Source organism: Xenopus laevis, chromosome 9_10L, assembly GCF_017654675.1.
Source record: "Xenopus laevis strain J_2021 chromosome 9_10L, Xenopus_laevis_v10.1, whole genome shotgun sequence".
Taxonomy (NCBI): Eukaryota; Metazoa; Chordata; class Amphibia; order Anura; family Pipidae; genus Xenopus; species Xenopus laevis.
In genome coordinates, this window is record NC_054387.1 from 51,686,270 (window position 1) to 51,830,448 (window position 144,179).

The window sequence follows — 144,179 nt, forward strand, 5'->3', positions numbered from 1 at the left end:
TTCCCATAGGCCAGCAATTAAATCTAGAAGACTCCCCTGTGTTCCTTTCTTCTTGATCGTGCCCTGGTCCCATTCAGTTCTCCCCAATGCTGACAAGTAAATCAAGAAGACTTGTGCAAGCTACAAGTAAATTTTCAGTTCTGTCATTGTTAGGGTAGAACTACACGAACATTTTCGGTGTGATCCGACGTGCTGCCACAAAATACCGGCGTCAAATCGGATGCGACGGAAATAAGGTAAGCGATAGAAATGTCGAATGAAGTTGCAGCATTGATCAGACGCGACACAACTGTCGGATGCAGACACTGCACGCTGCGTCTGCATCCGACAATCGTGACGCTTCGGATCAACGTTGCGACACCATCCGACAATGCATTCACTTACCTTATTTTCACCGCATGCGATTTGACGCATGCGTTTATGCACAGCGCGTCGGATCGCACAGAAAATGCTCGTGTAGTTCTAACTAAGGTGTAAGATCTTATTTTGTGGGAAGCGGAAGACTTGGCTGGTAATACGAGTGATCTGGGGATTGGGAGCCAAACCAGGAGACTCACAACATACCTGCTGCCAGTTGCCAGCCAATTGTCATGAGAGCCCTTCATAAACAGAGAATATTCACTAGAATAATTCCCTTTCCTGCTGGTCCATAGGGCATTATGCATCAATGTCTGCTTGACCAGTCTGTAGGGGCATTAGATAATAGAAATTAAATACACCTCCCTACCCTCAGGACCACCATCAGAAATCATGGGATGATTCTTGATGACCAGTGAAGGGCAAATTTGTCCCGCTTCACCACGAAACGGGTGAAAAATTTGCGAAACCTCGATTTTGACGCCATCGACAATTCAACTTCTCTGTTTATTAAAGTAAATGGGCGTCCGTTAATCGTCGCTGGTGCTTAAATTGTCACTGGCGTCGATTCTGTCGTTGGTGTCAAAAAAACTTTGACACAGGCGAATTTTCGCATAAAGTTTGCAAATTTATTCGCCAGTGATGAAACGTGGAAATTCGCTGCAAATTCGTGGCTGGCGAATAAATTCGCCCATCACTATTGTTGCCGCATGGAAATAGAAACCCACCTGTTATGGATCCAAATCTGTAAGCCACACCTCCTTCGTGGCCATCAAATCACACTTTTGTATCTATTGACCCCCCTCTGCCAAAGGCCCCCTGACTGGAGTACCCCCTTTACCATTCTGATGGTGGCCCTGACTATATTTACTTTATGCATGCCATTTTTATTTAAGCCTTTTCTCTAATCCTTTATTTAATTATCTCTTTTTATATGGCTACTATTTAAAGGGGTTTTTCACTTTGAGTTAACTTTTAGTATGATGTAGAGAGTGATATTCTGATTCAAATTATAATTTGTGTTTTTTTGAGTTATTTAGCTTTTTATTCAGCAGCTCTCCAGTTTTCTATTTCAGCAATCCGGTTGCTAGGGTCCAAATTACCTTAGCAGCCATGCACTGATTTGAATAAAAGACTTTAAATTAGAGAGAGGCCTGAATAGAAAGATGAGTTGTAAAAATTAGCAATAACAATATATTTGTAGCCTTACAGAGCATTTGTTTTTTAGATGGGGTCAGTGACCCCCATTAACAGATAGAAAGAATCACTATTAAAAAGAAAAATTTTTTAAAAAGAAAAAATAAAGACCAATTGAAAAGTTGCTTTGAATTGGTTGTTCTATAACATACTAAAAGTTAGCATGAATAATAATAATTATAATAACTGAGAATTTATCTACCAAGCATTTAGATGATTCTGGATACCTGGCTGAAAGCTCAAATCTGATGTGTTGCTAGGGGTTACTAGAATTTGAGCACATATTGGAGGTTGGGGGTCACAGTTAGGCAAAGAACACTGTAAGGAGAGGGGAGACAGCTTCCTGCTCTGGGCTCTGCATGTACAGCAATTATATCTGCTTTACAGTGTCGGGAATTCATTCTCACTCCTTGGCCAGCAGAATTTCAGCCATAAAAATTCAAGTTTCTCTTTTATTCCTCCAGGAAAAAGCATTATGGGGCCCCAAACTCTTTCAGTTTTATGTGTTAACATTGGACACGGCCAAGCTGCCCAGTAATATTTTATTGGTCAGTTGGCCTAAACTGGATGACGATTGGCTGGCAAGGAGCCCAGTGGTCATAATGCAGCTGTAGATCCCAGGAACGTGTCTATACACACTGCCTCACAGTCTGGCACTTTCCATTCCAAATGCTGTATAAATGGGCCACACTAATCACTCAGTTAATGTCACTATTGCCAGATGTACAGTACAATAAGTTTATATATATAATGTTTCATTGGTCACTAAAATCTGGTTCTGTGTAGGAGTTTGGCACTGGAACCATAATGCGGACCTATTACACTGATTGAACTTTATTTGTTCATCTTGAGAAATTACCTGTCCACCCTCCCCTGAGTAAGAAACTTACACCATTGCCTTGTATTCCTACTACTCATTTAACATATCCTAATAATACATATACCTGTTGTTATTATACCCTCACTTGGTAGGTAATACCATAAGGGCCCTTACTCATGGGCTTTTGAAGCTGCGCTCCCCTGCGTTCCGGTTTTATGCGTTCAGCCGCAGGGGATCGCAGGAGTAGAGGAGTTGAATTCTTTTCAATGTGACTGTACTCACACAGACGCATGTTGGGATGCAGCATGTTGCATTTTTCCTGCATTCGGCGCTTACATGCATCTGTGTGAGTCCAGCCGCATTGAAAATAATTCAGCTCGTCTAATCCTACGTTCCCATGAGGCTGAAGGCAGGGGAGCGCAGCTTCAAAACACCCGTGAGTAAGGGCCCTAATCATTACAGTAACCCTTTCTATGCTGATGGCGCAATCTCCTTTCCTCACCACCAATGAATCACTCATTCCTCTTTTCTTGGTAGATATCCCATAACCTGACTGCCCTTACAGTACAGATGCTGTTGGTGACTTTCCTCATATATGTATTTGCTTTGAATTTTGTTTGCTATGCCTCAGCTAACTTTATTTTGTCATAGATAAATCTGTCAGAGGTCTCTCCAGGCAGCAGCACTGGAGACTATAAGTGAGGGGTGCCCAAAAGGTAGATTGGGATCTACCAGTAGACCTTTAGCTGGTGATCAGTAGATCTCAAGACACTGTCAACAAACAGCTTGTCTAAATCACCCTCCTGTTTCATTCTTTTCATTGAGATATTTATTACAGTTTATTTATTAAAGTTACATAATAAATAGTTGTTAGTTAAACATAGCAATATACATTTGCTCATAAATCAATATAATAGTGTAAGTAATGTTTTCAATGGAACAGAATAATAACAATGTTTTTATGGATGTAGATCATTATGGGGCAAAATCACTAAAAGTAGACCTCCCATTAGTAAAGTATGGGCACTCCTGCTAAGGGTGTAGTGTTTTTTTTTTAGTTCTGTCAAAGTATAAAGACAGCAAATAAGCTTAGTCAGGCATTATCACTGGACTGAAGGCATGAGCGTGGGAAGGAGGAGTGAAAGAGTCGAACTAGAATTACGGATAAGAGTCAAATTGAGTGATCAGCAGAATAACCACCTTCTATTGATCTCATGTAAAGAAATATCTCTATTAAAGCTTCCAGTACGTTTAATTGCTTTTGAGAAAAAAAAGGAAACGGAAATTACCCATTTTAAAGAAAATAGTAAAACAGGGGGCTGAAATGCATCCGCCAACGAAACACAGGCTATGAGGCATCACGTAACAGCTAATTATCCCTTAATTACTACACCTGTGCTCTAAAGTCCCCCCCCCCATAAATTATACCTTCATTGTGTTTGTGTCTGACTCAGGGCACGCACCTGTCATTACACAAACATAAATCATTCATAGACTTAATGCTACACGGGCTTGCTTGCTAAGCATCCCATAAGCTGGTTAGGCACCTGCTAATCACTAAGTAGCTTAGTCTGCTCTGGGCATCAATGGGCAACTTGCAGAACAGTAGCCACAAGCTGGCAAGCAGGTTAGAATTGTATTGCAATGTCCCCCCACGTGCAGAAAATGAATAGCACTAACATCAGACATTGGTTCTGTATCCCAGTTAACCTGTGCATGCAGATATATTGCATCAGACAGAGGGGTTTATTAATAATGACTGTACCGTGGAAACATTAGTTCTGCATGCTAGTTGGTAACAGTGTCAGTGGGGTAAGATAAGTTGCCTTGGTAATATGTAGTTTAAATGTGCACAACTGTACTTATTTAAACAGTGCCGGGTCAAAGGGTTGAGCCTGGGAGCAGGTTCCATAAGGTTCCTAGGAGGTTCTTCTCTGCAATTTGGCGAGCCCCATAGAAAATCACAGGGCATGCTTATAGGAGCAGGTACATTACAATTTATCAGCAATTATTGTATTTAGGAACATAAAAGAAGAGGAGCTTCTTATTAATCTATTATTAGATATTTGGCTGGAAAAGTAAGGGTTTGTCTTAAGCAGAAATTACCCCAACTAACCTTCAAGCTTTTTCATTCTATTTCTATGCACTCTTGGGCCAGTGGTTCTCATGTTTTTTTCCCTCAGAGACCCAAATGATATTACAGAATCAAATTCATTACCCAAAAATTGGAATCACATATTCCCCTTGTATTAATCACTATGCAAATTTGCATTATTTAGGAGGATCATGGGAACTCAACCAGACAGAATTGGGACCCATAGGATCAAAATCCCTGCTCTTGGACACTGTGACAGGTTCTGTTTCACCCTAGATGGATAAGTCAGGCCAGGTAGCAGAAGATTATTTTAGGGTACCTACTCCAACACAAATGTGTGTGTACCACTGGGATGAGCTGGGTCCTATTTTTCCTGTTCTTTCACATGGCAGTGGGCACTCAATGGGTTAATCCCCCCTGCCACGTGGTTGGACAGGAATTCCTCTATAAAAAGGTACTTCGCCCCTGGCTGCCATCTTTTCTTCCTCCTGTCGCTCCCCCTGATGTCCAGCAGACTGCCTCTGCTGAAGTTCTGGAGCTGATGCTTGAGTCCTTGTTTGAGCTCCTGGAGAAGCCGACAGGCTTGTGGCCAAAGTGTGCCTCCGGTGCAGTCAGTCGGGATACCAGGTACTTGGCACGTGTGCAATAAGATACCGATGTATCCCACTTCCAAGATGGTGCTAGCACACGCAGAGACGCAGGCGCGCATCAAGGCAGACACCAGGCGGAAATGACGCAGAGCAGTGCGACAAAGTGGGTTTTGGTGCCAAAATTTAAATGCAGTGCCTATTTATCCCCCTAGAAGCTGCCAGACTAGTAAGACAAAACTGATTGCCTGGAGTGTGTGCCTTTGTGCATTTCAGAGGGTACAGCTCCGCTGGTAACGTTTAGCCCTCATAACTGAGTGAATGCCTGGTTAGCTGTTCATATTACTCTCTTCCAGGACCTTGGAAAACAAGTCAACCTGACAACTAGCATGAGTTCCAGGCGCTCTCACTGTCAGGGGGCCTAGCGGCTCCCAGCGGGAGAATTCCGGACCAAGGAGGAAGCTTTTGGGGTCAAAGTCTAAATACACAGTACAGGCAAGGTTAAAGAATAAAGTGTAATCCAAAGTCCAGGCAGATATCAAAAGGCAGGCAGCATACACAACAGGGTCAAAGTTCAGGCAAGGTCAAGTTCAAGGAATCAGGAAACATATAACACCCAGGTACTCACAGCAAATGGAACCTATAATTGGGCAGGGTTTCAGCATCCTGGGCGCTCTTTCATTATGAATCATTGGCGCCAATAGTAACATCATCACGCCGGCGTCCGTGCTGCAGCACCCACGTGTGCTGTATGGGCGCCGCCATCTTGCCTTCGTCGCCGTACATTTGGGCCTACTAAAATTCCAAAACATAGTTCAGGGGAACAAAATTTTTTGGGGCCACTGGGCTCCGCCCACCCAGACCCAAAGCCCCACCCAGATCCCGCCCACTCTACATCACAGACCACACAGACATCAGTGCTTAAAAAGGTAATCCCCCCCACACACAAATTATAAAAAGCTTTTAGTGACCAGGGCCCCCATATAAGTTAAAAAAAACATTGGCACCAGGGCCCCCCTTACAAGTTAAAAAAAATTGGGGCCCCAAAGAATATTTTTAAAAAAAACATTGGCGCCAGGGCCCCCTTACAAGTTAAAAAAAAATTGGGGCCTTTTGGATATTAATGGGTTTGGAGAACTATAACTCAGACATTAAGGGGCATATTTATCAAGGGTCGAATTTCGAATTTGAAAAGCTTCGAAATTCAATTGAAAAAGACTAACCGAAATTAAGTCGAAGGTTTTTTTTGTCCGAATAGGTCCATATTCAGCACAGAAGCCTCTCTGCCCAGTTTGAGTCACCAGAGCAGCGTTGCGCAGCATGTGCCGGGACTATTCTCCTTGTCATCCTCAGAGCGGTATGCCTGGGCTTTCCATTGCGTCCCTTGTCTTGTGGCAAAGGATGCTGGGGCTGCTACAGCTGTACAATTCGGTGCTGTCAAGATGGGCCCGGCTCTTTCAAAAGTTCAGCACTGCCGTGCCCCCTTTCAGGCCCGGGCCCGGTACACTTGTACCCCCTGTCCCCCACTGATGACGGCCCTGGAAAGCTGTACAGATCTAGTCTGACAACATGACAACGGTAATGTACAAACCAGGTGGAACAAGATCCAAAGAATTATTGGACTTGACCATTCTTATGTACTCCTCGGCAGAGTGTCATCTGTTAGATCTGAAGGCGGTGCATGTTCCGGGAATTCTCAACTCACTGTCAGACAAACTGAGTCGCTCCAGCATAGTGCCGGGAACTACACCAGAAAGCGTTCCGTCGGATCCAAGAGAGATGGGGTCCATTCTCCCTAGACCTGATGGCCTTGAGCAAGAACAAGAAACTAATAACTTTTGTGTCCTGGGGATCATTAGGCGGGGGTGCAATGAGGGTGTGACCACAAAAAACATATAGTCAAATACAAGATTCCTCTGCACTCAACCCATTATCAATATATTTAAGACAGAGACATTTTGTGCATACTGCTACTGAAAAATGCCTTACCCTTTAAACAAAACAGGGATTGTTTGTCCATATATTGCAATATATTTAAGCTGGCCAACTACGTCAAAGTCACCCCCGCCTAATGATTTTAAAAACTAGTGGTGAGCACAACTTTCCCCTGTTTGTTATAGTTCTACAGGAGCAGTGACCAGCTCCATGTTGTAGCTCCCTCCCCCTCCAACTATAGTCAGGTGATCCCACTGGTGTCTAATAAAAGGGCAGCCAAGTTTGGGAGTTTTACTTTGAAAGCAGCAAGTAAGTTGCAGGTAAAAAGTATTCGTCCCTTTTATAAAATGTATAATTAAACCATAGAATTCTTAATGAATCAGATGAAAATTGAGCATAGGACTGGCCAGATATGGGATGACTTTGACGTAGTTGGCCAGCTTAAATATATTGCAATATATGGACAAACAATCCCTGTGTTGTTTAAAGGGTAAGGCATTTTTTAGTAGCAGTATGCACAAAATGTCGCTGTCTTAAATATATTGATAATGGGTTGAGTGCAGAGGAATCTTGTATTTGTCTATACTCTCTAATTTTCACTCATTACAGGAGATCATACTGCCCTCCTTCCTCCAAGACCCTACGTCCGATCAGCAAGTAAGACTACACACTCTAGATGTAAAGAGATGCCTGTCCATTTACTTTGATAGAATAAAGTCCATCAGAAAGTCAGACTCCCTCTTGGTGATCCCTTCACGAAACAGAGCCTTCAAAGTCTACCATTACCAACTGGATAAAGCAGTGCATACAGTTAGCTTAAGAGGTCCAGTCTAAGTCAGTACCCTCCAAGGTAAAAGCACACTCCACCAGGGCATTGGCAGCGTCCTGGACATTCCAGTCGAGGGCTTCTGCAGAAGACATCTGCAAGACGGCCGTTTGGTCCTTCACACATTTGTGAAGCATTACAAGATTGATGTTTTCATAAAAAAGTGTTTGGCTTTTGGCTCAGGTGTTCTGCAGTCTGCCGTACTTAGTAATTTCCCTCCCTGCACTTTGTGTCAAGCTTTTGTATGTCCCATTGAGTGCCCACTGCCATGTGGAAGGAACAGTTAACAAGAAAATCAATTCATACTTACCGAGATTTTCTTTTCCTGAATTGGAACATGGCAGTGGGCACAGCTCCCCGCCCTGTTTTGGGGGAGACTCCAGTAGGTCAAAGATGGCAGCCAGGGGCGGAAGTATATTTTTTATAGAGGAATTCCTGTCCAACCATGTGGCCGGGGGGATTAACCCATTGAGTGTCCACTGCCATGTTCCAGTCCAGGAAAATAAAATCTCGTTAAGTATGAATTGATTTTCTTGTTTCTTTATTACAACCGCCTCTATGGAATACAATAGGCCTTCAGAGAGAGAAGTGGAAGCATGAGAGGCCTCACACTTCTGCTTAGTGGTGTAGCATGGCTGGAGATCATATTAAACTTACAATATTTAACACACAGTTACTTTAGGTGATTTATTGGAGCGTGTGTACCTGTGCACCATGCACTAGACTCACCTGGAACCTCGTGTAATCAGTCTGCAACATTCATAAAATGCCCTAGAGAATTTGCACAAGTTGCATTCAAAACCATATTTTCAGAAGAAGAAGAAACAAATGGGAGGGCTGCAGGGAATCACCCAGATGCCACCCACGGAGCAGACATGTCACCCTTTGACACAGCCGAGTTCAGTCTCGCTCTCATTGCACATGTCTCTCTAATGGAATCACTAATGAGAATCCTCCCCTTGTCCAAATACCTCGGGAAACCGCTGGAAAGTGCTGGTCATTTATTTGGGAGCAGACTTGGAAGCCATTCAGAATCCCACAGAAATAGGAGTTTTTAATTAATCGGAGCACATCTGGTTCTGGCTGGCTCACTTTGCTTTGGAAAAACTCCTGCTCTAATATAAATATGTGATAATGATTTGCTGGGGAGCTCTGATTAACTCCGCACTCACCAGGAGGCTTTTGAGGTGGTTGGGGTTGTTATTCTTCTTATTATCCTTCATTTATATAGTGCAACGGTGATTTACAGAGATTTTACATAATTCTGTGCACCATTAAAGCTAATAATCTATGGTTACTGTGATAACTGCATGCATGTTTTTGGGGTGTGGAGGGAACCCCACGGACTCAGAGTAAACCTAAACAAGAACAGGGGAGAAAATATAAGTGGTACTTAATGAAGACCTCAGATAGAAGGACAAGAGCATCTAGCATGTAGGTGTAATTCAGCTCAACACAGAGCTGACAAACGAAGGTTGGCGGCAGCTCCATCTGCAGCAATTCATCTACCATGGAAGGCAGGGTGCAAAGTGCAAAAGCATAGCAGATTGCACCAGTTTTATTGCACTTTGCACCCTGACTTTCATGTCATAAATGACCCCTATAAACTCTTTAGAGGTAACACCATGGCTGGAATTTAACCTGGGTTCCATGTGCCACAAGTCTACCCTTATATCTTCATATTAATTGCTTGGTTTGTATGAATAGCTTAGTAATTAAATTAATATCAAATATTATTTCATTGTCATAGAACATTTGAAAGGAATGTGGTTGTTGTTCATATGAGCCTACACATTTGCAGGAATAAGCCTGGTGGGGCTGCCATATGGCTTACTGCAAAATATCTTGGTTTAATTGCAAATCTTGGGCTGACACAAAAGGTGCGGCTTTGCTGAGTGGCTGAGTGCAGGTAGGTAATATAAGGCCTCCATTATACAGTCTTAACATGTGCAAGTTAACAGGCCCCATGCCAGGGCCCAGAAACAAACAGTCTTGTATGGAGCCATTTTTACTGCCATGCTTCGGAATAAAAACCAGTCACATTCTTCTATTTGTTGTATTACGTTGGACTTGTGACTCATGGGGAATGGGCCAGCGCCAGTGTATAGAAACCAATAAAAGTGCTCAATCCTGTTGCAGCCAACATAAACCCATAAAATCCAACCCCCTCGACTTTCCCCTAAACAAGTGACACCCAAGCAAACTCCGGGCTGTGTCCCCATCTCACAGCTCATGCTGCTGAAAGAATCAGACTATTATACTGGGGGGGTGCCCTAAACCTCCCGATAAATGGGACTGTATCAAGTGGAATTCACAGGCTAATTCACCAATCCATAAAAGCTTTATTTATTTTTCCATCGGGCAGAAGCAATTACGAGTCTCCTTGGAATGTGGCATGTGTGTTTGGGGAAGTTATCCATGGTTAAGAGAGAGGGAACGATCAGTGTCACTGCAATAAATTTGTTGGTAACTGCCCCCCCTATGAATCAATCCTTTTGCAATGAGAACTTACAATCTAAGTTTAAAGTAGGACACAATACTAATAAGCACTGAAAATATGTTGGCAGTCTTAAGGCTCAATCACATGTGCCACAGAAAGGGACGTTAAAGTACTGTATGCTTAGACTCCAAGCTTTGGGCTTGTTACATTGCAAAGGGAGAGCTTTGGTTATTTTGCGCTTGAGTGTAGAGATGTCGCGAACTGTTCGCCGGCGAACTTGTTCGCGCGAACATCGGGTGTTCGCGCTCGCCGGAAGTTCGCGAACGTCGCGCGACGTTCGCCATTTTGGGTTCGCCATTGTTGGCGCTTTTTTTTGCCCTCTCACCCCAGACCAGCAGGTACATGGCAGCCAATCAGGAAGCTCTCCCCTGGACCACTCCCCTTCCCTATAAAAACCGAAGCCCTGCAGCGTTTTTTCACTCTGCCTGTGTGTGCTGAAGAGATAGTGTAGGGAGAGAGCTGCTGCCTGTTAGTGATTTCAGGGACAGTTGAAAGTTTGCTGGCTAGTAATCGTTTTGATACTGCTCTGTTATTGGAGGGACAGAAGTCTGCAGGGGTTTGAGGGACATTTAAGCTTAGGTAGCTTTGCTGGCTAGTAATCTACCTTCTACTGCAGTGCTCTGTATGTAGCTGCAGTGGGCAGCTGTCCTGCTTCTGATCTCATCTGCTGACTGCTGCAATAACAGTAGTCCTTGTAAGGACTGCTTTTATTTATTTTTTTGTTGTTTTACTACTACTACTACTACTACTATAAGAGCCCAGTGCTATTAGTCTAGCAGTGTTGGGGAGTGGGACTGGTGTGCTAATCTGCTGCTCCTAGTAGTTCAGCAGCACCAACTTTAATTTTTTTTTTTTAATATTCATTTTTTTTTATTTTACTTTTTTTATTTTACTACCGCTGTAGTAGTGTATAAGTTGACCTTTTAGGCATTATTTGCCCTGTAGGCATTTTTTGCCCAGTGTGTTATTCAACCAACTGCCATCTAGCTGTGTGACCTTGTTCACATTCTGTCTAAATATCCATAATATTACCGTCTCCAGAAAAAACACCGGAGTGACTTTTTTCAAGCAGCCATAATATATTTTACGTAATCCGTATCCATCGCTGTAGTAGTGTATAAGTTGACCTTTTAGGCATTATTTGCCCTGTAGGCATTTTTTGCCCAGTTTTTTTGGCCGCAGCCACTGAAGCACAGAGGCCAGAAAAAATATGCCATATAAATGCTGAAAATAGTCATTTTTTGCCATACGTTGACTCAACGTATATGGCAAAAAATTACTATTTTCAGCATTTATATGGCATATTTTTTCTGGCAACTGTGCTTCAGTGGCTGCGACCAAAAAAACTGGGCAAACAATGCCTACAAGGTCAACGTATGGCAAAAAATGACTATTTTCAGCATTTATATGGCATATTTTTTCTGGCAACTGTGCTTCAGTGGCTGCGTCCAAAAAAACTGGGCAAACAATGCCTACAAGGTCAACGTATGGCAGTTGTTTAAAGAGAACAGTAGATTACTAGCCAGCAAAGCTACCTAAGCTAAAATGTCCCTCAAATCCCTGCAGACTTCTGTCCCTCCAATACAGAGCAGTATCAAGCAGATTACTAGCCAGCAAGCTTACTATCATCTGTCCCTGAAATCACTAACAGCTCTCCCCCTACACTATCTCTTCCAAGCACACACAGGCAGATTTTTCAGATACATTTTTGCCCTTGATCCCCCTCTGGCATGCCACTGTCCAGGTCGTTGCACCCTTTAAACAACTTTAAAATCATTTTTCTGGCCAGAAATGTCTTTTCTAGATGTTAAAGTTCGCCTTCCCATTGAAGTCTATGGGGTTCGCGAACCGTTCGCGAACCGCTCGCATTTTTGCGCAAGTTCGCGAATATGTTCGCGAACTTTTTTTCCGACGTTCGCTACATCCCTACTTGAGTGTTTTATTAGAAAGCGAAGCTCTTAAATGGCTTTAAAAATGACTGTACATTACGGAGAAACTGCCCTCTCCTACTCACTGACTGTTCCACTGTTTATTTAGCAACATTCTTGTGATTAAGATTTACTTGCGCACGTACAGTGTGCCAAATGCAATTTTGGAAGCATGTTTTTTACCCATAATGCAACATTTCCCCAATAATTCTAGCATAAGTGCCGTGCATGGGTCAGAATGAACGCAACTGCGGTGGGGGGTAAAAGCAAACTGGAGGCAACTTTCATTTCCGCCACTCTGTGTTAACGTTAGTGCATGATTCTTTTGGCACAAGTAAACCCGATGTGGGGACCCTGAAATTACCACCATGTTTAGGGTGGTAGTAGCTCCAGGGTTCCATAGTGTCCATAGGCGCTCTTCCATATGATTCATCATATCAACACAACGGTTCCTACCCAAATCACAAAAATGTATGGTGTGTAATGGGGTACAATGCAAGTTTATACCAGCCCAATCTCGGCTTTAATTCCTTCCATCTGCAAATCAGTGACATTGTGACATCGGCCCTTTTATGTCTGAAACAGGCAGCTTTGTTTGCTTTAACTATTCACGTTAGGAGTGGGTCTCACTCTCCTGCGAATAAGGCCTCCCTTGTCTCGGCTCCTGTGATGTCATCTAAATACATTTATAGCCACAAGCCCTGCCGTATTGTGAGGGCAATTATTCAGTATTATTGGAGCCCATTACACGATGCTAATTTTCAGTAGAGCAACAGAGCGCACATTTCCTTTTAACCTTTTTTTAATATATATTTTTGCAGCAGGGGATGCTCAGCGGGACTGAGCCACAGCACATAATGTTGTTTGTTCAACCCCACTGCTGAATTTGGCTTGGCCTGGCGGGCAGGGCTAATAATAATCCAAGCCAAGGCTGGGAAGGGAGAACAAGGCAAGGGAAGTGGTGTCATTGGCTTTACAAATATATAGGAAACCACAGATCTTCAGGTAACACAGCCACAATTTATTGCATAGTTCTGTGTACTCATTGGTAAAGTAACATGCTCCTTGTGTATTTAACTGTCTGCATAATGTACTTAAAGGTTAATATTGGCATCTAGTGTATTAGGAGATGGAGATAATCCAAAAACTAATAAGAATCTTGTAGACTAGAGTCAATTTGAGTTATGTCAGGAGGAGGCCATGTGGTGTTATAGATTATAGGTTAGGAGAAGGTGCATAGGTGTAAAATAATTTAGGGAGGCTATGCCTTCCCAACAATATACTAATTGCTATATATCGGTATGTATAATACTATTGCCTTCTATTGGTAATTACCCCAAACGAAAATCTCATCATCTGCACCTGGAAGGAGGATTTCTGAGATAATGTTTTCTTTGTTTTCAGTCTTTGAGTTAAAGACTCCCGAACACTATCTGTGCAAGATGTCATTCCAAATTCTACTCTAGCCAACTGCACCCGTCTTCTGTTAGATGCCTGCAAACAGTTTTTGTCCCACCCATTGCTTCAGTTGAGCTGGCCATACGCGTAAAGATCTATTTGTTTGGCAAGTTCGCAATCCAACAGGAAAATCCAGCCTTAGTGTTCTAGTCTCTCCCACCATCTAAATTACGGAAGCACAGTCCCTCTCCTAACAATCATCCATGAGTATCTAGCCCCACCCACAGTCATAGACTCCTTGTCCTGCCCCCGTAAGCTGCCATCAGAATGTTTTAGTCCAGCCTTCTCCTTGAGCCTGTGACTTTCTTGAATCTGTTCTACAATAACAAATCCAGAACAGCACCCAAGTCAATCACTAGCTAGGAGTAGAATTGCAGTAGTAAGATAAGTGTACCACTCTACAGATCTGGGTGCACTTCTCCTTTCTCAGATTTATTTTTGAACCAAACTGTAAAACTGGGAATTGGAATAAAATGTAAGTTTATTTTTCATAAGTAGGTGCAAGGTATATGGGACTGATATTGTTTTCTTCACGTTTAATTGCTGCTCTATAAATACCTGCCAAGTGTGTCATTAATTGAAAGTTTCTTAATACGTGTATTTATATCTGAAAGGGATCCATATGGTGTTGATATGTAAATGTAATTTCAATCTTTTCCTTATTAAAAAAATGTCTAGACTGCCTGCTAAGTGCTGTAACATATGCTGGTTTCTCCCCAAAATTGGTTACAGGCACTTCTCTTATGAACAGTAATTATAGGAGCTGATACTCTCCCAGCAGGCCTGTTTCACCAGCATAGTACAACACGCTGGGGAGAGACCATCTGAACAATACAGGGCTAATTTACAAAACAAATGCCAAAAAGCAAGACTCTCTGCAATTTTTTACCCATAAGGCAACATTCTTTCCCAGAGAAATTTCTTGGGGTCGAGGCCAGGATGTAGCAACATTGATGTGGGTTTGCCAGGTCACCCAGCATCAGTAAAGCTAAATGAATGCCCCTTCTGCAGGACTATCTCCATCTTGTTCTACTGTCTTAATCTTGCCCTACTGTTTCCATCTTGCCCCACTGTCTTAATCTTGTCCTACTGTTTAGTCATGTCCTACTGTCTCCATCTTGTCCCATTGTCTTCATATTTTTGTATTGTCTCATCTTCTCTTAATGGCTTAATCTTGCCTTTCAGTTGCAATATTAATCTACTGGTTTGGTTTTTTTTCTATTTCGTCATCTGGTCCTACTCTCTCATTCTTGTCCTACTGTCACCATCTTGTACTAGTCTCCCCATCTTGCCATACTGTTTCCATCTTGCTCTACTTGTCTACATATTGTATTATCATACCCATTAACCTGCTATCCCCTTGTCCTGCTGTTGCCATGCTGTTGTATTGTCATCGTCATGCCTACCAGTCACCATATTGCCATAAAGTCTCCATCTTGCCCTGTAATAACCTGGATCCAGTTAAAGGGACATTTATGGTAAGGACATGTGGCATGTTTCTTATAATGTTACCTTGTTAGTTTCCAGCTCACTTGATGGCTTACATTAAATCTTGATTGGGGATTAGCTCAGTATTGGCACACTATTAAACTCTACATATAAAAATAGTTCTTAGTTGCCTCAGGGTTACCACAGTCCTTGGCAATGACAAAGATCATCAATTTAGTTTTATTGCTGGATTTTGGATTCCTGATTCCATGTAAGTGAATGATATAAAGGAGAAGGCATACTGCTTGCAGGTTTATGCACAGAGAAATCTGGCAAAAACTTCTTTTTTTTAATGATGCTGCTGCCAAAACACACAGGGCATATTGGCAGTGTAAAACACATACAATGGAATGATTAGTATTAATTTGCTTGATCCATGTATAATCCGTGGCTTTGGGATAGCAGGTATATTAGGGAAAGATGATGCCTATAGTAGCAGTGGGGAATAATAATCTCTGGGAATGAACTGTTGCTATGGGAATAGCAGGTATAGTAGGGAGAGATGCTGCCTATAGTTGCAGCAAGAATAATAGTCTCTGTGAAGGGACTGTGGGATAGCAGGTATAGTAGGGAAAGATGGTGCCTATAGTAGCAGTGGGATCATCGACTCTAGGAAGGGACTGTGGCTGTGGGATAGCAGGTATAGTAGGGAAAGTTGGTGTCTATAGAAGCAGTGAGGATAATAGTCTCTGGTGAAGGGGCTGTGACTGTGGGATAGCAGTTATAGTAGAGACAGATGGTGCCTATAGTAGCAGTGGGGATAATAGTTTCTGGAAAGGGACTGTGGCTGTGGGATAGCAGGTATAGTAGGGACAGATGAGAAGAGATTGTTGCTGGTAGTAGCCTACTATTCTTAATGTAGCAAAAACATGAGTTATATCTGCAGATGAGTTACTGATCTGTATATTAGGACTTTGTTCTTAATTCAGCAACAGGACACAATGTAGGGAGCTCTATGCGTGATACTTAGATCCCTGTTAGGAAGTGATCAGTCATTGTCCCTTAAAATTCTCTTAATAGAGATCATTCCATGGAGACTCAAAGCACAGAGCAAAGACCATATGCTTTGAAAATGTTGTTAAAATTGATGAAATATATACTGCACGAAAAAAAGAATAATAAATGATGGTGGTTGAGGAGTCACTGGATGAGGACCTAATGTTATTTAGCAAACGAAGCAAGAGGAATGAGAAGGTGAGAGGCCTAGAATTTCCATAATAGAATTACACCATGGTCAGTTCCCATTGGGGCCCTCTGGCTCTGTGGAAGCCCAGGTTAAAGCTTTTGTGTAGAGAATTAATCTTCAGTCCATTACTCCTTTATGAATGGGTAGTACTTGACACTCTCAAATTGATGAAGCAGCTGTTTTCCCCTTTATCTTGTTTTCTCTTATATAATTCCTTCTTGTTTCTTATTAAATTTAGCGTTTACCCTGGCCTCAAGTTTTTTTTTTTTACTAGTATTACATGCTAAGTGTGTTCCTATGTTTGGGACATACTTTATTGTATGTTTATTAGGAATGATACATTAATTGTTAGGAATCGCCAACCTAATGTTTTTAAAATGGCCTCTCACTGGATAATTTTCGCACAGCCTCTTGGTCAGATTTTGTATATTTTTAACACAAACGTGGAAGGCTAGATGACATTCATCTGGCCTGGGAGTCAGTGGGGCAATACATTAGGTCAGTTTGAGAGTGTACCCCATTCTGTAATGGGTTGGTGAAGAGCCCATGTAAATGTTGAGTCAGGATAGTTTTCTCTCTTGTTTAAGTAATTGTTAGTAATTATTCTGTTTCTTTGTGTGAGACAAAGGAACCATCTGTATTTATCTTGGGAAAGGAAGGTTCAGTTGAAGAACAACAACAACCTAATTGCTGCTTTGTTACTGTGATTTATTATGCAGCATTGCATATGCAGAGGTACAGTTTGTGATACAGCTGAAACAGTTTGAGGTACAGTTGTAATGGTTTGGGATACAGTTGGAACAGTTTGATGTACAGTTTTATAAGCTGAGGTATAGTTCTAACAGTTTTTGATACAGCTGAAACAGTATGAGGTACAGTTGTAACAAGCTGAGGTACATTTGAACCAGTTTGAGATACTGTTGGAACAGTTTGAAATACAGTTGGAACAGTCTGAAGTACAGTTGTATAGATTTGAGTTACAGCTGGAAAAGTTAGAGGTACAGTTGGAACAGTCTGTGATTCAGATGGAACAGTTTGAGGTACAGTTGAACCAGTTTGAGATACAGTTGTAATTGTTTGGGATACAGTTGGAACAGTTTGATGTACAGTTGTATAAGCTGAGGTATGGTTCTAACAGTTTGTGATACAGCTGAAACAGTTTGAGGTACAGTTGTAACAAGCCGAGGTACAGTTGAAACAGTTTAAGCTACAGTTGTAATTGTTTGGGATACAGTTGGAACAGTTTGATGTACAGTTTTATAAGCTGAGGTATAGTTCTAACAGTTTGTGATACAGCTGAAACAGTATGGGGTACAGTTGTAACAAGCTGAGGTACAGTTGAAACAGTTTGAGATACAGTTGGAACAGTTTGAAATACAGTTGGAACAGTCTGAGGTACAGTTGTGTAGATTTGAGTTACAGCTGGAAAAGTTAGAGGTACAGTTGAAGCAGTTTGAGATACAGTTGTAATTGTTTGGGATACAGTTGGAACAGTTTGAGGTGCAGTTTTAACAAGATGAGGCACAGTTGTAACAATTTGAGTTACAGTTGGAAAAGTTTGAGATAGAGCTGTAACAGTCTGAGATTCAGTTGGAACAGTTTGAGGTACAGTTGTAAAAGATGAGGTACAGTGGGAATAGTTTAAGGAACATTTGGAACTGTATGAATGTTTGAGATACAGTTAGAACCAGTGACAGAACTACTATACAGCAGGTCTCATTTATGGTAGTCCCCTCCCTAGCCCCTTCTGGTGAGGGAAGGAGGGATGGGCGCACAATGAGGCTCCCCTTTTGGTGAAGGGGCCCAGCCCCTTCTAGATACCAATTTGGCTGGATGTGTGTGAGATACAATTTAAACAGTTTGGCATAAATTTAATAAAGTCATTAAAATGGGGGAATGAAAATATGCTCAGGCGAGTCCTTCCAAAAATGATTTTTTACTTCGATTAGTTGGACAATGTACCTATTTTTATCCAGGTTTAAAAACACATCCTGAATTAGTGGTCTTCCCACCATTCTGCAGCCACATGTTGGGTTATGAGGATCATTTGTCCCCAATGCAGATTCAGTTGCCTCCCAACCCAAGAACAGAGGGCACAGCCAATTATGTTATGAGAGTTATTATTGGATGAAGTGCATTGTTTCATAGAAGTTTTTGGATGAGGTTACTTCTTCATGGCTGCTTTCACTTACCGGTATATGGATGAACACAAATATGCAGATACATATGGCTCCTGCATAGAATAACCTCTGAGAAAATAATGTGACCTTAACCTCTGGTTGTATTTTAATAATAGGTTATATTTTAATTTAAGAAACCTAGTGAGCCCTAGTAATGATATGAAGTCAGCACAGTGATACATGGCCCACCTGAAGGTTCCTCCTTATGTAGAAAATGTCAGCAGTGATTTGTGGGCAGTTAATGGGCTGAGATGGTTTCATTTGGGGGCTCAACATCTTATTTTTAACCAGCTGAGATAGTCCCTGTCTTCATTTATATGACTGATCCTAGCTCTGCTGAGAATGTGAGCACAGTCTGAAGTCTGAATGTTAATGTAATTAAACCCAGGCCGTTATGCGCCGGTGCTTGTGCTGCACACGGAGCACATTACCAGGCGGTATAATTCCCACATTAGAGCACATTATAGGGCAGTGGAACACTTGAATTCAAATCAGAGGGTTTGTAATATTCCAGCCAGTCTGGGTATTGACAAGAGAATCGCTCACTTTGTCTCTACATTGATTAGAAGTAAATCTCTCCTGCATCCTGCAGCAGCCCAGCCATTTGTCATCGAACCCTCGGCAGCAGGGAAAGTTGTGTGTGTGAAGAATCGGACTGTGAATAGGGCCAGTCAGAGGTTCATACGGCTTTCTTACACTGTATAGGAAGTTGCAGCTCAACAATATCTCAGAATTTCCATTACTGCTACAGATGTTCACTTGACTATAGTGTGTATAGTAAGACAAGATGTTCAGCTTAGGACAGTGGAAAACGGCCATAGAATCTGCAAGCAGGACATGCCTGTGAGTCACATTACCCCAATTCCTGAGGCACAAGCCGGCACTCTGAGTTAATTTAAGGACAGAAGGGCCCCTGTCAGTCCTCTGATTGCTGCTGAGGATGGAGAGGAGCCAACTTACAGCTGGGGCACTGCACGGCACCGCTTGAGATAATCAATAGCCATCATTCATCCTCATTTAGTGTGAGCAATGATCTAGTGGTCAGTGCAGGAGGGGCCCCTTGGAACCCAAGGAGCCTAATAAGGAACATGACAGATTCTTTAACACGCCAGTTTTCTCCTGATGACCCTCTTCCAGGCTTGTGATCCAATAGGTCTTGGCGCACCTACAGGAGCCCCATGGGCAACCGGCAGGGGTGCAGGAAGCAGATGTTCACAGAGCCAATGGCTTCATCCAAATCACACAGTGTTTGATTCCTGGCTCAACTTCTTCAGGCTCTAACTATAGATTATGTACTCTCTGGGGCAGGGACCAGGAAACAAAACCGCTGCACTATATGTTAACAATTAGCAGTACTATGTATAATAATAAAACAGGTGATGTATGGAGTTCTGCCCTCTATGGAGAGTGCAATTTATGGTCTTGTTACCCCAAATTGCTTCGTGCCACACCCATTCGACTTCTAGACCACACCCTCTCTGGCTTCTTGTTATGGCACTGTAACCTAATTATTTTAAATATTGGAAAGTAGAGATGGAGCTGCATACAGATGCCTCCCATTCTATAATAGATTGTAAGCCCTTTGGGTATAAACACTCTGTCTGATCATTTCCCGACCATGTTCCTGTCTCCTCTCTCTCTCTGTCTCTGCTTGTGGCGCTGTAGCAATATAATTATGCAATACAATTAGGCACATCTTTGGGTTAGTATATATTAAATATATTTATCATCTGACTGTGAGACATGCTGCACCTCATACCTTGCCCGGGGCAGGAGTGACTGCACACTGTGCTCTTTATATGCACTGTCAAAAAATCACACCCCCATCCCTCTTCTTTTCTCACCTGCTCCCCCCCACCACCCTTCCTCGTTGATTGATGTGTTGATATTCCAGCCACTCGCTGTGCTCAGGATATGTGTGTGTACGTGAACATCTTGATCTTCTGCTCCCCAAAAGGCACCAGTGTTCAGGGTGCAGAAAATCCATGCACCCCAGGGACCAATTAAGCAAGACTTGGGTGGGATCCAGGCCCTTGACAGATTTCTCGACCCATCCCTGAATCATCAGATTTACACTGTTTCCTTAATTGGTTCTTCTGCCAACACAGGCGGCATGGGCCAAAGAGACATGACGAGACCCCCCTCAATCTGCTTCTCATCTCAGATCTAATCAGAGCATCAAAAAGGGGAATTTATATTTAATCACCTATAAAGGGCCCACATCTTCCCCAGCGCTGTACAGTAGATGGGTGTCTGCATCAAATGAAGCCTATGCCTCTTCTGCCTACCCATAATTTCGGCCCTCTCATATAGAACCCAGTTGGCTGCAAAATTTCTCATTGGAGTCACAGAATCAGCACCCAATATCTCACAGATTGATCCCTTCCTTGTTGCTTCATGATCAGATCATTTCATTTTTATTGTCTGTTTTAATAAGTTGCACAAACCAAACCACTGAAATCTACTGCTAGGCACATACAGTAACTACAGTGGGATTGTATGGAACATCATCATCTGTGCAATCTCTGACAGATTCCTGTGTCTGAAGGTGGATTGAATCCCCCCCCCCTCCACTGGGATCTGGAAATTAAGTCAACGGCGTTTATGAATTTTGGCCAATTAAGGTTCGTCCTTTGTTTTGGGCTCACAAAAAAGGTCACTAATTTCCAAGGCAGATGTGCCCCCCGATCTCAAGAGGAATGGGCTCCTTGTAAAGAAAATAATATGATACGTGAGTTATTCCGTATTACACTGACCTTGTATTGTCTGTGAATCTGAACCTCTGTCGCCTGTCAGATGTAATAGCCTACTACAGAGTGGGGACATGTTATTGGCTCCGGCAGGGGGGCTGTGCCAACCTCTCTTCTTTTACCAAACACTGCCTTCTATACGGCCAGTAATATAAAACTGCATCCTGAATCTTCATTTGAATATATGTACAGAGAGATCCCATAAAACTATACCAGCTTTATACTAAGCCCAATTAAACAGGAACAGCTAAATTTGCTCATTGTCTGTACACAGAGATACCATAGCATATGTATTCCTCTGTACTAAGCACAATTCAGCAGGAACAGCCCCCTAAGTTTGCTCATAATACCATAAAACAGATCATGTAAAAAAAATCAGGGACCGTTCCAGCTGGAAGAGCTGCATTGATTACATTAATTTAAGTGCATTCATAGTGAGATTGGGCCCCAGGTCCCTGGATAGCACACACAGTGAGTCACAAATGAGTCATGATTGGGAGAAATTCCTCGATTTACACTAATCCCTACAAGGGAGTGTGACAGAACAGCCTCACTAATAGCAAATGAGTTAATTACAGAAGTAGCAATTCCCATGCAGTGTGATGTATCAGGTGCAGCGCTGGCACAGATACTCATTGTATCATGAATGAGATTCATTTGAGCCACCAGGATACAGAGGAGTGTGAACATTTGGGTTATTGCCTGTTTTAGTGGGAAATTCATGAAGTCACGTTGTATCATATTGCAATTTGTCATGGGTTTTCCTAACGTTCCAGACTTTCAGTTAGGGAATGTTGGGTATATGGCACTGGGTATAAGTGCTATTAAACCAGCAGTACTGGGGGCACAGTTGGCTGCATGTTGGGTATTTGGCACTGAATTTATGGCTGTATTTGTGCAAATAAACTGGAGGTACTGGGGGCACAGTTGGCTGCATGTTGGGCATTTGGCACTCAATTTACGGCTGTATCTGTGCTGTTAAACCAGAGGTACTGGGGGCACATTTGGCTACATGTTGGATATTTGGCACTCAATTTAAGCTGGCCATAGAGGCAGGGGCGATCCTGGCCCCTCCGCTGCCTGAGGCAGCAGCAGTTGCTGCTGCCCCCCCTCCCCCGGAAATTCGCTCTTAAAGTACCAGGAGCAGCATTTTTGCTGCCCCTGGTACCTAGTTGGGCGCTGCCGCCTGAGGCGACAGCCTCAACTCGCCTCATTGGCGAAGCGCCCCTGCATAGAGGCAAAGATCCGAAAGTACAAATTATCGTATGATCGGACTTTCTCATCTCCCGACCTGCCACTAACCATTCCGATCAAATAAAGTACAAAAGAACTGCTCTTGCCCTGACAGCAATCGTACGATAGTTATGTCCGACAAAAGCTGGTGACAGTCTCCCTCTGAAAATCGTACGATCAGCAATACATGCAGAGATATTATCGGCAGCCAACAGAAATCTTTTAACCTGTCCAATCGACCAAACGACCGATCTCCGCCGGACGAAAAATGTCGGGACTCTACACACACGGTCTGAAAATCATACGAATCCTCGATTCGTACGATCAGATCTTTGCGTCTATGGCCAGCTTTATGGCTGTATCTGTGCATTAAAACCAGTGGTACTGGGGGCACAGTTGGCTGCATGTTGGGCATTTGGCACTGAATTTATGGCTGTATCTGTGCTGGTAAACGAGTGGTACTGCAGGCAACATAAGCTGCGTGTTGGGTATTTGGGACTAAATTCATGGCCGTATCTGTGCTGTTAAACCAGTAGTACTGGGGTAGGGTTGCAACCTTTTCTGGAAAAAAAATACCAGCCTTCCTATATATTTATCTTTTTTCCCTATTAATAACATTGGGCTCAAGCATAATTTTTACCAGCCAGGCCTGTAAAATACCGGCCAAGTGGCAAGCCTATACTAGGGTCACAGAGGATACATTTGTACCAGACCTGGGCCTAAAGGGGGCCCACCTTGACATCGCCGAACTGCTGAAGACCCAAAGATCTGAAGCCGCAAAGGAACTGAAGCCACAAAAACACTTAAGTCCTTAAGCCGCAAAGCCGTGTTTTTATTTTGTATTTTATTACACCCCCAGACCACCAATGTATTATTTTAATACTACATAGGCCCCTGGCCATCGATGTTTTTTTTATATATTCTATGTTTCCTCTGACCACCAATGTTTCTTTTTAACTTGTATGGTAGGACCATGGCCACAAATGTTTTTTTTAAAACTTTTAAGGGGGGCCCTGGTGCCAATGTTTTTTTTAATTTCTAATTTCTAGGGGCTGCACTGGCCACCAATGATATTTTTTTTTTAATTGTAGGGGGCCCTGGCACCAATGGTTTTTTTAATTTATAGGGGGGCCTGACCACCAATGTTTTTTTTTTAAACTTTTATGTGGGACCCTGGCTGATTTTTTTTTAACATTTAATGGTGTGGTCTTTTAACTGTGGTGTGGGCTGGGCGGGATCTGGGGTGGGGCTTGGGGGCTGATCTGAGCGGGGACCAGAGGGCCCTGAAAATTTTTTACGGGGCCCATTGATTTCTTATGGTGGCCCTGGCGACATCCCAAAGACCAGAGGAATATGGGAAAGTGAGGAAGCATTGGTGATGCACCAGGGAGTGTAACGGTGGCATAGTGTGTATAGTAATGTTGTATCAGGGGTTGGGACTGTATATGTGTATAATAAGACAAAATGCCATCAGTTATTCTTTATGCCATGGGAGTCAAACCCAAATGTTCCAGATGTTAGTAAACTACAACTCCCAGCATGCTTATTTGTTTGTGACCAGCCTGATAAGTTCTAAGGCAGCTGTAGCCATACCTGACAGTGCACATATAATATCCCCCTGCAGTTCATTCTTTACACACCCTGTCGAAGCTCAGCAGCAGCTGCAGAACCTCTTGGGACACAGAGATGTCAGTCACAATGCATTGCTGACAGCTCCATTTGACAAAGAGTTTCTGCAGCGACCGAAGAATCCACATTCCACAAGTCACTTCCAATTTTCCCCCTGTGCTGGGACACGAGGCAGCTATAGCCGTGTTTATTCCTATGCATCGGAGAAGGAAAACATCTCGTCTTGATTAGAAAGATTCGCCAGATCGTTAGCTAACGAGACCTTGAAATGCGAAGTATTTTATAAAGCTGACCCCCTTGCCTTCATCCCACCATCTCCCATTAGGATTACAGTGTATCCTTTGCACACAATGATTAATGCCAGTACCCTAATTAATCCACTGTGACAGATTAGCAGAGAGGCGCGGGGGTCTCCCCTTCCCACAGCGAGACTTTCTCCATAGGACAGGTGGTGAAAAGGGACAAAAAAAATTCAATTTGCTTCTCATTTGCATACATATGACAACCATCTGGGCTAATGGCTTCCTCCAATGTCTTTATTCTGACTCTTCCTGTGCAGCATCTGTACTAGATAGCAATTAGGCCCTGAAATTGGGCAGCACATGTAAATATTTGTGCTGGGGAAAGTATGTCAGAACACTGGGTTCTTTGTAGGTTCTGCACGGATTTTCACACAAAAGGACCTCAATGTTTTAATTCCTTTCATGGCACCTCTGAGGCTTCCCGGCAACTTTAAGCAACATTGGCACAATGTCATTAATTACTGCCAACCTGAGGGTGCCGGTGTTTGCTAAGGATCTAACCAGAAGATCTCGCCGGCTCTGTTTCCTCGCAGAAGCAATCTGTCAAGCGGCGGTCTGATGAGAGGCACTGTATATGGCAGCCCCATACAGTGCCTCTCGTGTTGCAGGGTATGTGCCATGAGCTGAGGATTAATTGCATTTGTATCTGCCTAAAAACAATGCATGCAATTCACTTGCATAGTGCATGGTACCCTTGGGTCTGTCTGCTTTCTTCCAGTCTCTTATCTCTAAACCCAAAGACCTTATTTTTCTTTGGTCAGATGATCTTTTATACATGCACATTAAGTACTGTCACTAGTAGTGATGGGCGAATGTGGCCCGTTTCGCTTCGCTGAAAAATTCATGAAACTACGGAAAAATTCAATGGGCGTCAATATAATAATGGCGTGCAGCAATTTTCACACAAGCGACATTTTTATACGCGCAACTCTTATGTCCAAATGCATTACAAGTCAATGGGCGTCCGAATAATTTGGACACGCAACAATTTGACGTGCTACAATTTTGAATTTTCCATGGCAAGTCTTTGTCACAGTTTGGGGAAGACATTCACGGGCAGCGAAAAGGGGAAATTCACTGCGAATCCATGTCTGGCAAATAAATGCGCCCATCACTAGTCACTAGCATCACAGCAAAACATAAACACTATATAGAACAATACAAGTATCCAGTATCTAAAATACCCTGTCCTCAGTTGGAATAGTTGGCATACTGCTGAGTTCCAAACTGCAACAGTAGTGATCAGAGGCAAACAAATCTGACATTATGATATGCAATGCCAAGTGTCAGCTAGAATGGTGTAAAGGGCACCACCATTGAACTCTGGAGCAGTGAAAAGGTGTCCTCTGAATGGCATCTCATCATGTGGCAGTCTGATGGAAAAGAGATACTTGGAGAACACTACCTGCTTGAATGCATATTCCCATGTTGCCGTTTGGTGGAGGTGAAATAATGATCTAGGACTGATTCCATGGTTTGGGCTTTGGTTCCATTGAAAGCATTAAGGCTGCAGGGTAAAATACATTATTACTTTGTGGAACAGTCCTTTCCTGATTCAAGACAATAAACCCCATGCACAACGCCAGGTCTATACAGAATGAGTTTGCTGAGAGGGGACAGAGTCTGACTTCAACCCAACTGAACCCCTGTAGATAAAATTGCAATCTGACTGTGAACCAGGCCTAATGCCCAACATCAGTGCTCAACCTCACTAATGCTCTTATAGCTGAATGAGAGTGACTCCCAGCAACAAAGTTCTAGAATCTAGTGGGAACCTTCCCATAAAAGCAGAGACTGTTATAGCGGACTGTTACAGCAGCAAAGGGAGGGGCAACTTCATATGAATCCCCTTGGTTTGGGAATGAGATGTTAGATAGGCAGGTCTCCTTATAGTGTTTCTTCTATATCAGAGATGGCCACCATGCAGCCCTACAAATTAACTGGTCCCCTTGAAACAAAAATATGCTCTTAGTGACAGTACTGAGTTTGTAATTTCTTCTTGGAACAGCCAAGAAAGATCTGGCAGATGGGATGTACTAAATTCAATTACTGTTCTGGCTCCATGGTAAGAAGAAGAGGTGCTAGAACACAGTAGGAATAATGTGGGCCAAGGTCTGGAAGGAAGTACAGAGACTGGAGCTTAGTAGAAATAGAAGTTCAGGAGATTGCTTGGAAGAATATAGAATATAAGAATATTAAAGAGCAACTCGATGGTCCATGAAGCGGGATTTGTGTGATGCAGGCCGATCACTAGCATGTACAAGGTTAACCCCCTATGATAACCCTATTTCCATATCATTTAAAAATACAATTTTCCTATTAATCACAGTGTTGATTTGAATAGGTTGCCCGACCCTGTGTGTTGCAGAGCGCAATCCTTTAGATCCACTGTAATGCCCCATCAATCATTCATCTTACTCCCCCTGTCCGTGGCAGGCTCCTCGGCTCAGAGTGCATTGTGTCGGGACCCTTTTTGATAAATGAGGCCCTGCCTTGGAGGTGTAGCACATTGCTAACAGTGAAATCTCATTATTTCCACCATTAATTCAGCTCAAATGAATGTAGAACCTAGATTGCTTAGAGTTCCAAGTAGACTTTTGGGAACAATGGAATTTGAACAGTGGAAAGAGACAAATGCAGTTAATGCAGGTATGTCGTTTTTGGGAAATTCAGGGCCTGTATTAGGCAGCCAACGATTGATAATAGTAATACCTTTTCCAAATGAAGAGACAACAATACCCTGGATAAGCAGGTATGATCCTGTGTTTTATTCACAGCAGGATTTTCCATGAAACGTCCAAATCAGAGAGCTAACCCCCAACCCTTACCTGTATGGGTACATGTAATGACTCATTATTTCTAGCACCCTCGCTGGCCTTTCAGCCTTAGTGAACACAGCCCCTGTTATTCTCGAAATCTGCTTTATTGCATGGAGCAGGACTGTCCAACTTCTGTGGTACCAAGGGCCAAAATTTTTCTGCCCTACATGGTGGAGGGCCAATAATGGAAGCCAGTGTTAACCACTCCCTGTTTTAATCCACGTCCACTTTGAGCCACACCTTTGTTACCACAACTTTTAAGAACATATCCTGGTTGCAGCACATCAAAAACGAAATGGTTGGTGCTCACTGCAGGGATATCACTCATATGTGAAAAATGTAAGTCATACTATAACATACCCTTAAATCCATATGCCTCCTCCTTCTCCTCTGTGGATAAGACAGCACCCACCCCACAACATGATTAAACACCTTAGGGGCCCCTAACATCAATTTCCAAATGCTAATAAAACCCCCAGAACAAACCCAACCAGGCTCCCACAAGATTACAAGTTGTCTAATTCTGGGCAGTGTCATTCTGTGGCCACTAAAGCAAATAAAGTTCTGTCTTGCATAAAAATGGCATTAACTCAAGGGATGAAAACACAATTATGCCTCTTTATATGTCCCTGGTGAGGTCTCATCTGGAGCATGCAGTGCAGTTTTGGACTCCAGTCCTTAAGGGTAAGGTCACACCTGGAGATTTGGGGAGATTTACTTGCCCAGCAACTAATCACCTCTTCTTTGGGGCGACTAATCTCCCTGAGCGGCTTCCCCCTGTCTTCCACCTGCTAGAACGAGAGATCGCCGGCACAATGCACTGAGGAGCCTGCCATGGTCGGACGACTTCGGAAAACGAAGCGCTGCGAGTGCCATTCCGCAGGCACGTAAGATGCATAAACTATAAATACTATTTACAATTATGATTCGTTCTGCCACTTTCTCTAAAAAATTTTCCCTGATGAAGACTTTATTTTTTTTGGCATAGGGCTTTTATTATGTAATTATTTAATCAAGATTTTTTTATTGTTTAGTCAATGACAGTTGTGCAGCTCATGTTAACTCTCAGGCACATTAGGATTTATGTGTGTGTGTGAAAGTTTCAGTGTGTTTTTGCAAGTAATGCTATGCTTACTAATTTAAATCAGGTCCTTAATGCTGCTCTCCAGTTTACCAAGCAATTCTCTGAGTGCCAAGAGAACATGGTAGGAATGAACAGGGGCTATTATAATAAGGAAAGCAACAATGAGCTCTCAGCATCTGTCCTTAATGGCCCAGCTTGTGGCTTGCCAGTCCTGCCCTCTAGCAACTCTTGTGAGGTCTCCAGATGATGGAGGTGCTCTCGTTGTACACCAGAACTCATCTAATTCTTTCTCTGGCACCACAAACCACATTGGAGGGACTCTCTCCTTATATAGACACTGATATTTATTCCCCAAAATATCCCTTTCTGCAGCTGCTCGGCCCGTCTGGGATCACATAGGAACGGGACATGTTTGTTGGAAGAGAATTGTTTATATTCTGTCGCTTCCTCCAAATTGTTTATAGGCCAAAGGGAACGTTGTATGATTAGGTGCAGCTTGTGGTCTTGGGTAGAAGATAGTAATGAAGAAGTATTAAAAAGAAGTATTGCAATGTTGGTTTATGGCACTTAATGGATTTCCAAGGATACCTAGGGGAGATATTCAGCATGGGGCAGCGAGGGAGGAAGGAGTCCTTACATCTAAAGTTTTTGTCAGGATATATTTCTTCCAACATTAGTTTATTTGTCTTATTGGGTTAGATTTACCAGCATATGGATGTGTCACAGTCACCGCCAACACTAATGCAGCACAAATTGCCTTCACATTCAGCACATTAATTTCTACTGTAGAAAACAAACGGCATCTGCTGCCTTTCTAGTTCCACTTTGTCATGGAAATTTCTCATAAATTGTAGTCCTCTTATCCCTTAAAATAGACAATTGGACTGTGTGTATATTATTTGGGAGTCTCTAGGTCAGTGGTGGTCTAACCTTTTCAGCTCAAACATCCCTGTGGAGTTCAAACTTTGATTGGGGTCCCAGTTACCAGTAACCACAAGGTTACAGATGAAAAATTGGGGTAACAGTCACTCTGATGTAGTTTCAGGGGTACCAAGCCACAAATAAGCACTCACCCCAAATCTCATCCTAATTGGCCTTCAGGCTGGGCCCCCTTAACTCATAACAATGTTACAGGTATATAAATGCACTGGGCAAAAGTCACCCCTCTATATTCTAGGGGTATCCAGGCTTAGCTGTATATGTATACATGAGTATATATGACATATATGATCGGTTACAGAACTGTGCTGTTCATCATGGCTCTATCATGGCATTTCGCCTATTTTCTTATTTTATCGCAGGCATTTTGCTCTCAGGACAGAAAGGGCAGGTCAGAAAAAAGGGAAAGCTTTCCAGACAGGGTTGGATTATGGGTGGGTTTGAGTATAAAGAGGAGTGATGTTGGTAGATACAGTGTTACAGTGTGTCAGACAGAATTGAAGATCTACTTTGAAAGTTAAATAATAAAATTATATATATAAGAGTGAACAAGCAGATTGTTGCTGGTTACTATGATCTATTTACCTAGAAACCAGGCAGCAAGTTAAATGACAGGTTCCAGAGGAAAGTACTGAAACACAAAAGCCATTGATTATTGAGATAGCTAATTTTAAAGTAAGTACACCTGCCCTACACTGTGATATCAATGGTTATGGTATCAAAATGTTTAAGATACTATCTTAAGCACCCACATTTTTTTATTTGTCCCCTTTACAATAGGATACAACCCACCACCTATATAGCCTAGTGCTTTACTCTATTTGGAATAAATGATATTATATCTGAATTGTTGCTATGGTGCAGTGACAATGAAAGATTATGTTGCCGGGGGACAATCACGCTCACATCTCCATTCTGATGACACAGCATTACCCATTAGATGTAATAACTGCGCTGTCTGACCAGATTGGCTTTCTCCTGCTGTGAGCACACAACATCCTCCTCATCTTCCTCCTCATTTATTTGTCGTTGTAGGATAAATGTAAAAACCATCTTAAAAGGGATAACTGTCTTTCCATAATTTGGATCATCATAACTCTACTATCTACTAAAAAAGATTTAAATAGTAATAAACCTACTAGAAGTGTTTTGCCTCCAATAAGGATTCATTATATCTTAGTTGGGAGCAAGTACAAGATACTGTTTTGTTGGGAATTATTTTTAAAAATTAGAATTATTTGCTTAAATGGAGTCTATGGAAGGTGGCCTTCCCATAATTCAGAGCTTTCTAGACAAGGTTTTCCAGATAATAGATCATAGTTTGCAGACTAATTAGACAAATAGCCATTTCCCAGAGTTACAGGATTGGACTGGGCCAGTGGGACAGGTAAAAAACCTGGTGGGCCCTGCCAACCCAAACTTTATCCATTCCTGTAAGTATGTCGCTCCCCCACTACCTTCCCACCCCTGATCATTGAAATCTAGGTTCACACATGGGAAAGGGGTCTAGCAGGGGAACAGGGGCGTAACTACAGTGGAAGCAGATGCTGCAGCTGCAGGGGGCCCAGGAAGTATAGGGGGCCCAATGAGGCCCTAATTAATGAATAATTCTAATATATATTGGTAAAACAGCACAACCTCCTTTTGGGAGCCCTAGATTATTTTGCTGTGGGGCCCAGCACCAACTAGTTACGCTACTGCGGGGGAGGGTGAGAGAGATCGGGCATAGGGGGCCGTGTGGAGGCCCCTGGGCAGTAGCCTCAGTGGGCCTCGGATCCCTAATCTGACACAGTTGGTGCAGGTTTGCTCCAGTTGTACAGAAAAGAGGAAATGTTGCAAGTAGTGCAATACCCACAGCTATAAAGTCAATGCCATAGCCAATCAGATTGATTTGGGCCTGTGTGTCTGACTGCAGAGATTGGCAATATTTTATAGAAGTAACAATTTATGCAAGTTTGTCTTCTCTCTGCAGATCATTTAGTATAATTCACTGGGACTGTCCTTCATTTCCACGGCAAAAAAGCCTAAAGCATCTTTTTGCTCCATTTATGTAACAGACCTCATTGCCCCTAATAAAATGTCCCATATTTTTATCATATTAGGGGGGAGTTGGTGAGAGGCATAGCAGCCATGGCCATGCAGCAGAGGTTACTTTCCCTTTAAAAGGGAACAGCTGGCGAGGTGAGGGCTGCTGACGCACCATATGCTAAGCAAATTTCCATCAGCAAGATTGCTCTCTAAGGACGATAATGCTTGTAGGACAAATGATGATAGCGAGCTAAAAGTCTAATTATTCATTATGGAAACTTTAGATGGCTCTCTGGCTGGTGCTAAAACTGTAGACTTGCAGCCTCCTGCAACCGGGGCCCCGCGTCACCTCGGCTCTGGAATAAACGCTTTCGCCAGAGAGGAGGCAGTGCGCCCATAAATCCGTGTTGCAATGGGAAATATCTGTCATGGAGACACTAGAGTTTCTATTCAATCAATGAACTCAGGGCAAATAAATGCAGGCATTAACCTTCACCCAAAAATAACTTTTTTATACTTAATATGGGCACCACAGCTACCAACAAAAAAGTGGCCATAGTCAGACATAATCTTTCCCTGGTTTATGGTTCATCCCTGATCATTGACCTGCTTAAAAATGTGGCCTTCCCTAAACAAGCTCCTGATGAAGCAGTAGCTTCTCTTCCCTGTTAATGTGAATCCTCCCCAGATTCCTCCTGCCTCCATTGATCTTCTTCTGCCTAAAAAAATGGGAAAAGTAAATAATTTACATTATGACTAATATAGGGGATGGCGTTAAGATTAGGGCTCAATTTACAACGTGTTAATTTATGTATTTTGTCCTTGTGAAGCATTCCTCCGGGTTCATTTTAGCCAGCTGGACTGTGTTGGAAGTCTCTGCACAATACACAATTTATAGAAGGAGAAGCTTTGAGGTTGTGACAGTAACTACTGAAGAAGGTATGAAATAACACTGGGCACTTCTGTGCTTGAATTCTTAGGCCCATAGAGTGATATTAGCATTCTCCAACAGCCATCATTGTATCCATATAACTTGCTAGGATGGTGCCCAACTGAAAGGGGTTGTTAACCTTTGAGCTAACTTTAGTATGATGTAGAGAGTGATATTCTGAGACATTTTGGAATTGGTTTTCATTTTTTATTATTTGTGGTTGAGTTATTTCGATTTTTATTCAACGGGTCTTCAGTTTGCAAGTTCAGCAATCTAGTTGCTGTGGTTGAAATTACCCTAGCAACCATGCATTGATTTGAATAAGAGACTGGAATATGAATAGGAGAGGCAACAGCAATACATTTGTAGACTACTGAGCATTTGATTTTTAGATGGGGTCAGTGACCTCCATTTGAAAGCTGGAAAGAGTCAGAAGAAGAAGGCAAATAATTGAAAAAAAACTATAAAAAAAATAAATAATGAAGACCAACTGAAAAGTTGCGTAGAACTGGTCATTCTATAACATACTAATAGTTAATTCAAAATAGAACTAAATCCTCCCCCCCCCCAAGAGAGAGTCCCCATCTAATCACCCCTATTGGCCCCCCTCCCCACTTCCTCTACTTAAAAAAATGTTGCAGAAAGCCGCACAGACCTCTCAATGCAGAGTTGCGAGTGGCTCCTTCTGACTGGCTTCAACTGTGCACGTATCCAAGTTACCCCTGATCTCTGCTGCACTATTCTGCATGGAGAGGACTGTGCGACTTTTTGCAATACTTTTTTTAAATAGTGGGCTATGCTGGGAGAAAGCGTGGAGAGGGGCCAATGAGGGCTAGTAGATGGGGAATCTGTTTAGGAAGGGGGTTTAGTTCTCCTTTAAAGGTGAACCACCCTTTAAACCTGAATCTATCAACCTTATCTGTCTTATTTAGTGGTTTAACCTGGCCAATATGGGCTTTGCTGGATCCAGTTATTTATATAAAAGTAGCTGTTGATTGGTGCAGGGAGTTTGGTTGCTGGAATTGGTGCTGGGAGGCTGAAGATTGAGCAACAGCTGTATAAAGTGTTACTCTCATCATCTTGCCCTACTATCTCCATTTTGTCCTACTTTCTGTCAATCTTGCCCTGTTTTGTTCCTACTGTCCTTCTGTCTCCATCTTGTTCTAATGTCTCATCTTGTCCCACTGTTTTAATCATGTCCTATAGCCATAATCTTGCCGTACTGTGTTTATCTTGCTCTGCTGTCTTCATCTTGCCGTACTATCTCCATTTTGACCTCATGTCACCATCTTTCTCTACTGTTATCATTTAGACCTTTTGTCTCCAACTTGCCCTGCTGTCTCCATCTTGGATACTGATATAAAAAAAGAGGGGCATAGAATACCGCTATGGAATACACCAGGTAGAAAAGGTGGTGCAGACACACCAGCCCTGGACCCTCAGCTCAGGGAGAACTTAACCAACAGTAAGTAATCATGGGACATCTAAGCACCCAAGGATTCCACAAGGGCAACAAAGATCAAAGTAAAAAAAAAAAGTGGCAACTGGAGAGTTGAACTTTTAAATGTAATTTTCACAAAATACTTTTTTTTTTACTATGATCTTTGCAGCCCTTGTGGAATCCTTGGGTTGCTAGATGACCCCTGATTTCTTATTGTTTCCATCTTGTTTCCATCTTGGATGCTATCACTATGTTGCCCTATTGTCTTGATCTTACCCTGCCTGCCACTATCCTGACTACTGTCTCTATCTTGCCCTACTGGGTTCATCTTCTCCTGCAGTTTCTATCATGTTCCACTGTCTCTATCTCACCCTACTGTCTACATCTCGCACTATTGTTTCTATTTTGCCCTGTCGTTGCCATCTTGTCCTGCCACGCTGTCACCATCTTGCTCTGCTACACCTTCTTCTACAGTTTTTGCATATTAAAACCCCCTTTTCTGCTGAAAATGTTGAAGTGGGATATTAAGTATTAGGTCTGAGCTCCTGGAAATACATCAATCAAGAGTTTATAAGTAGTGGGTGGCACAAATCTTGACTCCCCAGAAGCTACACACAGTTTCCCTGACTGTTAAGTGAGCAGTATTTATATGTGGCTACCCCATCCATCTCCCCAAGGTTAATGGCATCTCTGTTGAGTGTGCGATGGCTAAATGACGTGTTACATTAATAAAGTGCTCAGGAGAAGTGAGACATCTGTTTGTATCTTTCAAACACATATGGTTGCTCTCTCCGTTCCCCTCTCACAAACCAATGATTCATTACTTTTATGTTTATGTGTGCAGGAGGCAAAGCAAAGGTTGGGTAATTATTATTGTTAGCCTCGGTTAAGGTGCCATTGTAAAAGTCAAGGCGCTCTGGGTTGTTTCAGGCAGGCTCTGTTGTTATATATAAGTTTCAGAAGTGCCTTTAATAGAAACAGTTGGGAATATTTGCAAATAATCTCTAGAGACACTTTGCCATGTAAAAGAGGTCATTAGGCAATGGGAACACCATATTTAATAAGACAGATGGGCATGGTTATCACAATTGTATGTTGTTGTGTATTGTGTGTATAGATTATAGGGCAAGTGCAGATTCTGGGGCATTCATTATGTAATTAAATCATTTCTCAACTGTCTCAATCTTGCCATACAGTCTCCATCTTGTCCTACTGTCCCCATCTTGTCCTACTGATACTATCTTGCTCTACTGGCTCCAAATTGCCCTACTGTCTACATCTTGTCCAACTGTCTTCATCTTACCCTACAGTCACAATCTTGCTCAACTGTCGCCACCTTACCCTCCTACCTCTATCTTGCCCTACTGTCTCCTTCTTGCTCTACTGTCTCCATCTTGTCCTACTGTTTCCATCTTGCCCTCCTGTCTCCATCTTGTTCTACTATTGCCATCTTGTCCTACTGTCTCTATCTTGCTCTGTTATCACCATCTTCTCCTGCTATCTCTCCATTAAGTTCAGTCTAATTCAATATCCCCTACTTTACTACAACGGCTGCCAAACTATGTTAGGGGTTGGATTTAAAGAAGAGAGACCCCCATCATAACAGGTTAAAATAACATAAATCACAGATGTCCAACCTGCACAGATCCCTTCCACAAATTAGATCTCTAAAGAGTATAAAGAGTGTGTTAACACCAATAAATCTAAAAACAATCCAAACTGACGTATTCACCTCTCTTGTAGGAGAACAGAATGCATTTCCTATTTATGATATACATCAGGAGCACTTGTGTGTTTCATTTGTCCCTCATGATTTCATTTTTCACCCATAAACTCAATGAACCCCAATTCTTGACCCCTTAAGACAATAAGCTTATAGGAAGGATAGGAGTATGGAATAAAAAAGCAGCAAGTAACTATTTACTGCATCTACTCTGACAATTACATTTGATAGTTTTTATATCCTTAAAACTATATTATTAGTATTATCATTTATGTTACATTGTTAAGATATCCATCGGCACCAATATAACGTTTTTTAGTTTTTTTTTTTACTCGCTGGGGAGACTTTTCACATCTATTTATCTTTCCTCTCGGCATCCAGAGCACTTTGTCTCCATCCAGATGTAAACTAATTTTTCTTTTTGCTTAATAACTAAGATGATTGATTTAATTCCCTGGACCTACGGTTGTATGACAATAAATACTCATAACCTTTCCTTTTCTCATTTGCTATAAAACCTCATAATCCATGTCATTCACTTGTTACACAAGAGGAAAAAAAAATGTACATCAATTGGAAGTTTATTCCTGGCATCTACTACTAAAATCTTTGCGCACAAATATAGAGCATTATTGTTTATCCTACTGTCTCCATCTTGTCCTACTGTCTCCATATTTCCATACCGTCTCAGTTTTTTCTACTGTCACCATCTTGTCCTACTATCTTAATCTTGCCCTACTGTCTTAATCTTGTTTTACAATCTCTATCTTGCCCTACTTTCTTAATCTTGCTCTTCTGTCCATTGTGTCCTACTGTCTCTGTCTTGTCCTATAGTCTTAATCTGTGTTATAATTTGTATTGTCTCCATCTTCTCCTAATGTCTTAATCTTGCCCTACTGTCTCAATATTTCACTACTGTCTTCATCTTGTTCTGGTGTTTTAATCTTTTCCTAAAGTCTCCATCTTGTCCTACTGTCTTCATCTTGCCCTACTGTCATAATCTTGTTTTACAGTCTCTATCTTGCCCTACTGACTTAATCTTGCGTATAACCCGTGAGGGTAAATGTGAGTGCAACATTTTTAACTGATTTTAACTAGATTTTAATAAAAACGTTATTACTCTATTAATCGGTTCTATTCTTGGTCTGGAACCTGGAAGGAGCGGCGACTCTGGAGGAGGAACCAGAAAGGGCTTCTCTCTACATGCATAATACCACAGCAGTGGTTTGTAAGTAGGCAATCTGCACAGAAGGTGGAGGCGCTTTATTCCTGGAATACACCTTGTTTTATAGGAAAGACACCTTCTCTATCCACATTTATTTTTAACCTATTCTTCCATCAATAGTTACCCGAAGGAAAGGGGGAACACACCTATCAATAATTTAATATATACACGGGGTGACATCCCTTTTTATGAACATATTACGCTATGCTTGTTTTTAATTTCTGTTGCCACAGGCGCTGATCTCTTCTTATATACATCCCTCTGCGAATATATATATGCTTGATTTGTCTTCATCTTGCCCTACTGTTTCAGTCTTGCCCTACTATCTTCATCTTGTCATAATGTCTCAGTCTTGTCCTACTGTCTTAATCTTGCCCTACTGTCATAATCTTGTTTTACAGTCTCTATCTTGCCCTACTGTCTTAATCTTGCTATTCTGTCCATTGTGTCCTACTGTCTCTGTTTTGTGCTATTGTCTTAATCTGTTTTATAATTTGTATTGTCTCCATCTTCTCCTAATGTCTTAATCTTGCCCTACTGTCTCAATATTTCACTACTGTCTTCATTTTGTTCTGGTGTTTTAATCTTTTCCTAAAGTCTCCATCTTGTCCTACTATCTCCATCTTGTCCTACTGTCTCCATCTTACCATACTGTCTCAGTCTTGTCCTACTGTCTTAATCTTGCCCTACTGTCTCCATCTCTTTCTACTGTCTCAATCAGGTTCTACTGTCTCTATATTTTTGTATTATCTCCATCTTCTCCTATGCCTTAATCTTGCCCTACTGTTTCCATCTTGTCCTGCTTTCTGTATAAACAAGTTAAAAACAAAAGTTAGTAATGGAGTAAAGGTGAATGGATGAAGCAGAAGAAGAGTAAGTAAATAGAAGGGTGTGTGTTTCCCTTTCCCACCCCTAATTTGCATATGCAAATTAGGATTTGGTTCGGTATTCGGCCGAATCTTTCGTGAATCCAAAATAGTGGAATCGGTGCATCCCTAATAAATAGAAGTAATCTGTAGAGTCGGCACATGTTCCACCACCCTCTGAAAGTTCAGTGTAGTACATGATTCTGGGATTAATTCAGGAAGGATCATCACAATCTTAAAACAACAATTCCATAAACTAATCAAATGCTAAGCATTTCCACTTGGCACATTATCAGGTCAGACTCTCGGTGCCAGATGAAAATCACAGGCTTATATACAAATAACTATAATGTATCAATTCTCTCAATGCAGATGGATCTTTCCTTTCATCTATACCAGGGGCAGTTAATGGAAACTGCTGCAAAAGATTTGTAAATGGATCACAACATGATTGTTACACATATAACTGATAAACTGTTGTACAACTTTAGTATGACTCCCTGCTAAGTCTTCATTATTTATATAAAAAAATGATGCTTATTGTATTAAGTATTAGAAGCCTTCTTGGACTTCTACTACACCTGCAAAGGTGTTGTTCCAATTTGAATCACATGATTCTTGCAGTGTTGTGCCTTTATATGGTCACAGAACCCCTCAGTGACTTCTAATATCATTATAATTTACAGTAGGGGGTACATTATCCCTTATAATACATGAGTGATACTCAGAGTTCCCTGTATAACTCAGCCTGCAGCCTTGTGTCTTTATATGGTCACACAACCCCTCAGTGACTTCTAATATCCTTATATTTAACATTTGGAGGTATATTATCCCTTATAATATATAAGTGATCATTAATACATAGTTCCCTATGTAGTGGAATTATATTTTAAGCAAATATCTTGCACTGTAGGCAATAGAACCTACCCCAATGCGCACACTCAATATAGCAGTAATGCTACAGGAAGCTTTTTAAAATCATGACAATGTTTCTGGAAATCTATGGAAGTATTATTGTATAGCTACAACACTATTTCAGATGATGCAGCATACATTCTATAACCAGCCAGAGAATGACATTGTAAGAAATGGCAGGTTATATATTTGCATGTGTATAGTCTAAATGTAGGTGTACTTTCACATTGTGCAGTGATTGATCCATTTGTTGAAATGCATAAAACAATATGCAAGAAATTAAGGGTTAACTCCCAACTCACCCAGAGGAATAGTGGAAGTCATGGTTGGTGTTTGGTTTAACACAGCCTGTTACTTGCACCTGCCGAGGGCCGAATGCTGGAATATGCTGTACTAATAAACAAACTCCTGATAGGAAACTTGTTCCAGTTGGTTCTGTTACACTGATACTGTAAGTGATCAGGGTAATGGGGCCCGGAGAGCCCCTATCTGGAAACTTAAGAAAACAAAAGGGATGAAGTTTGGTTTAATCTAAACCTGTTATTTTCCCCATTGACTTAAACTCACATGGAAGTGCATTCCGTCCCATAATACATTTAGGGGTAATATTTCCATGTTACACAATGTATTTTAAATAATAACGGGATTGATTTCCCTGATAAGTGGCCCATGACATTATGACTGTGTTTCTAGACAATTATGTCATCAAGGAGATGGAATGAACTGAGCTTGATCCTTCTCTTGGAAGTTTCTGTTGCTATTTGCACCAGTAGAACGTGACCTGACAGCCCCTTTAAAGGTGACATAAACGCTGTAATCATAAAGCCACTGGCCTATCTATTTGATGAGCAGACTGAGAAGAACTGAAGAAAGGGCCCTAATACTGCCACACAGTTTGCCATGTGGTATTTTTATAGCAATTTCTCCACCAACTTTATGCACCACAATGCAAATGTATCTTGTGGTATATAGATCTGTTCTTAATCCTGGGAATGAATCAGTGGCTTTTTCCATTTTGAAAGTGACAAACCACAAGTTTGGCCAAAACGTGTATTTGTGCAACCATAAAAGTGCCAGCCCAAGTCTCTGGTTTGCAGTGCCCACTATGAGAGAAGAGAGTACTAGCCCAACAGGCACAGTGCTGTCTAAGCACATTTACATTTACAACAGGAACCTGTAATTTATACAATTAAAAAAAATAATGGCTCACCCTTAGGTCTGCCCACAATGTTTGATTTGTCAGCAAATAGTGCTGAAGAAGCAGCTGGGATCCCATTCCAACAATAATACTCTGTCAGAGATAATCATTGAGCTGCTGGTGTAGATTAGCAGCTGGGGGCACCTGTGCCGTATGGGGCATTCAGGGATTTTTTGCAACAAGGCAGTAATGTCTTCTTAAAAGGACACACCTGTAAAACGGAAAATTGTTTTCAAACGATAGGACCCCCCCCCCAAACAATCTCCGATGACAAAAATACAAAATAAAAAAATAAATCATAAATTGTTTGTATTGGTGGTTCCTGAAAAAATCTGAATTATATTAGGAAAAGGAATACTCTTTAAAAAAAAAAAGAAAAGACCCTTCTACTTGCCCCCTCCCTGATTGTGAAAGGTGAGATTTGGGTGGTAGGTTGTGATTTCTATGGTTTGGTTTAGATCTGGATGGTTTGGGTAGCTTGGTTCAGATCTCGATGGTTTGGGGAACTTGTTTACAAACGAAGATTAGCTATATATAGTTTGGTTAAGATTGGGATGGTTTTAAGAACATGAGATCTGAATGGTTTTGGGAACATGAGATCTTGATGGTGTGGATGAGTTGTTTACAAATTAAAATTAGATCTCTATGGTTTGGTTCAGATCTTGATGGCTTTGGTTTGCATCAGGATGGTTTGGAGAAACAGGAGAGCAATATGGTTTGGGAACCTGTTTATAAATGAAGATGGTTTGGTTCAGGTGTGGATGGTACAGGGAACATGTGAACTAGATGGTGTGGGTTACTTGTTTATAAATGAAGACAAGATCTCTATGGTTTGGTTCAGATCAGGATAGTTTAGGGAATTTGTTTGGTTGAGAGCTGGATGGTTTGGGGAACATGGGAGATAGATGGTTGGGTAACTTGTTTACGAATGAAGATGAGATATGAATAGTTTGGTTCAGATCTGGATGGTTTGGGGAACATGAGAGCTAGATGGTTTGGAGAAATTCTTTGGTTTGGTTTAGGTCTGGATGGTTTGGTGAAGTTGCTTACAGATATAGCCACATATCTATGGTTTGGGGTACCTGAGAAATGAATGATCTGGGGATCTATGAATTTAGTACAGACCCACAAAGACAAGGGGAAAAAACCTTCTTTGGATGAGAAACACTCAAGTATTGGAAGCTCTGAAGGCATGAAGGGAACATTTGCAAATGTGTGTTCCCCTTGAGGTTTGAAAATCAAGTTTACGGATGATAGAGAAATGTTCCCTGTGCATAAGGAAGAGACTTGTGAAACTTGGAAATCATTCATGCACATGAAGAGGAGAGCATGAAAGTTCAGACCCTTGCTGCATACCTGGCTGAAAGACCTGCGTGTTCCAGAAAGCTCCATACCATTAATAAAAAGGCCAATGTGGTTTGTGGAGACCCTTTTTGCATAAACTAACATCTCCATGAGGCTAAAGAGACTCTAAAGGGATTACCTGTTTTCGCAAGTGACCCTAAAATACTGCAATGTTTTGAATACCTGTAGAAAATACTTATGTGCTTTGTGAAGTCCTGGATACTGGAACAAGAGCCCTGTGTGGTTTTTAAAGGCATGTATTTATGAATAAGAGACCTGTGTGGTTTGGAATCCTGGCTGGGTTGGCCAGCTCCTAGCCACTTTATACATAGCTCAGATAATTATTATGCGATCCCCACTTAAAATAAACAAGACTTACAGGAGGCACAAATTGCTGGCTCTATGGCGATATTATCAGCTGTTGACCTAACGCCCGTTGTGTTAAAAATAACATGGATTAGTGACAACGAGGGACTAAGATTTCCATAAATAAACTTTTGGGTCTGTTAATAATTTGAGTGGTGGGGGGAAGGTCACGGCCTGCGCTGCACCAGATAATTCTCTCCTTCCATTTAAGCTCTGACCTAGTCTCCATTTTCAGGATCATTGGGTTCTCCTTGGGCAGGTTAGAAATCATTTTTTGCCTGGGGATACTGAGCTTCCCAAAACCAGCTCTCTGTGCTGGGGAGCAGATGACATTCAGACTGGTCAATGTGCTAGCAATTCATGTTCAGTAATCATTTCCGTCTGCTCCTGTGCTTCAGGAAATTGTCCTTAAACAAAACAGAGGTGGAAATAATGGCAGATTATTGTCCATTCCAGCCTCGCAATCTGTGCCACAGGTCTTTTCCTCTCAATTGCTGTGGATAAAAAGAGGGCTTTCATGGGAACATGTTTATCTTCTTGGATTTACATTTGCCTTGGTGAGGGGATGAGTTTACACATTTCAGGTAATGTCTGCTTCACCCTCAGCCTGAAACATTAGGTTGCCCTCATGGCAAAGCTTCTCCAAAGTCGCTATGCTGACATGCCCATTGGCTTGAAAGGATCTTGAGACCTCCAAAAATGCTTTGGGGAGGTAATGCTTTAAAATAACATGAAAAACATTGACAAAGAACAAAAGCTATAGATAAAAGTGGTAGCCCAGGAAGGGACAGTATTTATCGGTGTACTGGTATGTTTTGGGAGGAGGAAGGGTGGGGAGGCCTCTCTAGGGCTACTACCTGTTATCTATGCTTCTTTTCTCCTTTAAATTATCCAATGCAGCAAAAATCAAGGTACGGGTATGGGATCCATAATCCAGAAACCCGTTATCCAGAAAGATCCGAATTACAGGAAGGCCATTTCCCATAGACTCCTTTTTATCCAAATAATCCAAAAATGATTTCCTTTTTCTCTGTAATAATAAAACAGAACAGTTTACTTGAACCAAACGAAGATATAATTAATCTTTATAGGAAGCCTGTTGGGTTTATTTAATGTTTGCATGATTTTGTATCAGACTTAAGGTATGAAGATCCAAATTACAGAAAGATCTGTTAAATGGAAAACCCCAGGTCCTGAGCATTCTGGATAATAGGTCCCATACAGGTACTGCCTTTGTTGTATGAGTATGTCCATACTGATTGGACCAAGGTTGTATAGTCTTTTTTTTTTGTAATTTTTTTTTCCATATAGGAACCCTAGGGTAGCCCCCTGAAAGTTAACATCCTAGGCATGGGTCTAGGTCATGGCTTGGACTGATATTGTATATACAAATGGACTGCCACAGCTGCTTACAGGAGAACTAAAGCCAAACAACTATTTGAGTAGAAATGCTTGGATATTGTCAGGCCATCTTTTGCGTGTCAGTGGCACTGCATATGCTCAGTGAGCTCTGGGCTGCTGTTGAAGCTTTGGAATCATCAAAAACCATCAAGCAGAAATTGGGGTTCATCAGTCATTGAAGTTGATGCTACAGGGCTGATTATTAGCCAATTCTGATGCAGAACGTACAGATTTCTGAGCTGCCATGAAATGTAAATCTAAATTATTTACTAAATCAGCCTTGTATTGTTAATGTTATATTGTGAGTGTGTCCCAATGCTCAGGTAAGTGACAGCAGCCCAGAGTAAGGTCTGTAAATCAGAATAGGTGATGGGGAGTAAATGGGGGCATCTTCAGGGCCACAGATCTTCCAGCCTTGGACTGACACAGAACGCTAAAGCATAATGTGCAGTATTTCTGGCCTTATTATTTGTTAGGCTTTAGTTCTCCTTTAATTTGTACAAAGGCGCTGGAGGCAGTGCAGAATACACACCAACAATAATAATATTCCGTGTGAGTGTGCCGCGCCAGTAAATGGAAGGATGTCTGTGCTGCACGTGACCCTTGGAAGGGTGTGTAATTAGAGGGATCAGCTGATTACTGGTATCTGAAACAACAAAAAATGTGAAAATTGGGCCCTTTAATTTTCAAAAATTGTAAAAACAAGAAAAACAAGAAAAGTGATGAAGGAGGACCTAAATGCCTTGTTTGTTTGCACGGGGACATTCATACCTACGGTCTGGCAGACGATGCCCGTAGCCTCTACAGAAAGATAGCAACAATGCCAGCATAGGTATTCCCCTGTACTAAGAACAATTCAGCAGGAACAGCCCCACAATTCTGCAGTCAGATTTATTACACTAATTGCTACCAACAGAGGGACAGAAAGGGACAAGGTCTGTATGTGAGAGGGTTCAAAGTATCACAGACTGGGCAAAAGACCTCTCCTAGGCTGTTCAACAAAAATATGTCTGGTTCTGGGACTCATTACAGCCTACATCCCCTATAATTAGAAGACAGGTCATCTTTAATATCATGCCAGAGGGATAGAACAGCTCACCCTGCATAGAACCTGTTTGAAGTCAGGCACGGCAGAAAAATGTGGTTCATGAGGCTGCGGTCATTATTACCCTAAATGCCTAATTTGGCCATTTCAAATAGATCCGGCCGTTACTCATAACCTGCAGAATCAGTGGCTGTCTGGCCTGAGATGGGCCGTTTATTTTCATGCTGACTGATTTATTGCATGGTCTTTAAAAATGCTTTGCAGCCTGCTTACTCTGGCGGCCGGCCATAAGCAGGCAGTGCAGAGGTCTTGGCCTGATGAAATAACAGTGATCTTAGATTTGGTTTGGTATGCCCATAATTCATAATGTTTGAATTTGAAAAATATTGATTCCTGTACAAAATGAGTTGAACAAATCAAAAGAAGAAAATACATTTGATGGGCTTGGGTGACAGGGGAGCCTGCTTCCTCTATAGCTGTAGAGTTATATTAACCCCCTGGTGGTGCAGTGGAGTGGTCTGGGATAGGGCCCTCCAAAGAGGGGGCCCGGCGCGTAGTTACCTGCTTTAAGAGCCAAACTATTACTGCAATGTGAACTCCATTTGCAAGAGGGATAGGTAAAGGGGTAGTTCATCTTAGAATTAAAAGACAAGTAAAGGTTAAGCTAATAGAGGGGAATATGTTTACACCCCACCTCCCCCCCCCAAGTGAGTTGTAAAACTGTAGCCTGCGTCATTGCACATTTTCCACAGTGGCCCATGAAGCTTCCAATTACCGATGTATTCCCTCGGCAGGTGCATGTGCATTATAATGTATTTGCTTTTACTACATTGTGCATGTGCTGCCCAGTTGGGTGCATGGGATACATGGGTAATTAACATAGCAGCAAAGTGCAATTTAAAAAAGTTACCTTGGATTTTTATGGTAGCTGTGCTGCACCAGCACAACCTGCAAATCCACTGATTTGACTCACTGTGGGGGCAGGTATGGACTGGGAATCAAAATAGGCCCTGGCATTTCAAATACACACAGGCCCAAACAGCCCCCCACCAGCCCAATAATTTGTGACTGTCTATAGCATCTTACAGCAGCCCGTCTGGCATTTGCCAGAACCCACAGATTGCTGCTGAGGGGCAAGTCAGTTTTCCCTATTTTCTACAGCAAGGGGGTTATTTACTATAATCCAAATGTATCTAATATTTAAAAAACACAACCAAACTTCCATGCCTGATTTTAGCTTATTTATTAATAAAAAAATGTATTTATTAATAAAAAAAAACTGGAAAGACTCAATAATAGTGATGGGCGAATTTATTCGGCAGGCATGGATTTGCGCGCAAAAAATTATTGCGTATAAAAATTGTTGCACGTCGAAATTATTCAGACGCCCATTGACTTTAATGCATTTGGACACAATAAAAATTGTCGCTCGTGTAAAAATTGTCACGCATCAAAATAATTTTGACGCCCATTGACTTCAGTGGGCTTGGCAAAAAAACTAGACAGTTTCACCCATCACTACTCAATAAAATCGAGCATTAACCTGAATCACTGTCATTTTTCAGGGCTTTTTCCAGAATAGCTCAAATTTTTCAAGTTTTTGGCCGAAACCCTGAATAAGTTGGATTTTTCAGGCTAAACCCAGCATAGACCATGAAAACTTGATAGCAAAACCAAAAAAAGGGACGGCACTCTGGTAAAAAAGCAGGTTTATTGCAGTGTCCTGCAAATATGGTATGCCTTACGCGTTTACACCAATTCCCTTAATCATAGGCTGTTGCCGAAAAGCGTAAGGCTTCCATAGCTGCAAGACACTGCAATAAACCTCCTTTTTTTCAGAGTGCCGTCCCTTTTTTGGTTTTGGCTATATTGTGGCAGTGGGGACGCTGCGGACAGAGCACCTGGTATGGAACATGAGAGCAGCTCTATGGGAGTGTGAGCTTGGAGTGGTCACCCTTGGTCGGTTAATAAAAACTTGATAGGTGCCTCTCCCATTGACTTATACAGGACCTCAACAAGTTTGAGATGGTGGATTTTCGTTTTCTGTTTTTTTGCAGCACTGTGGTATTATATATCTTGAACCTCTAAAAATTTGAGTTTTCTAGTGAAAAAAAAACGCATTTTTCGAGATTTTAACATTCGGATTTTAATAAATAACCTCCGAAATATCTCCCAAGGTAAAAAACTGGATCAATTACCTTTCATATGCATATTTCATTTCCCTTAACAGCACTGCTGTCTGGTGAAGTCTGTGATTACAAGATAAGAAGGCTCGGCTGAGGAAGAACAAACAAAACCACTAAACCTTAAATACATTTAAACAAAGGACACGTTACCCTTTAATGTGACAGAGAGATATGGGGGCAGTGTTAGAGCGTGTGTAACAACTTACATGAGCTTATATAAAAGGGTAATTAGGTGATGAGTGCATCCTTCAACCTTTCTCATATTTGAAATACCGCAGCAGCCAAATTCTTATCATTCAGTGACTAGTACAGACTTCATGAATCTGGTTATTCCAAAATTCTAGAGGAAGAGCCTCCATGGGCCAGATTCCCAGCAAGTTCTCCCAGTGTAAGGACTATCCGGCCGTCAGCATCTCAAGGCAAATATAAATGGATCGTCTTGAATTTTCCTCATTTTCTAAACTTGCCTCTCAGGGCAAATCGGGGTCAGGCGCAGCAGCTAAAAGTAATTAGGGAACAAATTGGCTGGTGTAGCCTATGCCTAAGCACTTTAAAGGGTTACTTAAACCTGCCTGGATGTTTTTATTTCATATAAGTATTTGATGTGGGACAGTTTGACATAATGGTGCAAAGTCAGATTTTCCCTTCTCCTCTGAAGATCTGCAGCTGCAAGACGATCAAATTAAACTGAGAAAAGAAACTAGGAAGTATCTTAATTATCCTTTTGTTCTTTTGCCCCAGGTTAAGATTTGCCTTGCTGTTATTCTGCTCGATATCTTTTAAATTGTCCAATGAACTGATATTGCCTTGGATTGTGCCCAAATTGCTCCTGAGCTCCTTCCAAGTACTTATGCTCTAAAGTTCCAATCCTGGCAACATGAAGAATGCAAATGAGCATAGCTACTCTCTGTTCTTCAGAGTAGTGGCCAATACACGGGCAGATTCAAGCTGCCGATATCGGTACTTTGGCCACCTTTCTATTGTTCTGATTTCCACTCTTCAATTCCTTATCTGCACCATGCACTGGTCAACATGGTGGCCCCCCATATCCCCTGAATCTACCACTATCTACAATATTTGGAAGTTGGTATTGTCAAGCCACTATACACATACTAGTAACTGCATGTAAGGATTTGGTAATTATAGTTTGGTAGTGATTTTACAAGGCTAGGACTGGCATTAGGGTGTCCCATGTTCAATCCTTTAGGGCAGGAGGACTGCAAGACTTTGACACTGCTGGCTGCGTAGGATTCTTAGTTCTTCGGGAAAATGGAAATGTTTAGGGTCCCTTTAATATTGCAGCTGTAAGTTGAACCTCGTGGAGTACCAGCATGGTATCATTTTAGCTATGTCTAATGCAGTTACTGGCATGAAAGTCTACTTGTGTTCCACCCAACAGTCAATATTAAATACACCCATTGCATCAGGTTCAGCATGTGGCCAATGCCCCTCTAAGCTGGTTAGCACACATCTTACCTACACCTTATTGAATATGTAGAATCCAGATGACTGAGACATAAAATTAATTTCTGGCCAGAACATAGTAATTGTCAATGTTTCATCTTAATTCTGTAATGAGGAACAGAGAACAAATGGCAGAATCTCTTGTTTAGATCCAGACTGATTTCAACATTCTGTACCATCAACCTGCCTGACAGAAACCTTAAAAGTGACAACATTCCCTTAATTCAGCTTTATGTCAAGGTTAGTTAAGGTCAGCAGGCACCAACTCAGCCAAACATTGTGCTGAGAACCCAAATCTCTTTCCTAGGGAAGGCCATGTTCTACTCTCCATGCAGATTACAAAACCAACAAATTTTTTTTAGTGGATTGTAAATCTCCCTTTTAATGGTGTTTCTGCCACATTCCAATAAACATGCCCAGTTACAACAGCTCTTTACAGCTCAAGGAATGTGGAACCTTTTCCAAAATATTTACTCAAGAGCCAATTTTTAGTGGTGATCAATGATCTGGTTTGGGCCATCTGTCTATGGCTAATGGAAGATGTTCCTCTTAACTCTGTCAGAGCTATTTAGTGCTGGATTGGAAACACCTGGCCTATGGAGCTGTAGCTGCCACAATAGAGCCTTCCTTGTATCCGCCTAGGGGCTGTAAAAATGCTCCATTTCAGAACTGGTTAAAATGTCATACTGAAGGCAAAAGCTCCAGTACAAATTGTGGGCATTGGCTACTGCGGTGGGGATAAATAATGTATAGATTTACAAAGCTGGCAGACTACGGTATAGAGAATGATCCTCGAGTCCTAGTGGAACTGGATTTAACAGAAGTTTGTGGTCTCAGCAGTTGGATAACCTAACTTTATAGGACTAACAGCTATAACTAAATACATATTTTCTGACACTGGTCAGTGCAAGCTGTGGTCATGGAGGCCAAGTTGGACCCTACTGCCTTTCTTGGCTCTGTCAATCAAGTTTGCTATCTGCCTTGTAAAGCTTCATATGCAATGCTTTTGATTGGCCACTCGTTGCTGGTGTAGAAACCAGTAAGCCCCAGTGTCTAATCACAGACCATCAAGAAAAAAGAGTGGCAAATCAGAATGATTCTTCCCTTGAGAACAAGAAGGCAGGAGAGAAGACAAAGGAGTCAGTCTTAACTGGGCTAGAGAAAGAGGGCAGTTTGTGGCCACCTAGAAGGGGCTTCCTACACTTTCTGGACCCTGAACTGTGAGTAGTTCTTCTCTTGGTATGGGATTGAGCAGATAGGACCAGGATAAATGCTCCGTAAAGACAAAAGGGCCTCACATGAAGCTGTGACCAAAACTAAGAGACTGTTATAGAGAAACTGACTCAATGTTTAGGCAAAGCTTCCCTAATTCACATTGAGCTGAGTGTGTTTATGAGGAAACGTATCATTAAATGCCGGCCTAGCATAGCTCACATTCAGGAACAATTTACTTTTTTTCTTAAATATATTTAGCAAGAATAACAATAAAAACAGCTGAATGGAAGGGGGTAACTATACCTAACATCAATAAATACACTGAGTTACTCTGTAGAGCTCTCCCCTCACAAGTCTCAGTACAGATATCACCAGCAACAAAGGCTGGATCATTTAATGAAGTCTGAGTTTGTTTTAAATAATCATGAATATTTATTTATAGAGCTTAATTGGTACAACAAAGAGGCTTAAATAGGCCAGAGGCTCTGTAGGTGTAATGGCAGTTCAATCACACTGTTATTGTGAGACTGATGGTTTCCTTCTGTGTCATGAGAAGTGGGTTTACACTAAGGTGTCCCCTGAATCTTCAACCAGATTTGGTTCTGTGGAACTAAGGAACTGCTCATAGCTTGTAACCCCTTTTATGGAATGTTCAGTATTCAGCCAAATAAAAAAAAACAGATTTGCATCTCTAAAAAATAGGGGAGGACAAAAGTTAAAGGGATACTGTCGTGGAAAACATATTATTTTCAAAATGCATCATTTAATAGTGCTGCTCCAGCAGAATTTTGCACTGAAATCCATTTCTCAAAAGAGCAAACTCTTTTTATATTTAATTTTGAAATCTGAGATGGGGCTAGACATTTTGTCAGTTTCCCAGCTGCCCCCAGTCATGTGACTTGTGCTCTGATAAACTTTAGTCACTCTTTACTGCTGTACTGCAAGTTGGAGTGATATCATCCCCTCCCTTTCTCCCCCCAGCAGCCTAACAAAAGAACAATGGGAAGGTAATCAGATAGCAGCTCCCTAACACAAGATAACAGCTCCCCGGTAGATCTAAAAACAACACTTAATAGTAAAATCCAAATCTCACTGAGACTGATTCAGTTACATTGCGTAGGAGAAATAACAGCCTGCCAGAAAGTAGTTCCATCCTAAAGTGCAGGCACAAGTCACATGACAGCTGGGAATCTGACAATATGTCCAGCCCCATGTTAGATTTCAAAATTCAATATAAACAAATATGTTTGCTCTTTTGAGGATTGGATTTCAGTGCAGAAGTCTGCTGGAGTAGCACTATTAACTGATGTGTTTTGAAAAAAACATGTTTCCCATGACAGTATCCCTTTAAGAGAAGATGCATAGGAAAATGAGGAGAGATAGAACAGAGCGTAAAGGAAGAAAATGGAAAAAGGGTGGGTAAGTAGAATGGGAGTGGGAGTAGAATGGGAGTGGAAGAAGGTAAATAGGACAGAATAGAAATATAGAAGTTGAGAAACACAGAAATGAATAAAGTGGATAAGAAGGGAAACATGGGAATAAATAGGAGGAGAAGAAGAGATGTGGGGGAGATTAATAAAGGTATGGAATAAGGGAAAGTGGAGAAGGAGAACCCAAAGTCGGTGAGTGAGAAGAACAGAGCAGAAGGATGAGTGGAAGAGGCAACCAAGGTTGGTAAGAAATTAAGAGATGGGTATACAAAAGGGGTAGAAGAAGTTGAAAGGTAGAAGGTGAGACACACAGATGTGGGTGGACGGTAAAAGTACTGGACAAGAAGGGAAACATGGGAATACATAGGGGAGAAGAAAAGAAGTGGAGGCAATGCATAGGGGAGTCAAGAAGAAGATATAGCGTGGAAGAAGAAAACTGAGAAGGATCAGAAAGGAGTGTGAGAAGAACAAAAACAGAGAAGGATGAATGGAAAAGCAACTGAGAAGCTTGGGGGAGCATTGAGAAAATCTTGAATCTTCACTTTAGACATTGATCTCATATTTTTGGCACAAACTCTAACATGAGAATCTTCATGAAGGTGTCTCTCTCGGAATTTTGCAGCCAAAGGACTTTGCCAATCGGCACCCACTGCAGCTCGCTTATTATTCTGAGAAGATCCTGCCAATTAATTATAGGAAACACTTTGTAATGATATTGCTAATGCCTGGGTGATGAGATTGTTCCTTTAATGAGCTTCCCTTGTTGTCTCAGACACATTAGCTTCAAGTATCAGGACAATTCTGCTTCTTATCTGAAAGTGAAAGCCGGCCCTCCTCTCAATTAGTATGTGACAGGAGAACTTGCTAACGACCTGACAATATTCCCCTAAGTGGCTGAGAAGGAATACAAATGAGTTTAAGTTGGGTCCAGCTATGCAGCTAACTTTGCTAACTTTTTCCCCTCTCAGGGAGTAAAATGAACTAATTAAATTTCCTTTAATAAAGGATCTTCATGGAACTCCCGTGTTTGCTGACTGTCACCAGTTGATGATTTAGCATTAATCATCTCCCATATAGGTAGGAATTCTGGGTAATGTCTTACCGGACCCCATAATTACACAGCATATATATCTTTGCATACAGCTAACGATTATGGGTAATATGCTAACTAACTCCATAATTACACAGCATACAAAATGTCCTTAACATCTAGGATTTCTGCATAATATAATACTGGGCATCCATTGCAACATCAACTTATTTAGCAACAAACAAACAAATTCTGATTTGCTCTTTAACACTGGGACAAACTCACCCCCACACATAATCGTGTTCAATTGGCAGCTACCTCATCACAACATAGCATGGAAGGCAGCAGAACCCCACCAAGCCCACTGTACCCCGGGCCCCTGCAGTCGCCTAATCTACTTCCTCTGTGGTTATGCCACTGCACTTGATACCCATGCTACATTGTGACTAGTAGGAAGCTGCCAATTCATCATGTGTTCCCTGGAGATTAGGACCAGGGACTTTGGCATCAGGGTCAGAACTAGGAGTCGGCACTTCGCCCAGCTATGGGGCATGAAATGCGTTAGCATTGTACACCCTCCACTGTCATCCTTCCTATGTGTGAATAAAGCCGAATCTTGATGTTAATTGTGCCGGATTCCTGGTATTCTTGATCTGCACCTTGGTAGCGGTCTGTGGCTTTGATGTAGTAGCCGGCGAGGAGTGACCGGCATATCGCGAGAGCAGCGATCGAGCAGGACGGCACATTGGTCTGGGTGAGCTCCGCCATTAACGCTTCGTGAGTAGAGCTTTAGAAAAGGAAACATGCCTAGGGTGCAATGGTGGTGGGGGGCCAAACCTCATCTGCCTGCATACCTCAAGTTCCATCCCTTCTGTAACTGGGGCATCAGCTAAAATTTTCGTGGCTTGCTAGCGATTGGGGGAGAGAAACGAGAGATAGTCCTGTCTTGGGTGCAATAAACTTCTCATCTGGCATTGCTTGGCGTGTCCCTTGTCAGTGAATCATTCCTACAAAACTCTGACTTTTATACAGTGTCTGAATGATGAAATGATTGGATGCTGTGCCACAACTGCTAAATCCACATCCCCGGCATGGCCCTTTATGGTTTATTAAAACCCCATTGCATGCCTTAATGCAAAGCAATGCAGCCCCAGCAGATGTGTCCCATCATTAATTCCGCCCGCAACATGTTGGAAGCCCAGGCTTGCCATATTAATGCTTTGTTTGTCTTTCAGCACAGATGGATATTTTTATGAGCTTTCTTTAGCGTGACCTACCCCCCAGCAGGTCAGTCCAGGGGCAGCTGCCTCAGCGCTGACAAGATCTTTTCCTCTGGCATGTAATAACCACTATAATATCATTATTCTTGTAGCACCCTGACAATGATTATTTTCTAGGCTCAGTAAATCCTAGCACGTCACAACTTCAATTCTCATTATTGGTACTGCAGCTGTGGAGTTGGCTTGGGTTCCACTGCACATGCCTGAATATGGGAATTAGCCATATATTTTATAGGAAAGATGGATATGAGTCTGACGGAATGTTGCCCCTAAAATTCAGTAGGGGCAATGGACATAATGCTGATTTCACATATGTGCAGCAGTGCAGTAACTCATTGCACCTTATCAGCTCTTTGCTCCTAACACATTTATCAGCTCTTTGCTTTCATTTTCTAATATGCAGCAGCCTGATGAAAAATAACTGCTTACTGGTCTTTATGGGTAACTTCACTAATGCAGTTCAGCAGCTATGTTAGTAAATAAGCCCCACTGTTGCTATGTAGCCCAACTGGTGCTTCTATAGGACTTATTCTGACTTTGAATGCAGGCGAAGTGCAATTTCAGAAGCAATTCACCATGTTTTTTACACGCACTTCCAGCATAATTGTTATTGAGGGATTGGAGGAGTTGTATCTGATACAATTGCACTAAAAATTGTCAGGACGGTATTATTTCTGGAGCTTGGCATTAAAATGACATTGCATGTTATTCTTTATTATTCCATTTTATTTCACTTTGCAACTTGACCCAGTGTTGATAAATGAGGCTTCTGGTGTTTTGCTGAACTGTCACTACAAGTGCTTCTCCGCTGGGTACAGAGCCTCACTAAAGATAACTCCTTAGATTCACCTTTTCATGGATCTTTAATTTCTCATTTTACTTGGCATTTGTTCACTTTTATATGTTTTAGGAATACAGGCCTGAATATTTTAGCTAATGAACAAAGTGGGTGCTGATGTTATGTTTTTTTCATTAAAGGGGAACTCCACCAAAAACCATCTTTTTGCCTAATAAATGATTATAAGCAACTTCCCAATATCAATTCATTCCTCCGTGTTTGCGTACACCTTTCTGTTCTCTGGTTCTGACTATTCAAACAATGTAGCAGAAGTATGTTCCTTTATATTGATTTTTCCCAAAAGCTAAACCTGAGTTAATTGTAAGCACATAAGTAATAATAAAGGGCAATAAACCCAAGTATAGTAGCACTGGTATTTGTTGGCATTCTATTGTGTAGTGTTTCCCCAACTACTTTGGTTTGTTTGATGTACAAGCGGCTGGAGAGTAAATGTTGGTCATACAGGGAGTCGCTTCATCCGCCGCTGAACACTATTTACCTTTATCGCATACAGAGGGCACAGTGTTGGGAACCCAATGCCAGATTCAGATTGCTTGCCCATGAAATCATCTCATTGACCTTTACTGTTAAGTCACTTTTTTTTGGGTAGATGGAGCCCTCTCCTGTTGTGTAAGGGGGGCTGTGCAAGGACTGCAAGGGTAACATGGAGAGTTGGAATGTGCCCTTTAGATTAAGTTACTCTGATCATTGGCCAGTGTGCCTTTCCATGCAGCCCACCCAATTTGTGAATGAGCCCAAATCAGATAATGATCAGAAACAAGAACCTATATGTGTGCAATGAAGTCTTGTTAGATACACTGCAGTACTCAGTAAGCAATAAAATGTCAGAGGTTATTAAAGTGGAACTGTCACCCAGACATAAAAAGCTGTATAATAAAAGTCCTTTTCAAATTAAACATGAAATCCATATTCTTTTTTTTTATTAAAGCATTCATAGCTGTTGTAAGCTCATTTAAAAATCTCAGCTGTCAATCAAATATTGCCTGCCCCTCCTCTATGCCTTAGGCATAGAGGCAGGGCAAGCAATTACTTCCCCTTTCCATTCAGCACTTGCTAGATGTCACTACTCTCCCGACATTCCCCCAGTTCTCTTAAACATTTAATTGTGTAGCCAGTACATGGGGATGGACATCAGGTCCCCCATTCTGGTGCACAAACAAGACTCTGAGATGATGCAAGGCGTGTCCACAAAATGGCTCCTGCCTGCTTGCTATAATTATGAGTTCCCAGACTGATGGAAACAAGTTTCAAATAATTTTTACAGTGTAATTAAAGTTCATTTTGCTTGACTAACATGATGAAATAGGATTTGGAATACTTTTTTGGGGTGACGGGTCCCCTTTAAAACCGTAATACTGTCACCACTTACAAATGTGCCTCTGCCAACCTAGACTGAACCAGCCAAATGCCCCTATAACTACCATAAAATATGTAGGCCCTTCTTTCTGTTATTATACATTCATCTGGTGCCACCGCCCTGTACAGAGGTTTCATTGGTCCCTACACCAGCAGAGCTTACAATCTTGCCTACTGGTTCATATACATAAAAAGTAGTTGCAAAACACAGATGATATGCTACATGTTCGACCCACGGCCCTTTTAGAGGTTCAACATGGTACAGTCGGTAAAATTATGTTTCCATGTAGTAGAATGCATAAAAAATTCCATTGAGTGAGAATGCATGAGTAAAAGTCCATTTAAGAACCTGCAATCAGTAGCTTCATCGTTTCAGACGTCAGTAACAGCCAGGCAGATTCTGCTTGCAATGGAAATTACATGTACAAATATGACCACTGAAAATGATTTACTAATGTATGACGGAACTTTGCACTGGAATTCATTATGTAGAAAACAGTTATTGGGTGGAGTTCCCCTTTAATTAGCTTTGGTTTGTAGCTGGGCTAGGTAGAGTGTGTGCTCATGAGCTGGTTAAGGTCAGGGAAAAGATCAGGACGTAATTAAACAGATTAAGACAGTAAAATCTCCCTATAACCTCCATCAGATGATTCATAGCGGCGGATTATGCAGGTGCTGGTTTTAGCAAGTCGGAACACACAGGGAAATGTCAGAACAATTTTGTGAGGGGCCACTAATCACATAGCCATTAGCCTGAGGGAAATGTTATAGCACCGGCAGCCCAATCTCAATTCACAAAGGATAACTGCTTTAATAAGGAGGCCCTGACTTTTAAAGGTCAGCAGCAGCCCTGGCCAATACAAGGTCTGAGACAGAGCGACACGCTATCTCTCCCTGATAATATTATCCCCGCCAGCTAAATGATAGCACCCACCTGCTGCTCTGCACCCTGTGATTGCAAATCCCTAAATAAGGTCAGTGCGAAAAGTGCTAAACGTAACCCTTTGTGACACTGGCCAGAGGCTTTGCATTTGTGCCTGAATACAATGGGTTATGTAGAAAAGGCACACAAACACTATCTGAAATGGCAGAAATAAATCTAAATGTACTTTTTTTACACATACATAGCTGAATCCACAGATTTAAAAGAAACCATTTTCGAACTCACCTTAGACTCATAGGGATATATTTATCAAAGAGTGAAGTTAGGGATCCCCACAGTCCACTAGTCTGAAATTCCGCAACTCTTTTCTATGGGATTTTTAAAAGAGCATTTATCAATGGGTGAAAGTGAAAGTTCACCCTTTGATAAATATGCCGGTATATCTGGCCCCTCTCCTCACCACCTCACCTTAGAAGCTTTAATCTCTTCTCTTCTTTCCTAACCAACCTTAGGCTCATAGTGTCATGCAACCCCTTCCTCAAATTGCGCCTTAATGAGGTTATGGATTATAGGACATGAAATCCCTCTGCTTTCTGGTGCATTGAATTTCTGGGAAGCTGTGGTACTTCAAGTCATCACTTCACTGTAAAACAAGATGAGAGGGGGTCCATGTCACTGTGAGTATAACGGATAAATATATTCTGTATCATTTTCGGATAATGTTTACAGTGGCGTAAATAGATATTACTAGGCCCCACAGCAAATTAATTTTAGGGCCTCCAACATATCCAGAGGTTGTCCTTTTTTACCAATATATGTTGAAATTGCTCATTAATTAGGGCCTCATGCGACCCCTATACCTCCTGGGCTCACCTGCAGCCGCAGGGTCTGCTTCCTCTGTAGTTACGCCCCTGAAGGTTTATGCACCTTGCCTATATGACCCAACTATGAGAAGGGTGGTATAGTTTCCCTTACTACCATTGGACTTCGAAGATGATGGGGTTTTGTGCTTTAAATGGAACATGCAGTGTAAGAATCAGATATAGTTTAGTATTCAGTGAAATCTTTGGGTGGGTTTTGGGGAAGATTCTACATTTCTGGACTCCTAAACCAGCACTAAAAACATCTCAAAATCCAACAGAAATATGTAATCTAAATTTATGTTATACATTGAAAGAAATAACCACTTGATGTGGAAAAAAATGTAATTTAAACGTTGTATCCCACGACATATCTCCTGATGTAAGAAGCAGCCCCTTTAATGAGGCATAACGTGTCATCTATCGCTCTAATGGGATGCGCCAGCTTTGTACATTTTCCCCTAAATTACAATTTGCATTAGAGAGATTAACGAGTGAGCTACACTAAACAGTCGCCCATTTGGAAATCCGAGGGATTTCTCTTCTTCCCTTCCTGCGCCTCTTAGATGTTGGCTGGCAAGAGATGAAGCATTTTTGGGAAACAGTGCCCCCAAATTACAATGTAAAAATGAATTAATAAGCTTTAATTAAGTTTAATTGCTACTTTGAGATTATGTTGTTGAGCAGAAGATGCTCCTAGCCGGGGGCCCACAGGCACACAGCACCCACTTCCTTCTGCCTCTTATTATACTGTCAAACACGTTTTTTTTTTTTTACAAAGCAGCACAAAGCCACTTGTGATGGAAAAATATTTTTATTTGGGGGGAAGAGCAGTTTTACATGTAGATCATACCAATGAAAAAATCCAGTTTGAAATACGAATCCCTAGCTCCCTATTCCAACGGCTCAGAAACTACAAGTTGTAAAGAATCTCAGTTATAAACGGTTAAATAGGACAAAGAACATTAAGAAAGGCAAGATGCAGAGAATGGCAACTAAGTTAATAAAGGGATTGAAGGATTTTAGTTATGAAGACAGATTGGCTAAGCTGGGGTTGTTTACACTGGAGAAGGGGGATATGATCACAAGATAAAATGGGACCAGATAGCAAACTCTCATTTTCTCTATTTACTAATAGCACCATAGAGATGGCACAAAAGTGTTTCTGGGGATGAGACCAAAGGGACTTTGGGAGAAAGAACAATGACTTTTGCAATTCTTTGCCCAAAGTGCTGCATTGGATTGGTATGTATACAAGGATTGGTCCTTGTATACTTTGCCCTGAACATAAGGTGCATGATTAATAAATGGCACTGATCCACACACAAGTGAGGAATCATAGTGAGTAAAATGTATACTCCGTCTCCTTAGGAATGGAAACAGGGGGAAAGCAAATCCTCCTCGGCCATGTTTATCACTGTATCTGTGAGGTGGGTACCAGTCTGTGTGTATATCAGTGTAAGTGTACCACTGTATCTGTGAGGTGGGTACCAGTCTATGTGTATATCAGTGTAAGTGTACCACTGTATCTGTGATGTGGGTACCAGTCTGTGTGTATATCAGTGTAAGTGTACCACTGTATCTGTGAGGTGGGTACCAGTCTATGTGTATATCAGTGTGAATGTACCACTGTATTTGTGTGGGTGTACCAGTGAGTGTGAGTTTCTGCACCTGCGTGGAGCACATCTTTCAATATCCTTGCCAGCATGAGTGTTCCAAGTGTCTTTATCATTGTTCTAGCGAGTGTGTCGGTGTGAGTCTAGGAGTGAGTGAGAGCTGGTACTAGTGAATGGGTGAGTGAGTAGCAGTGTTGGAGAGCACTATACAAATGAGAGGGTGGGCACCAGTCGGTGGGTATGGATATCATGACTGAAAGTGATGCCAGTGAATGAATGTCAGTAGCAGACAGTAAGAACAGGAATATGTTTATACCAATGCTAGTGTATGAGTACAAGTGAGGATCAATGACTCAGAGGCAGTGCCATTGTGTAACAGTGGGTACCTGTCACTGGAAAAAGGCTAGTGAGTGGGAGAGGAAACTAGTGTGTGAAAGTGTGTACCATTGGGAGAGGAAAATAGTGAGTGAGTGGGTACCAGTGAGTGGGAGAAAAGTCAGTGTGAGTGGGTACCAGTGAGTGGGAGAAAAATATAGTATGAGTGGGTACCAGTGAGTGTGAGTGGGTACCAGTGAGTGGGAGAAGAATATAGTGTGAGTGGGTACCAGTGAGTGTGAGTGGGTACCAGTGAGTGGGAGAAAAGTTAGTGTGAGTGGGTACCAGTGAGTGGGAGAAGAATATAGTGTGAGTGGGTACCAGTGAGTGGGAGAAGAATATAGTGTGAGTGGGTACCAGTGAGTGTGAGTGGGTACCAGTGAGTGGGAGAAGAATATAGTGTGTGGGTGCCAGTGAGTGTGAGTGGGTACCAGTGAGTGTGAGTGGGTACCAGTGAGTGGGAGAAGAATATAGTGTGAGTGGGTGCCAGTGAGTGGGTACCAGTGAGTGGGAGAAGAATATAGCGTGAGTGGGTGCCAGTGAGTGTGAGTGGGTACCAGTGAGTGGGAGAAGAATATAGTGTGAGTGGGTGCCAGTGAGTGTGAGTGGGTACCAGTGAGTGGGAGAAGAATATAGTGTGTGGGTGCCAGTGAGTGTGAGTGGGTACCAGTGAGTGTGAGTGGGTACCAGTGAGTGGGAGAAGAATATAGTGTGAGTGGGTGCCAGTGAGTGGGTACCAGTGAGTGGGAGAAGAATATAGCGTGAGTGGGTGCCAGTGAGTGTGAGTGGGTACCAGTGAGTGGGAGAAGAATATAGTGTGAGTGGGTGCCAGTGAGTGGGAGAAGAAAATAGTCAATGTTAGTGGGTACCAGTGAGTGGGAGAAGGTACCAGGAGGGTTGTCTCTAGCCTGGTGTTTATGTGGCCCAGACAATGCGATACTTGATGATGCCAATTGGGTATGAGGAAATACATATCACAGTTACAAAAGGAGCACCGTGTATGTGTGTAGGGGGGTGATGGCGGTGCCAGTAGCACGTGTGTGTGAGGGGTACCAGTGAGTAGTTACTGTGGGAAATACACACAGCAGGTTGGCACTGACAGAGTTGGGCGGAGCAAGCAAGCAATACAACATACAGAGATGACGAGATACGTCCACAGCGAAAACGACCTGCAGTAACCTCAAACCGGCCCGGAAACGCGTCGTCGGAAGTGGCATTTGACACCGAAATCAAGATGGCGGCGCGCATGTATTAAAGAGGACAGAGCGGGCACAGGATGAGAGGTATGGTGATTAGGGACAGAGGGTGCAAAGCGTACAAAGCGTGGGGTAGATCCCGCTGATTGAAGAGCTGTATTTATTTATTTATTTAAGCCCGCAGTTCTGGCCAGCAGTCCTTAGTGTTGGAGGCTAGAAGAAGTCACAATGTATTCATGCTGGCTATCCTGCTGTCACTTAGTGCCTGGCTGGCACCGCTGCTGTGCTCTGTCCCTCTATATACCTTCCTGCTGCACTGTCCCTCTATATACCTTCCTGCTGCACTGTCCCTCTATATACCTTCCTGCTGCACTGTCTCTCTGTATACCTTCCTGCTGCACTGTCTCTCTGTATACCTTCCTTCTGCACTCTCTCTGTATACCTTCCTTCTGCACTGTCTCTCTGTATACCTTCCTGCTGCACTGTCTCTCTGTAAACCTTCCTGCTGCACTGTCTCTCTGTATACCTTCCTTCTGCACTGTCTCTCTGTAAACCTTCCTGCTGCACTGTCTCTCTGTAAACCTTCCTGCTGCACTGTCTCTCTGTATACCTTCCTTCTGCACTGTCTCTCTGTAAACCTTCCTGCTGCACTGTCTCTCTGTATACCTTCCTGCTGCACTGTCTCTCTGTATACCTTCCTGCTGCACTGTCTCTCTGTATACCTTCCTTCTGCACTCTCTCTGTATACCTTCCTTCTGCACTGTCTCTCTGTATACCTTCCTGCTGCACTGTCTCTCTGTAAACCTTCCTGCTGCACTGTCTCTCTGTATACCTTCCTTCTGCACTGTCTCTCTGTAAACCTTCCTGCTGCACTGTCTCTCTGTAAACCTTCCTGCTGCACTGTCTCTCTGTATACCTTCCTGCTGCACTGTCTCTCTGTATACCTTCCTGCTGCACTGTCTCTCTGTATACCTTCCTGCTGCACTGTCTCTCTGTATACCTTCCTGCTGCACTGTCTCTCTGTATACCTTCCTGCTGCACTGTCTCTGTACAGCAGGGACAGCCGCTACCTGGCACCTCCTGTGCTGCTGCAGCAGATCCCTAACTGGTGGACTTCGAGACATGGTGGGAATTGTAGTTCTGCAACAGCTGGAGTGCTAGTTGCTTATTCTCACTGTCCTGTTACTCTGTTAATGGTCTGTTAGTGTTGCTGCTGAATACTGTGTCCCTAGAGGGGCCCTAATTATATATATATATATATATATATATATATATATATATAATCTTCACCAAAGAAGCCGCACAGCACAGGACTTATTGCAAAATAGTGCGTTTATTAGAAAATCTAACGTTTCGGCTGCAACACCAGCCTTTGTCAAAGACAAAGGCTGGTGTTGCAGCCGAAACGTTAGATTTTCTAATAAACGCACTATTTTGCAATAAGTCCTGTGCGGCTTCTTTGGTGAAGATTGTATGCGGCTTTTGCGAGGCATGCACCCAGGCTACGTGACGACCGTTTATCGTGAGTGCTGGGATTTTGGGGAAGTATATATATATATCTCAAGTCTTGCTGAGTGTTATGTGCCCGTGCTTACAGTGTGGCCTTATTGGTACAGTGTGTGTGCCTGTCTGTCTCTGTATTTGTTTTTGGAGATTAGGGCCCAAGAGCTACTGGGTATATATTTATTTATCCTGGCCCCTGGTTTGCTTATGTTGGAGATCATTTGTCCCTGAAATGTGCTTGGTATGGGCTCATGGAGGCTTGGTGCATATTGTTTTGTAATTGCATTGCTGCTGATCACTAATGTGAACTTAGGGACACAGTGGTAATGTATAGGGTGGGGTGTAACTACAGACGAAGCAGACCATGCGGCTGCAGGGGGGGGGGGTCAGGAAGTATAGGGACCCCATAAGGCCTTAATTAATTTTAATATATATATTGGTAAATAGGACAACCTCTGGATATTTTGGAAAGGAGGAAAAAGGTCACTCTAGTAGACTTTAGTTTCTCCCCAGGGACTGAGATAGGCTCAAGGAAGGGAGTTATGAAACAGAGAATCAGTGCTCTGTTTAAAGACTTTAGTAGATAGAGACTCCATTCCGCAGATCCAGTCCAGACATTGGAGTTCACCTTCCACAGGAAAGCTGTCCTGTGGAAAGACTATTTAAAGTTAATTAGAATGGGAGAGTGTGTCTCTCAGCAGGGCACAGCAGATAGGAGACCTGGCTGTGTTAGGAACTCCCAGAGGAGCTGGGAGTGCCGCCTGATACTGCACGAAGCAGAGGGAGCCTGTGACCATGACAAAGTTGTGACTCTCAGAGAGAGTCTTGCTAAAAGATTGAGGAAGCGAGGAGGCTAAACACTACCAGGAAGGAGTCCTGTGAGTACAGGGATGAGCCACAACATTGTTTTGTTTGCTGGTAGTCCACAATGGGCCCAGCCTAGTCAGGGACTGCTCCAAAGTTGGAAGATAGTGCCCAGTGGGCTTGGTTTTATTTTATGATTTGCTTGTATGATATAATGGTCACCCCTGTGGATAATTCACTGTTTGTTTAAAGTGGGAAAATAAACTGCTGTTTTTCTGGAAGAAGCTGTGTGTCCCTGTCTTTATGCTCCTTTGTCCTATGCTGCCTGCCTACCATTGACTAATTCCCCCAAAATTGACATGTGCAAGCTGCCAGTTTGCCACATTGTATACATTTTGTATATGCAAAAGGAAAGAAAAAGTGATTCTTGGCAACTTTGCAATATACATTCATACCTCATTCTCACTTCTCGAGTTTGTAGTTATTTGTACAGTAGCATGCTGCTGAAAGAATTATCTTGCTTTTTATTTTCTTCTCTGCTGATTCTGCCTCCTGAAACAATGTAGCAGAAGCCAGCTGATTAACAGGCTACAGAGGAGAACGGACTGCTGTTTAATTGTTTTAAAAGGCAGGCTCTGCTTTCAGTAGCAATTCAATACTCCTAAAAATCACTAAGAATTTTCATCACTCATGTATTATAAGGGATTATGTACTCCCTACTGTAAATTCTATTTTATTATTAACATGTATTTATATAGCGCCAACATATTGCGTAAGTATATTATAAGTCAATGAGGGGTCTGAGGTACAAGGCTGCAGGCTGAGTTATACTGGGAACTCTGGGTATCACTCCTATAATAAGGGATATGGTACCCCCTGTTGTAAATTATAAGAATATTCGAAGTCACTGGGTGGTATCCATGAGCTGTTAAGCTTGCCAATAACATGAGTACATTTAGGCCTTAGCTGGCTACTATTTGGTAAATCCTCATCAATTCAAAGGCCATTACTAAACGGTTTGCTAAAATTCAGTAGTTCTATCAATCTTGAGGGCAGTGAAATCAGCCTGAGACATTATAATATGTGCAGCAATCCCCACCCCGGAGCAGTACCCCCCCCCCCCAAACTCATGTGTGTAACAGCTCTACTAAATCTCCAGCACCTACTGGGGTATTTGGCTCTCCATACTTCTGGCTGGTCCTGACATATCTTCATGCTGTGGAAAACCAGAGTTGTGAGTTCATTTGAGGTATAAAAAACCTCTAAAACTAGATCTTTGATAAATTAGCTGCTTGACTTGAGCCTCCAGATGAGCAGGAGCACACCTGTTCATTGGTTATTAAAAGGGGGGGGGGAAAACATCCATTGCTTCAGCTGGGAAAGTGCAGTTTCATTGGGGGAGGCATCCCAATATCTGGGCTTCAGTGCAGTGTAACAGCTTGCCTCATTTGTTCATGTCCTTGCTGATTTGACAGCTAGACCAGATAGTTTTAAGTAAAACATGGATTTATATAGGTTATAGTTTTGCTATATATATATATATATATATCTATATATATATATCTATATATATCTATATATATATCTATATATATATATATATATCTCAAAAATTTGGAATAAAGCATTCCTGGGCCAGCACTTCCCTAAGTAAAATAAGTGTATTTTTATTTCATTTTGCACACGTCACAGTGCTCCAACGTTTCGGTCCCTCTTGGGACCTTTCTCAAGGATCCCGAGAGGGACTGAAACGTTGGAGCACTGAAATAAAAAGATACTTGTTTTACTAAGGGAATTGCTGGCCCAGGAATGCTTTATTCCAAATTTTGATTATATGATTGAGAATTGGCCGTGCACCCCTGAGATTGCTTGATTGGAGTGCGGATACTGAAGATATATATGTGTGTGTGTGTGTGTGTATATATATATATATATATATATATATATATATATATATAATATTTTTTTTTTTAGATAGAAATACCTATTTAGTTTCGTTTGCAACCCTGACCAGCCTCTTTTGTCCCAGATCCTTGGTAAAATCATTCCATTTAAAAAAAAACTAAAGCCTAAGGCTATACATGCTCTACTTTATATACTGGACTTAATCTACCAGGCCAGAGGTTCATCAGCCCTATAACAGTAATAATCGAGGACTTCAAATTAGTCCACATCAGCTCCCTATCTTGAATCTTTTTATGCCAATCTTAGGGGTTGTTGGAAATTAGCACAACATTAGCAGAAAGCGAGATTATATCTGTCATAGAAATATACAAAAAATTAGCTGCTCCCAGCTCACTGTACTAGTGATGTACAAATCGGATTTCTGTTGACCTGCACTGAACCTGAGCCGTCTGCCTCCTCCCCTCTATAGGCCCGCCCTGCCGATGATGTCACAAAAGGGCCGAGCACACACCTATAAAATCAGAAGCAGGAAGCTGGCAATGTAAGGTTGCAAAGGAAGTGCTGAGGTCGGCCCGAACCAGCCCGACCCGCTGTTATCGGGCCGGCCCACACATCACTACACTGTACGTTTTGGAGAGGCTGCACAGTCCTTAGTCGTTTCTAAGATGCTGATGGTGCTATTTACTGTCTTTATAAGGGTGATCACAGTAACAATTAAACCTATGATTAAGGGCACGAGCCCAAAGTGCATCAGGTTTTTGATCCTCTTGTCTGTTTTTAAAAGTGGAACCAATAAAGACTATTTTATTTTATTCACTTGGAGTCTGTGCTGCTGTCTGGATTTTGAGGAGTACATCTGTCATAAAAGCTGAGTTGGTAACTTACAGACTAGTGAATGGTGCAAGAATAATGTCAATGACTGCAGAGGGGATCACAATATAACCACTGTTGTGATCCAGTCATTTGGCGTGGATGGGTAAATAAGTGCACAGTTTTACATGTATGGCATTCTAGCCACGCAAGCAGATATTTGCAGTTCACGGCCATTGATATTCCTGTTTAAAAGCATCAGGTCTCCATTGTATGTACGCACACTACTGTTGCACGTGGAGGTCTTCATATATTAAATCCAAAAAGTCAGAAAGTTAAAAGACTATGTAAGGAAAAGTTAACAAATCCACATTGTGTTTGAATACTATCTTTAACTTTGCCATGAAAGTATTTGCAGATGCTTTTACATTACCCATCTGATCCCACATGTTCCTCTACGAGGAAGCTGCCATATTTGTGCAGCAGGAGTCCATAAGCATTAGACATTCTAACTTGACATGTTAAAAAGGGACAGTCAGGTTTAGGAACTTCAAGTAACAACTACTTACAAAAACAGAACCATCAATGAAAAATGATCAACATACACTATAGGTAACTTTTAATGTACATTAATATTATGAAGAATAGTTTTTTAGTGTTAGTATTACTTATATTAAATCATAGTGTTCTTATGGCCTTTATTTTATTTGCTGTGTATATGTTTTTTGGACATACTGAGTTTCCCTTGCCTTCCCGCTGTGTCCTGTTCAGCAGACAAAGGGTGAAGGAATTCGATCCTGTCCCATAAATCCCTTGGGTGTTTTTATTAGCCCTAAGCGCTCAGAATCTGCCCTGAGCCAAGTAGAGCGAATGTGGAAAAATTTAGTGACACGGCCCAGCTCAGATAATCCATTTGGCCCGTAAACTTTTTCTTACAAGTGCAGGGGGCTGCCCCAAGCCATGGAAAAAATCAAGCAAGATCATACTTACCATGATCATAAATTCAGCTTTTATTGACCCGGGTTTTACCAGTGGAACTTTTTATGATGTGACAGCTGCCGCCATTAAACACCCCCTTTCTCGGTTCTAAGGTGAAACAGTGTAATGTTGATACTGTTCTGATGGAGGCCCATAAAAACCATGTATTAACATGATTTTTTTTGGATGTTTAGAAGATATGTTTCATTCAGCCGAAGCGGGTCTACCAGCTGCTTCCAACAGCAACACCATAGGGGGCATGTTCTTTTCACGTAAAGGGTAGTATAGACCCTCACCTTCTGTGGATCCTTTGATGCTGCACCAATCCATCCCTGTTTATAAACCCTGTTTATATAATGAGAAGCATACAATTTACCAAACATTAGGGGTTATGTAATAAAAGGCACTAAGTTTGCCCAGGGGCAGTAACCCATAGCAACCAATCAGCAGGTATCATTTAGTGATCACCTGTTTAAAAGCAAACATCTTATTGGTTGCTATGGGTAACTGTTCCTGGGCAAACTTAGTGCCTTTTATTACATATGGGAGATGTGTTCTAATGGGTCAGCCCTTCTGGGCCCAAAGTGTGCTAATGGTAGTGATGTGTTTATGACCCAGTAGAGTTCTAATTATAGAGGTTAAAGGTTCTGGTTATCAGGGTTAGCATGGGTCACTCTCTGAGCTGCAGTACAGTTAGTTCTGACTCTGACTTGGCTGTACCCTTGTGACTGAGGGGGAATATACATGTAATGGGGTTTAAGGGCCGTTCCTGCTGGCACTCGGCGCTCGTTTGGGTAATTACATTATATTTAACATTAATCTTTCCACTGAGGTAACTCATTACTTATTAATATAACAGGCCAATGTATTTCTAAGAGAGATTTCATTTCCTCCCCTTGCACTCCAAGGCTGCATTAAAATTTTGGGTTTTGGCTGCTGCTTTTGGGAATGACACAGGAACTGGAAAAATGACGAGTGAGTGTTTGTTTAATTCCTGGCTAATGACCCTGTGAAAGGCTTCGCTCAATACGCAACTTACAGCAGTTTACATACTGGGCCAGGGCAGGAGAATGTGTCGCTGGTTTTAATGGGAACAGAAAAGGCTGGATTTCAGGCGCTTGTCCTGTGGCCAAAGTTTTGGAGGGGTGGGGTGTGTGAGTTTTTTTTAAGTCCTAAAGGCCAACTAGACCTCATTTACAAGTTGGAGTACAAACACACTTTTATGCTGAAAGAAGTGTATATTGTATGTGGCACAAGTATATATATATATATATATATATATATATATATATATATATATATATATATATATATATATATATATATTATTTTAATAGAAAACAAAATCAATATTATTATATTATTATTATATATATAATAGAAAATCACGGAGGAATATCACTATGATGTGATCGAAACGTTGGAATTTCTTGTTTTTCTATTAAAATCAGTTACTCTAACTGAGCCTGTTAAGTGCGGTATTTATTTGCTATTTTGTACACATTTTACCTGCACCCAGGCATGCTGTGTTATACCCAGGTTCCCAAATGACTTGGGTCTTTGCATATGTGGTGGCTCCAGTCTGGGGGAGCCAAACATTTGTCCATCTGGCTAATGGTCAGTTCAAAGAATATATTCCAATATTCCATTGCTTCCATTGTACTAATGATTGATGCCAACCCTAACCATTACCCTTTTCTACTTCCGTCCAAGGGGTATCAGCTATGTGCCTGGCACAGCTTCATGGCAAAGTCACAGGGCAACTTATCGCCTGTCGGGTTCTGCAGATATGCAGGAGACACCCTGACCGCTGGCCTTTATTTCATCCACCCAGATGTAAGGTATGTACCACTACGATTTCTGTCATTTCCCTAACCTTGTTCTTCAGTCTGGTATGTACCAAAGCAATAATGGCTTGGTGGGTTCCTTTTATTGTAGTAATGTTTATTGTGCATTCTCCTGGAAATGTCTGAGATTTCACCATGCTGTATGACTACTCACTACCCTCTACCACTAACATTATTTCTGACTATACTGTTGTGCCGACCATACTGTAACTGGGTTACATATAACCCTTCTGTGTGTACCCTAAACCATGTATATAACCCCGCCATATCATGCAGTTTAGGCAGCATTATTTCCTGTTGTTTGGCAGGTGATTCCTGAATGTCCTTTTCTCGTTCCAGTATGTGACACAGCACATAACCTTAAACCAAAGAGTCAAGCCGAAACCAGAGACAGTAGAAAGCTCTGTCCAAGAGGAGACAATTGTACAAGAAGTAAAAGCCATATCCACAACTTTCCCTTTACCTACCCCTGAATCATACAAAAATGCAACTACTCAGGGACCCCCAGCTGATCACAAGCTACCGCCCTCAGCCAATGAGGAACGGGGCTGGAGGGAAATGAAAGTCGAAATATCTACCCTACCAGGTGTTTTGGCACGGCTCTCAAAAATCAGGCTTACAGGTAGGCTATTAAGTGTACTGTGAAACCTTAATTTAAATCTTTTGATTTTAATTTTTCCCTTATTTTACACTGTTTTTTTTTTTTTTTTGCAGTACCATCAATAATAATGCTTAATGCATTTCCCTGATCTTAGATTTTCCGTGATTTTACACCATTTTTTTCTGGTCCTCTAAAAAAAATAAAATGGGGGTTTAGCTGTAGTTGGTATGTTCTCTCTGTGTCTGTGTGGGTTCCTCCAGGAGCTCCAGGTTCCTCCCTCAGTCTTAATAAATACAAGCAGGTTAATTGGGTTCTGCTAAATCTCACTGTAGTGTCTGTGACTGTGATAGGGACCTTAGATTGTAAGTTTGCTGGGGTGGGGACTGATGGGAGTTTGGTAGGGACTTTAGATTGCATGCTCCATTGGGGAACAGGCCAGGACTGGCAATCTGTGGGTTCTGGCAAATGCCAGAGGGGCTGCTATACGATCCCATAGTTACTATTTAGTGGGCTGGTGGAGGACTATTTGGGCCTCTGTGTACTTGGAATGCCTGGGCCTATTTTGACTCCCAGTCCAGACCTGCTGGAGAATGAACTGATGGGCATGATGTATATATAACCTCTGTTCTTGCTTCTTTCTTTCTAGCCCTAGTGGTGATAACTGCATCAGCTGGGTATGCCATGGCTCCCGTGTCCTTTGACCCAACTTGTTTCCTGATTGCATCAGTCGGAACCGGTCTGGCTTCCTGTGCTGCCAACTCCATCAACCAGGTGGCTTTTTCTTCTTTTTAATCACAATAGCAATTGCACAGAATGTGATTTGCAGGTATTGTACATTCCAGGGAGGAGCCTCCAAGGTATAAACACATTAAGAATTTAAGGGTTTGATGTTTTCCTTTGCCTCTGGTTATTGGGTTCAGGGGAAGAGCAGAAAAGGATTATACTACAGAGGAAATATACTTATCAGTTACCTTACATTCTAAAAATAAGGGCTTTTTGTTAACACTGTAAATCTGTAATTTAAATGTTTTGATGGTTAATACATGTTCTGATGCAGGGCAGTGGGAGGTAATTGGGAGGCACAGTTGTTCTGCAGTTTTTTAACAACAGATTTCCAATAGTTGTAACTATGTCTGTGGGTGAATATAATGTGTGGGAAAATTAATAACTTAAATTTTGAGTAAGCTATAGTTGCTTTTGTGCTTTTGCAAAGAAGTGAATTTCATGGTATTCATTGTAAGCAGCAGTACTGCCCTGCTTTATGGCTGAGATTCAAGCTATCTTTGAAACAGAGCATTCTGTCACAGTGACACAGATCCTATCTGATCCCCATTGTAAGCAGCAGTCCTGTCCTACTTTATGGCTGAGATTCTAGCTATCTTTATAACAGAGCATTCTGTCACAGTCGCACATATCCTATCTGATCCCCATTGTAAGCGGCAGCCCTGTCCTCAGGGGTGCTTCACCAATGAGGCGAGTTGAGGCTGTCGCCTCAGGTGGCAGCGCCCCACTAGGTACCAGGGGCAGCAAAAATGCTGCTCCTGGTACTTTAAGAGCGAATTTCCGGGGAGGGGGGGCAGCAGCAACCGCTGCTGCCTCAGGCGGCGGAGGGGCCAGGATCGCCCCTGCCTGTCCTGCTTTATAGCTGAGATTCTGTCTACAATTTAGGAGGTAGCAAACATCTGAATTGTTGCTATGGGTTACTAGACGTAGGCAAACTTTGTGCCCTTTGTTACACTACCCAGTAAGTGACCTGTTCAGTTTTGCAAGGAGTTGTCTCTGGAATTCATTTGGAGGGCTGAGGGATGTAGGAATATGTTAGAAGTTTGATACTTTATATGAAACATTTAGGACACAGAATGATTCTGTGTTAGAAATCACATTTCACTTGCTCCAATATAAACCCCTAAGAGTAATTGCATTTTTTAATGTTAAGAAGATAGTAATCAATCCATTAAAATGCTCTCCAAGTTCCAATCCTCCCTTATGCAAGAGATGTAATTGAGTTTGATTTCTCCCTGTTTAAAATCCGGCTGTGCTGCATCCATTTCATTAGCCCCATATCTGTGAGCCTGGTGAGATAACAAAGAGCGGGCATTAGCGCCCACACATTCCCACCCTTGCCCTGGCAATCAGATAAGTAAATGATATGGAGCAGTTGGTTTAATACAATCGCTCATCTTAATCCCCGGATTATTCATGCGTGTGTAGGGGCCCCATGCTTTATCTCTGACTCGGCATTCTTTGGGTTAATATCAGCTGTGCCATCTCATACTTGCTCAAATGAAAGCCTTAGGAGGAGGAGGAGGAGGAAGGGAGTCTTATGAAGAGTGTCTGAAAGCCCCAGATTTATCTGCCGTTAGACAAGTGGATTGGCCCCTGGACATCTTGTATACATACAGGAACAAGGCCCTGTCCCTATTCTCTGTATAGCACACATATTTTCAGATCTCCTGTCCTTCACTGTTAATGGCTTCCCACAGCGATTTTTTTTCCCTCTACTTTCAACTTCAGTTCCTCTTATTCAGACTGGGGTAACAGGTAAGAAAATGTAATCCCTGGGGGGTGCCTAACAACTTGGCAACCCTCCAAATATTTTACAATTCTTTTCAGTCCATATATATATATATATATATATATCACGTCTTGATAAAGGTCCCAGACGTGGACCGAAACATCAATTAAATAAAGAAAGTAAATTTTAAAAGAAAAATCCTGGTGTGCATCAGCATTCTATTATTATACAAGCCATCCTGTCTTGCACCCAGGTGAAAGTCACACAAATACAAGAGGGCCTCTGCACTCAACCCATTATCAATATATTTAAGACAGAGACATTTTATGCATATTTGTTTATATGTATTTTGTGGTCACAGACTCATTGCATCCCTGCCTAATGGTTTTAAAATTAGTGGTGAGCACAACTTTCCCTTGTTTTATATATATATATATATATATATATATATATATATATATATATATATATATATATATATATATATATATATATATATATATATATATATATATATATATATATATATATATATATATATATATATATATGTAAATCGAGGAAGGGGATCAGCACTCACAGGTCTTAAAAAGTCAAATAATAATTTATTAAGGAACTATGGACTAAAGTTTGAGAAAGGCCCTGGGCGGGCCGAAACGTTAGTCCATAGTTCCTTAATAAATTAAGATGCAAAAAATCAGTGAAATTTATTGAAAATAAATAACTGACGTTTCGGCTAATCCTATAGCCTTTCTCAAAGTGCAATACATTTAAACCCCAAGTGGTGGGAAAAACACTTCTTAAGACCTGTGAGTGCTCGCCTTTTTCCAGGATACCTTACCTTACTGTATGTATATACACACACAGTCTACGAGAAACTATTCATAGACGTTGATGAGAGGTAATCGCACTCGCAGGTCTTAAATTGTAAAAAAAAGTTTGTGCCATGAAATAAAACACAATTTTTACTATTTAAGACCTGTGAGTGTGACTACTTCTCATCAACTTCTATATATCTATATAATATCATGCAAATCAAGGCACTCACAGGTCCTAAAATATGGTCAAAAAGAGAGTTTATTTGTTATTCCAGCATTTCGGTCTTCCTTGAGACCTTTGTCAAGACCTTTGTCAAGGGGGCTCATTTCGGCATAGGGGCTGATTCAGCATAGGGGCTGATTCTTGACCCCTGTTATTCAGTTTTAACACAATGGGTTATGCTAACCTTCAGCCTCAGAACCAGTCCCAGAGGAGGGGGGGCAGCCACACATTTTGGAGATACTGCTGTAGATGTATGGCCACCTATGTTGCTATGTATGATTTGACAGATCACAAGATAATCTGTATAGTTAGAGAGGCAGGCTGGTTATGATAGAGCATTGAGGGAATCGGTGTTGGCCTATTAGCTCCTGTGCTTTAATGCAGACACTGGCACCTTAAGGGCAGCATAGAAGGAATGATAAATGGTTTGTAGCTGGGGACTTCTGGGGGTAGGAAATTAATTTCTATTCACTCCTTTGTAGTGCTAGCCCACCCCCTGTATTGCAGCTCATCATCTGAGTGTAGAACAGTCGACCCGGCATTCTCTATTCCAGATAAGAGTCCTAAGAGAAGCCAATTCAGCGCAGGGGTTAAAGGTCAGCTCTGCCTTTTTGTCACAATTTAATTGCTGTTTCTCTAACTCCCCAAATTGTATTACATTCCATTTTTCCAGGACGTCGTTTTTACACACAGCATGACTGCTGGTCCCCTTGCGCAGGCAGAGAGGGGAGAGTGGTTTGGAGTAATACCCTTGTCATCAACAGACAGTGTGCGGCTAATAAGCCGGCTCCAGTATTACCCGGGGAGGGGAGGCACATTGCTGTGTTTATTTAGAGCAAAAGGTGTATGAAGGTGCCCATTGGTCGCGCAAACCTGTCCTGCCAGGAGTTACAAATGAAATATGATATGTGACAGGCTATTAAACAAGGGCCGCAATCTAGAATTGGAGTCGGCTGGGGAAGGCAGTGAGCAATTTCCTAACAAAATTCAGGGAAAGACCCAGCTCATATTAGGGTCACAGATCCCTTCCCCCATAACTATAGCTGTAGTCTTGCTTCCCCCAGTACAGAAACCTGCTTGCACACACATCACAGAGAATGGAGGGATATTGCTATATCCATGGCTCCCAAGGGCCATCTTCCACCTTTCCTATTGGGCTATCCTGGGCCATCTGTTGGATAGGGCTCTGATGCCCTGTAATGGGAATCTGAATACTAATCAGCTTTGTATTATGACTTTTATATTGTGTATACACTGTGTATTGTGAGCCAGTTGCTAAACTCAGGTAAGTGACAACCAAAAAACAGATGGGAAATTCTGGGGGGGGGCACCTTTAGAGGCACAGATGTTGGGCAAACTGCCTAACCATTTCTGTGTTTGTACAGCCCCCAAGCAGAGAGTTCATTCTGTTCTTAGAAACCCTCCTTTAGGAAGTGATGCTGTCTGATTAACCAGGTACTTCTCGCTGTGAGTCAGATGATCAGACGCTGCGCCACGCAATCCAGGGCTTCTCGTTGCTCCCAGATCAAACACAGTACCTTGCATTAGGAAGCACTTTCCTTCCTGCAAATCTAAATATTCCTGTTATCTGTCTGATAACAAGCTGCATAGAGGGGTAATTCCACAGATCTAGCAGCCAGTTATACATCTGATTAAAGTGGGAACAGGCAAAGCTATCAATAAACTGCCAAGTGGTTCAGGAAACATGTAATAAAATGAATAGAGCTTTATCTTAAGTGGAGACGCTTGAGAGGTGAAAGCTGGGGCAAAGGATTGCAAGCTTTTGAGCAAAGACATCATTGTCCTTTGGTTTTATTGTTAATATGTTTGTGAAAGTTCTCATTCATCCAGGTTATGGTATATCTATAGAAATAAGTCAAATCAACTGGACTTGCTGTGTTTTTTTTCTTAAGACGTTTCACCAGTCATCCAACTGGCTTTCTCGATTCAGAATTCAGAACTCAGCCCTGTACTTACATCTAAAAGAAAAAGGACACACGTTTGAAGACTGCCAAGTCCAGATTCTAGACCGGGAGAGTGACTGGTTTAAAACCGGTGTTAAAGAAGCCATATATGTAAAAACTGAAAAACAAAGTCTGAATAGAGGTGTGTGTGTGTGGGGGGGGGGTGCGACATCTATTGTCTGCCACTTACAATTGGCTCCTCTCCCTGGAAGTTTCAATAACACATCAAATCTCCAATTTTGCTAATACAATCAACACCTAATTTAATGACATCATTGTGGATTATGATAAACAGATTATGCAGATTGGAGCAACATTCCAGAGGATATAAAGCGAAGCAAGATCCTATGTACAAGTTAGTCTGAATTGAGAAGCCAGTTTGATGACTGGTGAAACGTCTTCAAGAAAAAAACACAGCAAGTCCAGTTGATTTAACTTATTTCTATAGATATGTTTTATTGTTAAGCTTTCCCGTGTCAGATACATTGACACCTGGCAGCCATAACTGTGCTGGAATTCTGGGAGTAAATGCTGCATTGTGGGTAAAAACACATTTGCAACTTGCACCTTGCATTATAAATAAGCCCTACTATCTGCATGTGTTATCTTTCATTTGATTCACTAGTGTCATCCCATAGGGGCCATTCGGATTGGCTGCTGATGAGCTGAAGTGCAAGATGGAACCTTTCCATATAGCTGTTCAGATCACTTTGTGCCCTAACTCTCCATTCATGACCACTGTCTGGTACCCAGGCTGCACTGGCAATCTGTGGGTTCTGGCATATGTGAGAGGGGCTGCTGTAATGTCCCAAAGACGGTCACTATTTAGTGGGCTGGTGGAGGACTATTTGGGCCTCTGTGTACTTGGAATTCCAAGACCTATTTTGACTCCCAGTCCAGACCTGCTGGTACCCAAGTGTTGGCACATACATATCTGCTCTATTACCAGTCCCTAGTGGGCTGCATAGTCAAGTCTCTCTGGTCTAGGTTCTACCCCTAGACAGCAGTTAATGTCGGCATTACAGTTTGCCGGGGGGCACGTTACCCAGATTAAACTTGTCAAAACAAAACAAGTATCAAATCCAGTGGCACATCAGCCTGTTTGTCTGCCTTTTGCCATTTAGTCTGAATAGCTCAAGGTCTAGCTAGCAAGTTCAGAACGAAGTTGCCATCAAGGTACACTACTTCCCACAGTGAAGGAGTGCGTTAGAGCTCTAGCACAGGGGAACTCTTCTTTGTAACTAACAAAATGGGCAGTAATAGCTGCTGGCCAGTGCTAATGACAAGCTAAAGGGCAACTTGTGTCACAGTTTGGTGTGAGCCGTATATGTATTTTTTCACTGGCAAACACTTTTAGGGCTTATTTATGATGCAATCGTCTACTTTAATAAATGATTCAATGGACACAAGGGAAACTTAGAATTAACACCAGCCTTGAGCTGCCCTTAGCAAGTTGCCTCTACACATGCTTCTAACTTGTGGCCAGTGAATTGGACACATGTTTTAGTGTTCAAGTTGGTTTTTGCACCTAGAGCTGAGCCCACTAATGTTAAATGCAGTCCCCGTTTATTCCGAGGGGCCTCATTTATCTGGCAGGAAGATTTTTATAGCACCCCAGTATTTATTTCTGCATTGCCAGAGGAGACTACAGTGAAGGGGTCAGTGTGGCTGATTCTTATCCAGAGGATCAAAGATAGAAACCTTAACCTTATGTGTGTGTGATGCATGTCCTGCCAAGGGGGGGCACACACCTCATGCTCTGACCCCCCTCTGTAAGGCAATACCGGTGGGCTTTGTACTTGGGATACACTGATCAAAGGAGTCTCTCACAGTCTTCCTCACTCAAGTGTCCTGCACCGCATATGCCCCGGGGTCACTGTAACTTCCACACAAACATTCCAGTCGCAGCTTCTCTGGGGCAGCAGAGCATAAACTCTCTCTGTCTAGGGATCCGACTGCCTCTGAGGTGTTGCTGGATCCAAATGGGACAGGACAGGCTTTTCCCTCTTGGGTCATCATTGCATGATATGGAACCTTTCGTAACTAACACAAATACATGGGCTGGCATGCATCTCCTGTTTCTCTAAGTTTTATTACCTAGGATAAAAAATTATCTATACTTTTTACCCCTAATGTTGCCCTTTCTGTAATGGTGCCAACTGGATACAGGTGTATATATACATGTGGCCTTAGAGTTAGTGTCCGTAATTTGGTGAATGTGAGTCTGTGGGGCGACTTTGTCTTCAAGTCATCAAGAAACTTGGATTTTGAATGTCTTGCCGTGTGCCCAAATTTCTACCTAGCAAACTGGTAAGATCACTAATTGTAACTATGACCTAAACCTGTTTCTTAATTAGTGGTCACGCACACAGGTGGCATTGCCCAATTAGAAGATCTGGTCACCTCTTGTGAAGCCGGATGTAGAGCTGTTGAAGGATCCTTACTGATTAAAGGGGCTTTCATGACCCCATAATACCTTGTACTAATGTGTTGCTTATAGGAAAATGTCTTGGTTTATGTTCACCCCCCCCCCATTCCCTTGTTTGCAGAAGGTGGAGATGTATGACTTGTTCTGTCATATCTGCAGCTGAGCCATTGTATATGTTTGGGCACAGATGCTTGCGTTCCGCCTCCCATTGTTTTAACAGGGCAATTATTGTTCTGTACACGGCCCGTCTCTGTCAGGCGATCAGCAGGGAATTAACAGTTGGAACCATGCAATAGGAGAGAAAACACAATTTTATATCCCACTGTTAGGTCAATCTCAGGAATGCCTTTGTGTATAAATCTTTTATTACATTTTTGTTTTTAATAATGCACCGGGTTTTCCTGTAGTATCATCACTAAAGATGGGGCAGTTAAGTGGCAGCACCCCAAACCGTTTCATTGCATAGAGTAGGGGTGCAAAAGAGTAGAAGTAAAATACTGGGGTATGAGTGTGGAATGGGTAGGGGTAAAGGATTGTGGGAGTATAATACCACGATAGGTGACACCATAATGAAGACTGTGGGATTGGTGAGCATTGGAGGCAGGCCCGGACTGGCAATCTGTGGGTTCTGGCAAATGCCAGAGGGGCTGATGTATGGTTCCATAGAAAGTTACCATATATTGGGCTGGTAGGGGGCTGTTTGGGCCTCTGTGTACTTGGAATGGCAGGGCCTGATTGGAGGAGATTAGGAATTCCTGTCCTTGTTGCTGTACTTACAGATCTGAGGAAGGCATGGAGCATAAAGGCTAAATTAGATTTTGAACTATTTATTACCTTACATATAACATCTAAGTCTTCCTTCCTGCCTGGGCTGCACTTCTATGTTCTCACTGAATTCTTCGCTCTGCCCTGCTCTGTGGCACGGATGAATATTTCTCCCTCCCTGATTCCAGCTATTCCCGTCTCCTTAACTCCACACCATAAAGTTTAAATCTATATCATATCATATGCTCTCCGAGTCGGTTCCGGCAATCAGACCAATTTACGGGAAGAAGTCGTATCCACCAAAGGAAATGTAAACTTTTCTGAAATATTTGGGTCCCTCTGGTAACCTCCGGTGTAAAACAGCTTGACGTTTGCCTGGGAAAGTCTGAGGGATTTTACTGTGTATGATTCATGGGTCTATTTTCCCTTTATAGATAAGGTTTAGATTTTTTTTTAGTGTGCTGATCATTTCCTAGAAGCACTGCAAATTGATGAATAAATTCTCTCTGTTCCAGAGCTTAACTTATAAAACTGGATCCGGCTGTAGGATCAAGGTTTATGGGTTCCTGTGTTGCCCCATCGAATATATCCGCGGGACAGGTGCACACCGCTCAGCTGCGCAAACACAAGTCATGTTTGTATTTATGTATATTATATTCAAAAGCACATGGCATGTACATACCTGTGTTCAGGCTACTTTTAGAATACCATTTAATTTCGACTATTCTGCCAAACCATCTGCATGTATGGCCAGTCGGTGGTACGTACATGAATGATGCATTTCTACATTTTTTACAAATCCTGTGTTAAGCTAAACTGAAGCCAATCTCATGTGACTAAAACTCTAGATAACTGAAATCAACAATTTTATATTCACAAACCTTTTTCCCCCCAAATTTAAATATGTGTTCAGATTTGTTTCAGTACTTTTAATTAAAGAAGTAGGCTAGAAATGTTGTACGTTATGTTTTGGGCTTCTGTACCAGCCCAAGGCACCCACAGCCCTTTAGCAGGAAAGATCTGTGCCTCCAAAGATGCCCCAGTAGCTCCCCATCTTCTTTTCTGCTGATTCACTGCACATACTCTGTGCTGCTGTCACTTACTGAGCTTAGGGACTCACTCAAAATATACAGTACACATAGAATCGAAATGTCACAATATAAGGTTGATTATTAATTAATACAGATAATTACTACATGGCAGCACAGAAACCAGTGCAACTAGCACCAGAATATAATAATCATACCTGTAGCATCAGTTTATATTACAGGTCAACCTAATTTTCTGCTCGATAATTTGGGACGACCCCTAAGCTTAGCTTTTCAACATCAGCTCAGAGCCCACTGAGCATGTGAGTGTCACAGACACTATCCAAGATGGTGACTCCCCTGTGACAAGTTTGAAGTCCTGGATCATTGCTGCTATTGACAAGCTGGTGCAATAAGTTTAGTATATAACATATGGCATTTTTAGCCATTTTTATTTTTAGGGTTAAGTTCTCCTTGTAAAACTTTTCATAATTTGTCTTTGATTTTAAAATGCATATTTTTTGCTTTTGAGCTGTTATATGCATGTATGCGATTCATGAATAGAAGTTAGTGATACAATGTAATTAGGAAGGTTCATTTGTCGTCCAACCTGCATCATTAGTGCAAAAGGCTCGTAGTTGATAGATGCAGGTATTCACAGAGACTCGACTGCTGATGGTTTTATGAATATTTTCTAGTCAATAAGAAGCTTGGAGAAGTCCTTGTATTCACTGGAAAGAACATTTGGCTGCTTGATAAATAGACAAAAAGAGGTCCCCCCATCAGAGAATTTCCTAATAAATGAAAGACTGGTCACATATAGATAGTGTCTCTCCCCCCAACTCATGATAAATACAAGCCGTGACAATGCCGGACCCTGCGCAGAATATCAGCCTTTAAGGACTTGTCACTTTGCAGACAATTCTGCGATTCTGTAATGGAACGTATCTAGAAAAGATATCCAAATTATGGTTAGTTAGTTATGGGTCAGTTTTGTTTCATGTATCAGAGGCAGGCCCTTTCCCCTATGGAAGAATTGGCACTTTCTACCTCTCCCCGATGGAATATTTTTCCAGCCAGATATGGAAAAACGGTCCGTACCGTTGCTTCCTGTAATTGCTTTTCAAAGGGACCCTTGTTCCCTGTCCTTGCTGAAAACCCTTTACTTCTGAGCTCCCGGCTAACACCAGATACGGGGATCCTTAAAATACTTATCAGCCTTTAACTGGTGTGGACAGCGGTGCAAATCATATTAAGGACACCCGCTAAACTCTGCGGCAAGTGGATAATTAGCTCTTTGTTTCAGATTTCAGTCCGCAAGCTCAGGGGAATCGCCCAGATAGTACAGTCATTGCTCCAAATCTCATTGGCTACACTCTTTTATAGGTCCCTGCATCGGTGGGGGGTCTCCGAGCAAAGCGACAATGTGGTAAACTTTCTCACTTGGATGCTCAGTGCTAATCCCGCACAAATTCACACACTGTCCCCTTTGCACCGTTTTTCGGCTGCGTTCCACAGGGCCCCGCTGTCATCTCTTCGCAGACATGCTGTCACTCCTAACTCATTGTATGGAGGTGGCTCAGAGTCACGGTAACTTAGTTTTGTCTTTCTCCGTTGGGTCTTGAATTTTATCCCACAGTCGACAAACTTAAATCTTAATAAGAGGGGCATTCAAGTCTTGTGAAGAGGCCCTTTGTGCCCGGGGCTGTGATACAGGCAGAACAAGGGCATTTAATTGAAATATTAGGAGCAATAGGGGCACTCTAGGCTAGGGCTGATGAGTATATTTTATAATTACTCTATGTTATGTTTATCAGTCCAGAGATGTATAGTTACCCCTATAAGCCCAGTGGTTGGCACATTCTCTTTGTTGCATAGACCTCAGTCAAGATCACTCTCTTCTGATGACTTTATTATATATAATGTAATAATATATATATTATGTATACACAACCCATGCACAGATAATATATACTATATATATGCATTGTTCCTGATTGGTGGGCTCTGTTTGCATAGATAATTGAAAGAGCCACTTCCTGAAAGGAAGAGATAGGAAAAATAATGGAAAGATAAAGATAATTACAGAAATGACTTAAATATTTAATGGGGGAAGTGGCTGGCCAGATTTCAGCTCCCTTTAATGCTGAGATAAGTGAATCATATATCCATCCAAATGGCTTCTTTCTTGGGAAAGCACTAAGTTTAGTAAGTCAATGACCTTTCTGTATGTAGGTTCTTTCCTTCTTTTCATTTCCTTATATCACTGCCTCCTCACTGCTTGATGGAACCGCATTCCCTGTGCCTTTAATGCACCATAACTCTCTATTTAATCCACTGCTTCTGTGTATCTGTCTGCAGAATCTGCTTCTCTTGCACATGTGATTGATCCTTCAGTATATGGAGCATGAGCCAGCGTGCACCCTTATTGTACCATCATAATAACACAATTTCAATTGTAATGTGATTATGGCTCAGATTCAAACCTTCACTCATATAAACCCTATTTGGGTTTTAAATTAATACATTTAAATTGAAATGGTAAAAAAATAAATCATATATTGCAACAAAAAGGATCAGGTACCCTGATTTAAAATACTATTTTATCTGATAATTAAAGGGTAAATTGAACCTGTAGTCAACATCTAGCATCAAGACATTTTGCAATTGAACTTATATTGAACTTGTTTGTTTGAAGCACTCCAGTTTGAAGTTTAAAATGCTCTCTGAGTTTTAAAACAAGACTGAAAGGGTAATTACGATAACCCCAGACTGAGATTCTGGGGTCTGGCTGCATTCTGCACCCACCTTTTGCAGATAATTAATTTGCAGCGTCAGGACACACAGGCCAGTCTTGTCCTTGTGACCTGTCCTAGGGCATTTAGTATGTATAGGGACCTGTTGTCGTCTGATCTGCTGCTGCCCCTCAAACTTGCTTAACATGGTGGGATCATCTATGTGCCTTAAGCTGGCCATAGTTGTTGAGATTTTTAAAAGATCAGATCCTGATCGTGAGACCACGATCTTCTCAGAACGATCGTACGATCGTACGATCGTACGAATTTACCATCAACTAAAAAGACCAATTTGCCAGGAAAACAAAGGGGAGCTGCCTGCTTGGCCCTGCAAACATAGATAAATTGCACTGGGACTGACAAAGATTTTTTGACCTGGCTGATCAATTTCCTGACAGATGTCGGGCGAAAAATCATAAGATGTACGATCGTTCGAATCCCACTAACCGCACGATAATTTCAAAGGATCGGTCGGGCTTCCCTAAAATCGGTCGTTCGGCAAGAAGAATCGTCGCGTCTATGGGGAGCTTTAGACATCTGCTTTTCATGTATACAGCACTGCCGAAGGCAGGGGGCAGCCACAGATCTCTGGGTGTGCAGAGAACTGTGGCTTTCCCCATTTTCTGTGAAGGTGTAATGGTCTTCCAGGCTGGGTTATTCTTCATCATAGGGAAGTTCAAAACATACATAATGGAGTGAAAAGTGATCTGATATAAGGTGGGCAAAATCCAATGAATCGCCCAAATGGGCACTAATATTAATTAATAAAAAATACAAATAATTTGGGTGATTATGGGTGACTGATATTGTTGCAGAATTCTGTGACATTAGTAAACGCCATAGGAGTAAATGAAGATTACCGTATATACCCGAGTATAAGCCGAGTTTTTCAGCATCCAAAAAGTGCTGAAAAAGTCTACCTCGGCTTATAATTGAGTCAGCGTTACCCGACCCGTAGCTGAGATTGCAGTCACTTTTAATCATTCCTATACCAACAGTTCACTTGGGGAGAGACTGCAATATCCCACAATGCCCTCTGTTGGTTATATGAAAGAATAACAGTGCGCCCTCTGTTGGTTATATGAAAGAATAACAGTGACTGCAATATCACACAGTGCCCTCTGTTGGTTAGATGAAAGAATAACAGTGTGCCCTCTGTTGGTTATATGAAAGAATAACAGTGACTGCAAAATCACAGAGCGCCATCTGTTGGTTGTATGAAAGAATAACAGTGACTGCAATATCACACAGCGCCCTCTGTTGGTTTTATGAAAGATTAACAGTGACTGCAATATCACACAGCACCCTCTGTTGGTTATATTAAAGAATAACAGTGACTGCAATATCACACAGCACCCTCTGTTGGTTATATGAAAGAATAACAGTGCGCCCTCTGTTGGTTATATGAAAGAATAACAGTGACTGCAATATCACACAGCGCCCTCTGTAGGTTATACGAAAGATTAACAGTGATGGCAATATCAAACAGCACCCTCTGCACATGGTAGTGGGACAATGCACACAGTAATCCGTTTGGCAATTCTCTGTCACCATCAACTTTGCAAAGAAGTCCAGTTGATCGCTGGGGGGGTCGCTTTGGCAGAATGTGCGCTGCTGGGAGACAGGGCTGTAGTTGTGTCTAGGCTTATACTAGAGTCAATAAGTTTTCCCAGTTTTCGTAGGTAAAATTAGGTACCTCGGCTTATACTCGGGTCGGCTTATACTCGAGTATATACGGTAATATTTTCGTGGGCTGTTATCTGTAATAACAAAATCCATTGATTTCTGCATCAGTTTCTCATGTTGTGATCACTTCTAATCAAGGAACCATGAATTCATCTGCTTATTGCTGCACTTTATTATTATTATTATTATTATTATTATTAATGACCAAAAGAACATTATAGAAAAGTCAGGTGCCCTTTCTTATTTTCTGTGTTGTGCTTAAAGAATGTTACATTTCCCCATTATAGATACAGAAAGCAGTGCATGTTTGCAATAGATTTTCTTTATGAGCAAATTCCTTGATAAGTTATTGCTTGATAATACTCAGCAAGCGTTCTGCCATGCGTTTATCCACTGGAGGGCAGTGCTGAGACGGTACCTCATCAGTGCAACCATGGCCCGCACCCGACCCTAACTTGCCCTTCCTCTTCTGCACCCTCCCCTGACTTCCGGGTTCCTTTTATAGACCCATGCCGACCCGCCGATGATGTCACAAAAAGGTGTGGGGCGATAAGGCGCGCATATATAAAAAAAGGAAGCCGGCAGACTGGCAGTGCAAGGTGGTGGGCAGGGAGAGCAGGAAGAAAAGCTGAACCCGGACCCGCCTGCCACCCGAAACCAGAGATGCGAGGTCGGCCCAACCTGCGGGTATCGGGCTGGCCCACGCATAACTAATCATGGTTGCTCCCACTGATATGAATAAACACATACAGTGGTGTGAAAAACTATTTGCCCCCTTCCTGATTTCTTATTCTTTTGCATGTTTGTCACACTTAAATGTTTCTGCTCATCAAAAACCGTTAACTATTAGTCAAAGATAACATAATTGAACACAAAATGCAGTTTTTAAATGAAGGTTTACGTTATTAAGGGAGAAAAAAAAACTCCAAATCTACATGGGCCTGTGTGAAAAAGTGATTGCCCCCCTTGTTAAAAAATAACTTAACTGTGGTTTATCACACCTGAGTTCAATTTCAAAGGTTATAAAGCCATTTCTAAAGCTTTGGGACTCCAGCGAACCACAGTGAGAGCCATTATCCACAAATGGCAAAAACATGGAACAGTGGTGAACCTTCCCAGGAGTGGCCGGCCGACCAAAATTACCCCAAGAGCGCAGAGACAACTCATCCGAGAGGCCACAAAAGACCCCAGGACAACATCTAAAGAACTGCAGGCCTCACTTGCCTCAATTAAGGTCAGTGTTCATGACTCCACCATAAGAAAGAGACTGGGCAAAAACGACCTGCATGGCAGATTTCCAAGGCGCAAACCACTTTTAAGCAAAAAGAACATTAAGGCTCGTCTCAATTTTGCTAAAAAACATCTCAATGATTGCCAAGACTTTTGGGAAAATACCTTGTGGACCGACGAGACAAAAGTTGAACTTTTTGGAAGGTGCGCGTCCCGTTACATCTGGAGTAAAAGTAACACAGCATTTCAGAAAAAGAACATCATACCAACAGTAAAATATGGTGGTGGTAGTGTGATGGTCTGGGGTTGTTTTGCTGCTTCAGGACCTGGAAGACTTGCTGTGATAGATGGAACCATTAATTCTACTGTCTACCAAAAAATCCTGAAGGAGAATGTCCGGCCATCTGTTCGTCAACTCAAGCTGAAGCGATCTTGGGTGCTGCAGCAGGACAATGACCCAAAACACACCAGCAAATCCACCTCTGAATGGCTGAAGAAAAACAAAATGAAGACTTTGGAGTGGCCTAGTCAAAGTCTTGACCTGAATCCTATTGAGATGTTGTGGCATGACCTTAAAAAGGCGGTTCATGCTAGAAAACCCTCAAATAAAGCTGAATTACAACAATTCTGCAAAGATGAGTGGGCCAAAATTCCTCCAGAGCGCTGTAAAAGACTCGTTGCAAGTTATCGCAAACGCTTGATTGCAGTTATTGCTGCTAAGGGTGGCCCAACCAGTTATTAGGTTCAGGGGGCAATTACTTTTTCACACAGGTTTGGATTTCTTTTCTCCCTAAATAATAAAAACCCTCATTTAAAAACTGCATTTTGTGTTTACTTGTGTTATCTCTGACTAATAGTTAAATGTGTTTGATGATCAGAAACATTTTGTGTGACAAACATGCAAAAGAATAAGAAATCAGGAAGGGGGCAAATAGTTTTTCACACCACTGTATATTCAGATGCAGAAGAAAAGATGCTATTACTATATGTCTTATATGTTTTAAGGATAAAATAGCATTTATTTCTTGCATTGCCACTGTATATTCCTATATAATATTAACTCAGGAGAGCGATTGATGGACCTGTGACTTTTCGCACTTGATGAAAAACCCAAGCTTTGGATCTACAACAGATATTTCATCTTGATGCCTTTGAATGTTTGGGACTAAGAATACAAGATTAAAGAGACATTACATATAGACTTTATTTCACATTTTGCCTTCTACATAGTATCGGTATCTTCCTCTTGTAAGCAATGAAATGAGAATCTAACTATAAAACTGAGAGGACAGGATTTGGGGACATCTCTGCTGGCAGGTGAGTTTGTTCATAGGGCACCTGAGCCGTTCATAGCAACTCTTTGTGTCATTATCTTGTAGATAAGAGAGTGCATTGTACACAACATATTCACACTTGCTAATGTGTTAAAGGGTTTGAGGAAGGGACAGAGACATGAATAGGAGAGCTTTGTGCTTACATTCATTCAATCCTGATAGAAAGCAGTAGTGTGTGTATGTTGTGTGTCCATTTAACTGTGTGTATGTGGATTTGGCCAACATGGTATGAATATTCTACATGCCATAACTGAATATTGTGATCTCGTGTTCCTGGGTAATCTTTAAAAGACCAGTTCAGTATAAAAATAAAAACTTGGTAAATGGATAGGCTGTGCAAAATAAAAAAATATTTCTAATATAGTTAGTTAGCTAAAAATGTAATGTATAAAGGCTAGAGTGACTGAATGTCTAATATAATAGCCAGAACACTACTTCCTGCTTTGCAGCTCTCTTGGTTTCCACTGATTGGTTACCAGGCAGTAACCAGTCAGTGACTTGAGGGGGGCCATGTCGGTCATATCTGTTGCTTTTGAATCTGAGCTGAATGCTGAGGATCAATTGCAAACTCACTGAACAGTTATGTCCCATGTGGCTCCCCTTCAATTTGCTGACTAACTCAGAGTTAGAGAGCTGAAAAGCAGAAAGTTGGGTTCTTTTCTGTTATGTTAGATATCTGCTCACTCCAGTCTTCATAGATATATTTTTGACTAACTAGCTATATTACAAATATTTTTTACTTTGCACGGGCTATCTATTTATCTAGTTTTTATTTTTACACTGAACTGTTTCTTTTATGAACATACTAATAATTCTGTCAATAGGAAACTCCAACCCCATGAACTGATAATGGTAGGAAAGGAATAGAAAGAATAACAACCCTTAAATCAAAAACGATCTTTTGCCGAGCATATTTTTTGTGCAACACTGACATGCTCCCTATGTAAGGCATCATCAGTGTTCCACTTCCCACCAGAAATTTTACCCATAGTTACAACAAGACCTCAAGCACAAACATGTTCCCCAATGACTTGTTGGACATGGAAATGTTGCAGACCCTCTATGGGCTCGGTATAGACCTAGGAACGTGGCTGGGCCTCTTTGGGAGAAGCACTTAGAATGCCTCTGAGATACAAGCTGATAGACACCAGGCCTGGGGACTGGCTTCTGTTATTTGTAGCAGGCGCCCAAGAGAAGTTGAGTCTTTAAAGCAGGGGTGTCCAAACTTTTTGCAACGAGGGCCAGATTTGGCGAGTTGAAAATGTGTGGGGGCCGACCATTCAGCCTGACATTTTTTGAACCAATAACATCATTTAACTCATTTAAACAAGGAATCGCGTAGCCGTAATATTTGGGCACATTAGTGAAATGATCTGCTGCCTGTGTGCTGAAGGTGTTAGTAATAGACACATACTGGCACATAGAGATGTGCCACTCTCGCAAACATCTTTAGTTTACACTATTGGCACGTCAGTACGTCTATTGACATCTTCAGCCCTAAAGAATTATGTGAAGTGGCGCGTCACTACATGCCAGTACATGTCTATTGCTAACAGCTTCAGAACTCATGCAGCAGTATAGACCAAGTGGCAGCTCATTTCACTAATGTGCCAAAAGATTACTGCTATGGCTGCTATGCTATGGATTCCTGATTGCACTGTGCTGGGGGGCCACATTATTATTACTTTCATGATGGAGGCTGAGGGCCGGTGTAAATTTGAAAACGGGCCAAATTTGGCCCCCCGGGCCTGACTTTGGACATCTCTGCTTTAAAGGATGATCCATTCTGGAATAAGCACAGAGATGGGCCACAGGCCTGAGCATTCAAGAGCATTTTCTCTGATCCCTCGTTTTTTCTTGTCCTTCGGAACTGGCCACTGTAATCCTGTCCGTGCAGTTCCATTTTCTTATATACACAGGCCTGAGGGATGAGGTAGAAAGGGTTTTCAGGGGCAATGCTGGTGCAAGGGTCCGGGTCAGGCATGGTTACTCTAAAAAAAGACCCACTCAGGACTGTGAGAGTGAGTCAGAATATCCAATGGTAATATGTAAATATAACGCCTATGTGAGATCTATAGGGCAGACTCCTTCCCAGATCATTTTGACTCTTGGCGGCAATGGCAACATTTGTAGCTCAATGGCATCTACAGGGTCCCTGGTAGCTTACGCTGATAGTATAGGAATGTACAGGGCTGTACATTCGATCTTGAGATCGCCCAAACCTCCGGCACCAAGATGACTTATTCATGTAATCTTTGCCACATTCCCCTGGCGCGGTGTTCCTTATCAGCCTGACCGGACTGGGAGCATATTTTCTTCCTGCAGTGATGGGAGACAAGAGATTTTATATTCAAATACACACTCCTGCTTATTCATGTGCTTATTTATGGGCTTATCTCAGAGCCGGTATTAGTGTCCATATCAGTACAAAGTATGTTCTTATCTAGAACCAACAGTAACTCATCGACAGATTATTGGCTGTCAGGCTGTTCAGCTGCTCATTCATCTGAGCTTTCCTAAGCATGAAATCTACTGCTTTTTACTCCTTATCACTGCATGGGTGCAACTATTATTTGGGGGCTTTAATCCCGATAATCTTTTTTTTTTGAGCAGGCAGATGATTGATTTGGTAGCTGACAGGCACAAGGGGAGATTCTGCAAACATTCAGTTGATCAGAGCAACACAAGCAGCCACCATTCTTAATTCTCTTCTATTTTGTCCTCTGCAAGACTCGGTTTTCTCTGCCAATGTATGGGCATAACACTATCTGGTTAAGAGCTATGTGTCTGCAAACATGTTGTGACAATACAGCACCAACCAGCAGCTGGATCTGCAGTGTCTCTTCTTCCTTTTTATTGTGATATAACCCGTTCCCAGAAACGGGCATGATATTAGGTTGCCAAGGGCTTGACCAGCCAAATGGGCTGTAAATATCTTTAGCCATAGCAGGAATGACTCCATAGGGCTGACTATAGCCTGTACTAATTAGTCAGCCTTGAACATAGAGCAGCTTGCATGGGGGGTGCACAAAAGTTGCGCAGCATCACAAGGCAAATGATCCCTTGCTTGGAATATATCAACAGATCAAATGATTTGCATCCTTGTTCTTGTGTTTCTTTTCCTGCCACCCCCTAATGCAAAATTAAATAAAGGAGTGATTCAGCTTTAAGGTAACTTTTAGTAATTTAAAGAATGGCTACTTCTACATTCAGACTTCATATTCTTTTTTTTATATAGTTTTTGAATTATTTGTCTCCTCCTTCCTTCTGACTCTTTCCAGCTTTTACATAGGGGTCACTGACTCCATCTGAAAAAACAAATACTCTGCAACGCTACAATTTTATTTTTTATTCTAGTTTTTATTACTCCTTTCTATTCAGGCCCTCTCTTATTCATATTCCTGTCTCTCTATGGGTAATTTGGACCCTAGCAACCAGATTGCTGAAATTGCAAGCTGCATGCTGAATAAAATGATAAACCCAATAAGCTCAAAAACCACAAATAATAAAAAATGAAAACCAATTGCAAATTGTCTCAGAATATCACTCTCTACATCATACTAAAATTTAATGTCAAGGTGAACCAGGCCGATTTTAGGTCTACTTGGTCTATTAAGTACTTATAAGAACCATAGTTAGTTAGGTTGAAAAAAAGGCACTTGTCCATCAAGTTCAACCTCAAGTCTGTATATAACCTGACTAACTGCTAGATAAATAATATAGTAAATAAATAATAGAATTTTAAGAGATGATTACATGTTAGATATTTCTAATGCCTCTGTTATGTTATGCAATCCATAGTCATTAAATATACACTTACATTGAGCATTACAGTACTGTCATGTTATCTGTGCCTTCCAGCATCTCCAGGTGTACATTTGCATATTTTGACTGCACCCTGAATTTCACAGGTCATGCCAAGATCTGCCCAATCATGGCCACTCCCCTTCATAGGAAAAATACAGTGTCAGGAAGGCAGAATCCCATATATATTTCCATGTCAGGGGCAGTGTTCTAGTTTACATAGAGAATAGACCTTCTGCATAAACTCTTCATAGAGAGATCCATGAATCATCCCACTCAGATTCTACATAGAAGGAGCCCTGAATCTTTGTGCTCAGCTTCTACATAGAGACAGCCTTGAACCCTTTTGCTCAGACACTGCATAGGGAGCACTGAATTCTTCCACTGAGACTCTACATAGAGAGCTCTAAATTCTTACACAGAGACTCTAAATAGAGAGCTCTGAATTCTTCCACTGAGACTCTATATAGAGCACCCTGAATTCTTCTATTGAGACGCTACATAGAGATCCCTGAATCCTTTAATAAAGTGGGGGCAGGTACAACTAAGAGCAGCTGTTAAAGGAAAACTATATCCCCCCAAACAATGCAGGTCTCTATAAAACAATATTGAATAAAGAGATTTACTTAAATATATATATACCAGTTTGGTGAGATTCTTTAATATGACACTTAATATGATATAAACTATCTGTTGCTTAAGGATTCATTTTGGGGATATAGTTTTCCTTTAAGTGCATCCAGCAGATTAGAGTTATTATTCAGCCTGTAAAACCATTCTGTATGGAAAACTTTATGGACTAATTTTTTTTCTCTCAATGAATCTGGCTAATACAGTATGTAGAGCTGCTGTGATTTTTGTTTGACAGTCCTGAATGTGAAAGCATTTGCAGCATTTTGGCTATTGCTGTGCTTGGACATTCCGTGTCATTCTTTCAGCCAACCTTGCCGGATCTTCCACATGCCTTTAGCTCAACAACTCCAGATCTTTCATCAGTTTCAGCCCCTCATGTGCTCCCCTGTCTTCACTCCTGCTGTGCAGTAAGTCAAACACTAACCAATAAGGCTCTGTTTTTGGACTACAATCCCTGTTTTACATAAAGTCAGGTGGAGAATAGACTGAGCATTGAAAATGCTTTTGATCCAATCACACATATACAGTTGGGTCCATAACTATTTGGACAGAGACAACTTTTTTTCTAATTTTGCTTCTGTATATTACCACAATGAATTTTAAATGAAACAACTCAGATGTAGATGAACTGCAGACGTTCAGCTTTAGTTCAGAGGGTTGAACAAAAAGATTGCATACAGTTGTGAGGAACTAAAGCATTTTTTAAACACAATCACTTAATTTCAAGGGCTCAAAAGTAATTGGACAAATTAAAAAACTGAAACTAAAATGTTCATTTCTAATACTTGGTTGAAACCCCTTTGCTGACAATGAGAGTCTTGAACTCATGGACATCACCAGATTCTGGGTTTCCTTCTTTTTAATGCTCTGCCAGGCCTTTACTGCAGCGGCTTTCAGTTGCTGTTTGTTTGTGGGCCTTTCTGTCAGAAGTTTAGTCTTCAACAAGTGAAATGCAGCTCAATTGGTTTAGATCAGGTGACTGACTTGGCCATTCAAGAATATTCCACTTCTTTGCTTTAATAAACTCCTGGGTTGCTTTGGCTGTATGTTTTGGGTAATTGTTCATCTGTATTATGAAACTCCTCCCAATCAATTTGACGGCATTTAGCTGGATTTGAGCAGACAATGTCTCTGAACACCTCAGAATTCATTCGGCTGCTTCTGTCCTGTGTCACATCATGGATAAACACTAGTGTCCCAGTGCCACTGGCAGCCATGCAGCCCAAGCCATCACACTGCCTCCGCCATGTTTTATAGATGATATATGGTATGCTTTGGATAATGAGCTGTTCCACCCCTTCTCCATACTTTTTTCTTTCCATAATTCTGGTAGAGGTTGATCTCTATTTCATCTGTCCAAAGAATGTTTTTCCAGAACTGTGTTGGCTTTTTTAGATGTTTTTTTAGCAAAGTCCAATCTAGTCTTATTTTTGGACCTAACTGTATGACATGGCTATTGTTGAACCCCTATGAAAAGCAAGACGGTAAGGATGAGGAGGTTGCAAATGTGGGGAATCCTCCAGGACAAGGTTAAACACTTTTCCACTGTGAAAACACATTTTTATGTTGACGTGTTGATTAGAATCTTTTTGCAAACCACAGGTAATGTTGGTTTTAGGGAAAGATATGGAATATATACTTAAAACCATTGTGGAGAAGATGGTACGATAGGCAAGAAAGTAGGTCTATACAGTGGGAAGAATACTCATATACTGGTGGTGCTTTATGTGCTCTCAGCTTATAAAACCAATCCAGTTCCGCTGGATGCAAACCCTATAGAAAAAAGTGGCTCCCTTGTAAGATGCCGGTATTTTTATGTATAATGTGAGAAGCCAATGATCCCCCCTGCATTCGGATTAATTCATGGAATAGTCATGTATAGCGCACGTGCTTTCCTCCGTGTATTGGAGACATTTTAGTTCTGGACGGGAGTTTTGGCTATATTGTCGGGATGCTCAACATAGTGATATATTAACCAACAGGTGCCAAGTGTGTGGGCAGGCCAGACATATGGTTTTGCATCGTAACCCCTTACTAAGGATATCCTATGTCGCCTGACGGGCCGGAGTGTTACTTTATTATTAAGAAGCATACAATCGCCTATTTAAGAACACATACTTAAAATCCCTCCGGATTAATGTGTTTTCCTTTTCTTTAGGAGTCCTGCCGCTACAATTCTCTCACTTTCTCTCCTGCCCCCACCAAGCCTTCTCAAATATCTCTCTTTTGCAGTCCAGATGTAGCAAGTTGTATGTTAAACTTCTCCAGAGCCGTGGAGATCTAACATTGAGAACTTAAAATCTTAACCCCCCCCTCATCCCCAAAAAAATATTTTCTTTTCCCGATGGCTGTTTCCTTTTCATCCCTCTGAGCAGGCTTTGGTGTTAGAAAATTTGAGAGCTTTCTCTTGCAAGGGGCTGATTGATGTAAATTACCTTTTTGTGTCCTTTTCATGTGGTCACCATTGTGGCTTCTCAGAGAAGAGCCGAATTAGAGGATTGGGATACGAAGCAAATTTGTGGCAGCGATGGCCACTTTTAAAGACTTTTACATTTTTGCTACTCCAGTAATCTAAACCTAGGGCAACAATAATGTGGGTTCAAGCTCTATTTTTCTGCCATACCTGATATGGATAAATGTAAAAGTATCTCTTTCATTCTTATTTGGTCATCAGGGGCACTGCCGAGCCTGTTAACAAGGTGCCTCTTCAGAGCAATCATGGCTGCTCCAATTGAGCTGAACCAAAACAAATATGTAGATATGTAAACATTTGTGTACAGCAAAACATGCCAATTTATTTTACTGAAGAAATATAAGTTTGGAAACATTAAAGAATTATCATTTTTAGCTTTGTAACTAATAATGGGAATCATCCTGGGTTGCTGAAGTGTCATTTTCCAGCAGAATTGTCCAACTGTTTGTGACGCTCGCCAGCTGTGTATTCAGTGCAAAACGATGTGGTTTCCTCTTGGCTTGGATGAAGGGATCTGTTCTGCCAAACTCAAGGGGTCCCTCCTGCACACGACTCTGCGGTGTAATGGGATAGGTATAGATTGGCAGCTGGCCCTTGGCATCAGAAGGGTAAATTGGGAGGGAAAGAGAGAGGGTTTTCATGGCAAGGCTGAAACTGGTGAGTGGGTATCCTTTTGTGTGCTTTGCACTCTTGCTTGTGTTTGCACAGAAGAATTAATGAGTTTAATTAACTTGGTCATTTACTAGAGCTTTTCTTTTTCCTGAATTGCCCTATGGTACTATTTAACCCCCCTCTTCTTAGAGCATCCAATTGGAATGCATGGCAAGAGGTCACCGCAGAGATGCTATCTCCTTCAGCCAATAAATCACTGGCCGGGACCATTGTTTGGCAAATGATGAGTAATCCGAAGAGCACGGTCCCACACTTTCCCCTTTGAAGTTCTGTGTTTGTCTCATGACCCATAGGACGAGGCAATGACTTACCAATCAGAAGGAGTCGTCTGTCCGAGTAGCAAGAAATGTTCTGTAAACCTACTCATTAATATGGATAAATACATTCTATTGTCCTAACCAGTAACTGAAATGGGAACCAGTCATTTCCAATCGGCAAACTGGCCCCTTTATCATAGGGATATTAACCTCTCTGATAAAATAACATATCTTTATTAAGGGAAATTACTTATAAAAGTGGGTAATATACTATATGATACCACTATCCAAATAATAACATTGAACTTGTTTCATTTTCACAATTCAGATCATGTGGTCAGAAGATAAAAAGCAGTTCATGGGTTATTTATACTGAAATTACCCAAAGCTGAGCCGGAGCCCCAGGCAACAGGTCATCTCTTGTGTTACATGATTATAGGAAATCTGAGAGTTTTCCTTGCAGATCCGTCAAGTTTTGTAAACGAATTTCCAACCTGAACCCTCTGGCCCGGTGCCTCTGTTTGCTTTCTGTGACATGTTGGGTCAGAGGGCACGGACTTTAGCATTAAGGAGCCATAGTGACAGCTACATTGAGTTGCAGTGGTCGCCCAAACACACACTTCTCTGATGTTCCGTAACCTTGCAACATTAAAGTGTACCCTTCTCTTTAAATACTGAGTCCTGCACCTGCCCTACCATTCCCTTTCATCCTGATTTACTGTCTGTTACATTAATGGTTTCCTCAAATTATCTCTGCGCCAGCCTTCTCTGATAGCCACTATTGTCTTATGCTACATTGTCTATATTGGTTCTGCCAATGTTTAAATATCCCCCTCCTAAAAATCAGCTCCCAGCCGTAAATATATAGATATAAAGATATACCCTAATACTTAACTGTGTAATGGAATGACAGCTCCCACTTATATATAATTACAAATATAAAGAGAAGGCACCTCCTACCCATATGTATAAATGTAAAAATACAGAGAAGGAATGTTCTGGGCACTCACTAAGCTATACCCTCATACTGTACTGTCTAAGGGAAACAATATGGCAACCCCATCCCATATGTATAAATACAAATATACAGAGAAGGAATGTTCTGGGCACACAATAAGCTATATCCTCATACTGTACTATTTAAGGGAAACAATATGGCAGCTCCTTCTCATAATGATATATATATATAAATACAGGTAGTAGAGTTGTGTCTATGTTGCATGGCAGGCAGGGGGTGTCCCAGCACTGAGCAGACAAGCCACAGTCACTTTGTTCTTTACACATTTCTCTGATCACATTAAGTGCTATTGACACAGGTTTCAAGGGGAGAGATTACTGGTAATTTCCTTCTGGGGATTTGCAGCAAGTTATTACCTGGCAGGAGCAGAAGGAACAGAATGGACCAGTAGTTGTTTTGTATAATATTGGAATTTTGTTCCAGATGCTTTCACATTAAACATTGGGTTTATAATGCCATAAAATCACCATAGAAAATGTAGCATCACTGGGTTTTGTTTGCAACCTCCAATGCATTGTACAGAACATATGCTGCCATATTGTTTCCCCTTTGATTTATATATATATATATATATATATATATATATATATATATATATATATATATATATATATATATATATATATATATATATATATATATATATATATAAAATAATGCATATTGAACATGAAGAGTTTGCTAGTGTTTGGCCCTGCAGTCATTATAAGGTAGTGTGTTGTGGCAGAAGCTGTGCTGAGATGTGCTACATGTGCTGGGGCTGATTCTCAGTGATACGGGTCAGCGCAGAGTATGTTAGTGAGCGTACAACTGGAGGTAATGCAGTGGAACCACCAACTCAATTCCCATGAAGTATTTATAGGATGCCAATCAGACGTGAGCTTGCCAGTAAGGGGTGCAGGGGCAGACTAGGGTGACCCATTCCCTATGGGTTTCTGCAGTATTCTTTTTTGCAGGTGATTGCCAAAGAAAGTGGTTACACCTGTGCATTCCTAAATCCGGCAGGTGTGCAAGTGCCATCTTCCGACACACCATGTTGGCCAGAGCATGAAGAAGTCACAGCTTCTCCTCACTCCTGGTTGTTTGGGTTGTCCTGGTTGGAACAAAAGAAAGCTGGGCCTACTATTTACTATTTATTTTGCACGGTGTCCATCTATTCAACCCATGGACTGATCCATTGGATACTGTACAAGAACAGACAGTGTGTTGCCATTTTAGCCTAACCCCGCTGCCCAATTCCAGTCAGATGCTTACTTCTCGAGGGCTGAACCTCAGGATACCCTTCTGATTTTCCATCTTTCATGCAATCCCAGCAAAGGTTTATTACCCAAAACAGCTGGTTTAAGGTGCCAAATTCACCCAGTTGACATAAATGCGTATGCATGGAAATACACCTAATGGCTTGCACCTCAGTAACTTAATTTTCCAAGCTTTCTGAAGAAGTGAATTTGGTGATGAATACTAAATGATCCAGAACTCTAACCAAGCATTACAGTTGCCCTATCTGCCATCCTAACAGAGCTGTCATCATGTCAGTCTGGCTGGTGTGAGTGACTGCTCCCATTAGGGACTTGTGATTTAACTACATCCAGACACCGACCCACCGAGTCTGTTCAACATCTTTCTCTGCAAAATTTCAGATACTCCTTGTGTATAATCCTTCGGTGTCAGGGAAAGTTTGTTTGGAAGGAAGTAATTCCCCATAAGTGCTGTAAAACCTAAATAAGAATTATTGCCAGGTCAGGAATTGCTTACACTTACAGTAGTCATGTTATATGGAGGAGTATAATATTATTATAGTACCATTCACTGCTAAACTTTATTGTACTGTCCTCATGGCTCAGCTATCCACATTGGGCCTCGGCTGAGAAGATTGTTACATTTGTGCTGGGTGGAATTTATCAGATTTCGAGAAGAATGAAAACAATGAATGTTTGAATTGTGTAATGAGTTGTAAGATTATCAGTGGTTACACAGTGTTATCTCTGGCTTTGTGAAATATGGCGTGGGGCCCTAACCTCTAGGAAAGGTTCCCTTTGAGTCCGGGCTTTGCCGTATCTCCACCATCTTTGTTTCAGAGGTATTGATTTAGGAAGCTGGTTGGACTGACAGGCCGGGAGTGTGAGGTGAGACACATTCCATCGTTGGTGGACACTGTTTATAAAGTTCATAAACATAGTCTGGAGTGGACCTTCCCTAATCTCTCCCCCTGCTGAACATGTCACCACAGGGGGTAGACTGGGACCTCTTTATTCGTTTTTTGTTTGTGGTTTAAGGATAGAGCTAGGGCTTTAGAAACAAGCTGTTACTCTGTTTTGATGTGTTCTTGGGATGCTATGATTTTATGGTAAAAATACACAAAATACATACAGCATTAGCACCTTCTACCCAATGGGAACATGGTAGTGTTATTTTATATATATTTGATACATAAATGTTTAATGGAGCAGTAGAATTCTTGATGAATCAGATGAAATTGAGTGTAGGACTGGCCAGACCAGGGATGACTTTGGCCAGATTAAATATATTGCAATATATGGACAAACAATCCCTCTTTTGTTTAAAGGAGAATTAAAGCTTAAAGGAAAACTATACCCCCCAATCAATGTAGGGCTCTATAAAAATATATTGCATAAAACATCCCAAATGTAAAACACTTTTTGCTTCCACACTTCTTCCTGTTACAGTTAGAGTTGTAGTATTTCTGGTCAGGTGATCTCTGAGGCAGCACAGAGACATCATAAATTAAATATTCATTTTATTGGTATAGTTTTCCTTTGACTAAAGAAGTTGGATAGAAATGTTGTACCATATGTTTTGGGCTTCTGTACCAGCCCAAGGCAACCACAGTCATTCAATAGGGAAGATCTGTGTCTCCAAAGATGACCCAGTAGCTCCCCATGTTCTTTTCTGCTGATTTACTGCACATGCTCTGTGCTGCTGTCACTTACTGAGACAAATACAAGGAGTCCTCTGCACTCAACCCATTATCAATATATTTAAGACAGACATTTTGTGCATACTGCTACTGCTATTTAAGATGGCCAACTAAGTCAAAGTCATCCCATATCTGGCCAGTCCTACGCTCAATTTTCATCTGATAGGTATTGGTGTTTGCAGTGGAATTAAGCAATGGATCTTACATGGACAATCACATCTCATGTTTGTGTGTGGCCTGGATGTGGCCACAGGGTGCTCTAAATGTTCCTTCCTTAAAAATATAGACCTAATCCTCTCAGCTCCCTGCAGCTCCAGTCTGGAAGTGTCACATTAGAGAGGGTAATTAGGCCTGTGACATCCAGATAGGAAGCTTATTAAAGGTATGAATCAATGCTTAACTCCTCACCCCAACCTTCCATTCCAATAAGTGCTCCTTGCCAATTAACCAGACACAGTCTTGGAGGGAGGTTGAATATCAATAGATTTGTAACATGAGTGAACTTTTGGTATATATGATCAACTAGTGCCTGGAAGGGATAAAGGGGCTATTATAGTGACTTGGCTAGGAGCAGAGATGGCCAGATTGGTGCTGGAATGTGTGGCATTATGAATTTAGTTACATGTTATATATCAGTCTATTTGTGGGCAGTTTCTGTTATTGCTTGATATCATCAAAATGAATAAAGGCCAGTCAGAAACCAGTCTAGATTGCTTGTGTGGCCGTGTTAATTGCCCTTCCATGGGGTAGGACTTTTAAACATTGGTTGGACTGCATGTGTGGTTTGGAGATTCACTACCTATAGATACTGCAGAGCCAGGAAAAGTTATAAAGGCACCAGAGCTAAAGACACCCAAAGTAAACCACCTGCCATTATCTTCCATCCACCCCCACACACTCTTCACGTAACCATTACCTCAGCCCATTTCCACTGCAGAGGATGTAGAAGGTATGTGCCTTGGGTCCCAATGCCCCCAACAAAACACCACTATTGTGCCCAAAGCTCATGCCTCTTCTGCATACCTCTAGTTCCATTCCTCAGATACTGTACAAAACCAACTTCCCTAAAGAGAACAAACCCAGGAATATCATGGGTCTACCAGTAAAGGTGGCCATAGACACACAGATCCTATAGTACGAATCGAGGATTCGTACGATTTTCAGATCGTGTGTGGCGTGTGCCGACATCTTTCGTCCGGCAGAGATCGGTCATTTGGTCGATCGGTCAGGGTTGATTTTGACCCGACCAATCCCGCCGGAGCCCATTGCACATCGTATTCGGATCGTTCCGCCATACGGCCGAACAATCAGATTACCCCCGATATAGCCATGCTCGTTAATGGCCTATCGGGGAAAGATCCGATCATTTGGCAATGTTGCCAAACGAGCGGATCTTTGCGTCTGGCCACCTTAAGTCTTCACTGACCCAATTGCGAGCCTACCATGACAGCATCCACGCATTGTAGCCTTAGGATGTCAGGACGGTTCTCAGTTCTCTGTTCCTTGTGAAAGAGATTGTGAAAAAGTGACATGACACATCTCCATTTCTACTCCATGTAGTGAGCAGTTGTGTTAAGGCTGTCACTTGATGCCCATTGTTGTTCCAGATAAAGCCTTAGGTCAGTTGCTGTTGCAATTTTAAGGGTAGGGACACACTGGGCGATTTGGGGAGATTTAGTCGCCTGGCGACTAATCGCAGCGACTTTTCTTCCGGAATGCCTCCCCTCACTCTGCGCCTGGATAAAATGAAAAGTCGCCGGCGCTAATCACACACGGCGATTCGTTTTCCGAAGTCGCCCGAAGTTGCCTCACGAGGAAACTTCGGGCGACTTCGGAAAACGAATCGCCGCGTGCGATTAGCGCAGGCGATTTTTCATTTTAGCCAGGCGCAGAGCGAGGAGAGGCATTCGGGGAAGATTGGTCGTGGAAAGTCGCGGCGATTAGTCGCCAGGCGACTAAATCTCCCCAAATCGCCCAGTGTGTCCCTACCCTAAAGAAAGATTTTTAGTGTGAGATAGAGAACCCCTTCATCAACGACAAATGTGCCATAAACAAACCCATAGCCACCATAAACCAGCATCCCCTGGCTTTAGCCAGAGCATTCTGTGCCCTTTATTAAAGGCTCAGCTTTTGATGTGGTAGATTATGTTTGCTGTGTCATTAGTATCCTTTGTAATTGTCGTGCCCTGTACCTCTTTCATCCTGAGGTGCTAATGCAGCAAAGTGTACAATTAATCAGGTTAGAACAACACTGGTAATTAGATGGAACATTTAACTTGTAAGTACACAGAGCAAGGAGACCTGTGAAACAAGGACAGGGCCATAAAGTCAACTACGCCCAAAGAGATCCAGTCTGTTTAACCTGCACAATACAGTCATTTTCTTTGTGATTACCTGGGGAAACTGACCGGTCACATCCACTCCAAATATAGAAAATAGTAAATAAAGGGAACTTCACTGTAATTCTACAGTGATAATAATATGCAGATTAGGGATTTCTCGACCCGCACCTGATCCTAACTCGTCACCTTTCCACCCACACCCGACCCTAACTACTGCTACGCATCCCCCTATATACCCTCGCCCACCCCTATCCCTGTGTGTGTGTGTTGACAGAACACGTCTGACCCGCAAGTACCATAGGTATTGGGCTGGTCTGCACATCACTAATGCAGACGGTGGTATTTGAAGTCGATCTGCAGTTTATGTTTGTTATTCTTTATCATATTGCTAAGGCCCCAGTAACCCTAGCGACCATAAAGTAGTTTGAATTACATCCTAGATGATTATTAATAGAATGATCGTGGCACTGGGAACTGTGAATTTTGTTATCACAGCATTGCAAATGTTTACCCAATGAGACTGTGAATAGCAATTTGGAATTGTCGTGGTGGTCCATGCTTAGGCGAAGGGCAGATGGAACATTGGCTCCACTGCTCTCGGCCTGTGTAGTATTTTCAGGCTGAGAGAAGCAGATACGCTCCATACTCCATTTCCATTTATTTGAACTACTTCTGGTTGCATGCAGCCACGCAGAGCAGAGGTCAGCCTGAAAATGTCTACTTTTGTGTATTTGGCCCAACCTCTGCTGTGTTGACTGCACACAAACGGATCTTATTCAAATCAATCGAGATGGGGCACAGAGCGGATCCGCTTCTCTCAGCCTGAAAAAAATACACAGAGAGCAGCAGAGCCGACGATCTGTGTGCCTGTGGCCTTTATATTGCACTACACAAGTTAGAGCAACAAAACATGGTGTATGGCTTTATCGGTCTCATTGTTTAAATGCTTTCTGGCAATTTAACTGATAATTCCTTGGACTTGATGGTCCAAGATCCACTTGCTTGAATGATGGTGCCTATGCAGACCTGTATGAAGGTCTGAATCCCATAGTATTTTTTTTAACTTGCCCAGAATACTGCCCGATAGATATCTGCCTGATCCACTGCAAAATATTGGCTGGGAGGCCTTCAGTTAAGCATCATACTGGTCCAGAACTGTCTGGAGGGGCCAAGTCGCCAGCTAATATTTGCCTATATATGGCCATCTTAATATGCGTAAAGGAAACTGTGGGTGCAACCAAACATTTATATAAAAGCAGCTATCACTTGGGCAAAGACCCAGGAAACTGCCAACTCCATCCATTCCATGACTTGAAGTCATTATAACCAAAGATCTACCACTCTTTAAAGGCAGATTAAGATGACATCAGGCAGCTGTAAATCTCTTCTTGGGCCACTAGGCTAATGATGAAAGAAGAGATTTCCATGGCCCTAGACTTGCTGAAGGCACTGGCAATAGCGCTGGTTCTGCTGTAAGTTCTCTGCTAGAACCTGTTGATGCAGCTGCTTTCCTTCTAGATTCACCAACATGTGGCCCATCTCTCTGTCCCCCTCTGTATTGAGAGCAACTGAGCATATCAGTCAAGGGAAAAATAGTATTTATGCTCCATATTCATTTCCATAAAGGTTCTTTGTTGTGACAATTGCATTGAGCATGTTATTGTGTCGGTAATGCCTTATGGAGGTGAGAACAATTAAACCTGTCCTTCCTTCATCGTCTCTTGGTTGCATTTCATTGAGGCTCTTGTCTCTCCCTGCTGCTTGTGTGTTTGCCTTACTGTGGCTTTCGGTCTTTTGATCTGGCTGCTTCTCCATCACACCTTCACCCACACGTATCGTGTCGGATTAGGCAGCCTCATTAGGAGGCAAAGCAGCGTGCTACCCCACTGAAAGGGAATGCTTGACGTCAGATAATTTGCCTTTGAGGCGAGCTTCTGAATCCTCAGGCATCACTGTTTTATTGAGCTTTCAAAACATCTGCTCATCAGGATTTCTGGACAAATATTTTTCAGGTGTGATGGGGCATGCTGAGACGCATTCACTTTGGGAAGGCGCCTTTAATCCCTTTGGTGCATAGGAGAAGACAGGAAAAGAGCATTATTTCAAGGGATTCTTTCATCACGGAATTCCTATTATTTTTCCAATCGAAATTTATATTTATAGACACAAATGTATCCATGTTTTTATGTATGAGGTATAGTTGCCTTTATTTTAGAAGTGCTGTGGGTGTTCTTTTTCAGTTTCTAATAAACATTTCAGTCAAGCAGGCTGTATATGTCTAGAAATGCTCAGGCATTTTGTCCGATTTTGACCATATTATCCAACCATCTGGACATTTATACTAGGACGGGGGAGTAAGGGGAATCTTGTGATTCTATGAGACCACAAATGATCGGACTCGTATGAAACTTTCTTTTGCCGATACAACATACTGTTGACAGCTTTTCTTTACTTCCTCTAGTTATAATCTTTGGGCTGTCGATCTGAGCGAGTGAAACATTGTGATGGTGACTATAATTGTAGCCACTTGTTCAGTATCCATCCATTTGACCTTTGGGCCAGTCGGTTGGATACCTGAGTGTATCCACCAGTGTTTGACCACATTAAGACATATAACTTTATGGATAAACTGTTAGACTTATGGCCTTAATGTCCTAGGTTATCCAAAGAAAAAGGCTGGGTGACAGTCTGATGAGAGGAAGAAGGAGCTTGAACCTAAGAAGTCCAATAACTCCTGCTTTATAATTGCAGATTGAAGTGCACTGTATCTTACCTTCTCATATCACTTTCCCTTCTCTTTGTGTCTTTACAGTTCTTCGAGGTGCCATTCGATTCCAACATGAACAGGACAAAGAACCGGCCCCTGGTGCGAGGACAGATAAGGTAATTCTGCTGCCCCTTAGCCACAATTGTGCCATGTTACAGATCTGATTGCATCGAAGGTTAAATTGTCCCAGGGTAGACAAATTCGGAGAATCCCTTAAAATATGATGGTGGTTTTACTAGTTTTCACTGATTGGATGGAATAATAGTAATTAGGAGTGCTCTACCTTCATTAAACCCGTGTGGGTCTCAGGTGCTGAACTGGAAGACCCTCGCCCGCTTTTTGTGTCAACTTAGCATCCAGAACAAGAAATCCAGCAGCACACTCGAATTGATGCAACAATCCGTGGTGTTTTATTATCCCATATATGAACAGAAAAAAGGGCGACGCCCTACTGGAACGAAACGTCTTGATAAAGGCTTGATAAAGGGTAAAGGGTTTTTTCTGTTCATATATGGGCTAATAAAACACCACGGATTGTTGCATCAATTTGAGTGTGCTGCTGGATTTCTTGTTCTGATTGGATGGAATAGGCTTCAGCCTAAATGTAACCAACTGCTCTGGAAGTGAAAAACAACTCTATTAAATGCATGTTCCTTCTTGCCCCATGCATTTGTGCTATGATTAACATATGAATACAGGTACTGCACACTGAGCTGCTGGTTCTGAGCACTGAATGTTCTTGTATCTTTTGGCAATTTTTTAGGATGCTCTTTACAATGGATACAATTTGCCATGGGGGGTCTCCTGCTTAGTCTTGTAAACAGGTAGTGAACTTATTGTAGGGTCATGACATTTGCAAGGCAATCCTGTCCCATTGAGGAATTTGCCTGGCCCTATGGTGTCTGTTTTCCCCTCTAATTGCCCTCCCGCCTCTTTCCTCACCCCCCTTTCCTCCCGCAAACCCTCCAGTCCCTGAGTATGGGGATTGTCCCTTGTAATGGCTTCTCCATCTATCAAGCAACTTGTCAACAGGTTGTTTAAAGTTCCTTCAAGTGTCAGGGCTTTTGAGTGATAACCAACTAATTTGCATTAGACATTTATTTATTGTGGAAGGGAAAGAGCACTTTGGGAGGGTTTTGGGCAGATTGCTGGAAGTTAGATTCCTTTGTGTGTATGTGTAGTAGTACAAAGATTAGAGAGATAGGGGACAAAAGCATGTTGGAAGGAACAGAGAATATCTGGGCAAAGATGTTATTGAATAATCTTACATTCACAATTCTGGGACAGGTCTCAACAAATATATACATCTTGACCCCCTTGCCAGTCAGGTGTAAGTCATTGTTTGTTAGTGATGGGGACCTATTGCCTCTACCGTTGTCAAGCTAGATAAAAACTTCAATTCAACCCAAATAATTATCAGTTTAATCAGTGGTTCCTGAACAGTGGGTGCTGGCTCTTTAAGAAGAACCAGTCAGAAGGCCATTTATAGTTTAAGGGGGCCTGTCACACAAACACAAAAATCTGTATAATAAAAGTACTTTTCAAATTAAACATGAAACCCAAATTATTTTTTTTGTATTAAAGTACCCACACCTGTTATGAACCTGCTAGAAATCTCAGCTGTCAATCATATATTGCCTGCCCCGCCTATATGCCTGAGGCATAGATGATTTTGCACTAGAAGTCACTGCCCTCATCACATTCCCCCTCCCTCCTCACCATCTAATTGTGTAGCAAGTGCATGGGCATGGGCATTAGGTCCCCCATTCTGGTACATAAACAAGATTTTGGTATGATGCAAAGCTTGCCATAATAACAGTGCCCACAAAATGGCTCCTGCCTGCTTGCTGTGATTGTGAATTCCACAATTAAAATAAAAAAGATTTAAATAATTTAAATAGTATTAGAAAAGTGGATTTCGCTTGACTAACATCATATAATAGGATTTGACAGGTCCCCTTTAAATGCCAATTTTTATCCTAGATTTTCATGGAATCCCATGGTAAAGGTCAGTTAGTGCAAGATTTTGTTTAGATCACTGATTCCAAACCAGTGACTCTTCAGCAACATGTTGCCCACTATCCCCCTACCCCTATCAATGTAGGGTCTCATTTTAAAAATGTGTGAGTTCCAAGGGCACTGTACTGCCAAACAGAGCCTCTCACAGGCTGACAGTTCACATGGGGCTACAGAATAACCAGTCACAGCCGACACATTCTACAGGTATATATTTGGTTTCAATGCAAGCTGTGCAATGCCATGCACCTGCAAAGTCCTTGGGATTCCTTGCACATGGCAATAGTGCAATGCAGGACACACAAAAGCTTGTGTTTATTTTTAATGGATAATGGATCTTACTGCAAATATTGGTCTCTTGGGTTCCATAACTTTGACTTTTCCCTGGTCGGCGAGGAAGCAATGATGACAAGTCATACATAGTGCCAGTGTACTTGATTTATTGTTGGTCAGAGCTAACTGTTAAGTATCTGAAGCCGTTCTTCTGAGGTCCGAGCGCATAATAATAAATGTAGGGGCAATGAACTCCTTCCCATCAGGAAGCAGCCCAGATGGAAGGGGTAGAATGGAGAAGTCATGGTGCATTTAGCTGAAAGACTTCTCCATCTGCTCGCTGGTCGGGGACACAATACCTGCCTACAGGCTCCCAGTGTTTCATCCTGGTTGGTGGTTAAAGTTTTATGCTTACAGGAGAAAACAGGGCAGGAACCCCACCAGATCCCAAATATAAATCTCAGCACAATCCATCAAGCGTGTTTATTTTCGCTGTCTGCCCCCTTACCTAGGCCATATAAAAGCCCATTACTCTGTTGTGAATCACAGCAGGGAGTAGCAGGGCTAGCCATCATTTTATTTGCATGCCAGCATCATCCTCAGAGGTGCTGGAATGTTAGTAGGGCCTGCATTCTTATGGGGTGCCACCACTTTTGGGTACTTTACACTGTTCCTGGATATGTTACTGGGGCCTACAGTCAAACCACTTGGAATTAAAAGCAAAGATCCTTGAAATATTAGAAAAGCAAATATATGAGGCCCCCAGTGGTACAATTCTAAGGTTACCTGAACTTGACACTGATTTTGTCCAGATGCCTCTGAGCCTGTAATGGGTGCAGGAGAAAGACCTGGAGGTCTGAACATGAACATGAATATAGAGCAGTGGTCCCCAGACTGTGGGACTAGTCCTCTCTCCCCAAAAGCTTGCAATTGACTACTTGGGATCAGTGGCAAGGGACAAACACCAATAAACTGGGACATAAAAGTTTAGTGTTTTATTTTAACTTTTGTGTTAGTTGCCATTGATCTATTTTCTTCAGCCCCCTCAGAGTTGGCTTAGGAGCTGTCACTCTATCTATTGATGTGGCCCTATCCAGGGTGGGGAGGGGGGCTACATGTTAGGAACCAAGTCGTTATGATTTCTTGGGACAATAAGTGACATAGAGTGCCCCGCCATATAGAGAGAAAAGGGGAAGGAATAACTTACCATGAAATCTCTCAGGAGTGTAGAAAGAGTCAGTGCTGGGGCCACAGGGATTAGTGTGGTTTGTAAGGTAATATAGTAGAGCAGGGTCTGTAAAGAGACACCCAATGTAACACAGACCTGATCAGAGTCATGAAAGAGACGCACTGTGTTGGCTGTAGGACTCCTTTCTCCTTATTCCCTACCCCAGGTTTAACCCCTACGCTACTACTCTTCCAGGTTTAACCTCCTCCTATTAGGATAGAACAGCGGGATGTGACCACTACATCATGCATCTTGTTTGAACAGGTTTAACCTGTTTAAATTGCGCTCCTAATAGAATAAGCTATACACTTGTACTGTCTAAGGGAAGCAATATGGCAAGGCCACACAGTAAGCTATACCCTCATACTGTACTGTTGAAGCGCAACAATATGGCACCTCCTTCTTGCCATGTGTATAAATGCACATATACAGAGCACTAATGTCCTTGGCACTCAATAAGCTATACCTTAATGCTGTACTGTTGAAGGGAACCAAAATGGTAGCTGCTACCAATATGTTTAAATACAAATACACATAGAAGGAATGTTCTGGGCACACAGGAAGCTCTACGCCTGTTGAGGAGGCTCCTTTAAGTGTTTTCTTTACACAACAAAGTGTCCTGTCACCTCTCTCCATCGCTGACTCATCTGAAATAATTCCGAGATGGTTCTTCTTTTGTTTCTTGACAATAGAATCATTGATCCTGTGTATTAACCCTCCATATTGTGACATCAGCAGCCTATTTACACTTGTTAGCAAAACAAGGAGCAGCGGGTGCTCCCAGCATTGTGATATTCGCATCATATTCAGCCACTTGCATAAAGAGGAGACTTATTTTTTGTCATTATACTTTGGGCCTAGGAAGGACTGACCCATAATCCATTGGACTTGATTAAGACAGGGGTTACTGTGGCCCTTACAGGTTTTCCCTTATGTCCGCTTTATCGCTGTGATTGATGCTTTGGATCAATTTGAATTCTTTACTGAAGTTCTATTGGTTCTGGCTGAGATGACACTGAGCATGACCCTGTCCAATCAGGAATGACATAAAAGTGGCAGGAGATGATATGAAGGCTGATAAAATCACTTTATTGCTGCTAAACTTTGTAGTTAATTTTGATTCAGCCCCTTGTGTAGAGAACACGCCTCTTCGCCCCCTAACTGCGCCTTGCCGCCGTATATACTGCTGCCATTTTCCTTTTAATTAGAAAACGTATCGAGCCAGACAGATCTGCCAGCCATCTCTAATTAAAATGGAAATTGAATTTAAAGGCGGTGTTTATCATTTCCCTGTGTGTTCCTTATCGCAGTTAAACGCTGGACATAACCATAATAAAACTTTCTCTGCTCCGATCAATTTTATGGCAGACCCCTTTTAATTTCTTCCTATCCGATATATCGCTGCAGAAATTCCGCTGAAAATGCAGAGAATTTAAACCTATCAAAAAAGACAATGTTTTACATTATAAGCAATAATGCAACTACTGAAGCGCAAAATCTTCTCCCGAATTCCAACTTCTGCATTTTGTCATTACTGTATTTCTTCCTCTTCACTGGCTAAAGGGAGAGGAGCGGAATTTACTATGAGTTGGCAGTGCATTATGGGAACTGATACAGAAAGGCAGTGTTTATGAGACGGCAGTGTATTATGGAAGGGGTATGGAGGCGTTATTATGAAATGGGAGTGCATTATGGGAACTGATATAGAGAGGTGGAGTTTATTATGAGATGGGAGTGCATTATGGGAAATGGTATAGGGGGCGGAGTTAATTATGAGGTAGAAGTGTGTTATTTGAGTAGAAATGGATTTAAGTTAACAATATTAACCTAACCCTGAGCCTGATGCATTTCATGCTCTTCATGAATGCTACCCATACACTGGCCAATGAAAACTGTTGACTTCAGACCAAGCAAGTAGCTTATAGGTGTATGATTGGGGTTCTTTTTGACAGACTGCCTAACCAATGTCTTGCTGAAAATCAGCTAAATATCTGTCGGGCAGGTAGAAATTCCTTTTAGACAAGGAACAAATTGGTGTGTTGATGTTGGCCCTCTCCTGACTGGTCTCCATGGACACACTGTATGAGACATTGGCCTGGAGACCAAACCATCACATCAGCCCAGTACATGGGTAGCCGGATGGGTCAAAGTGGTATGGGGTGCCGTTTGTCCCAAATACATTCTGTATACAAAACTATCCCTAATACACAGAATGAATGTCTCTCATGTTATATAAGTATTTGTGACCATAAACAGAGAAAAAAAATATACAAAAGACTTATTTCTAATAAAGAATGAAAACAAAATCTGGTTAGTGCACAGAAGGATGTCATTATATCACAAACTCCATTCTGTACAGTTTAACAACAATCTGTCGCACAAATGTATAACCTCCACGTAACGGACGCACTTATGTGCAAAGTTACTTACAGAATGAATTATCTAAAAACAAAGTTGGACATAATATATAATAGTGTAACTAACTAGTGCTTTTCAAGCTAGACAAAATAGATATCTGTGACAGAAAGCAAGATTTTATAGTACAGAATTCATTCTTTCCACAAAATGACAGTTTTGTTTCACAAAGCAGATAAAATAACCATTCTGTGAAGCAACACTGTCAGTCACATTCCTGAACCAATAGGAACAAAGCTTATTGCCATATACAAACAAGATGAGAAGTGGCCAGCTCTCTGGCCTGCTATAGAGGGCGCCCTCTAATGTCCCCTGTGCTGCATAGTAATAAACATGAACAAACCTTTCCTAAAAGAGCTGCTGTTAAACACTACAGGTTTATAAATGGAAGTTTTTACAAATGGCTGAGAAATATAATGCTGCACTTATAATGATTGTAGAGAAAGAAAAGTATGCAAAAATTATATAAATATGATCATTTTAGGCGATATGGCTATTCTTATTGTAGTAACCTGCTTGTGTGGCCATTTTGGTTAAGGGCATTCCTGTAGTAGTTGAACTATAGCTAAGCACATTATTAAGAGACTACTACAAGCTAATTGTTGCAAGATTACAGCTAGGAGGAGACATTGGAGTCTAACTATCATATACAAAACTTATAACTGACTCTGATAGTCAGGCAAAGCAGCCAGACAAGCACAGTAACTTCTGGTACATTTAATACAACATCGCAGGTGGGTGTGGCCTGTCCCATTATTGCTCTCAGCTTAGACAGGAAAAGGAACAGGAGTGAGTCATAAGATAATGGCAAAACAGCAGGAATGCCCTTAACCAAAAATGGCCACACAAGCAGGTTACTACAATAAGAATAGCCATATCACCTAAAATGATCATATTTATATAAGTTTTGCATACTTTTCTTTCTCTACAATCATTATAAGTGCAGCATTATATTTCTCAGCCATTTGTAAAAACTTCCATTTATGAACCTGTAGTGTTTAACAGTTGTTCTTTTAGGTAATGTTTTTTCATGTTTATTACTATGCAGCACAGGGGACATTAGAGGGTGCCCTCTATAGCAGGCCAGATACTTTGCCTTAGCCATGTGGAGCAGAGCTGGCCACTTCTCATCTTTATTGTATATGGCAATATGCTTTGTTCTTATTGGTTCAGGAATGTGACTGACAGTGTTTCTTCACAGGATGGTTATTTTAACTGTTTTGTGAAACAAAACTGTCATTTTGTGAAAAGAATGAATTCTGTACTATAAAATCTTGCTTTCTGTCACAGATATCTATTTTGTCAGTCAAATCTAGCTTGACAAGCACTATTTAGTTACACTATTATATATTATGTCCAACTTTGTTTTTACATAATTCATTCTGTAAGTAACTTTGCACATAAGTGTGTCCATTACATGGAGGTTATACATTTGTGCGACATATTGCTTGTCAAACTGTACAGAATGGAGTTTGTGATATAATGACATCCTTTTGTGCACTAACCAGATTTTGTTTTCATTCTTTAATAGAAATAAGTCTTTTGTATATTTTTTTCTCTGTGTATGGTCACAAATACTTATATAACATGAGAGACATTCATTCTGTGTATTAGGGATAGTTTTGTATACAGAATGTATTTGGGACAAACGGCACCCCATAAAGTGGATCTTTCCATTCATTTCTGCCCATGACCTAGTTAAGCATGAAATATGAAATGCACAGGCTAAGGGCTCTGCTAGGGTTGTAAGTGCTTCTTGCTGCGACGGATTGTCCCATTGGTGTAGTCTCATGGGGTTTTATTGGGCTGTCCATCTACATGTTGGCAGAATACTGGCATGCTTCAACCTCGCCAACATCTAAGAGCTTCAGTTTTCACATATAATAGGGTCCTGACTTGTTCCAGGGAACACCAATGTTTTCAACTAATATGGACTCTCCAAGATATGAGTTTAGATTCCAAAGTGCAGCCAGCTGTCCCATGCCTCCATGAAACACCACCACTGTCCAGTAATATAATGCAAAGCTTTCCCTTTAGTGTGTGGCACATGGGTGAATATATCACTTCCCGAGGGCAGAAGAGCCGGTTGAATGACCCTTTAATCCAAGTGTGGGGCAACAAACAGGTGCCACATGAAAGGTGGGTCAGGGCCTCAGACTGTCTCCTTATGTTATGGGTCATGGAGTGCAGGGGTAAACTGTAAAACTGTGTGAGTTTGAGGCTCAGGATTCACATCCTGTCCACTGTCCCCCAAATATCAGCATCTCCAGCAACCAGACTGATTCCTGCCTTCCTTGGGAGCCAGAGGTTGTATGAGACAGAAGTGGGTAGTGCCACCCTGTTATAAACTTTATAGCAGCTGGCACAGTTTGCTTGGCATGTTAATCCTTTGCAGTGGGTGAAGCCAGTGTGAAATACCCGCCAGCCTTCCTGCCCACCAGGAACAATCGGCAGCCTTCCTGCCCACCATGGATCAGATGAAATGCTCCCCCCCCCTTTGGCTCTGATCTGGGTATCAGTGTCGGACTATTCCATCGCTCACCCCCTTTCATGTCATGATGGATTTTGGTTGCTGTACTATAACAACCTTATTAATGTCTTTACTAGAAACCTGATCTAAAGGAAGGGGATACTTTATTCCAGGGAAACTTTCAGCACATAATTAACCCCATTTTCATGAGTCACTGAAAGCAGTAATTGCAGAGGAAGTGGGGGGCGGGTGACTTTACATAAATACTTTCCCTTTATTGTTACAAATATGTTATTCATTTATTGGACCATATTTATTAAGTGCCAGATGCAAATTAGCTGGGAGTTTAGGATTCAGTGTCAGTACTCCAACACCAGATCCCTGAATAACAACTCTTCCCCATCCCAATGCTCCCACCAGTGTTGGTGTCCATCTCTGGAATACATACTGTACAGTAATACCCACAGTGGGGAGCACGCGATGGGGGAAGGGGTTAAATGCTATGCTGTGTAATGGAATGGGATTTCTCTGCAGTTCTAATTTGATTTTGTTTGAACAAAGGTTTAGAGTTGATTGGATGGGAATAAATCCTGTGTTTCTATTTACTGCCCAGGTCTCTCTCTACGGGGGCTGCCCTTTTTGTGTTACCCTTTGCCCCCAACCACCATATAGATCAGTGTGATCTCTGTGTGTTTGTGAGTGAAACATGCTATCTGCTGTACCCATCATACTGTACCAGCCCTGCTCTACTCACCCTGCATTGTACACACTAGATACAAAGTGCTAATACAAAGTGTAACTGTTATTCTTGTCTCTTTGCAGCCCACTGATGGCCGTCTCCTTTGCCGCGGCCTGCGCTATCGCAGGGATCTCCTTGCTGACATTTGCCGTTAACCCTCTGACGGGGGCCCTGGGGGCCTTTAATATCTTCCTGTATACCTGCTGTTACACGCCCATGAAACGGCTCAGCATTGCCAATACGTGGGTGGGTGCTGTGGTGGGCGCCCTTCCGCCAGTCATGGGCTGGACAGCAGCTACTGGGAGCCTGGATGCAGGTAAGTTGCTGTTGTAGCCCAAACAGACTGCCGTGTGAGGTCTTCTATGGATTTAACATTACTAAGTCTTATAATTATTCCCCACATGTGTCCCTGGGGGGGCAGATTGTTTGGGCAAAGGGGCTGCTGAGATCGGCTGTGTCACAGTTAGAGGGCCAGAGCTTATCTGGCAGCCTATTAACCCCTGATCGTCCTCGGTGACCTGATCGTGCAGAGTTTTAATCCTCTCTGTTGTGGATGAAAAGCAAATCGCTCGGCACATAACACCCTACTGCTATTCTCTAACCTTTCTACCCCCGCCCCCATATAGCCCTGGGTTACCTCTTTTTTTTTTCTTCCCAAAATCAGAATTACAATCAGATGCAGCTATTGTTGACACAACCAGCAGCCCCAAAAGAGCTGGTAAAACGGGGCATACGAAGGGTGGGAAATTGGGTTTATTAAGCAATGTTATGTGTCCATTGTTCCCATATTAAATAGCAGGTGCTGTTACTCTTGCAGCAGAATCATGCCCTTATCATTTCCCTTGGGGGGCAAACACAGTTATATGGGGGCTCCGCACGCTGTGTTTAATTATGACTATTATTAATAACCAGGGGTTCAGTTGGTTCCGCACAATTGGCTGATTTATTCAGCTGTCACTTTTCTCTCACTGTCCTATTGCTTTGTGTTAACCTTTCCTCTAGGTCAGTACAGCTGAAATGTCCATTACAAGTGCCCATACAGGGGCACACACCTGCCCCCAAATTTTGCCAGCTGCTTTCCAACAACCATGCACTTGGTCATATTACCTTGTCAGCTATTTCAGTTGTCCATAACAGAAACCAACAGGATCAATTAATGTGTGACACTGGCCATGCCTCGAGCACCCAGGGCCCCTTTTGTGATTGCACCTTTTATAGAGTTACATTGTGTTTAGCGCTACACAACTATATGTAATCTCCATTATTTACAATCAGCTATGGGTTTGGCCTGCTGCCCTGTATCTCTCACCCCTGGCACTCACTGTTATGTACTCATCATTAGTTGGTAGCGCCAGGCATGACTGCTCCTGAATGGGCACGTTGCTAATCGGTCCTTATTGTGTTTACAGAGAGGACCTTTTGCCCCCCGGAGCCCCAGTCTCTGTGCATTCCTCTTGTCAAAGCTTAATAAGGCTGGGAGCGGGAGAAGGAAGATAAAGGGACTCCTGTGTGTCACATCTATTAGTCTGCTAGATGTTGGGCACACTATAGGGTCATGTGGCATCATGGCATAAAAGAAGATCATATAACCTGATGGTATATGCAATATACAACAATACAAATACACTGCCTTATAGCAGCCTTGCAATCTAGTAAGAGAGGGAAACAAGAGGAACAAGGTGAAAGGTGGGCACCCTTGGAATTGAGAGTTGGGTTTAAGGTTGTTCTAATGTTGGCCAAGATTTAGGCACTCAGATTTAGGCACTCCCGAGCATGTGAATGTGTGAGCTTCATGCATTTAGATACTAAGGGCTGAACATGGTAAGAAATCTCCCCCAGCCCATTTTCTCAGCTGTATTAAAGGCTCCGGCCTGTCCTCTGTTTCCTCACTGCAATTCTGAGTCTTGTGACTGTTTCAATAACTTGTTCTGGGTGCTTACCCTGAGGCTTTTTTAATTACACCCCTGCTCTACTAAAAGGTGCCGATGCCATGCCACTGCTGTGTGAGCGCTATCATTGCTCCAGGAAAGGCCCTTTTGTTCCTTTATGTATAATAAGGTTCCCGCCAGCAGTTTCTCTTCTCATTTTCTTGAACATTTCTTGACATTTGAAAGTAGCGTCTCTATGTAAACCCTACGTCTTGCCTTGCCCTCTCAATCTGCCCTGGGTGCACTGAATTGTGTATTAGATTTAAGGCTGTGTCTGGCAGTAATACAAGTGCTTTGATTAGGTCGTCCCAGGCTTAGAAAAAGCTGATGGCTGGTGGGAAACCTTGGCAGGACTTTATTTGTAGGTTTTACTGTATAGCCAGAAGACCAAATGTTGTCACTACAAAGACTGATTTTCTTTCCCTACCGTATCAGTACCAACTGGCCCCATGTGGTGGATCAGCTGTGCATTATGCTTTTTAAAACTGGAGACCTCCTTTAAATAATCTAGCAGCGTGCTATAGACCAGGGCCGAGACCTCTATTACATAACTTTGGGTGCCATTCGAATAATGGTCAAGTTAATGACCCTAGAAACCAATATATAAGTCCCACATTTGAGCACCACAATACGAGTAACCCACATGACCCCGCTCTTTTCTAATTTATTGCAGGAGCTTTGCTGTTGGGCGGCATTCTCTACTCCTGGCAGTTTCCCCACTTTAACGCATTAAGTTGGAATCTACGTGAAGACTATTCCCGAGGGGGTTACAGAATGATGTCTGTCACCCATCCACTCATGTGCCGCCAAGTGGCGTTGCGTCATTGTCTGGCTCTCATTGGCCTGTCCACCCTAGCTCCTGCTTTAGATGTGACCACGTGGACCTTTCCAGTCATATCGCTTCCCATTAACTTTTACATCTCTTACCTGGGCTACCGATTCTACAAGGACGCGGACCGTTCCAGCTCCAGGAAGCTGTTCTTCTGTAGCTTGTGGCACCTGCCCATGCTTTTGCTCCTCATGTTCACCTGCAAAAAGTCTGTGGTTGGCAAGAAAGAGAAGGACGCCATCTTGGAACCAAGCTGAACTGTTACTGGTTAACTATGAAGAACCTGCTGCAGGAGGATTATTATGGGTGACAATCTTCCAACCACTATCTCAGCCAATCATACCCACAAAGGGTTCCAAGTTTTGTATTTTGCACTGATACCAGTTTTATTTGCCCCAAGCAACAGGGGCATCCAGGAAAGTCATATTTTAAGGTAGAAAGCATCAGAAAATGAAACCTCAGCCTGACCAATGAATTGTATTTTTCTCTTGTGTTAATAGGTGTTGGAAGGTATGGGGCATTGCTTGCTCCTTTAGCCTACTTTGGATCACATATTTATTTTAAATATCATGTATATGTCACTGAGGCTAATGCTGCCATCCAAAGATTGTTATTGCCCCCAGTTTGCCCAGTGTTTTTAACGTCCATAATAAAGACAATCTTCATAAATTATCTAAGTCCAGGTGGACAGGGGTGCCCACGGACTGCTTTGGTCAAGATACTCATATCAAAATGTGATATTAGAGAGACTAGGGGTTGCTGGGAGTCCCCAGGAAACTAGAGCTTACTCCCAGCTAGGCTGGTTGTGATAGGCTGCATCCATATATTGCCACCTGCTGCCAGTAGCATGCATTGTTTGACCAGTCTCCAACACTTGGTTATGGTCAGTAGCACAGGCTGAGAGGTTGGGGTTCTCCTGTGTACTAGAGTGTCCACTAGCTCACAAACTTGCATCTCTTGCCACAAATAAAAGTGATTTTCCCTGTGAATGAACAAACACACTCCATTTTTAATTGCCCAAAAGTCCCATATTCTCTTGCTGACTCTGGGAATCCCCTCAGAACCAGAATACTGTAATATCTGCAAACTGTCCGCTCTGTCACTGCTGCTTCTTCCAATAAAAACTGAAAATCAAGTTATGTTTAATGTCATTTTTGTCCAAAGGCAACTTCTCTGTTTGCAGGTGGATGTTCCACACACTATATGCTCCACTCAGTTGTTGAGGTCACCTATTGAGTATCTTTGGTATGGCGGCCATGTTGTTTTGCTTTGATTATTGCAGAGGTGAAACGGCATCATGCACTGGCTGAAATTGAAATTTCTAATCCTTCGTTTTGTTTGGCTGGAATTGAATGGGAAACCCTGACATTGCACATATTGGCTTTACAGAGTAAACTTCACTGGGGTCAGCATTTAATGTTACTGAGGAACAACATCTGTATAGAGCTACTTGGTATAATGGTAAATCCTCTACTGATGGAGTTGGGAGTTTGATTCCAACCAGGGCAGTATCAATGGGATGGTTTTCTTTATTTATTTGTGTCTCTGGGTAAGTAAAACACTGAGACCGTGGCTCACACTGCTGCCTATTTGCCCTGGGTTCTACTCCACCACAGAGTTTCTATGTTTTTCACTGCATGGGTCACTTGTGCCTAACCTCCCTAGCACACACCTGCTTGTTTATGAGTAGGCCCATGCAAATGGAGACAATAGAATTGAACTGAGGACCCAAGTGCTTCAAGACAGCAATACTATCGTTTAGCCATCGTGCTGAATGGGGCTCTCTTGTTGTTGTTTTTTTTATTTTTTTATTTATGTAGTGTCAGCCCAGGCAGATAATATAAAAAACATCTGAAAACAAAGACTGAAATTGAACACAAGAGCCGACCACTTTAAGGGGAGGAGTGCTAACCACTGTGCTCCCTTGATGAGTTGTGATTTTCGTCTTTCCATTATACTGTTCAGTATTGGGTCTAGGGTTGCCATCTTTTCTGGAAAAAAAAATACCGGCCTTCCTATCTATTTATCTTTTTTCCCTATTAATAACATTGGGATCAACCATCATTTTTATCGACCAGGCCAACCATGAGTCGATTGTTTCTCAGTTGGATGCCTCAGTTAGGTGGATAACATAAAAGCTGCTTATGCTGGATGAGAATTCAGGGCACAAGCATGGAAAAGCATCAGCACCACCAAGAAATTCAAACGTAGCTACATTTGTATTTGTGGAATATCGACCGAGGGAAACACAAACAGCTCTTGGGAGATAGAGTTGAGATCCCTAGCATGGCTAGACACGTAGTGCTATAAAAAGGCCCCAAGGCAACACCTCCAGCATGAGGGCTTATGGTTGGTGCTGAAGGTGGCACAGTCATTAGTGCTCCTGTCTTAACATAGTGGGGTCCTGAGTTCAATTTCAGTTGTGGTGCAAAGATGCTACATATATAAAAAACAAGCATGGGAAAGCATCAGCATGGTGGCTAATCAGTAACATTGCTGTCTTCATATCGCTTGGGTCCTGAGTTCAATTCCAGTCTGACAATTGTCTGCATGGAGCTTGTATGTTGTCTCTGTATGCGCGTTGCTCTACTCCAAAACAGACAGGTGTGTGTGTGTGTGTTGTATGAATGCTGTGTGCTAGGGAGGTTAGTTGGACATGAGTAACCAACATAGATGCAGGGAAAACATAGAAACTCCATGCTGGAGTTGACCCCAGGGCAGATAGCCAGCAGTGCAAACCACTGTGCTGGTGTTTTATTTCCTCAATACTTACCCGGTCTTAGCGAAAATTATAAAACCATTCGCTTGATATTGCCCTGGTTGAAATCAAACTCATCCTCCATTGTTTGGCTTGAAACGTTGTGACTGTCCAGACCATAAAGCCAAAAAATAGCAAAATAAAGGCTTTTTAACAGAAATCTTTGATGGTGCTGTCTAATACAGTTTGTTTGGATAAGTCGGTTGGAGTGGACACCGAATGCCGCGCACCTGTTTATCAATAAGAAATTGGAGTTCCTGGTGAGTGCTGACTTAATTGCATTTTCATGACCAATCCACCTTTAACAGAAACTGATTATTGACATTTATTACCCACTCCAGTGGTGCAGACTACACTGAACAACTCAAAGGCTATATAAATATAAAACACAAAAAAGTGCAGTGGCCCAGTGGTTATTGATCATGCAATACAACTCTTGAACCATAAGTTCAATTCCAGTTGTTCCTTTATATTGGCACTGTATGGACAAAAGAATCAAATCCAGTTTGGCCTGATTCAGACCTAAGCCGTTTACAATGACTGGGTTCTAAGGTCAGTTCTAGCTTTCACACTGTCTGGACAGGTTTATATATTGTCCGTGCATAAATATGTTTATACCATATGAATAAAGATCTTGACTAAATTGGCAGCCTTGTGCCTTTATATGGTCACAGAACCCCTCAGAGACTTCTAATATCCTTATAATTTACAGTAGGAGGTACATTATCCCTTTATTATACATGAGCGATACTCAGAGTTCCCTGTATAACTCAGCCTGCAGCCCTGTGCCTTTATATGGTCACAGAACCCCCCAGTGACTTCTAATATCCTTATAATTTACAGTAGGGGGTACATTATCCCTTATAATACATGAATGATACTCATAGTTTCTTATATAACTCAGCCAGCAGCCTTGTGCCTTTGTATGGTCACATAATCCCCCAGTGCCTACTAATATCCTTATAATTGATAGTAGGGGGTACATAATTATATTCCACAAGTGATACAGGTCTGAATACTAAATAATCATGTGCATGGGCAGTGTTCTGATGAAGTCGGCACAGGAGACTGAGATGTGTATGGGAGATAATCCTTATCTGTCACTAGGGTTGAATTTGCCCTTTAAATCTTTTCCTTCTGTTATAAGAGGCCTCTCCCATAACCCATTGCTGTTTAGGATAGAATGATGCTCCAGCCCCCTGATTGTTCCCCTGTATCCCATTTGCCATTCACACTGCCATTGTGAGAGGTTAACACATCTGCTGACTCCCGGCTGAACTGGACCAGTAAAGCCACCGTGTCGCCTCTCTCACTCGCTGACCTGTCAGGCACAATACAAAGAGGCCCCATTGTAATGTTAATCTGCAGGGGACACAGACCAGGGCCCAAACAGATGTGAAACATTTGGGGAAGGCAGGAGTTCATTTGTCAGCTTTGTGCTGCCATTGATTGGCAAACCATTAACCCTGTAGGCAAGAGAATGGTTAAATGTGAGCAAGCAGACATAAAGTGCTGCTTAAAGTGGAACATGAGGGGTTTCTGCCCGCCAAGGGACATAACAATGACTGTAATTACAGGTGAGTAATTAGTCAGATATTTGAACATATTTAAGACTTTAAAAAGTATTCTCTCCAAATCTTGTTCTAATGGACCTTATGGATGGGCTCCCGTGCTTCCATTCACCCCTAATAGTTGGCTATGGGACTCCGGGCATGGCTTCCTCACAACCAAGGCTCTAGCACCCCTACATTCTGACCCATAGTTTGGGAACAGATCAGAGTTCCTGTAGGCATTGTTAGCCCATGTAGAATAATGATGTCATGGCACAGTGGTGATGTCATGGAGTGGCTCTCTAATAGGCAAAGCAGTTGGAAGAGCATTGCGTTTATGGGTCCCCAGGTTAAACATTTGCTTAGTATGGCATTACCTCCTTGCTCACATCCAGTAGAAGTTTCTGTAGATATCAGTTTTCAATGTGGCATGATGATGTCAACAGTCAAGACATTGTGGTCCCTTTATGATATAACAGCTCTATGTGGAGTAGTCAGGTGTTGAAGGAACTGGCAAACTTTGGTTGATCTGGGGGACAGCAGAGCAGCTCCACCATCTGGGCCACTTACAGGTGCTATGGTTTCCAGTTCCCCTCTGTGCAGTGATTGCTTGAAATACTCTCAGATGGGTGGGAACCTGGAATGACAGGACAGAAGGGAGTAACTGATAATAGAGAAACAGATAGCACTGTTAATACCCCCAGAAGGTACATGGAGGCTACACATTATAGTGAATAATTAAAGGGGTGGCCCACCTTTTAGTTAACTTTTAGTATGTTAGAGAAAGGCCAAAGTAACTTTGCAACTGATCTTCATAGAGACCTGTAGAGACCTATGAACAAGCAGTTTTGCAGCTGTTTTACTGGGCCTAATCCCTTTCTGCTCTACATCTGCCCCCTGCAGGGTGAAATGGTCATATGAACAACATTGTTCCTGTACATAAGAGCCGGGGCCAGGCCAAGCCGTCTGGGTACCATAGGCAACCCGACCGGCCACCGCTCTCCCTCCCTGTGTGCACATGAATATGGGTGAGCATGCGGCGTACCTGAAGAGAGAGTGAGGGAAGGTCAGAGGAGGGAGTGAGAGGAGGGAGAGTAGCAGAGGGGAGCAACTAGGGGTAGACAGAAGACCCATTAACAGGTACCTGCCTAGTGCCCCCCTATCGTTGCGCAGGTGCATCGTCTGCCTACCCCTAGTTCCGGTCTGGAGAGCAGCCTAAATCTGGAGTGAAATTCATAGCCCTGCCCCCTTAAAAGGATACTGTCATGGAACATGTTTTTTTTAAAAAAAAAAAAAAAACACATCCACCCCTCACTTGCTCAGTCCCCGTGTACACCGCTCTGGGGTAACTTGCATCTCCCTCACTTTAGGACACTGCCAGATGTCCAGTATTGGCCTGGATTGGGGATTCGGACACTAAATGACCTTCTCATTGACAATGTGTTTCCATCCTTCGCGCTCCTGCAGGCTAAGGTTGGGGGGGTTAGGATACAATTCTATAGGTTTTTGCAGCTACGCCATGCCTTCCATGCACAATTTGGCTCGCTCCCCATCGAATACTCCTCCCCATTAATTGCAACTGTGCTCCATAATCCACAAACGGGCTAGCTCACGTCGCGTATTTATAGCTCCTTGATTGACTCTGTCCCTCCCCCCTTTACTAAGGCCAAACGTAAATGGTTGCTTGCTATCCCCCACCTTGGTGATGAGCAGTGGGACGATGCTGTTGATGGTTTGTATCGGGACCTTATTTCGATCAGGGATAAGATGATCCAGTTTAAATTGATACATCAGTTATATTGCTCTCCATTAAAATTGCAGAGGATGGGGGTGAGGTTGGCCTCGGTCTGTCCTAAATGTCAAGGGCTCGATGCCTCCTTTTTCCACCTAATCTGGGAATGTCCCTTGATTCATGAGTTCTGGAAGGGTGTGCTACGCTACCTGGTCGATAATATTGCCTTCCCGAATGTCTATAGCCCTGAGGTATGCCTATTAGGCCTAGTGGATGACCTTCTCCCGCTTAATAGGTCTAGAACACTTGCTAAAACCTTACTCTTCTATGCTAAGAAAATTATTGTTATGAACTGGATGGGACATACTGCACCGACTGTGGACCACTGGGTTAACCTGGTTAATAAAATACTCCCTTCTGTTCGACTTACATATGAAGCTCGAGGTTCCTCTGGGAAGTTTGATGCGGTATGGTCCCCCTGGCTAGACATTCATGCTGTTGAGGATGTGGGCATTTAAAACACTATTATAGCTGTAGGTTTTGATCCTTCTAGTATTCCAGATCTCATCAGGTCTGTGGCAGGGGTATGGGACCGCTACCTCTTAGTGTATCATGATATGGATTGTATGTTAATTTGTGTATCTTGTACGATGCTGCATACAGTTGTATTGTACTTTTCTTTTCTTCTTCTTCCCTTTCCTTTCCTTTCCTTCTGCCTTTGTTGTTTGTATTGAAAATGATAAATAAAAACTTTAAAAAAAACAAAAAAAAAAACACATCAGTTAATAGTGCTGCTCCAGCAGAATTCTGCACTGAAAACAATTTTCCAAAAGAGCATACTGATTTTTTATATTTAATTTTGAAATCTGACATGGGGCTAGATATATTGTCAGTTTCCCAGGTGCCTCCAGTCATGTGACTTGCGCTCTGATAAGCTTCAGTCACTCCTTACTGCTGTACTGCAAGTTGGAGTGATATCACCCCCTCCCTTCCCTCCCCAGCAGCCTATCAGCAGAACAATAGGAAGGTAACCAGATAACAGCTCCCTGGTAAATACAAGAACAGCACTCAATAGTAAAAATCCATGTCGCACTGCAACACCTTCAGTTGCATTAAGTAGGAGAAACAATAGCCTGTAAGAAAGCAGTTCCATAGTGCAGCCCTGGCTCTTTCTGACCAGTCAAAATGACCCTAGATGGCTGCCTACACACTAATATTACAACTTAATTAGGAATGCAATTTATATTTATATGGTAGAGTGAATTATTTGCAGTGTAAACAGTGTCATTTAGAAATAAAAACGACACCATAAAAATCATGACAGAATCCATTTAAGCGTGCTGGTACCACTACCAGTCTAGTGGATGCTGTTCATGAGGATAAGATCATTAGTCAACAAATATTTTGCATGCTGGGCAGTACCAGTATCAGGAATCTCAGGGCGCCATACTACTATGTTAGAAATTCTCCCCCCCCAAGGGAACCCCAATTATAAGCCCATTGTTCACCTAGTTACTCTGCGCAGAAGGGTAATGAGGCCAGAATGAAAAAAAAATGTCAATTCGCATGCGACTACACCCTTGATCTTCTCATTATTACAACATTCTACCCACGACCCACCTAAACCCTGCCCACTGACAAGCAAGCCCATCCTTTTTAGTTTTAAATTGCACTTTTGCATCTCTTGCCCCCTTCCCTCAACTGCAGTACCCCTTGCCCCTCATGGTGGCCCTGGTGCTGGGGCAGAATACAGAACTATGGGAAGGCAGTCTGTGTTTTTGAAATGAAGTAATACAAGGACCAGTTAAAACACTCCCCTTGGTTTTTCTTGGTGGGCAAAATAAAAGCTGCGTCGCAAATGTGTTTTATTGCACATTTATACAAAGATAAGTGAATACAAGCCCATTTATAGGGCATACTTCCCCTTTAATAAAAACTTCCTGAAATCTAACAACTTTCCACAATACTAAGTTTTGTATATATTGACCAGGCGCATATCCCTTTATGGTCTATGAAGACAAGTTCTGTTTGGGACCCGGCAGGTCTGGAGATGTCAGAGAGTCTCTCAACCCCTGATCCTCCCCCAGGCAGAAGAAGGGAGAAAGAACAAGCGGCTGGGGGGGGGGGTAGAACAGAGGAGAGATAAAGGGGAGGTCATGCTCCAATGCTGTAGGCACAGGAAGTGCAAGAACAGAGGATCAAAGAGATTGGCCAAGATACACCAGTAGTCACAATCCAAACTGGAGAGTAGAACCTGTTTCGGATGGATAGAAAGGCTCCGTAACATAGAATATTGGCAAAGTGTTCTGTACTGGGCTCATAACGGAGCCATGAAAGGTGCTCAGTAATATGGGGGAGTGTACAGACAGCACCCACCAACTGACACTTCTGTATAAAGATGAGTGCAGTTTTGTACTGCTAAAATCCAGGTGTGGGCTCAAGCTTTTATAAATATAAATATATAAGGTAGTAAAACACTGCTCTGCATATTGCTCTCTTGTTGGATTTTAATGCTGTGCTGAAATAAGTGAGACAATGGGTTTGTGTCAGAACCACAACAAGAACCTGATATTTTGATATTAAGGGCTACACTACAATTCAGTAGGGGGTACAAAGGGTAATATACAGAGTGGCCTTTTACTGGAGAAGCTACCTGATTATTATGAAATGAACCCTCAAGCGATTAGATTCCCTTTAATGCTGAAGAATCACACAGCATGAACATAAGGCATTGGAGTCCATATTTGTCATTATCTTGGTTTTTTTACCGCTGAATTTAGGATTTGATTTGTCATTAAACAAAATATCAGGAGGGAGCTGCTGCATCCCAACTTGCACTGGAACCTGGGAATAATATCCTATTAGCAAGCAAAGCTGTGTCAGACTATATAAACCTGCTCTTAAATATAAATAGGATTATAAAGAGAAATGATGACTTTCCTATAAGGAGCCGCGTGTCTGTAGACTTTCCGGGGAGTCTATTAAGTGCTGCACCTTTTTATAATGCACAGCTGCTGCGGAACTTGGCAGGTTAGTGGGCTCTGCAAATTAAAAACAGAAGTTTTTTTGGGTCCTTGCAATGGAAAAGAAATACTGCTCTATGGCACTCGTCTCAGTGCCAGCATCTTAACCCTCGTGGTGCCAGTGTAGGTGTTCATGACAGGATCACGTGTGCTCAGAGATGAGGGAAAATAAAAATACATTTTACAAATATTTCCTGTTTCGCAGCCTCATTATTTCCTGTGCTCACAGAGGCGACTTTGATTCTTATCAGCAATTTCCACTCTCCTATGTTATTAACTTGTCCCCCCCCCCCAGTTTTGGCATGGATCTCTCTCTCTGCTGCACCAAATGATACTTACAGTGGCCATACATGAGCTGCCGACTCCAGACTCAGTGTGTATGTGGCCCTCAGACAGGCCTGTCCCACCTATGTCTGGCCAAAAATCCACCAGAAATCCCTTTGGAAGAGGACAGCATTGGCACATTGATGTGTTCCACATCTGACGGGTTTAGGGTTGCCTAGACCAGAGCCCGGTTGTTGGAAAGGAGGCCAGGGTCAAAACTGTCTGTTAGGAAAACCAGGCAGGATTCTCCTAAATTGACGTGGTGATCGACCAATCACAGGGCAGCCATCAGGGGGGAGAGTTGTAGGGGGCCCCGAGGGTAAGGGGGGCCCGGGCCATGCCGCACTTTCTTGATTAGCCGGGCCCCCCTGCTTTCTGAGAGCTGCCGACTTCGGGAAGGCAGGGCGAGAGCACAAGGGGAGGTATCTTCTGTCCATTACTTCCCCTTATTGGTCACTGAGTTTAAGTCCCCGTTGAGCTGCTCAGGGATTGGATAGTTGAGGTTTGAACTTCTCCTCCAGCTCATCCAATCACCATGCAGCTTTACCAGGACTTGAAATTCTGTGACCAATAAGAGAAGAAAATGCTGTCACTGGAAGAAGATGCAGCCACCTGTGCTCCCCTCCTCCCTTCTGTAGTTGGCAGCTCACTGACAGCAGGTGGGTCACACTAATGAAGTAAGTGTAACATGGCAGGGCCCCCCTAAAGGTAACCCTTTGTGCTCCCTGTTGTCTGGTGGGGCCCTGGGCACCAAATTTTTTTTAAACTTCTGGGGGGGGCAAGTTTTTTTACATGGATGTAAAATTTTCTTATAACGTGGGGGGGGGCCCTGACCACCAATATTTTTATTTTTATTAACATATGGGAACCATAGCCACCAATTTTTTTTTAGTGTGAGGTGGGGGGTGGACCTGTGGGGTGGGGACCTGTAGGTGGGGCTTGTGGTGGGCGCAGCCCTGCGGTTTCTGATGTCGGCCCTGACCAATCGCCACATCCCATTAAATCCCGAGTCCACCCCATGATATCACAGGCCTGCCCCCCTGCACAGACCATGCGCCCTTAAAAGGTGGCAACCCTTGACGGGCTCCATAGGCCTCAGTGTATGATGGCCATGGGGCCAATGGTTGGCCTTGCACATGGATGGCAAAATGGGACCAGATCCACTTGTTTGCTGACCGTGCCAAACAAGTGGATTTGGCATTATGTGGCTACCTTTACCGTTCTGGTGAATGTGGCTGGAACACAAGTGTAATCAATGCCAAGCAATCCACTGGTCCCTTATATGAGCAATCATGGCTGCTCCCTTTGAAACAGTGGCATAACCATTTTCTCTAGCCCCCAGCAGTTTCAACGTCTGCTTGACCAGTACTTACATCCCTAAATGCCCAATGCAGGTGCAAAATTTTAATCATTTTGTAAATGATGTACCAATATGGGTATGATGGTGGGTGGGGGGGAGGCACTTCCATTGATGCACACTGATCAAATTGCTCAAGTGTATAAAGGGTACAGGGTACGGAGCCTGTTATCCAAAATGCTCTGGACCTGGGGTTTTCCGAATAACAGATCTTTCTGTAATTTGGCTCTTCATACCTCTAGAAAATCATGTAAATGTTAAATAAACCCGATAGGCTGGTTTTGCTTCCAATAAGGATTACTTGTACTTGTCTATAGAGTCTATGGGAGACGACCTCTCCATAATTCAGAGGTTTCTGGATAACGGGTTTCCCCAACATTCCTGTACTACACTAGTTGCTCCTGTGCTTATAGAGATGGTATTTACCCAGTTAGTAAATGAGCCCCAATGTGTGCAGACTGATTATTCAGAGGGGCACACGGTCCAGCCCTGGCCACCGAGAAGTTTGCAGTTGGGGGGGTGTGGAAGCTTCTGGTTTAACTCTGGGTTTAACTCTGCACTGTCTGGGCTGAATGATATTGTCTGGGCTTATGGCACACATGGTTTTTGTTATGGTGCATTGTTTAATAGTCTCACAGCACATGTGTTCTGCTCACATCTGGCTGCGATACGGGGTCACCGGATCATGTGCCTGATGATTGTATTCATATTACTATTTACCTGTGCGGTGCAGGGTTCCCCATTAAACAGCCAAGTTTGGAAATAAAACTCATTCTCTGTGTGGCTCTGGGGTCCCTGCTCATGACTGGATGGAGCAGCACCTGGCGGCCAGTGTGTGGCCACCTTGAGCTGTGTGTATATTTGTGCAGAGCCAGACAAGTACACTGCACCTCCAATCATAACAAACAGGGAGCAAGTTTGTCAGGCAGGAGGGTAAACACTGGCAAAGGGGAAATAACATGGCACTGGGGGCATAAACAAGGATCAGAACCCACACAGGCACAGACAGAGAACCTGCTACAATTCAAAGATTGTTAGCTCTTCAGGAAAGGGGCTTCATTCTAATCGAGTCCCAGGGGAAAGCACAAGCTGGTGTAATAGTGAGATTTTGGAGAGACCCCAATAACCAACTATACACATAGACAGGCACGTGCCATAGGCTAGGCTGTACATAGAATCTGTACATGGGGTGTGAATGGGCCACTAGGAAGATTTGCTGAATCCTACTGCAAATCAACCCCAGTTCCCTTTGATGAATGGTTGTTGGCGGAGGAAATGCTGAGTATGAAAGTGGTTTTATTGTACTGATGGGGGGTGGGTGGGAAATGAATCCTGTGCTGGGGGCTCTGGGATATGACTGTGTGTGACTAAGGGACAGATAACATGGGCTTTTAATTGTCTTAATAGCCCTTTGTGTGGCCCTCTCCCTGTCATTAGGCCACATGTTGAGGCAGTTCCTCACTTTTATGGCCACATTGTCCTGTGCTATGGGATCTCACAGGCATAGTAATTGGAGATAATGATTGGCATGCAGAGACCTCCCCACTGCATTCCTGCTGGGGTGCCCCAACATTGTGGGGGTTCCAAAGACTCTGCCTGGTTCAGCATCACATGTATTCAGCTAGTAATTAAATACACTGTATCACTTAAACACACAATATCTCCCAATCTATGCACCAGAACTCCAACTGTCCCTCCTCTCGCCTGTAGCCCAATAATAATAAATAAATGGGTGTACTGTGTACACAACAAATGTATTTTTTTTCTAGAAAAGGACTAAAATTGTGGGATACATTAAGGTGGTACCTGGAAAAAAGGGTTGCAACTGTCGTACTGTGTGTATAGTAAGGCACGGTAGTGTATTAATATCTGAGGGTCTACTGATTGAATCTTAAATACACTGTTTATTTTAGACTGGAACTCAGAGGAAATCTGATTGTGGGAGAAGCAATGCATCTCACAGGGACCAAATCATTTATTCAAGCACTGGATTTTGACTCATCCCAGAGCAGTGGAACTTTCCAGGCCTGTTAATGTGCGGCGCCTGTACACACCGGGTATTTCAGACAGACGGCTCCCATGTTTTTCTACATGATGTCACACAGTAAACACATTACATCAACAAAGAGGTTGTGTGGGGTTTTGGGGAGACCAGCTGGACTCTTGTGGTACATGGAAGTTTATTACTGAAATATCATCTCTTATTCCTAAACAATTCCTAAATAAAGAGGGGGTTATAAGGGATAATATACCCTCTACTGTAAATTATAAGGGTATTAGAAGTCACAGAGTGGTTCTGTTACTATATAAAGGCACAAGGCTGCAAGCTGAGTTATACAGGGAACTCTGAGTATCACTCGTGTATTATAAGGGATAATGTACCCCTACTGTAAATTATAAGGATATTAGAAGTCACAGAGGGGTTCTGTGACCATATAAAGGCACAAGGCTGCAGACTGAGTTATACAGGGAACTCTGAGTATCCCTCATGTATTAAAAGGGATAATGTACCCTCTACTGTAAATTATAAGGATATTAGAAGTCACCAAGGGGTTCTGTGACCATATAAAGACTGCAGGCTGAGTTATACAGGGAACTCTGAGTATCATTCATATATTATACCCCCTACTATATATTATAAGGATATTAGAATTTACTTAGGAGTCCCCTGACTTGTATACTGTATAAGAACCTGGTCTCCTTTATGCAGTCTTGTAACCTTGCAGTGCCTTCTAAAATCCCTGAGAGGGCGCCGTTTCATTAATTTAGGGCTGAGCTTTAGTGTTGAAAGCAATGAGGGCTCCTGTGACTGGTACAAACAAACCGTAAACTCATTAAATAAAAGTCAATTGTGCCCTCATATTATTAGGGCTTATTCTCTGAAATATCCAAACAAATTCCCATAATTTTTAACCATAACACACAAATCACAGAATTGAGAGGATCATGCACAAGTTGTGAAACTAACAGAGTTAGCATGCAATTCATTAGGTGCATTAAGAGCATTAAAGGACAAGCCAAACTGCATGTGATTTTTTTGTGTGCTTGCACTTGTAAATCTAAATGAGCCCTATGAACATCCTTCACTTCCATTTTAACATTAAAGAAGAACTAAAGTCTAAAATAGAATAATGATAGAAATGCTGTATTTTGTATACTAAATATAAACATGAACTGCACCAGAAGCCTAATTAAACAAATGATTTATGCTTTCAAAGTTGGCTGCAGGGGGCTGTCATCTTGTAACTAAGGTTAGACCATCTTTGCAAGACCTAGACTATGCACATGCTCAGTGTGGTCTGGGCTTCAGTTGGGAGGTTTATTTTAGGGATTGTCATAAATTATCAAAACAACACAAGTCAAATAATATCTGCCATAGAAGCCGATACAGCTAGACTGGTTAATAATCAGAGTATGGAGACTGTGCTGGGTCTGCGGATATGAATCTCTACGCGGTCGCAAGCTGCTCTACAGGGAAACAAAGAAAGCTGCTCAAGTTCTGGGAAATAAGGTGGGGGGGGCTCCCCCTGCCATTTCAAAGTATGATCGTTTCCCTGCAGAGCAGTTAGGGACTATCTGAAGTTTCCTATCTGCAGCTGTCAGAGCAAGTAAAACGAAGGGGGAATCTTATAAAAATGGTAGATATTTTTCAATTAATGTATATTGGAGATAGATATCTTTTTCCATACAGTAAATACAAATGGGATTTTATTTTTTTGCCTTTACATCCCCTTAACATCACATGGGAGACCAAGGACCCATTTTCAGTTCTACCAATGTCACTTTAAAACATCTACAAATTATTCATTTCCAAGTGCTGATAATTGACTTTAAATTAAAAGCAGCGCTATTGGCCAGGCACAAAAAAAAAACATTCATTACAGCCATGTAATCTAATTATGAAATTTGCAGTCGTGTCCCTGCAAGTGGCGCACGAGCCTCGGAATAATCCGAATATCCAGCATAAGCGAGGAATTTCCAACAGATCTCATGCCTGACTTCCACAGTGCAGGGAAAGGGAATGAAACCCAAAGAAAACACAGAGTTTGTGGTTATTTTATGTATATTTTCCTAATGCCGACAAAGCGGTGTCAGGTTTAACAAACTATAAAATGCGTCAGGGGTTTATTGCCTTTAGATCGAGGAGAAGGCGTGATGGGAAACCTTCTTTTAGTGAAACCTAATCACCTTCCTTGGTTTCCTGCAACCACAAACAGAATGTTCCATTGCAAGGAGAGCACAGGGCGAGGGGTTTATTCTCTATTAGAATTAAAAATCAGGTCAGAATGGAGACAAACAACGAAGTAAAGGTGCAGATTTGCTTGTAGGTCCGACCCCCCCCCCCCCATTATAGTCATCTGGCTAAAATCTGTTTCCTTATAAATTTTCTCTAACGGTTAATCGTTATTACTAGTGATGGGCGACTTTGTCCTGTTTCGTTTCGCCAAAAAAAGGGGTGAATTTACCGCGAAATCCGCAGAACGGCAAAAAATTTGCGAAACACATTGAAGTCAATGGGCATCAAAATAATTTTGACGTGTGTCAATTTTGACGTCATTATTAAATCATTTTTATACGAGCACCTATTTTTATGCTAGCGACTATTTTAAAATGCACCCACATTTTTTGGATGTGGCAGATTTTTCACAGGTGAATTATTCGCTGGTGGCGAAAGGCATAAATTTGCCGCAAATTCATGCCTGCCGAATTTATTCGCCCATCACTAGTTATTACCATATTTTTCCCTATAAAATATAAAGACTTAATTTTGTGTGTAAAAAGGAGGCCAAAAGTTAGGCACCCCCAAGTCATTGTATTTACTTACCTGAAACCCCGGGCCAGTGCTCCAATCAGCAGAAAGCTGCATCAGTCCGGGGTTATTCCAGCGAGAACCACAGAGCAATCGGCTTCTTCTTTCTTCACACGGAAGGGCATGCTCATTAGAGCAAAAAGCCGAAATTTAACGAAGAAGTTGACTTTTTCGTTCTACTGTGCATGCGTCTGCCCTGGGAAATTTGAAGAAAGAAGTAGAAGGAACAAAACCCTGGGACCAGTGCAGTTTTCTGCTGATAGGAGCACCTTCCCCGGGATTTTAGGTAAGTAAATACAATCACTTGGGGGTTCCTAACTTTTGGCATCCCCAAGTAAATAGGTCTTTCCTTCTCCTATAATATAATTTAAAGGAAAAGTTTTACCCTTAAATAAACTTTTTGTGCTGAGTCAGTGACCCCAGAAACCGGATGAATTACAGTGCTGTTATTGTTATTATTATTATGTTTATTGCTTATCCTTCTATTCATTCTGACATTTAAACACTCACACGCACACACAAAAGGAAAAATGAAGACCAACTGGATTCTTTTTCAATTTCTCAAATTTTTTTTCCGTCAGAGCAAAAGTTTAGGAAAACACCTTCTGCAATTCAGTTTTTTTTTTTTTTTTTTACTAGAAAATATAATTTTCTGGTTTTATCTATTATTTCATTTTAGTTTAAGTAAGATAGCTAGAATCTCAGCCATACAGCAAGGCAGGACTGCTTACAATGGGTATCAGACAGGATCACTGTGACAGAAAGCTCTGTTACAAAGATAGCTAATATCTCAGCCATAAAGCAGGGCAGGACTGCTGCCCACCCACACTTCTTTATTACGTGCTTGTTTTCAGACTTAGCCCACTGCAAACCTAACTATATAAAATGTAAATATTATCATTATGCCATATAGCCTAATTAAAGCAAAAGAATAAATAATTAAAATGTTTATTTTTTTTTTTCATTTACAAAATTTTGCTGCATTTCAGCGCAGAATTGTCGGTGGATCTATCGTGGATGTCGCTGTTATTACCGCTCTGGATAAAACCAAACTGAACTTGTCACATCCCGACAGACACTTCAAATAAATAATTGTTCATTTGTGGAGCCATATATCATGGGACGGGGCAGCTGCTCTGGGCTTAAAAGCTCTTCACAAAGAGAGGAGGAAAATCTGCCTTTAAACAGGGAAACAGCCCCCCCCCCCCCGTCTCGTATTGATTAAGGCACTAAACTCACTTAATGGGAAGGAGGTCTGGGAGTAAATTATTAAATGTGTGACTTGTCTGTGTGCAGATACTTCTTATGTACACAAATAAATATCCCAGAAGGAAAGTCGTATCCCAGAAGTGATTTCAGTGATTCAATGACATAGCACCCCTATTATTCTCCTTCCAAGAAATCAGCATTGATACAAAGTAAAGGCTTTTGCAGGACATAAACACAAGGAGCGCCCCCTGGGCTAGAGGGACAGGGTAGGTTAAACAAGCAATGAGATTATTACCCCACAGAACATGTTATAAGCCCCAAGTCCTATTAATGACATTTTTGACAATGGTACAATATTGACAGGCCAATGTATGTTGTGCAGCACAGAGCTCCGGGGAAATGGGGGTTATTTATACTCAATGCCCTGTGGGGGTCTGGGGTCACTCTTATTTTTTGGTTGAGTGAGAAAGTGGCATGGAGGGGGGTCAGCGTGTTTGAAACCAGGCATTGCTTTGTATGTGTGAATATATACAGTATTATAGGAGATGTATTTATAGGAGGTCTGTTAATTCTTTTGCAGACAACTCTGTACTAGGCCTAGTCCAATTTATTGTGGATTTGACATATACTGTTTTAAAATCCAGGGGTTAATTCTGGTTGTATATGAAAGGTTTAATTTGAGCTGTATATTGAGGGGTTTGTTCTGGATGCATTGCATATTCAGGGGATATGTCTGGTTGTATATAGAGGGGATAATTCTGGCTGTATATATCAAGGGGTTAATTACGGCTGTATTTAGAGAGGTTTGTTCTGACTGTACATCCAGGGGTTAAGTCTGGCTGTATATGAAGAAGTTAATTCTGGCAGTATATCCCAGAGTTAATTATGACTGTGTATTGAGGGGTTTATTCTGACTCTATACTGTATATTGGGCATACTGTAAGTATGGCTGTAAATGGATTTGGTTAAATCATGGTTAATTTTGGCTGTATATCCGAATGTTAATTATGGCAGTATATAGAAATGAGTATTCTGACTGTATATCCAGGGGCTAAGTCTGGTTGTATATGAAGAGTTAATTCTTTCTATATATCCCAGGGTTAATTCTGTCTGTATGCTCAGGGGTTTATTCTGACTGTATATCTAGGGTCTACGTATGGCTGTATATGGTGGGGTTAATTCTGGCTAAATATCAAGGGGTTAATTCTGGCTGAACATCTAGGATTTAATTCTGGCTGTATATAGAGGGGTTTAATTCTGGCTGTATATAGAGGGGTTTATTCTGGCTGCATATCCAGGGGCTATGGCTGGCTGTATATAGAGGGGTTAACGCTGGCTGTGTAACTAATGGTTAATTATTGCTGTATATCAGGGGGTTAATTAGGACTGTACAGCCAGGGTTAATGCTGGCTGTATGCACATATAGGGGTTAATTTTAGCTGCATATAGACGTGTTAATTCTGTCTGACTATATCTAGGGGTTAATTCTGGCTGTGTATGGGGGGTAAGCTGGCCATAGATGTAAAGATTTTTAAAATATCTTTCTGTTATCGTTAGACTATCTTGATTATCTTGAAACGATAGTTTAAATGTACGATTTGTCCATCAACTAAAAAGACTATTTCAAGAGATATTGTCTAGTTGAAGCCAGGGAAACTGAGGGTAGCTGCCTGCTTGGCCCTGCAAACAATTGGACAATAGATTGATTTCACTGTGACCGATGAACATTTTCTAAAGGTCCCCACAGACGCAAAGATTTTTCTTTGGTGAACGACCGTTTTTATCGAAATCCAAATCAAATTATCCTCAAATTATCGTGAAGTTAGTGGGAATCCAAAGATCGTACATCATCGTAGCAGGCAGCTTCCCTTCAGTTTTGCTGGCAATATCGCCTGAAATGGTCTTTTTAGTCGATGGACAAATCGTACATTTGAATGATCGTTTCGAGATAATCGTGGTCTCACGATAATGAAAAGTTCTTTTAAACTGGCCATAGACTCAAAGATTCGCTCGTTTGGCGACTTCGCCAAAGCAGCTTTATCTGCCCGTGTATGGCCACCTTTACATCTTAACCTGGCCGATCAATGTTCTGACCGATGTCGGGCAAAAAATCGTTAGATGTGCGATCGTTCGATTCCCACTAACCTCGCGATAATTTGATGGATTGGTCGCATTGCACTGAAATCGGTTGTTCACCAAAGAAAAATCTTTGCGTCTGTGGGGACCTAAGTCTGGTTGTATAAAGTCTTATCACTGACCTGCCCAGTCCCATTGCTAATACACCTGTATCTCTATGAGACTAGATATACAGACAGACAGTAGATGTTAAAGATACAGCACAACCTCCATTCTACATCATTTCTGTGTCAATATAGAGATAAAGAACATGAAGTGAGTATTATACTGACACACCAGCGTCTCTCTGTCTCCTCACTGTATAAAAGAACTGCTCGGCTCCCCGGCTCTTTATAGAATTTGCAGCCAATCCAGGTGCCAAGTTAACTCCTGGGCCGCTTCTGTATTGGGCGCCCTTTACCAACAAATGGCTAATTAGCATAGGGAGGCGTCCTGTGATTGGCCAGGCGCTATGCCCGTGACGTGTGTCCCTCCCCAGGGCTGAGGGATGAGTGAGGGAAGGAGCGGCCAGTCTGTGCGCAGCAGTAGCTCAGGAAAGTCGCAGGGAAATCGCTCTGTCAGCGTCAAACAGTAGCTTCGTATCGCCAGTGCGGCGGTGCCTGTGGATAAGTGGAATTAGAGTGCATTAACCCTCCCCCAGGATCAGACGTGCTATTAGGGTGCTGATGCCCCCGGGAAGCTGGCAGTAGGCTCCCCATGTCCCCGGATCTATGGAGAGACCCCCGGGGCAGGCTCTGTGCCCAGGGATGCCCAGCTGGATGCGGATAGGCTGCTCCGCCCGGATTTGGATAGAGCTGCGGAAGGAGTAGGTCCCAGTGTGGGGGTTCTGCTGCCGCTGCTGAATGATGCCCCTATGGATGTCAGCCCCGTGTCCCCATTGAGAAGAAGGATCGTGCTCCCCCTGTGCACCATGATCTTCCTCTGCCTCTACATGTTCTACTCGTGCGCCGGCTCCTGCGCTTCCCTCCAGGGCTCCGCGCCCTCCCAACAACCCGGGCTCCTCTCCCAACAACCCGGGCTCCTCTCCCAACAACCCGGGCTCCTCTCCCAACTGCTGCTCCGCGCTGAGCCCCGTCCGTCCGGGGAGGACACGTCCATCTCCAGCTTCTACAGCGGCTCCGGGTCCAAGAAACTGCCCCAAGCCATTATCATTGGGGTGAAGAAAGGGGGCACCCGAGCTCTGCTGGAGTTTCTCAGGGTCCACCCAGACATCAGGGCTGTGGGGGCTGAACCCCACTTCTTCGATCGGAATTATGACAAGGGACTGGACTGGTACAGGTGAGTCCCCCCAACTTCTTACAACTGTACCGCACAAAAGATCCTTATTCACCCCCATTTATCCTCATCACTTGCCCCTCACATCTCATTCTTCTGCCACATAACCCTAATGTCAAATGTTAACTACCCCTTGTATTTCCTAAAATTCTTGTGTAGGAAGAGACCATCCACTAATGAAGCAGTAGCCAAAAAAATCTTTATTAGGACATGTATTGGCCTAACGCGTTTCGTGCCTGTAGTGGCCACTTACTCATAGCCTTCTATTTTCCTGCCAAATTCCACCCCACCACTGCCTGTCAAACTGAACTCACCCCCTGCCCCTTCCTCATCCTCAGTCAGGACTCTGAGCAGTTTGTGGAGAGGAGAGAATTGTCATTTTTATTTTGCAGCCCTCACAGTATTTTGGGTACCTATGGGCTGTTAGTATCCATAGCGTAATTACATGTTAAAGGGGGCCCACAGTTCATTTTTAGGCCCCCCCCCCCAATATATTCAAAATTTATCCTTGCAGTCCCAGGATCTTTCCCTGGCTACTATGGTAGTTATGCTGATAATACACTATAAATGGATTATTATGCACAACACAACCATAAAAGAGAATAGGGAGTCAGTTAGAAGTCAGGGAGAGCTAATTCTAATGCTGTTACGGGTTGGGGCAGACGAGCAGATTCGGGGAGATTTAGTCACCTGGCGACTTAATCGGCTCTTCTGCGTGGCGACAATCTCCCCAAACTGTCTTCCGTATGCTTGAATGAAGAATCGCCTGCGCTAATGCACTCGTGGCGATTCAATTTCCGAAGTTGCCTAATGAGGAAACTTCAGGCGTCATCGGAAATCGAAGCACCGCGAGTGCTCGTCTGCCCCGACCCTAAATGACATTCATTTTGTACCTGCTCAGAACTTCTGTAGATCATTAAATGACAGAGCTTTCTACTATCTGGCCACCTCGGCTGGGCTTCCACTCACCTGCTGTGACTACCCACCGTCTAGTGTTTTGTTTACAAAGGGTTTTAGTAAAGGGTCGTAGAAAGGAACTGGGATTCTCGGCCCACTCTGTTGTGCGTTAGAGAGACCCTTTTGACTAATAATCTGCTCATCCGTACAAAAGCTCGCTCTGGAAAAATAAGGGTGCAGGCGGGGGGTCAGCTCTCTCCTCTGTTCTCCTTGTTCAGATTCATAATTTAGCAGCTGCCTCTTGTCACCCACTGAGGGGGTCACCTACTCGCAGCAACAACAACAAAAATCCCACTTTCCATTGATCTCGGCGGGATGTGTTCATGTTATTCCAGGAAGGTTTTGTAAGAATTATCTGAAATTTATCCTCAGTTCCAGAGGGGCGAAGGAACCCGCAAAGTACAATAAACCGTCAAAGAAGCGGTAAAATTTAAATGTTAAAATATTGATATTTTTTAGAAATGCTCCATCGTTTAAAGGGGAGATCTGCCTACTTTATTGGAAAGCAGAATCCTGTAGCCTCCCCAAATTAAGCAACAAACTATTGATTTTGCTAAGTGCACTCCCATCCTAACAGCATCACCATGAAATCTCAAGCAGCGTTAGCAATCTCACTGCAATCTTACAATTTCACCCTTCTAACGGAATATCTGAGCTGCAGGGTAATAACATTTGTGCATTATAAGCACCGAGCATCAGATTTGCACGAATTGAGCTGTAGGATCATTTTAATACTGGCTAAAGGCTGGGATTGGAATTTGTATTTTTTAAAAAAATAGAATTTTTAAAAATTTGAATGAATTTTTATTGCAAGCAGAACACTGCCATTATTTGTAAAAGTTGGTTTTATATTGGGACATGGGGCAAATAAACGATGAAATAATAATAATAATCTTTGTGTGGAGCCCTAAGAACTTGCTGATAGACTGTGAGAAAATAGGGCTGCAGTGACCTCTGTTGGGAAGTTTGAGTAGTAAATGCTGCAATTGGCATCAAAAAATTGTCTGTGTACGAAAGTAAAATTAATCTAGAAATGGGATTTCGATTATACATTTTCAGACAAAAAAATTCCGGTTGGGTCAATACGATCATTGCAGTAATGGAAGAACCAGGAACTTCACTTTCTATAACATCTACACTTCTCTATTTAAACCCTCCATCAGTTGTAACTTTTTTAAAATTTAGAATACGTCTCTAAAAATTTCAGGAATTTCATGCGGTTTATTTTCAAGAGGTTAAGGTGTAAAAATTGATTTATGGGCAACTTGAAATAAATTCAACCACTTGGCAGAGTGAAAAATTTGTAAGGAGTAAAAAAAAAGAGGTAAAGGAAAAGAAAGAATTAAAAAACACGAAATAAGAAAAGAGGAAAAATGATTAGAATATTTTGCATTTGGCAGTTGATAAAAAATAAAGTTTTACAACTCACAAAGCTGTAAAGTAGTAAAACGTAATCTTCTTATGATAAAATCAATTTCATTTTAGATTTACAGTAACTTGTTGATGTTGATTTATTGTTTTTTAGTTGCCAGTTCCCTTTGATTTTTTTTTTTTGTTGGCGAGGACTTTGATGTTTTTGTTGCTTGTTTTCAAAAATGTCATTTTTGTCCCTTTAATGAGCTTCACGCATTGTACAGGCAGCTTTTCATATACTCCTATACTCCTATCGTCTTTGAACTGCTACATGGCGCTCAGATCTGACTGATTACAGAAAATCCGCCTGATTTTTTTTTTTAGAGATTATGAAATTATTTTATAAAGGTAAAAACAAAATCCCTTTGAAGTGAGACATAAATTGTCACAATTGTATTTTTTTTTTTAAAAGAATTCTAAACTTTAAAAAAAATATTCACAATGAATGTAAAGTGTCGACTTTGATGTGCATTTGGGAATGGGGGGCTTTTAGCGGCTGCTGGTTGTGGGAACGGTGGCGTTCTTGAAGGAGAATGTGACATGGATGAAAATAAATAGTGTCGGCAGAGATAAAGAGACTAGTGTTTGACTCACTTGCACTTTTAGGAGGCTTTTAAAACATTAAACCAAAAAAAACGTTAAATTTGGGTTGAAAGTCTGGCAGATTATCTCTGGCTGGGAAAAGGTTAATCCTTTTGAATTCTAGTAGCCTTGGTAATGGAGCAGCCTTAATGGAAAGGGAAAGTGGACATGAAGGAAGACGATGCAGAAGAAAAGGGAAAGACTGGAATGTTGAATGGAATAATTAAGTCCATCCAGGGCAGAATTTGCTGGAGAAAATGATCAATAATTCACATAAGCCAGAAGTGCAACTTACAGGGATCTCAATTAGCCATTTCTGATGTTTGTGTGTAAATACTTTAATACAAGGAAGAAACCATGCAGCTCGGGGGCAGCTTAGTTTTGTGGATCATTAAAGGTGGGGGATGACTGTCTATTGCAGCGACAAATCACTCATGTGGCTCGTAGAGTACCTTTCTAGGGTTCTGTTTGGTTATTAGTGAATTTTAGCTGGCTCTCAGTGTAAATGAAGTTTAACAAGTCAGCGGTGACCTTTGTTACCAGTGTGTCAGCCCCTCATTACCCCCAGTGGCTACTTCTAATTAATGTATTGCTGAGTATAGTAGAACAGACTGTCAGGTTGGCTGAGAGTGAGGAATGTGGTGCAGGTGAATGGTTCAGTATTGCTCAACCTTCCCAACTTCCAGTATCAAGAATTACTAAATGGTGATGTTTGGGGGCCCACAGACACCAGACCTGTTACATCCATCACTGTGGGAAGGAGTGACGCTGCATTCAGGCAAGACAATTGCTTACACGTGATAACGTAGTTTGACTTGGCCCTAGAGCCTTCTGCTTCCCCCTGCAGAGTGAGTTATTAATAGCAGTGCAGCCTGGATAAGGAATTATTAAATACATTGTTTTTTGTCTTGTTGGAATGGATGGCGTTGAAATGTCAAGAACTTGTGTATATGGTTAAAAATTAGTCTCTAAAGTGTGTTGTAGGGGACAATATGTATTGAATAGTAAGTAATTAGCAGTGGGGAAGGTCTGTGGCTATGGGATAGCAGGTATAGTAGGGAGAGATGATGTCTATTGTAACAGTGGGGATAATAGTCTCTGGGAAGGGACTGTGACTGTAGGATAGCAGGTATAGTAGAGAGATATGATGTCTATAGTAGCAGTAATAGTCTCTGAGAAGGGATTGTGGCTGTGGGATAACAGTTATAGTAGGGAGAGATGATGCCGATAGTAACAGAGGGGATAATAGTCTCTGGGAAGGGACTGTGACTGTGGGATAGCAGGTATAGTAGGGAGAGATGGTGCCTAGAGTAACAGTGGGATAATAGTCTCTGGGAAGGGACTGTGACTGTGGGATAGCAGGTATAGTAGGGAGAGATGGTGTCTATAGTAACAGTGGGGATAATAGTCTCTGGGAAGGGACTGTGGCTGTGGGATAGCAGGTATAGTAGGGAGAGATGGTGCCTATAGTAACAGTGGGGAAATTAGTCTCTGGGAAGGACTGTGGCTGTAGCATAGCAGGGTACAGGTTTTATGAGTATCTCAACTTGCAGCCTTTGAGTTGTTGTTGAAGTACAACTCTCAACATTGACAGCTGCTGGGTATTGAGGGAAGAGACTATTTTGTGGCCCATTATATAGAGCTCACGCTAAATAATCCCCACTATATTATTACAAATCTAATTTACGTTTATAAACATTTTAAGTACCAAAACACTTAACAAATGCCCTGTGTGTGTGGGGTGGGGTACAGTTTAACTATCCACATTTTTTGCTGTTGCTAAATTCAGCTCTGCAAGCAAGTTGTAATCAATGAGTTATTTTGCGATGGAGCCAGCCGTAGGACTAGTTTTAAGCAAGATAAACAGCTTTTGCCCAGACCCATGAATAATAACTTTCCTTTAATAGGATAGTGATTCTAAAACACAAGCTGTACAGCAGTACTATGGCAGGTAATGATTTCATGCTTTCAGTGCTTTGCAGAAAACTATCTCTGAATCACAAATAGGGCTAATCTACCATAATTGTGTGAGCTGCCATAATTGGTTTAAGGCTAAAGGCCAGTTAGAGGGAGATTTGGGGTGAGTGTTTATTTTTGTCCTGGGTACCCCTGGAACTAAAGCAGGGTGACTGTTACCCCAATGTTTCTATATATCTGTAACCTTGTTATGAGCTAAGGGACCCAGCCTGAAGGCCAGTTAGGGTGAGATTTGGGGTGAGTGCTTATTTGTGCCCTGGGAACCCCTGGAACTATAGCAGGGTGACTGTTACCCCTATGTTTCTAAATATTTGCATCCTGGTGCTCATCCTTAAAGGCAGCTAGGGTGACACCCAATGTTCCCTCTAAGGTGCACGCACGAGGGCAGCACCCACAAATTCTGGTGCACAAAGAATTTTTTGTAAAAACATAACATTTCGTATAAATTGTGACCTGAGCACACAGATTTTAAAAACTGCAAACTCAAGTTTAAAATGTGTGCACAAAAGAAATTGTATGCACACATAGCCGAGAAAGAATTAGAGAGAACATTGGTGACACCCATGTTTCTCTCTATCAGCACCTTTTTATGCTGTTAGGGTACTTCGGGTAGTTGAAACCAAAATAACTTAAAGTCGCTCCCTGTATGGGGGCTTGATGATCTGAACATTTGACAGGCCATGGCATTTGGGAAAGCTCTTCCTTTACAAATTAATACCACCTACGCTCATAGCTGGAAGTGAACCCAGGCAGCACCACTACATTTATTGAGTAGCGGGACGGCCAGATCTGATAACTTTGTGTGTCCAATGGTGGGAATAGCAGTTTCTGACTCCAATCTGTCAGATGGAGAAATTAGTTGCAGGCCTTCTCTGTAGCTGGTGAACCAGTCGTTTCCTGGAATCAGGGTTATACCCTTAGAAGATTCAGGATGCTGTCACCTTTATGGAACTCTGTTCCAGGAAAACAGTTGAATGAATGATGGTCACAAGCCCGGTGGCCACAAAGATGTGATAGCCAATAGATGAAACTGCATGAAATTTCTGGTCATAATTTGTTATAAAATATGAATAATTTGGAGGGGAATGCAGTATGTTCTAGTTTGCAACGTTACACTTTTTTTTCTGTGTCAAACGACTAAAAAATTACATTTCTAACCAAAAATTAAAGTTTTGTGGTTCCTTTTATACGTGGGACACCTGATACTAAAATAATTTTAAGAAAAATAGGCAGCAACTCCACTAGTATTTGACAAGAGCCAGTGCCCATATTAACCAGCGCCCCTCATTTTCACAGATTTTAAGAAAGTGCTAGACAATCCTTAAAGGGGTTCCACTACCCAAACACAATTTTTTGCATAGTAAAATCAGAATATCATCTTTAATTATATTTGAAAATGATGCAAAAGTATTAAAAATGTTCAATGTTTTTACATTTATTTAAAAATGTATTTGCAAGCAATATATGTCTCTTTTTTTATTTTTTAAACTATTACCTCTGACTTCTGAAACAGTGTTGCAATTCAGATTATTAAAGCTGAAAATAAAAAAATACCCGGAGGAGACCCGACTCCTGTTACACTGTTTAATTAATCTGTGTTGTGTTTCTCTAGCATGTTTTTGATGCTGAATAAAGTGTGATTCTCCTGCCAAATCCATTCTACTTGTTAACATGCCACACAGTTAGTATAAATTGTTTGCAATAATAAACTGTACATTTAATATAGATTGATTAACATTTGGGAAATGTATTGATGACAAGCAAAATTATATTTTCAAAAAAATTGTATTGTAATTTTACTTAAATAATTCCCTTCACGTGTAATGGAAATAAATCAAAAGCAATATTCAGAAAACAATTATCTTCCCGTCTCCTCGTTACTCATTTTAAAAAAAAACTCAAGTTTAGGAAGAGCTTGTGTGTCAAATTCTGTTTTTTAATTTGAATTTGTTTTTCTAAGAGGGAAAGAAAGTTTCCCAATTTGAAATTTCAAAAAGGTGAAGCTTTCACTGCACTGATATCGAATCCCCCTGTAGCGCTAAATGTGTGCACACGGTTTCATTTAAACTTTAAATAGTTTTTTTCTGTTTAATATGATATGTTCACCAATAAGTTTCTTGAGTGTAATTATATTTATATACATGCAAGAAAGAACATATCATTATTATTTTTTCCCTCCATCTAAAATATCAAATAAAATTGAGAAAAAACTTAATTCTAAAAAAATAAATACAATTAAGCTGTTAATTGGACAATTTTTTAACTTTTCTCTCCTATTTTTCTGCCGTAAGAATATAATCATTTCTTTATTCTCTGTTTACAAAGTTGCATTAATACAGCCCATGCCAATTCTTTCCTAACCAAAGTTTTCAATGCAGCTGAATAGAGATTTGTGCAGGGCACATATATATATACAGTATATACAGTATATATATATATATATATATATATATATATATGTCACAACGTAGATATATGTGTCACAACATAGATATAAGTACAGGTATGGAATCCGTTATCCGGAAACCCGTTATTCTCCGAATTTTATTCAAATAATCCAAATTCTTAAAAATGATTTCCTTTTTCTCTGTAAAAATAAAACAGAACCTTGTACTTGTTCCAAACTATGATATAAATAATCCTTATGGGAAGCAAAACCATCCTATTGAGTTAATTCAATGTTTACTTGGTTTTCTAGTAGATGTAAGGTATGGGGATCCAAATTACGGAAAGATCTGTTATCCGGAAAGCCCCAGGTCCCAAGCATTCTGGATAACAGGTCCCATACCTGTACAGAACTTTTTAACTCCAAAGTAAATGTTTAATACAAAGTGTTTCAGGGTTTAAGATTGGCAAAGATATGGAAAATGAACCCTGTGCTGTTACTGAAACCCATAGAGGCTCCTGTTGCAGCATTAAATTAATCAGATTCTTTTTCGCCTGATAAATATTTTTCATTCCCCCCCATACTGTCGGCTCTGCACATTGGACGTGCTTCTGGGACGTTTCCGAAGACTTATAGACGCACATGGCTCACAGTGTTTGCCCCAAGAGTAGGCAATTCTCACACTTAACAAATCCAACCTCCCCACTTGAAATATATATTTACCGTGACGGAGAGAAAGCAGATATGTAAAATACAGCCATAGCCCTTCTGAAAGCTGGAATTGACACGGCATGGTTTTTATTTATAAATGTGTAGATGGTAGAGCCGGGTAATGCTCCTCCAGAGATACGCTTGGCAACGCTGTTGAACAGAAATACAAACTTTCTTTGCAGTTGTTGTACATTGTGTCGCCAAGCTGAGCACAAACAATGCATCCTCTGTGAAATTAAACATGATGCCCTGTGTTTTATTTATGAAATTCCCTTGCAATCCCGTTTTTTCAAAATATAATGTTCCTAAATGGTTTTAAAAAAAAATGTTTTTTTTTTTTCATTTTTCATGGCTTTCTGGCCCAAGCAGAGGATATTTATTCACTCTAGTAATGCAGTAGCCCAAGGTTTTGCTGAGACAACGAACAAAAAGGAAGAAACCTGTGTTTTGAATGAAATATTTTACATGCGTAGGGATGGAAACTAGCTGGGTTGTCAGTTACAGTTAGTCATTGTCTAAGGGTAATTAGATTTCCTTGAGAATCATCACCAACAAAAAAACTCTGTGCAACACTCCGCAAACTTTCCCTAAACGAAATGTAAGTTGCAAGGGAAAGTTCAACATTTATTCAAGTTGTTCTTTCACTTCAGTTATGATCAGTGATTGGTTTATAATTCAGACGTCAACCTGGTTTACTTGACCATGTTATTGGAGTTGATGAAGGATCTTGGATAACTTGTCAGCACAGTTCTTATGTTTTGTGAGGCCTGGGTGATTTGCCCCTAGAACGTTGTGAGATATCAGCACAGATGGCAGGGATAATCCAGGTCATGGGGGGGGGCTGTTGCCCCAGCACACTGTCTCTGGTCTCCAAGTACTGTGCGGGTAGAGATATAAATGTGCTCTGGGTCGAGTTTCTCAGTCTCCTTCACCTGTTGTGCCGTTGAACTGTCCAGAAACGTTGGCATGTTTGCTGCTGACTTTTTGGAGTTGGCCCGACTCAGCTGGCTTTGATAATACCGATGAGCGTGATTGGGCCTCCCGCTTTGGGATCAGAGAGAATACTATTTATTCCATCATGAAAAAGCTTTGTTTGCAGGGTTATCCAACAAATGGGACATTTATAGAGTAAATCATTACTGGGAGTGCTTGTGGTGTGCATGTGTTGGCTTATGGCATTCTTTTTATCCCCAACTCAAATTTTGCTGAGACTTCATTAATGATGATAACCAAAATGAAGAAAATGTGGGCCTATTCGTACTTCTAGTACTACAAGTAATACTCTAGTACTACTCTACGAGTATTTAGTAGAGTTAGTGGTACAATAATGTTGCCTCTTCATTGGGTGTAGTCATGTTATTGATAGGTGCTCTACACAACGGAGAATTTAGATTGCATACATCCTAATTGCACACAGTGTCGGACTGGGATACAGGGGCCAACCAGAAAACCTTAGGCTGAGGGCCCATTTTCGAAACTACTGTATTATACTTCTCACTCAACCTCTTTATTCTTCTAGTCCTTTTTTCTCTAAATACTATACTCTATACTTCCATTATTAAATCTCTTTGTTCCCATAAAAAAATGGGGAATGACCATGAAATAGGCTAAAGGGTTAGAAGCAAGAGGCCCACTGACACCTGGGCCCACCGGGAGTTTTCCTGGTATCCATTTGGGCCAGTCCGACACTGACTGCACACATCACACATCTTTTTCAATATTCCTGGAAGAAATTTGCTTGAAATGTTGTCCATTTTTACAGACACCCTACAAGGTTTCTTTAGGAGAGCAGCAACTGTTTACATAGCACTTCCCTCTTTTTTATCACCTGTATGCTCCCCTACATGCAAGTGATACAGACAGCATATTGAGTAGCTATGGAATTAATACAAAATCTAAGGACCCATGTTTAAGTGGGAAATAGTGTGGCAACAGGCTCAGTGTAATAACCAGCAAAAGCTTAAGAAACCCTAAACTAACTGCAGGTTCCATTATTTCCGATCCTGATAATTAGAGGCCCATCTTGGCTCTGTTGCTTAAGTGTATAGTCATCTGTAGTTTATTACAGGGCAGGAGGTAGAGCAGTATTCACAATTAGTGGGGCTTTGAAGGATTATCCTACAGGTGGGATGTGACATGATCCTAATGAAAAGGGGGTCATTTTGCTGAGACAAGCAAACAGCCCCCAGGCACTTGGAAAATATGCACTATTTTTGTTTCTTGTCCTCTGTTAGTAAAACAGCTCTGGCATTTCCTAGCATTCAGCTTCTCCCCAAGGGGAAAATTCACTAAAGCCCAAAGCGGCTAACACTAGCGTGACGTCATTTTGTTACTTCGCTGATTTACTAACGGGTGCTGGCGTAAATTCGCTAGCGAAGTGGACCTACTCTAGCTCTA

At 41.9% G+C, this 144,179-nt stretch overlaps 2 protein-coding genes and 1 long non-coding RNA gene across 3 annotated transcripts in view; 2 read left to right on the forward strand and 1 right to left on the reverse strand.

The window, feature by feature from the left end:
- Window positions 1-59,530: 59,530 nt before the first annotated feature.
- On the forward strand, window positions 59,531-114,717 carry cox10.L (cytochrome c oxidase assembly factor heme A:farnesyltransferase COX10 L homeolog). Its single transcript, NM_001096945.1, is given in 7 exon segments — window positions 59,531-59,633; window positions 67,260-67,387; window positions 67,733-68,015; window positions 68,641-68,765; window positions 101,730-101,800; window positions 110,909-111,141; window positions 113,427-114,717. Coding segments are annotated over 7 exon segments (1,260 nt in total). The 5' UTR covers window positions 59,531-59,626; the 3' UTR covers window positions 113,840-114,717.
- An 18,252-nt stretch (window positions 114,718-132,969) lies between these two features.
- Window positions 132,970-144,179, forward strand: part of hs3st3a1.L (heparan sulfate-glucosamine 3-sulfotransferase 3A1 L homeolog) — an 18,432-nt gene continuing 7,222 nt past the window's right edge. The window contains exon 1 of the mRNA XM_018235462.2: window positions 132,970-133,759. Coding sequence (XP_018090951.1) covers window positions 133,335-133,759 — 425 coding nt within the window. The 5' untranslated portion in view covers window positions 132,970-133,334. The remainder of the gene's footprint in view (window positions 133,760-144,179) is intronic.
- LOC121397940 overlaps window positions 142,448-144,179 on the reverse strand; it is a 3,130-nt gene continuing 1,398 nt past the window's right edge. Inside the window, exons 2-3 of the long non-coding RNA XR_005964058.1 lie at window positions 143,274-143,279; window positions 142,448-142,820 (exon numbers count right to left, since the gene is read on the reverse strand). This is a non-coding gene — a long non-coding RNA (uncharacterized LOC121397940). The remainder of the gene's footprint in view (window positions 142,821-143,273; window positions 143,280-144,179) is intronic.